The sequence below is a fragment of the Dermatophagoides farinae genome, chromosome 3, assembly GCF_024713945.1.
Source record: "Dermatophagoides farinae isolate YC_2012a chromosome 3, ASM2471394v1, whole genome shotgun sequence".
Taxonomy (NCBI): domain Eukaryota; kingdom Metazoa; phylum Arthropoda; class Arachnida; order Sarcoptiformes; family Pyroglyphidae; genus Dermatophagoides; species Dermatophagoides farinae.
The window spans coordinates 134923-260591 of NC_134679.1; the positions used below are offsets into that span (position 1 = coordinate 134923).

Sequence of the window (125669 nt, forward strand, 5' to 3'; positions counted from 1 at the left end):
TATCAAAAATTAGTTTATTTGTTACTTGGAATAATTTTAATAAACAAATTTTCTGATTTCAACTAAAACGTTTGTATTTTCATGATGATGTTGATGTTTTGTTTATGTTCCGATCCGATTGCAATTGTAATCGTGCCCAAAAAAATCTATATCGACTCCCGACTGTGAGACCTATATTTATTTTTATTTTTGTGATCTTTTTTATTTTGCTTGTTTTTTGTTTTTTGCTTGAAAATATTACTATACTCACTGCCATAGATTGTTGTCTTTCATTTGTTTTTGTTTTTATTTTTTTTTCTTCCATCTTTCATCATCATTATTATCATTATCATTGACTTTGTTATAAACAAACATACACGCACACAAATGTTCAACATCAAACAAGAATTTCAAACCCAGAATAAAAACGATCAAGAAGAATGACGAGAAGAATTCTGTTAATTTTCTTTTTTTTCACATTCAGAATTTGAAATTCAATATTACTTTGTAATAATAGTAACGAATAGAATTTCTTTTTTGTTTTAAACAAACAAAATAAATAAAAATGAAAAAGAAAAGTTTTTGTTTACCACACACACACACACACACACACACTCATTTTTTCAAGGAATCATTTTAAAATGATGATGTTTACATACGATAGTACAACAATAACCAATCAACAAATTTGTGAATTTTTTTTTCATTCGCACAGAAATTCCTGTGCAATTTTACTTTCTTCTCGATTAAATTCTAGTTCTTATTGTTGTTTTTTGTTTTGTTTTTACTTTTGTGTTTATTATTGTTATATATTTGAAACTCATAAATGAATGAATGAATGAATCACAAATGATCGCCAACACACAAGAGATGAAAAAGAAGAAGAAATTGTAAACTGAAATATAAAATCAAAACAGTAGACAAAATTTCTGATCATTTTCAAATCTTTTCTTTTTTTGGTATGTTTAAAACACTTTTTGTTGTTGCTGTACGAATAATATAATAATAACTAGAACAAATCATTTACAACTAGATATGATATGATATGGTAATTGACCATGTTTATGTTTTCTGTTTATGTTCGCATTTACAAATCTCTAAAAACAAAACTCACACACAGACACACATAATACGATATATATAAACCACTAATTTCAATTACTTTTTTCGAAAAATAAATACAAAAGCAAAAAAATGAAACATTTTTTCTCTTTATAAAACATAAATTTATAATAACAATAATAATGAAAAAACAAGAACAAAAATGTCCACATAATTATTGTCTCGTGCCGTGTGTTGCTGGTGTCGTTAGATGTGTTCATCGTCCTCGTCCATCATTCTAAACAAAATTTAAAAAAATCATTCAAATGAAATGATAAGTAGGTTGTTGTTTGTGTGGTTAAAACACATACATGCGTAATTAACCCTGTTTGTAAGGAGCATAGTTGTATCAGAAACAAAAATTGTGAACCACTTTATAGAATGAATGAAGATGAAATGTTGGCTGTTTTCACATGTGTTTCACCGATTAAAATTGACAAAAATTATTAATTTTCTTCATTTTGTTTTGTTTTGCTTTGCTTTCCTTTCTTTTGCCTACCTGTTTGTTCATCATAATCATAATTATGATGGTGATGGTGATTGTTATACATAATAATTGATAATAACAATAAATAGGAACATATTTATTGTCACACACACACACGCAAATTACTAATGTTGTTTGTATATTTAAATTATAATGTTACCAGAATGTTTGTTGTGCATACACTTTTACACACAGGTGATATTTAGATTTCTTTTTGGTTTTTATTTATTAAAAAAATCAACAGCAATATCTAACTGATGATTGCTACTGATGTAATAATGATAATCTAGATTGTGAAAAGTGAAGATTTTCTTTTCTCATACACAAGTTTAAAATTTCAGATTTTTACTATCCACATTTTTGTCATCTTTTGATGTTTTTCTCTGTACAATGGTAAGACAAGAAAAACGAATGTGTGTATGTAACAAGCCAAAATGGTGGTTACAATGATGACGGTAATTTTGGATTACTTTGTTCCAATTTCGTTATTTTTTTTTGCTCTATTACATTCATTGGAATGACCATTTTTTCTGGTTGATGTCTGAGGATTTTTCTCTCTACGAATTTTTTTTTGTTTATTTTTATTTTGGATTCGATTTGTTTTATTTTTGTTTTTGTCTGTTTTTTTTTGTGCAAACGATTTTTTCTCGTCATATCCATTTGTTGTTGCTGCTGTTGCTGTTTTTACACATTGACTATTTTTGTCTGATGTACAAATTATAATTCTCGTGAGTATATGAACAGCTAGAATTTATTTTTATTTTTTGTTTTGTTATTCTCGATATATTTACTGTAAAGAATGCAATTGTTATCGAATAGTAGATCGATTGTTTCGATATGATAAAAGTACATTTTTTCCTTGTTGCTGTTGTTTTTTCAATTCAGATCCACAACAATAAGAATCGAATGATTTTTTTTCTCGCCTTATCGATGTACCAATTTGAATTTTTCGTTGTTGTCATTGCTGTTTATTCACATTGTTTTTCCAATGTCTATTATTATTGTATCTTTTAGGTGATTTTTTATTTGAAGTTTTTTTCTCTCCAATGATTTTGCCCACCCATTCATCCATTCATTACTTATCACTATCATTGAGAGGTGTACAATTTTAAATCTTTGCGGCATCAGTAAATACATCATCAATAAATAGAAAAAAATAAAACAATGAAAAAAGAGAGCTACATTCTTCACTCATTTAAGCTTGATGTAGGTTTTTGGATATTTTTATTCAATTTTCTCAAACACTGTATATTTTGGTCAATGTTTTGCAATCTCTAATCGATCATTGATTTCTTTTTGATAAATTATTTTCTAATTTTGGCTTAATAAGTGTTTGAATTTTTTTCTCCATTCTGTTCACTGCAAAATATGTTTTGCATTGGAAACTAATATTGGTTCTTTTTTTAGGAAGCCAATGCTTTCTGTCAAACACACACGTACATATTTAACATCAAAAGTATGAGAAAAAAGTTTTTTATCTCTCATTCTACCTGGAAAGGGTGGTTTCAGGAAAAAAAACCGATGAGAAAAACAACAACGAAAACAATAACATTCACCAGAAATAGTTACCGATTTCTGTTTTCGATAGAAATCGAAAATTGTTCATTTATTATAATAATTCCTAATGACATAACATTAATATATTCATCCGATGATAATGATGACGATGATAAATGTGAAAAAAGTCGATTTATTTTTCTCTCTGTTTATTATTATTTTTATTATCATAAATTCATAAAATTGATCGAATTTGTCTTCTCTGTTTTTGTTTTCGGTTATCAAAAATAAGTTACTAGAGTAAAGAGTTTCGTCAATTTTCGATCTATTTATTGGTAGTGGTAGCATTCCATTTGAAAGTAAAAAATTTTCTCGTCCTTCATTTATTCCAGACAATTTTGTGTAATATTCCACGGTATGCGTGGTGAGTTTATTTATTTATTTTTCGTTTGAAAGTTTTATCAAAATATCCATCGTAAATGATTGTAGTATGAAAATTCAACCATCTAATCAATATTTCATTTTACTGGTTAATCATTTCCATATGAATTGGAAATTGTTGCTGTTGTTGAATCAAATTTGAAAATGACAAAATTTTTTTCCCAAATAAACAAACCAAAAAACATCAATATTTTCCAGTTTTAAAATGAAAAATGATGTTTTGTTTTTTTTATCTATTTGTTTTCACACTTTTTTATTTGTATATGCAAAAAATAGAACAAAAAACAAAAAAAAAAAAAAAACAGAAAAAACTAAAATAATCGGAACAACACCACACACACACACACACAGCAGAAAAATCGGATTCGGTTGATGATAATCTTTTCTATCCTCGTGTGTGTAGATGAAATAATTTCGATGGGAACAAAAACAAATGCTTTGCCTTGAATGAATGCATACATAAACATTGAATGAATGGATGGCCGATGGGTGTTTTGGCATTCTGTTTTTTTTTTCACTTTCAATTTGAATTGTTGTTTTTATTTTGGTTATTTGTTTGTTTTTCTTGTTTTTTGTCTGTTTTATTTTTTTCGTGATTCCGGATATTCGATCGTTTGATGGTTTCTTGTGTTTTTTGGTTGTTGTTTTTTTCTGGCTATATTTTGTTTGTTTGTTTGTTTGTTTTTGAATTGTCAGATTCGTATCTCTCGTTCTTTCTTTCTTTTTTCTATTCATAGGGATAAAAATGATTACAATCCATTTCAATTAATTGACAATGTTGATCATCAAATTATAATTTATACATTGTCGATCATAGTTATTGTCTTGTATTCACAGGTTTTGTTTTGGAAATTGATTCTTTTTTTAGTTGTTGTATACTATTCTCAAAAAAAACAAAAAACAAAAAACGAGGATTTTTTTTATGTTTCAACAAGAAACATTTTCCCCTAAGCTATTTACATGATATTTCATTACACAAATTCAATTGTTCATCATCATTATTATTATTCTTTTTCGATACAGAGATATATACGAAGAGACACTTACTACAACAACATCGTAGACATGAATGATGAAAAAATGCATGCCCAAACATTTGTCTGTGTGTGTGTGTGTGTATAATTCAAACCCAAATATTGTGTCAGCATCATATTTCATTTCTGTGGCTTTTATTGAACACACATATAACGGGATAAGATGTTTTTTTATTTGCCATTGTCTGTCTTGTTTTTATATTCTTTATATGTGATGAAGATGATTTTCATTTATGCTGATCATTGATGGATCTTCAATGTTTATTTTGGCATGTCTTTACACAATTGTTTTTGCTGTAGATTACATTTTTTTTCTTCTTGTTTGATACGAATCATTACACATGCATATAAACACAAAGTCAAACGGAATATGACATTTTTTTTGTATGTTTGCTAAATCCATTTCTATCGATCATTGACATTTCTTTTTTTTTTTTTTTTTTGATTTTCTCGTGATGAATTCAGATTCAATCATCGGAGAATATTGTTGAAAAACCTACACTGGAATACTGTGTGAGTGGGTACTTTGTTTTTTCAAAAAACGGCAAATCTTTGACAAAAACAGAAAAATTTTACCGTTGATTCATTTTATTTTTATTTCACTGTATTAACCAAGTCTGCATCGTTGTATCTTTTACTGCCAAAATCATTCAGAATTTATTGAAAATTAAATTTCCAGTTCATATTTTTACAATTTGAAAATGAAATGAAAAAACAAAACAAAATTATTTTTGAAGAATCAAAATAATTCCGGTATTTCATCTTTTTTTCTGTTACGAAATCAACGTTTTTCGTAAGAGAAAGAAAAAAAATTTTCCTTGTTTGACGTATGAATTTTGATAACTTGAAATAATATCATCATCAATCCCCAGTATTTGATCATTTCGAAAATGTTTGTTTGTTTGTTTGTCTGTCCAATGTTTATCGATTCCTTGCTAATCAAAATGAACAAAAGGAAAAAAACTTGATCATGACGATTCCCATCTTGTTTCATTGTCTCTATGTTTGTGGTGTATTCTTTTTGGTTATAATGATTTTATATGAATTGCAATTCCTAGTCCTTCTCGCATATATTTTCTTTTTCTTCTTTTTTTTCGAATTCATTTCTATACAAATATTTGGATTATCCTCTATTTTTTCTTGTGTATTTTAATGTTTAACATATAATACATACAACACACACAAACACACAACACACACACACACACACACACAATTCATTTCTGTTTAATTTTCATTGTTTTGTTTTATTTTTCCATTATCCAGTATTTGATCTTTGTTATCATCATCATCATCATCATTATGAACATTATTGCAACATCTATATGTTTTATATCGTGATACAAATTCCAATAATAATCGATAGTGAATACAGAGAATGAATGAATGAGTCACTAGATTAGAATGGAACAAAAACAATAACATACAGACATGGGTTTTTTCGCCTGAATGATAATCACTGGGAAAGTAGAAAAAATGTATTTGCTAATAATAATCATGATCATGATGTCTTTTTTTTCCACACACAACAAATGAAAAAATATCAATTATCATTCAAGAGTTATCATTTCTCTGTATATCAACGCACTGATATATTCTGCAGGCAAAGCAGATTCATTGTTTTTGTTTTGTCGTCTTATTATCATCATCAAAAAAAACTCCATGTTTATTTGGTTGATAATTTTTCTTCTTTTTCTTCTCAAATATTTGTTTTTCCGAACGTTGGTTGTTGTCGTTGGTTCTCTCAACAATTGAATAAACAGACAAACAAAATACATTCTACAGTGTTTGGAAATGATAAAATACAAACAAAAAACAATCACTGAATCATATTGAAACAATAACAAACAACGGCAATTCTAAACAATGGCCAAATTGTGATTATATTAATTCACTTTTTTTGAAAATAATAATTCGCATAATGATTCGTTGATTCATCAATTCATTATATTCAAAATCAAATCAATCATCATATTTGGTTTTTTCTGGTTCGCATAGTTCAAACAAAATCGAAATCAGATTAAACCAGGCCAGATGAATTTTGTTGGGGAACAACAAAAAAAATTCTCTTTATCTCTGGCTCATTCGATCGATCTACAATATTTTTATTATCGACCAATCGATTATTTATTTATTTATCAAATATTGATTATTTAGTCTCCATTATTGTATTATTTTGAAATCAAAAAAAAAAAAAAAAAAAAATGACGATTATGGTGTGATATTATGATGATGAAATCCAGTTCAATCCAGTTGTTTGACGTGAACATCACAGAAAGCAAATCATTATATCAGAAATGAAAAGGAAAAAAATATGGTTCGAATCCTTTTATCACTAAGGATTATCGTTAATATTATTTGAAATGAATTATTGATTATATTCTAGTACTACTATACTTTAATATACATCCTACTTGCATATCCCTGCCCAATTCTTTTTATCGTAATCGATCAATCAATCAAAAATTTTTTGATTAATATTTACAAATCATTACACACATTGATTGGCAAAAACAATAATTTTCTTTCAATTTGATGATTATATCTTCATATGGTGTGTTGAGCAATTACACTACAATCATACATTATATTTTTTGCCAACGAAGAACAAAAATTGATTCAAATCAAAAAAAAAATCATAAAAAAAACAAAATCAACATTCAATATTTGTATAAACATTGATGAAATAAAGTTTGAATGAAGCAAAATTAAACAAAAAAAAAACAACAACAACAAACATTCAAAACTAATACGAAAAAAAGAAACAGAAACTAGAAAATATTTTGGAACCGAAACAAAATAAGAAGAAAATTATCATCATGTAATCATGATGATCATCACATGCAAATATTATTACTATTATTATACACTGTATAAAGTCATTTGTTTTATTTTTTTCTCATCATCATCATCATCATTCTTCCTTCCTTTCTCTTCTTTCATTTCATATGATTTGATTTGATTTTCATTCAATACATTTTTCTATCTACCAATTTTTGCCATTCAATGTTATGAACACAATCAAATAGAAAACAATTTTTTTTATATATTTAAACATTGATCATGATCATCAAATAGACACACAAAACATGACAATCACACACAGACAATTCAACGCTTTGATGTTTGAGAATTAAAAAAAAACGCTTCTGCTTTCTCTGCTTCTTGCTTGGATCCGTTGAATTTTTTTTCTCTCTCTCTTTGTTATTGTTTCATTGTGTATTTCCAGTGTTTTTTTTTTGTTGTCATTCATACATTTGCAATGTGTATATTATACATTCATTTTTAGGCTGTCTGTTATCCTGATGATGATATACTACACTTGTTATATTCACACACACACACAATCTTGTTCATTGTTTATTTGCGCACATGTGTGCAAAGTTCTGCGAATGAATGACGAATTTATATAAAAAGCAAACCAAACTCTCAATTGTCAGTTACCAATACATCATCATCCTATCATTCATTTTCATTTTTCCGATTTGAACATTATTCTTGTTGTGTCTACGGACACGATAGACATTGTCGTTTTATTTCTTGTGTTTGGTGTTTGTTTAGTAGTGGTGGTGGGTCTATCCATTAATTAAAGTTCCGGTTTCAAAGAGACATTTTTCCATCCAAAATCTTGAATTTGATTTTTAATCTTGACACGTTTTGAATGTATGCACGGCAATAATTATCGATAATCAATAAATGAATCTTACGCACTCACCAAAAGATTATTTGTACCTAAAGAATGTTGTTTTGTTGTCAGATTCATTTCTCATCATCATGATCATCCTCACTCATCTTATAAAACAGGATATCATTGTCGTTGAATCAAGAAACCCCCTGCAATTATCATTATTGAAAATAAAGAGAAGAAATTTACTTGATTTACTGAAATTATTTGATTTTCAAGTACAAATCTCATCATCAAATGATGTCACTACAATTATTTAAATGTTGAGAAAAAAGTGAGTGAAAAAAATTGATAATAATTTTTTGATTGACATCCAAAAAAATAAAAAAAATTGTCAATATTATTATTACCCATTTATATAGCTAGCGTATCCGATTTTGTTGTTTTGTATTTAGAGAAGAGTGAGTGAGTGGATCATGATCTATCTACCTATAAACATTTTTATTTTTATTGAGATTGAGGATTGGATTTTGATATCATCATCATCATTATCAATTTATCTCTCATTTATTTTATTATAATCTCTACTCTGTGTGTTTCTCTGTGAAAATATACAGATTTATAATTTCAACACACAGAAAAAACAACAATCTCAAATTTAGATAATTGCAACATCAAACAATAACAAAATTAACTGGCAATAACAATAATAATAATAATAATAATAATAATAAATATATGATATATGATAATCCGATAATCAACATTGACATATTAGGCGAGATATAGAGAGAATCATCACCATTCCGTTCAATCTATTTATCTTTTATGATTAAGCTGACTGGCGCCAGGATTATTATATTATTATTATTATTATTTTGCTTTTACTTTTCCAAATATAAATCTATCTATTGTTTCTCGTTTTTGTTTTATTAATCACAATTCCATCATTATCTAGAAAAAAATTGAAACAATATTTAAACGATTGGCATATTGATTTTATTTTCTTAAATCAACAAAAATTATTCCAGTTTCTCTGTGCTGTCCCAGATATTTGATTTTCAGTGGTATGAAAATTCCATTTCTAGTGAATTGAATTTAATTGTGTTTTCTCCTCGATCAATATAATGTCTCAATTGTCAATGATTAAACAACAACAACAACCGCTGAATAATAATTCTTATCGTTCATCATCGCCAATTGATAGAAAATTATTTGAAAAAATTTCATCATCATCACCATCCAATACAATGATGTCTATGGTGCCAGCAAATTCATTTTCAAAAAATCTAACAACAACATTATCATTACCACCAACTTCACCTTCACCTTCATTATCATCTCAAGGTTTAACGACAAATCCATCATTTGCTAATCTTTTGGGCAATTTATCACCATTTTTGTTACAAAATAATAATCATATGATTGATTCTTCTTCTGTTCCCGTTTCAAATGAACAATTAATGTTATTTAAACAACAATTCAATAAATCCTCATTGGATGAATTACCATTTGAATTATTATTATCTAAATTACTGAATAATCAGCCTAAATCATCATCATCATCATCATTATTTCGTTTGTTTTCAAATAACAATAATCATCTTGATGATGATAATAATTGTGAAAATCAACAAACAATCAATGATCAATCCAATAATTTAGACATGGCCTTAGTACAAGAATTAAGTAGACAATTGAAAGCGAATATTGAACAACCACAACCGAACAACAGCAATAATGTTGTGGAAAACAATACAATTCATGCAATACAGAATCAATTTGGAATGAATTTAGAATTGAATCGTGCTTTTGGTCAATTATTAAACAATTTATATAATACAAATCTATTGCAAACAACAACAGGAACAACAATTTGGAATCCACATCATCATCGCCATGATTCTTCATATCTTCAAACTCGATCCGAATCCCCGCACCCAACATCGGCATCAGACAATATTAAAAATATTCACCATTCGACAACGAAAATGTCTTCTCCACCATTATCATTATTGAATAATAACACTGGCCTTGACATTAAATCCTCATTGAATGATAAAAGATTGATTTTTAATGATACAAATATCAATATGGATAATCAACTATTAATATCGGTGAATAAAAAACTTAATTCAGCCATCGATTTGACTAATAAGCTAGTGAATGATAAATCTATTGTCAATTTTCAATCTATTAATCGTCATGGCAGTAATATTAATAATAATCATTATGTCGATATTGGTGGTGGTGGTTCATTATCATCTTCTTCATCATCATCATCATCATTGTCATCGCCATCATCACCACCATTAATATCATTATCACCACACACAACTACATCATCTTCATCATCATCATCATCATCAACATCAACATCAACAGCGGCAAATACAAATGCAAATTCCTCATCCTCATCATCATCATCATTGAATCAAAAACCACCATATTCCTATATTGCATTAATAACAATGGCAATACGTTCAATGCCTGATCATAAAATAACATTGAATGGAATCTATAAATACATTATGGACAATTTCCCATATTATCATGATAATAAACAAGGATGGCAAAATAGTATTCGTCATAATCTATCATTAAACGATTGTTTCATTAAAGTTATACGTGAGAAATGTAAACCAGGAAAAGGAAATTTCTGGACATTGGATCCAAAATTTAATAATATGTTTGAGAATGGAAATTTTCGGCGCCGTAAACGACGTAATATTAAACATCATCATCAACAGATGGTTGAGTCGAAACGCATGGCCATGAATAATTCTCATCATCCTCATCATCATTCGCATTTTCAACAACGTTCTAGTCTAAATAATAACAACAACAACAACAACAAGCAAATTATCGGAATTACTACAACTAATATCCATCCATATGGTATGTAATATTTTCATGTTGTTTGTGAATAAAATTGCTTAATTTGATTTTCTATCAAACAAACGGAAATTTATAGATCATCATCATCTATTGCCTTTGTCGGCGACACAACATTGTCTTACATCTTCATCGTCATCGATGAAAATTGTGGCCGATTCTATCGAACAACAACATTTTCATAATCATCTTTCACCATTTGTGGATCTACAACAACAACAACAACAACATTATAATCATCAATCGCAATCATCAAGACCATCACCATATATGAATATGTCTTTATATTCGAATCCTTTCACTACGGCTATTACTGATAATACTACTGCTTCGGCTGCTACCACTACTGCTGCGGGTTTAATTATTGATTCTTATCATAATCATCCGAATCTATCCATTGCATCATTAAGCAGTGGCGGTGGTACAATGTCATCACCATCATCAACAAGATCATCATCGGATAATCATGATTTGTTGGAAAATCCAATCAACTGTTTTGATGATACTGAACAACAACAACAACAACAAGATGGTACCATTGATCTTCGTATTGATACGAAAAAAATCAAAGATCGTTTATGTAAAGAATCATTAAATTTGGTTAATGATATCGAAAGTCGCTCATCATCATCTTCATCAGCGACAACTGTTGATGTTGGAATCGATAATATTAATACTAATAATAATAATAATAACAATTCACCATTATCTCGAACACCACCTAGTGTTGAACGAAGAAACCAATCATATGATCTTCATAATCGTAATTCATGCTCACCAGATGTCACTGCTGTTTCGGATAATTTAAATATCAAATCAATGGTTATTGGCAACATTGGTACATCATCATCATTGAAAGATTATTCAATTGCATCGATCATTTCATCATCATCATCATCATCACCATCATCGTCACCATTATCCTCATCATCATTAAAATAAAAAAGAACTGATATCGAAGATTAAAAATGCCTCCATTAAGAGAATTCACCATTCATTATATTAATTATTAATTAATTAATATATTACTATTAATTGTTCATCTATAATCAATCAATCAAATCAATTTATTATTTATTTACTAATTAATCAATATCTATTTGTATTTTCAAAAAATGAAGAAAAAAAAAGAAAAACTAATTTAAATTAATTCGATCTCAAAATTCTCGACTTGATTTTGTTATCTCTCTCTCTCTCTCTTTGTCTCTTTATAAGATTGTTTGTTTATCAAAATTTATTTCAATTTCGAAATAATGTTATTGTTTTCATTATTATTGCAAATATTTGTTGTCATCAATTAATTAATTGAATTAAATCGATTTTTTTAAATTTTGTCCCGTGTGTGTTTCATCTTGTCTCACGGTGTGATGTAGCCACAACAACAACAATAGTAATAATGTCTCGGTTTTTCTTCTTCTTCCTCTTCGTGATCTGAATATCGAATGAATCGATTCGAATCAATGTTTTGTTGAACATTGAGATTTGAATTTGAATTTTACGTATTTTGTCGTGTTCGTTGTTGCTGTAATACAATGTCATCGAACAATTTTCAGACAAAATTTTTTTCTTTTGATCGATTCTTCCATAATGTTATCATTTGGTTTTGTTTTCTCTCACTCCCTCTCTATCTCTTGATGTTTAATTCCATTATGCAAATGAGAATGATGGTTTTGGTGATTGTGGTGATCGTTGCAGCATTAGAATCGAATCATCCATAATTCATCATGTGTTGGAAATAGTAAAATGCATAGACCACACGAATCGATTATAATCGAGTGAGTACAACACTACATGCTAAATACCAAAAAAAAAGAAAAAAATGAAACCAAAACTAACAAACGAGGCTGTTAAAATCACCGCTGTTTTTCTGCTCATTGTTGTTGTTGTTGATCGAAAAGTCTGGTCACTTGTTTTTGGGTATTTGTTTAAATACACAATGGCCAACGATAAGTGAACAAGAAAAATTGATCCGGCCCCAAAGCCAAACAGGCCTTTTATTCTTTCTCTCACTCTCTTTTCGAGTGGCTTATTTACACACACACACACACTATCTAAATCAAAAAATATGTCTCTGAAAATCTCATTTCTTTTCATTTTATATAATATTTTGAACTAGATCCGTATTGTACACACACATATGAAATCAATTTCATCGATTAATATTGAAAATGAAAAACGTACGCGCATAAATTGTTAATGTTGGTTTTAGTTGCGTGTGTTCCAAATTCGTAACATTATTGTTTGACAAAACAAATTTTCTTCACTTACATTTGAATTCAATTAATCTTGGCACTATTGCTACTACTACTGCAACTGGTTGTCCCGTATTGGCCGATCACCATCATCATCATGATGATCATTGAGAGGATTTTATATTTTGAAAATCTCTGCATTGTGAATTATGGATCAAAAGGAAATGATGATTATCATTATAATTGAAACAAAAATGTTTACTTTAAGAATTTCCACTTTTTTCTCTTTTCTCTTTTGTCTCATTCACATTGAAATTTGTTAATCGACAATAGAACAACAACAACAACGACGACAACGACGACAAAAAAATTAAGCTTATTCACTTATAGCTTGTTCACTTTTACGCATATGTAAGTGTGTATCATTCATTTATTTCAACACATTTCACAATGCAAAGAGAGAAAATAACAATTCAAAACGTTTCAAGTACCAATGTGTGATCTATGATCTGATTTTTTTCTACTTTTCATCTTTTTTCATAAAATTTATTGGTCAAGTGGATCAATTGGAGAGAGAAAGAGAGAAAGATGAAAAAACCAAATCTCGTAAATCAGTTCGAGCCATTTTGGTAGAAATTTTTTTCCGTTTCAAATTTGCCATTTATGTTTTTAAAAGAATAATTATATCGAAATGCCGAGTGCTTGATTTATTTTAATGAAATGGAATGAATGAATGTGAAAATGAGCCTTTTTTGTTTCGGCAATCGATCAGCGCGTCGATCAATTTCCACTTAAAATGATCAAGTATTTTTGTCTTTGTGATCCAAACGAAAATTACTTTTTTAGCTCTTTAGAATTTTTTTTGTAATAAATTTGATTTTAATCCGTTTTTTCTTTTTTTGTAAATTCAACTATGTGGCAGATGAGATTTTATTTTTTCCCCACTTTATCCATATGGGAGGTCTTGGCATCGATCCATCCATCTACTATTGATGATTACGAGTCATTTTTCTTTCACATTTTTTCATTTCATTTTTGAAACAAAAAAAAAAGAAAAAAAGAAATTCTTTAATTAAAATCTTTAAATAATTTGATCCGTGTTCAATACATTTGTATGTGATCCGATTGACGAGCGTCTGTCAACCATTGAATTTGATTAGCTGAATATTCATAAAAATGAAGAGAAAAATTTTTCATTTAAAAATTGTTGATTTACAAATATTCGAAAGGAAGCTGTCATCATTTACAATCGGCTTTTTTTCACTTTTTAAAGTTCCTTGAAATACTATAGTACTTGAATTTCATTCATGTGTGTCTGTCTCATAAGTTGGCGACAAGCAGTCTGCCAATGATTTTTTTTCTCAGAAGATTGTTTGAGTTCTTTTCAATGACATTTGATCGACGAGAAAACAAGAAATTGCAAATACTTGGAATTTGAGATATTTTCTTTCTCATCTCATTTTGATGACATTTTTCGAGGTTGACAACAACAACTAATGAGAACAATAATTAAACACAGCAAAAAAACTGATGGAATATCTCAATTGATTTCTATTCAATTTTATTTTTCAAAGATCAAAAAAACAAACTAAAATACTGTTTGTTTGTGGATTTCCTCTCACGCACACATACACACACACACCCAGATGAATATGGTCATCATTATTATTATCATCATTTCAATGATCATCATGTTTGATGACAATTTTTGTTTTCCACACCAAATGGCCATAATTAAATTGACATTATCGTTCTCACATCTTGTTATTGTTGCTGTTGAAAAGATTTTTGCCTCATTGAATAATTGATGACGATATTTTTTCCGTTTGACAAATCGATTCTAGATTTTGTCTGGTATCCATATATATCTATTTATCCCCAAATATCACATTTATTCCTTTGAAACATGTGATTTTCATGTTTTTATATGATGTATAGAGAAAGAAAAAAAATCATTCATTGAACAAGCGACCAAACTGAAATAGTGACTACTGTCTGATGATGATGATGATGATGATGATGATGATGAAAGAATTGGTAAACCAACATTCAAATGAAAGAAAATTAGGCGATTTTTGTAATTTATTACCCCAAAAATGACTAACCGAAAAAAGAAGAGAAAAATAACCGTTCAAATGTCTTTTATACTAACATAAAATTTTCTTACCAAATTTAAGAAAACAGGTCTTAACACTAAACAACAACAACCACATGCAGACATGCAAATTAGTTTTTCTAAATGTATTCGGTTTTTTTCTTCTGTGGCTGTTGTTGTTGTTGTTGTTGTTGTTTTTCTATTGCAATTCAACTGTGTATGCATTATTTACATACATACATACACACACACACACGGACATTACTTGAATTTCATTATTTCCAATGAGTTATAATTATTATTAGACATATAAATAGCCTTTTATGTAATAATGACATTATATAATCATCAAGATGATGATGATGATGATGATCAAAAAACGATTCATAATGTACAACAAGTCTAGACCAAACATTGTTTTGTATGAACATTTTTTTCTTCCATTTAGGTTATATGTAATAATTTGAACGGGCCAAAAAAAAAATGAAGAAATAAAGTTGAAAGTTCATTCATTCATTCTGATTGAATGAGCTTGACTTTGGAATATATCGATATATTCGAGGGAAAAAAATTATTCTCGACAATCGATGAGAATGATGGTGAAAGAATTCGTCACGTAAAAAAATTTCATTTTTAAATTCACAAGATCCTAAAAATATCATTGAATAATCGTAAATTTGCATCCTAAATAATCATCATCATCTTATACATATGGCACACGATGAGAAATTTTCCATACAAATCTTTTAATACAAACGCAAAGAATGCCACACACATTTACAACAGAGAGATATATTAACTTTATCGTATTCAAAAGTATTACAAAATTTAAACAAGAAAAAAAAGCGACCACCCGAAGATTTAGAAAGTTTTTTTTCGACTTATTCATCACTTTTATTTGGTAAATTGAATTCATTGTTGTTGGTTGTTGTTGATGATGATAATCATCACCATCATCATTATAATGAATTGGCGCCCAAAACAACCATGGTGGCCGTCGTCATGTCAACAACAACAAAATTCAAAATCACTTCATTTTTCATTCATTCAAGCATTAATAAACGAAGGAAGAAAACCTTCAAGATTTAATCAAAAATGATTATGATATATGGCATGAAACGAGAATGTTTTAGCTTGTTAAAATGCCATCATTTTCATTTTGTTTTTTTCCATTCAATATTAATCGGATCACATCAGCTGTGACAATAATATTTTCAACTTCGAAAGTGAGCCAAGGATAACAATTTCGGCGAAAAAATGATGCAGATGATTAAATTAACATGGAAAAAACCGATTATCACACATCATTTCTATTCACTATTTTTTTGGATTTTTTTTCACAAAAAGAGCACATCTTTCTTCATTTTTTATTATAGGTCTTGAATAAAAAAGTTTAAATTGAAATGAATTCCTTTTTCTTTTTTTCATATTTTCGTTAGCACAAATTGAATAAAGATTGCACTGCAAAAAAAAAGAAAGTGAGAAAATAAGAGTTAGCTATGTGGTGACTCCTACTAGCGATCACATCAATTTTTTTAAAATTGAAATTCTTTTTTGGGGCCATATCTGTCCACATCATCATCATCACATGAGTATCCATTGTCGGTTTCCAGAATATATTAAATATATGAATTTGTTAGCGTTCTCGTTGACGTGAAAAAAAAATTGAATTCTCTTCAGTATTGCGTGTCTGTGTGTGATTCAACAAAACCAGACTCATATACAGAGAAAAAATACGGATCTATTGTGTGTGTGTTTGTGATCCAAATATACTGTATATTGTAATTGTAATATTATATAGGCCATATATTTGACAATGTATGAGTGAGATGCCCTTAAGTTGATTTTCTATTAGTTTTCATTCAAAATTTAGCAAATTCGGGAAATTGTCATTGCTTTTACTCTCTCTCTCGCTCTCTTTATCATCCTGATGTGTGATGATGGTGGTCCCTATTTATTAATTTGGTTTAGACCAACCAACTAACCAACCTATCAAGAGGAAATTTTTTTTGTAAAGACCATATTATAGCAATGTTTGATTGCCCTGAAGCTTTGGTGATGGAAAATGGTTTCCTAAGTATTTTTTTCATCACCATCTTCTTTTTCATTATTCATCCATTCTGTTGATGATGATCTGTTTTTTTTTCATCATTATACCGTATGATTTTCATGGTTTTGATGAAAAAAAATTAATTTTTTATTCTCTCGCTCTCAACAACGATAACGGGAAGGGAATGAAATTGTTAATTCACTAAAGTGATGATGATGTGTTTGTTATATTTCAATTTTTTTCATTTCTTCTTTCATTAAGTTTCTTTTGAATTTTGAAAAATTCTAAAATTAATCGATCAGTGTGTGTGCCATTTGAAATTTTAAGTGGATGATACATTTGGATGATAATTTATCTGTTAGGACGATATTAAGACAATACAATTGGCTCATGAAAACAAAAAAAAAACGTCAATCTCAATACGTTTTTTGCTTGCTTGCCACTCAAGATCATCGATGATAATGATGATCTTGAATCATGAACAAGGTGTCATGTGTGTGTGTGTGTGCGTGTGCGAGCAGTATAAGTTGGTGGTAGGGTACTTGAAAATGATCAAAAAAAAAATCAATTTACGACCATTCGTTTTGGTTTCTTTCATAATTTATAGCTACTTTTTCTTTCTTACTTTGAAGTAGTTTTATTGATTCATATTCGGATGATTTAATAATGATGATCATCAAATATCTATACCACCGAATCGATGATGATGATGCCACTTGATAGTTTTTTTCTGTCGTTGTTCTACTTGTTTCAAATTTGTGATGATAAAGTGAGATAAAGTTAACTATTCAAATCTACACTGAGCGAGAATAAGGGACATCTTCAATATAATTTTTCTTTCTTTCTTATACGTGAAGATGAATATTAAAAATGTTGAAATGTTCAAGTGTTTCAGTTTTAGCGTGCATAGCAATAAAATCCTATAATCATTTCATAGTATTGATTCCATTCGATTTAATTTGGATGATTGATTGATCGAGAAATAGAGAAACGCGAAAGGATCACTGTAAAAAAGTATAAATCTCTTATTCCGTTGTTTTTGTTAATTTTCATCAATGAGAATGACTAGTGTGGTTCAAGTGTGTGGATAATTGATTTACCTGGAATAAAATGAATGAATGAATAAATGAACCATAGTTCCAATTGGTCGTCTTGTCATTACGTTTACTCAATTCATTCATTCATTAATTCATTAGTTTTTTCGCATTACGCATTGGACGATGAACTCGTATCATCGAGACATTTATGGGCATTTCTTGCTTTCTCTCAAATAACAAATCCGGTTTCGAATGCAACAACAAAATACATGATTATTTTTTTTATTTTCCATCCGATGGCCTTTGAACTTTGTTTATTATACATTATGAAACTAGCAACGAGTAGAATCATAGGTCATTTTCAATGTTTTGACTATACGAATACGGCAATAATAATCTAGGTCACATGGTTGATTATCGTTGTCAGTAGTAAGCATTCAAAACAAAAATTCATTTTGATTTTTTTTCATCCATTTTATCATATTATCCATATTATCCGTTTTTTGTTTGTTGTTTTGTTTTTTATTATTATCATTATTGTTACCAAACAAGACAAGAGAAAAAAATGATGTACCAAAAGTATTCATATACACATACCAAACATATGAAACAAAATAAAAGTTACAAAATATTAGATTGCTCAAACATAAACACACAGTGAGAGTGAGAAAGGACTGAAATAAATACGGAAAAATGTGTGAATGAATAATTAACACGTGTAATGAATAATGAATAATTATTATTATCCAACTCGAAATTATTTCTATGATGATGGAAAAAGAGAAACATTTTTTTAATACAAGAAATATCATGAATTTGATGATGTGATTCAATCAAATATAACAAGAGTTGGCTGCCTGCAATTTTGTCATTGGTTCCTGAAAATTTATTCGACTTTCATTGTCATTATCATCATCGTGATTTATTGTCTCTGGACCATGGTTTATGGATGTTTGAATTTCTAGTTTGGTCATTGCCGGTGTTCTAGGCGGTGTATTATTCATAATCGATCCAATTGGATCGATTGTCACTTGTTCTTGTTGTTGTTGCTGCATATGAAACGATTCCCAATTTGTCATCATCATCATATCAACCGAATTTATTGTAAATTTCTTCTCTTCACCTATGACCATATTGAAATGATAACTATTCGATGTATGTGGTTGTTGGTGATGATGAAGATGATGGATAGGATGTTGCTGTTGTTGTTTGTGGTAGTGATAGATATTGTTGACATTGTTTGTCATTAATAAATCTGAAGACGTTGATGATGATGAACACGATGATGATGAAGATGATGGTGGTGATTGATGGTGATTGTTGTTGTTGTTATTGTGGTTGAAATATTCTGCAAATGTTGCTGTTGCTGTTGCTGATGATGATGATTGAAATGATGATCCTGATGTCGATGTTGAATTATAATTATATGTATCCATTGATTTTTGTTGATCTTGATGATGACAATCAGTGTATCCATTATGATGATGTTTGATACGGCAAGACAAATCGTTGGTGTCGGCGCCGTCAATTGTATTTGATGTTCTCACACTATTCGATCTAAGATTGTTGTTAATTGTTGAATTATTCATGGTGGTATTCGATGATGGAACAACAATCGACAATGATGGATATTCCAATGAAAATGTATTGCTATTAATTATAGTGGGTAATTGATGAGGATGATGCTGACAAATTGATTTCGTAGTCGATGAATCAATTTGTTGTCGATATTGTTGATCATAGCCATTATTGATTGGCGACGTAGCTGCTGCTGTAGTTGTTGTTGTTTTAAAATATTGACTTGACGATTGTTGTTGTTGATTAATGGAATAATAGTGATGAATTGTTCCATCGTTCATGGCATTCACATTATGATTATTATGAAAATTCGGACCAGACAAAGAGGCATCATAATAACGTTGATGTGATGAATATTGTTTGATTGTGGCTGGCAGTTGAATTTGATGATGATGATGATGATGATAATGTTGATTTAAATCATTTGCCGACATTGTTGAAGATGGTTTAACTTGATTACCGGCAAAATTGTTATACAAACATTGAAGATCAGAATTTTTTGCTGTCGAATTTGTGAATTCCAAAGAATCAATGGTATCGTTTTTAGAATTTTCTAGCTGACAATTTGCTATTGTTTCACTGTCATTGTCTGTGTTTGAAATTGAGTAATAATGAATTTGTTGATGATCATTATTGGTCTGGTCTGGTTGTTGTGAATAAGAAGAATCCTTGAATGTGGTCGATTCCGTTAAATTCGGTTGATAACTGGAAGATTCAATGCCTACATTGATCTGTGTAGAAGATGATGGATCTTCTCCATCATTATTTTCTTTAATCAAATGCTCGGATGATTGAATCGTGGATTTTGTTTTCGCTTTTCGTACACGTTTAGCAGATTTCATTCGATTACTATTGGATGAAAAGAATTTTTCATTTTTTCTTTTAAATCTTCTTCGTCTTCTAAGGTAGCTACCATTTTCAAACATATTAAATGATTCTGGATCCAATGTCCAATAGCTACCTTTGCCGGTTTTTTTATCATCACGTGCAACTTTTATAAAACATTCATTCAATGAAAGATTATGACGAATACTATTTTGCCATCCTTGTTTATTTTCACGATAAAAAGCAAATTTATCCATTATGAATTGATAGATTCCACTCAATGTTACTTTGTGATCCGGTGCATTCTGTATTGCCATTGCAATCAATGCAATATATGAATATGGTGGTTTCACTATTTCTTTCGATAACGATGTTGAAGATGATGATGATGAACTAATTGTATCCGTAATTGTTGTAGTGTTTATGTTCGATGATGATGATTGGTTTATATCTACATTTATTAAATTTGTTGTCGTAGTCGAACCACATGGATTTGATGGCAAATTATATGAATGAAAGGATCGATTAGAATCGGGTGACATTATTGTTGTTGTTGTTGTTGTCGATGATGATGATGATAATAATCGATTATTTAACAAATTATTTGGATCCTGTTCAGTATATGGTGGTGTTTGATATGTGAATGAATCATCATCATTATCTGGTTGTTGAATGTGATAGTGGTGATTCTGATGACTATGACTATTTAATGAAAATTCATATTGATGATTCATCGATATAGCTGTATCGATTGATAATGGTTGTGATTGCATAGATTGATCATTGATTGGTGGTGATTGATTCAATCTATTTGATGGATTTGTTATTAATAACTGTGGCGATGATGATGATGATGATGATGATGATTGATATGATGGATTATTATCGATTATCAACGATGAAGATGATGTCGAACGTGTTGGTCGATTTGATTGTTGATCAGGTGATAATTGCTGTGATGATGAGGAATGATTATGATGATGATGATGAATATTATTTGAATTTTCCATGATTATTGATGATGAAAACGAGGTCGTCATGATTTAATCGAGTGATTGATGATTGAAAAATTAAATTCCTTCTACAGACATATATTCTGTATTTCATAATCAATGTTCACTTCCTCATTACATCACAAGAATGTTGTGAATATTTGTTTCAATACATCTGTTGGCATAATTTTTCTCATTCATTTTCCATTTGATTTTTTTTTCGATCATTGATGATTGACGACTTTTATTATGTCTTTTTTCGATTGATAAAACTAATTAATTCTTGTCTATCCAAACCCAAAAAATCGACAGCGTAAATAATCGATTCATACACGATGGTTGTAGTAGCTGTGAAAATACACAACATTCAAAACATTTTTACCTTCAGGCTTTATGTGATGATAATAATGATTTCGATTGACTAGATTTAAGTTTGTTTCTACGTGTGTGCCTGAAATCAATCGCTCATCGATGCTTAGCGAATTTGAATCTTTCTTTAGAGAAAATCTTTTCGATTTGTTTTGATGTTTTGTCACTATGTAATAGTTATGGATTTATTTTCCGGATTTAAACACACACACATGTGATGATGATGGGTTTACATAAACATGTGTTGAAATCTCACACACAAAAAATAATCAATATGCCGGCCGGTTTATTGAAAACAAAACCAAAAACATTATTCATTGAATTGAATTTCAATCTATGTTGGATAGGTTGGATGAAATAAAAACAAATATTTAATTTTTCCATTTGGATTGGTGCTTCTATTGGTTATTAAGTTTTGATAACTTTATTCATTTATTAATGTTATTGTTATTGTTATTTGAAACATCACCTTGATCATTGATAATGGTTAATTTCTTCACGATTCATATGATTCACTTATTTACAGGACTGGATTCACATACCCATGACCATATTCAACAATATTAAAAACTTGGCGGTGGAAAAACAAATTCAAATGGAAAAAAATTGTGTGGGTAAAATAATAATGATGGTGATCATGATTCTCGATGATCGAGATAAAGAGAGAGATGGAGAAAGAGGAAAAAGGCGGGGTCAAATTGGAAAATGTTGGTGGATAAATATAAAAAGCTTTTACTGTTTATGTGTGTGTGTGTGTCTTTGTTGTTGTTGTTGCTGTTGTTGGATGAAGAAGCAATCGCAATGCCGGGGCTTTTTTCTCTACTACTTTTTCCCATTATATTTACGAAAATTACGAATAGATGTATATACTTCTATGGCAATTGGCCGTTTAGTGATGTGTTGATATTAGAAAGTTGTGGTGGTGGTGGTGATGATGGTTTCATTGGTATAATATGATGATGAAGGAGACAAACAAACACAAAAAAAGAATGGCAATGGTTGGTTTTTTCTCAATTTTTGGCGACAAAATTAATGATGACAAGAGATGTGTGTGCGTGTGTGATTTTTTTCTTCTTCCTTTTTTCTCTTATTCATTTTTTTTGGCTCAGCCTCTTAAAATATTCAATGGTGTCATGAAAGGTATGTGATGTGTGTGTATTGAGTATATAATTCATTCGGCCCGCCTTTGATCTAGTTTTTTTTATTTGTTTCGGTTTTTGTCACTTTTTTCCGATGACCAATGACCAATAATTTGGATAAACCTTGATTTGTTCTTTTTCGACACAGAACTCAATGAATAAATTGATTGTGTTTTATTGATTTATTGATTTTTTTGTATTTGATTCTTGCCGCGAACTGTTTGAAGAAATTTTGTATGTTTTATTGTTGTAAAAATTCAGAATTTCATTATCAATTTTTAGGATGAAATTTTAAAATGAAAATGAAAATAACAATAAGACAATTTATTTTCTCAAAATTTAGTTAATTTTCAAATAATTCAAAATATACCACCATCTAGTGATTTGATTTTAAAACAATATTTGATTTAATTTTCACCAAAAGATGGCGAAGCTGAAAGCTCATGTTTTAAAAAATCTAAAAAAGTTGGCGCATGATTTAAAAAAGATTGGACACCATTTGAATGAATGAATGAATAAATAAACAAATGACCTGTATTGTCATGCCAAAAATCTGAAAATTTCATTTTTATTGTTTAATTGGAAAAAATAGCGAAAATTCTTATGCTATTCAATCAATAATAAAGGAATGATGATGATTAGAATAATAATAATCAATGAAAATTAATCAATCATTCATATCAATCGATAAGAAAAAAATATAATAATCCATTTTATCAGTAAGAATGGAATAAAGAGTTCTTCATAATTTTGTTGTAATCGGATAGAAATTCGAATAATCGAAATTCAAAAGTTATATGAAATTGTCTATGATTGATTATTAGAAAAGAATTAAAGATGATGATGATGAATATAGAGATCAAATAGAAAGGAATAAATCCAACGTGTGTATGTGTGGGTGTTGGTAAGAAATTTGATGCGCGTATCAATAAATTGTTGCTGATGATTTTGTAATACTGAATCAAACAGTGAATGTGTGATGAATCAAATCAATTAAATCGGTCATTTAATGTCCATAGAGCTAATTGAATTTTTCTTTTTTTTTTTTGGTTTCGTTTTTTCTTCATTTTATTCAATCGATGGCCACAATTTGAAATCACCAGAAAAAGACGACGATCATTATTTATAATAAATCAAAAAATACAGAAAATGAATGAATTTGTTTGCTTCTTGTCGCACATTATTTTGTTATAAACAATTGTGCATGTGTTTGGGTGTGTGTGTCGTGGGTACATGAAATATTTTTGACGATATTATGTTTGTTTGATTATTTTAGCATTTGCTTCAAAGACCATTCATTCCATTAATCAATATGATCATCACATAGAAAGAGAAAGAGAAAGGAATCGGCGCCAGAATGATGAAGGAGCTTTTCACAGTCAAAATATAGTGGAAAATAAAATTGAATGATGATGAGGAAAAAGTAGATTTGTCGGATGTGAGGAAATCAATTCTTCGGTCAGAATTCAAGAATGTTGATTCGGTTTGATTTTTCATTCCGTGGATCGAATGTTTCATATATGAGTGAGATAGATCTCAATAGTTTTATCGTTTTTTCTCCATTTGAAAAAATGTAACGAAAAAAATCGTTGATCGTGTGTGTATGTATGTGTGTGTCTAAGTTTCTTTTTTCGAAATGTGTCAACAATATTTGTCAATTGATTGGCGAATATAGAAACAAGGAAAAGAAGCAATTTTGATTTCTATTTTAGACTGCATATGGCAATGGCAATGTAAACATGTTTACATCTGGAAAAATGAAAGAAAAATATTAAGAATAAATTTCATGTTGATAAAGAATTGTTAAATCATTCATACCTTATCCAGTATTTTTTTTCTTTTGTCTGAAGACAAAAATAAATTATGTAAATGAAGAAAAGTGAAATGAAATGAAATGTCCGGACTAAGAACTTTGAATGATGCCACCATCATATCGATCACATATAATGCAAATAAATTCACAAAAATCGTGATAAATAATCACAGTTATTCCATCATCATTGTCGTGGTCGGAGAAAAAGAATCGATCTGTGGAAAAAAAGTGGAAAAAAAATCCGAAATTCATTCATTAATTCATGTCAATAACAATAATGTCACCGATTCTATCGATCGTGTAAATAATGGAATTTCATTTCACTTGCAATGAACAAACAATAATAGACATGTGGGGTGAAATAATGGCGATTTGGTCATGGAGAAATGAAAAAATAAATTCATTTTCCGAAAAATAAAAACAAATGCACAACACAATTGAATTCAATGAAAAAAATTACTGAATCAATGAATGAATGAATTTCAGGTCATCATCATCATCATCGATGAGTCAACGATCTTTGTGATAGAAATTGTGATAAGATATTCGTCTGTGTGCCGTGTATGTGTGCTAAATCATCATAGTCCAATCATATATTTATCGATCAAACATAAAATGTGACTATCTATTGCAGAGAGGGAAAAAGAGAGAAAAAAATTGTAACGGTTATTGTTCATATTCAATTAACTTCACAGCACACACACACACAAAAAGTTTGAGAAATTGATTGTCATCAATATATAGCGTATCGAATTGATTGTTTCGAATTCAAGTTTATTATTTGAATAGTACACTATTATCACATGTATTCCAAAAAAAGAGAGAGAGAAAAAGAGAAAGAAAATGAAATTGAAATTGAATTTAGGAAATGAAATGATAACATGAAAAAAAATATCAGGATATCAAATCAGTATTTTTTTCGTTTCACTCTTTTATTCATTTTCTGTTATGTTTTGTTGATGTTATTTGATGGCCAAACAAAAAATACTCATTACAAGAATCCTTTCATTGTAATATAGATTGTTTCTTTTCAATGATAAATGAGAATTGCGAAGATGGATCAAATTTCCTTTTTCATCGTCATAACCACATTCCACATTTGGCTGTCATCATTTCGATTTTGGTCATAAATAAATTCATAAATTTTCAAACACACGAATCGTTCTGGGAGATCTGGGTGAAGGGCCATTTTTATTTTGCAAAATAATAAATAAATGTGTGTTTCGTATAAGTAATAAATTCATATATATGGATATGGATCTTTGAATTTATCGAGGATAACTGTGGTAAAAGTTATAGCTGGTTCGTGATGAATTATTACTAACGTTGTTTTCTCATTGTTTTGAACTATACTATCATGATTGACCAGACATTTGTTTTTTGTGAATAAAAATATATTGCAGATCATTTGACAGATTATCACCGTAGAGTAAACTATATGACGCACAAGAGCAATACAGTTTATTTATTTATTTATTTGTTGAATTGAAACCAAAGAAAAAGAAAAAATTGGTTGTTGTTAAGGCTAATTTCAATCGAAATGATGATGACAATGATGAACACTATACTTCTCAAAGCAATCAATTGGACCGAAGACCGAAAAAACATTCTCTCATCATCATCGTCAGTTTAATCATTGAATTGAATAGATTCTTTTTTCTTTCATTCAACCCGGTGATTTCTTTCACATCAAAGTGGCTAAATTCAGAGCAACTAGAGAAACGGGAGAAATTTAGCAAATCTAATGAAATTCAGTTATAATGTATGCGTGTTATATGCTAGATGCCTTTTTTATGGCAGTTGCCCACTTTATCATGGTATCATGTTTGTTGTTTGTATGTATGTTTTGAACGACAAGAATGTAAATGTGAATAAATAAATACGAATCAAACTCATTGACATCAAACCATTGAATCGAAAATCATTGATCGATATATTACAGTGAATGAGCAAAAGTCTATGGCATAGCCAATAAAGTTAATTTTTTGGACAGGACACATTCACAATTCAAGTAATACAGAAAAAACTTGAAATACACAGAGAAGTTTAGTATATGGACAACAAACAAGAAAAAGAAAAATCAATTCCAATCGACATAGAATCCAAGTAGTCAATACTAATAATAAACGCAATTCCATCGACAACTTGAAACTTTTACAATAATAATCGCATTCGTCGTTAAGGTCATGTTGTTGTTGTTGTTCATGATGATGACATTTTTTTCATATCATACAATTCTATAAAATAAACTTACAAGTTTTTTTCATTCAACCGAAACTTGAAAAATTTTGCCAGTTGTCATTATTCTGGTTTTATTGGTTCCTATTTTTTTTTTTTTTTTTTTTTTGAAAAAAACAATAAATAAATAAATAAGAAAATTTCAAAGATACAAATTTACCATTACTAAAGATTGTTGTTGTTGTTGTTTGATCTTGATGGCCGCTGTTGTATTCAATGACGATGCGGTGGAATTGAATTGTAATGAATTTTGATTCAATAAATCCATTCGATGATTCAATATTTCATCATTATGGTTGAAATAAGTGATGCTGTTGTCCAATTGTTGAGTAGTTTTAATCATGTTGTTGTTGTGGTTGTTGGTTGAATGGCGATATTCAAAAATTACTGAATTAGAAATGATAACATCATTACATGAAACTTGTAATGTTATAAGACCAGGGTCATGTTTTGGACTAAAACACCTGAGTAGACCATTTTGAACCAATTCCGTTGCAACTGGAATATTATCAAATAGAATTCGATAATGATTATTTGAATTTAAATCATTGTACCAAGGACCGGCGACAAGAACTTTGATGCCACCTACAATCAAAACAGGAGAAAAATTAAAAAATGTTTTTCCAAAATAAAAAACAAAAAATAAAAAAAACTTTGAAAAACAGATCAGCTGACGATGTGGTTCAAATAGCTAAGGATGATACTGAGAAAAATAAGTATCAAGAGTTGAAGCCACTTGAATTAGTTAAAATTTTTCAATAACTTACACCACTGCTACTACTTACAACCATTGAATTTAAACATTAATATTGAAATATTGAAATATTGAAATATTGATTTGATTGAAAGTGAGAGAAAAAGAAAACTTTTTCAAAATACAAATCGGTATGAATTTCTTTCTGAAAATTTTCATAATAGAAAGCCAAAATCTTACAAATAATGATAGCCACTAGAAATTAAGCCTCAAGATATAAAATGTGAATTCAGATAACCGCGATATATTATAAGTGAATAAAGGTTAATAATAATCATTGAAAGAATAGCTATGATATGCAGAATTGTGAATGAAAACCAAAAAAAAAAAAAAAAAACAAATGGAATGAAAAAACGAGAAAGAAAAAAATTCCCTTGTGGGACACTGAAAAAGAAATGAGGCAACGAAAAAAAACCGAGTTCATAACATTTGATTTAGATTTTGATTAGATTCCTAGGAAACGATACATTTTCAGCTCTGTGTATATGTCTGAAATCAAAGAGAATTAAAGAACAACTAATAGATGGTGATTCAGCGAGCAAATAGTGTGAATGTAGCAATCAATTTAAAAAAAAAACAAACACAGACTAACCAACAATATTGTTGGCGAGGCGAGAATGAAAAAATTTAGATTTCTAAATAGAAAAATACAACATAAGATTATTTTGGATCGAAAGTTTTTTCTCACCATTTTATTCTGTTTGCTTTTGTCATTCAGTCTCTGTGTTTGTGTATTTCCAGTGATTACAATAACAAATTACTTTTGTAATTTGGAAAAAAATAACAAATGAAACGACAATGAAGCAAGCGGCAACTGTGAAGAAAATAAAGGAAACAACATGCATTTCAAGATTTCAAACAAAATTTCCATCATCCATCTTTTCAATTCATCAATCGAAAAAAATTCAAAACTGAAAAAAACGATTCTGAATTTAAGGCAAATAATCATTTGAGCCAATAATAATCATCATGGTGATTACTATGAAGATCACATTACAAACATAAAAAATCAGATAATGAAATACAAAAAAAAATCCAGAACAAAACCAAAATTTGTTGATAAGAGGAAAACCAGACTAGATCGAATATTCCACAGACGTATCTGTACAACTACAATCACTGATTTTAGCTTGACGATTACCTTGAAATATGAATATATCGCTAATGAATTATGTATCAACTTCATTTCATTACACGTAATAATGATTGGTTCTCAAAGAGTGTCGTCAATGAACACTGTAGCTGGAATCAGAACTTCAACAAAATTCCCAACAGAATTGTTTGATTTTTATTTTCATTGGTATCATGATCAGATCAGATCATTATACAAAAAACGAAGATTTCGAAATCTATTTCTTTTTGTTTTCCTCAACACCTACACACGTTGTGCATAATATAACATATTATTGAGATGAGCAAAAAAAAATTATGGCGATTCACAAGTCAAATTCTACAATAACAAGTTGAATACCTTGAATGCCTAAAATAATGATCAAAATGAACCAATTATCTCGATTCATTAAGTCTTAATGTGCATGTGCATGTGTGTGCATGTGGGAGTAGGTAGTTATTATTATTGTCGCCGTCGTCGTTGCTTCAGGTTAGGTTCTATAAAGTATAAAAATTATTACAACCAAAAAAAACCAGACTACCAGATACACACACACATAGAGAGATAATCAACGAAACAAAACAAAACAAAACAAAAACGAAGGACAATATTAAAACCATTCAAATCGAAACCATATATGTTATTCTGAAAAAAAGAGAGAAAGAGAGCCAAATATAGTGGAGAAACCCGAAGCGTTGTTTTGGAGGAAAATTTTTTTTCTGTAATATTCTGGTTTAGTTTGTTAGCTATGAGTTTTTTTCTTCGCTTCTATATATCTCATCTTGAGGTGCTTAATTTGATTCCTGGTTTTTTCTCCTTCAATGGGACCCTATAGGATTTTGAGAGAAAAAACCGAAAAAATGATTTGATCAGGTGATACCTACATGTTGTGAACAACATAATGCTGTAAAAAACAAACACACACACACACACACATTTTATATAGAATCCAGATACTAGAATCTGCTTTTCATTTTTTCAGTATAATGTTTTAATTTTTTTCTCTTTACTAGTTTATTCTTGTTTTTTTCGAGTACTTTTTTATCATACACACACAAACAAAAAGAGAGAGAGAGAAAGAGATGGCAAATGGGTGCCCAAATTCAATTAATTTTTATTGCCATTGGACGATAAGTCTATTTTCGTTGTCTTTGTCGTACTTTTTTCTCGTTATCCTGTTATATCATCATTATCATCATGGCGAATCATTATCATCGAGTCGATGATTATGATTTACACACACACACACAAAATATGGCCATTGTGGACAATAGCAGTAGTAGTATTTTTCTGGCCGGTTGAATAAATGAACCAAAAAATATCACCATATCAATTCTCAAATATTCTAATTCAATTCATTAGATTATTGGATTGGATGATGTAGTGACCATGTGGCTTTATCCATCTTCATCATTGTAAGGATGATTCGGGATCTAAAACCGAATATAGAGTTTAGAGTATATATAAAATATAGAGTTTTTCTCTATTTTCGATTGATCCTTGTCACTAAATATTGGTATAGTTGGTTGTATTATGTTCCCGGTTCGCACATATAGAGAAGAAAAATGAAAATTGATTGAATTCAGAGGATACAATAATACGATCGAAATATTGAATAAACAAAGGTCAAAATCAACAGACAAAAGATATCACAGATGATCATGATGATGAGAATAAACAGAGTATATATGGGGCAGAGCGGAAAAAATCCTTAATGGATCTTTTTATTCATATAGATAAATATGGTGCCAGAGAATTTCACGTCAAATGCAATTTTTTTGATCCGTCAGTTCTGAATCTGTCCACACACACACACACACACACACACACACAGTGATAAATGATAAAAGTTTTTTTTTTTCTTTTTTGCTATCCAGACGACTAGGGGCTGAAATGAAATTTTTTTCCAATTTTTTTTGACTCGGAAACTTTTTTTACCAAAGACGGGAGAGTATTGTTTCCGTAGCCGTTCAATTTTTATTTTTTTCGCTTTATTCGAAATGGTCTGATGACACGCAATATAATACATATGCACAACATACGGCAGAGTTACCATCCAATTATACGAGGATAATAATAATGATTACTTCGGTTGATGATGATGATGAGGATGAAAGAAAAAAACATTTCAGATTCCACACAGATGACAAAGGTTAACGATCACGAATATTTTTTTCTTTTCTCATCTCTATGTTAATAATCGTTAAGAATTTATCCAGAATTAAGTCAGTGAACCGAAAAAAGTTTTTCTCTTTAACAATAACAACAATAACAGTAGCTCTAACCGATCCAAATGGAAATTTTTTGTGCATTTCATTTATGTCGGCACTATTTTTCAGTGGGAGTGAAAAATGAAAAAGATAAAAGTATTGCACTTGAAACTAGCAATAATCGGTACACACACACACTCAAGTAATGAATGTTGAATTGTTCATTAAATTCCAATAAAAAGAGCAGACAACGACAACAAAAATTTTTTTTGACATGTTTAAATGAATGATGGTAGATGAAAAAAAAAGATTTGTCATTTCATAATGATAGAAATAGGGTGGTCACTTGATATTGATATATATTTTTGGAAACATACCTTCTGTATAGCACCACTCAGGTGAATAATCGGTGATATGGTTCATGGTGGCGGCAATATTACTGTTGTTTTTATTATTTAACATTGTATCTGAATCAATAACGATTCTACGATGTTGTTGTTGTTGATTATCGGATGATGATGATGCTGATTGTCGTTGTTGTGGTTGTGATTGAAATTCTTCATCATTCAATGAATCATTATTAGTTTTTATCATTAATAAATTGGCAGTGCTTAATTGTCGTTTCAATAATGGATAATTTTGTGACATTGTTTTTGCCGTCGCAGTCGTCGTTATTGTTGTTGTTGTTGTTATTGTTGTTGATGTTGTGGGTGGTGGATTATTTATTACATTCATAACAATACCAGTAGACGCCTTTCTTGTTTTTGTAATGGAAAAATTTCCATTCTCATCAACGGTTACGTCAATGGGTGTTGTATTACTACTAGTACTAGCACCATTATTTGGCTCATTTGATGATATAACTATGCAATCAATCAATAAATTATTGTCGTATTATAATTAGATGGTTATGGCTAACTTACCGGAACTGATTTCATTGTATGACAATGAATCCGTTGTTGCTGTCGATCGAACACCACTACCACCCCCACCATTTTTAATAAATAATTTTGATTTAGTTAAATTATTCGTTGTCCAAAATTCCTGTACACAAGTCGGTATTTCATTCTCATCCGTTGTAATCAATTCATTATCCAATTGTTTGGCTCCTACATTATTATTAGATGATGAATTCAACAGAAAACATTCACGATTCTTGGATTCGATAGATTCTGTTCGTTTGATGATGAAATTAGGGGATTGACTAGATTTTCGATTCATAATAATAGTTTCAGATGATGGACGTACAATACACGTTGAAGAATTGAGATTTTTTTCATCTCGTCGTCTATCTTCATCAGTTTTATTGTTATTGTTATCGTTATTGTCATTGGAAGCGATTGTTTCATTAACTTGATTAGACTGATTTGTATGCATAACATTATTGCTGTTGTCATTGCTATTATTATTATGGTTAGTTGTTGTTGTTATATGGTTAAGGTCATTTACTGTTGTTGTTCCATCATCATCATCATCATCATCATCATGAGGATGATGATCAACTAAATGATCATCAAATTCGCCAAACATATCAAATGTTTCTAGATTGAATAAAATCTCATCCGATGTTGCTATATCTTCATGATCCATAAAATCGATTGTTGTTGCTGTTGTACATGTATTATTGTTGTTGTTGTTTTTGTTGTTTCCATTTTCATTATCATTACTTTCATGATCATGACTGTCAACGGTACGGTTATTATTATTTGAGCCATTAAATGGATGCTCATCATGACAATGTGAAGAAATATTCATCAAATCATTTTTGGTCAAATGACCATGTTGTTTCAATGTTGAATCATCATGATATTCTGACGGTCTAGTAGTCTGATTCAATAGATTAAGATTTAAATGTTGATTTTGAGTATCTGAAATTATGAATGAATTGTGATGATCATCATGTAACAAGGCTAATCGATTACTACTATTATTATTATTGTTGTTGTTATAATTTACTGAATTGATCAAACTATCACGACCAATTATATGTGGATGATGATGATGATGACTAGATTGTTGCTGTTGTTGTTTAGACATCAAATGATCATTCATTACATTTGATGTATTTGTTACAGAATTTATCGATGTTGATGAAGATGAATGATGATTATTTGTATCCACCATTTGCAAACAATTCATCAAACTATTGTCATTGTCAATATCGAATAATGTATCAAATGAATCAAAATTATTCTCATCATCATCATTCGTTCGATGTGCAGTAGTATTCATTGATAATGAATCCGGAAATGATAATTTTGAATCTAAACAATGATGACGATGATGATGTGGATGTTGATGATTTAGATAATTGCCATTACCAGTGATGATTAAATGATTGAGATTTTTATGAGTAGTATTATGTCCCAATAAATGATGTTCAGGTGTCGATGCATTACTCGCACAGATTAACATTGATTCTTCATCATCTGAAAAGAATTTCAATTCATTTCAAAAAAAAAAAAATTTATGATTTTTCCATGTAAAACGAACCTAAATGATGAAAAGTACCTCCACCCAATTCGTTCAATGTATCCATTTCAATTTCAGCCATTGTAATGTCATCATCATCATTATCATTGGATAATGTTTGCATCGTCGTCGTCGTTGTTGTTGTATTTGATGCCGATGTGTTTTTATTATTGTCATTCGATCCATTAATAGTAGTATTTGTAAAAATTGGCGTCATCACAGAATTTTTGGTATTTGTCAACGCACAAAACATTTGATTATTATCTGGTTGTTTTCGTTGTTGTTGTTGTTGAATTCCAACATTAATGGGCACTTTAAATGTACAAATTGATTGCTGCTGCTGTTTTGATAATTTAGATGTTTCATTTGTTGTTGGTGTCAACATCATTGTTGAATTCATAGAACCTGTACGATGACGATATGCAACAAACGTTATTGGACCAGAATTATTCGATTGTTGTTGTTGTTGTTGTTGTCCATTGGTAGATAAATTAATTTGTTGATGATGTTGTTGTTGTGGTTGTTGTAAATTTGAATTATCATTATTGGAATTATTCTGATTGAGTATTATAAAACTAGATTGTATCTGTGACATGTTCAATATCAATTGTGATTGTTGTTGTTGTTGTTGTTGTGATAGTAATGTTGATGGTTGATTTATTGATGAAGCTCGTTCAAATGTGACCAAATTTGGTTGTTGTTTTTGTCGTTGAAAATGATGATGATGCTGTGAATGATGATGATGTAGACCATGATGATGATCAGCGCCATGAGAAGCTGTAGCAACAGCACTAGTTAATTGGCACATTGCTGTATTTGCAGATGTCAATTGCACTAGCTGAACTGTATTCTATAATAGAAATTTTTTTTCGATTAAAATTCGTGATTCAAAAACGAAGACGAAAAAAAAATAAAAGTGAAAAAAAATCTCTTCTTCACTTCAAAAAAAGATTTTTGGACAAGACAAACACACATGATAAACTTTATATTTTAAGATTTAAGTAAAAATCAAAATGTTGGAAATGTTTATTGAAATAGAGAAAAACATTCAGCTATTTCCAGAGAATTATCGTGAAAATTGGCTCAAAAATTCATCTAATGGAATCTTCCTTGTCCTTGTTCCATTGTTTCATTTGGCCATCTATAGATATATAATCATTATTATGAATTATAATTTTTCCCTCACCACTTTTTATTGGCCTCTAGAATTTTGTTTTGTTTCGTTTTTTTTAAATATCAACATTTTTTTTTCTTCTAATGGTTTGTTGATGATAATGACGGGGTTTTTCAATGCCGCACCCCATTTGAAAAAATTATCATTTTCATTCTCATTTACATACTACGCGTTGTCATCATCATTTTTGTTGTTGTTTTTATTATTTGATTTGACAATTTTTTCAAAAAAAAAAAACAAAAAAACATAAAACGATGAAAAAAACGTGAGTCACTTTTTTATTAGGGAGTGGGTAGAAGCGAAAAAATGTATCTTAAAATTAATGAATTTTACTACCACCAGCCCCTCTCGTTGGCAGTGATTCAGATTCCTTTGGGCGTTTTCATCATCATCAACATGCACATAACGCAAATTCCTTTCGATTGATGTCTATTTGACAGTTTGTTTTGTTTTGTAACATGTTTTTTTGAAAGAAAATGTGAATAGATATCCATCTATAGATAGGCAAATGATAGTAGTTAGGTCTGGATGGATTTTTTTCTTTCATCCAAAACCACCAAAACATTAACCGTAAACATACATTTGAAATAGTCATATAAAATCATCAATGACAATTTTCGATTCTCTGTTTTATTTTCTTTTCTGGTCGTTTCATCATCCATGTGGATCAGTTTTTGTCTCCTACTCATTTATCCATTCATTAGTCTATCTGTCTGGTTGAACAATGTTGAATTTATTATTTTTAGCCATCGTCGTCGTCGTCGTCGTCGTCAACCACACCCAAACACACATAAATCATTAAAAGGGAAAATAGAAAATAGGAAAAAATGAAACCAAGAAGAAAAATAAAAAAGGTTCTGGTTCCAAGGTTCATGAATGGCTGGTTGGTGATCCAGAGAATGTCATCATCATCCTCATAACCAGAACCAAGTGTGTATCATCAATAACCGCAGCGGCAATTATCAATTCTCGTCAATCTCGAGACAAGGAAATTTCTCGAAACTTGAAAAATAAAAAAAATTGTTGTCAAACAACAACAAAACATTATTTCGAAAGGTTAGAATTATCAGCTCAATTTCTGCAAAAAAGAAAAAAAAACGATCACGAATTTTCGATGAAAAAAACATTTATTGAATACGACAAAGCGATAAGCAAATTGATTATTCAAAATGAGTTTGAATAACCATTATTTTTTGTTTTTGGAGACAACAATGATAACAGTGTGCATGTGTGTGTGACATAATAAAGACAAAGTGGTTGTCACACACACACAAACAAACAAACAAACACACAGTGCAAACATAATTAAATTTACAAAGAAAACGCACACACTAAACACACTACATATATACGGATCACTCATTTTAGTCTGGACATTAGTTTAGTTTAGTTTTTTTCCCTCGCAACAGGAATAAAACAGTTTCGGTAATTTTTGTCTGGTTATTATTGCATTGTTCTCTTGAAAATATCAAGAGAATTACCAAAAGTTGTAGGCGAATCTCAGTTGATTATTTAAATAAATTCTTCATATGAAAAAGTTTTTCAATTTTAAAAATTTTCATTTTAACAAAAAATTGAAAAGATAAACCAAAATCCAAATCTATCTCTGATTAGCTTTATAAATATCCTAATTTTGTTTGAATTTAGTAAAAGAAAAGAAAATCAAATTCGTCCGATCATTATCATGAAAATAAATCATCATCATCATTATTTATTAAATCGATTCCATCGAATTTATTGTAAATGTCCATATTTTTGTTGTTCATTTTTTTCATGGACCATCAACGAAAATGAAAACAATCATTTGTCCGTCAATAAGAACCAGAAAAAAAATTAATTATCCAATCGATTTGCTTGGAATAATTCAATGGGATTTGTTACAAAACAATGGCTCATCCATTCTATATCTATTTATGGCCAATTTCAAAGATGAATGATTTTTGAAGAAATGAGCTGTATTCACAATCAATCGAAAAATGAAAAAAATGGGTCCAATAATGATCATCATTGGACATAAAACGATAGTTCGGATAACAAAACAAACGCTGTCAATGGCCTCATCGGTCATCGTTATTTTGAATTGAAACGATAAACAAGTCATATAAATAAAAATCGGATAATAAAAACCCGATAATAATAATGGAAAATTTTCAACAACAAAATATTGAAAAAAATTTTCTAAATTTTTCATTTAAAATGAATTTTTTTCAATAGAATCATTTCAATTTCAATCATTATTATAATCTTTAAAGTCAAGTTTTTTTTTCGTTTCTTTTAAAAAAAAAAAAATTCAATTGAATTTGATGCTAACCATTTTCTATCATTGAAATCAATAACGTATGCACAAAAGAATCTTTTCAATTTTGCAATTCAATTCAATTCATTGACACGCACAGTAAAAAAAAACTAGAAAAAATTCTTCAAGTCATAAATGATTGGGCGGAAAAGAAGAATTTTCATTTCATTCACAGAAGAAAATGGTCTTTGTGACAAATTTTCATCATCATAAAATATCTAATTTCATCCTGTCTTTGTCGTCATCGTATTCATTTCATTTCACATTTTGTCCGATTCTTTTCTTGACAACGCAAGTGAAATTCTCTTTTTTTTTCACTCGCGTTGGTTTTTCCATAACTAGTCACACTATTAATTTGACAGTTGTCTATAATTGTATGTATTGAATTGACAAAAATCGAAGGACAGCTACGATGATGACCATAAAATGAATGAATAGAGAAAAAGAATCATAAAACTTTACTACACTACGACAACGACAACGACAATTCGATGCAATGACCATTTTCAAGATCATAAAAAGAAAAAAAATTTCGTATTCAAATACAAAATTATTCACATTCAAATATTCGGTCATTGTAAATGAGTCATTCATTAATTAACTGAAATTATTCTAATTGAGAAGAGAATTTTTGATGATTATAACAGCAAACATACCGTTAAAGAATTCGAAACATTGCCCATTTGTAAGCCACCGGAATTTCCATTGATATCAATCAATTCGTTATTCGTATCTGATTGATTCAACATTGCTGCTGATGGTGATGATGATGATGATGATGTGGATTTTTTAGTCAATGTTTGTGCATCCATAATTTGTCCAGATGAAAGACTAGTAAATATTTGATGTGTTTTGATTTGTTGTTGTTGCCGTTTGATTAGTGTTGAATCATTATTTAAATTTAAATTTTTATTAACATTTGATGTTGATGATATCGTACGCATCGAAAATAAATCATTTGGTATCGATGATTTAGCGATTGTAGGTGTCGTTGTTGCTGTGGCAGTCGCTGTAGTCGCTGTTGTTGTTAAATTTGACTCTTCCAATGTTTTTAATCGTACACGTTGTTTCATCAGTAATTGCTGTACAATTGTTTCTATTGTATCCATCGTTGATCTTTCTAGTTCATCGCCAATTTCACCATTTTCTTTTTCATTTACAGTGAAAACTGTTTAACAATTTCGTTTGTAGAAAAAAAAACGATAAAAAATTCTCATTATTACAAAACAACATTGGTTATTAGTACTAATTTTCGTTTCTAGCAGCTAAAAATTCAGTTGGAAAAAAATAATAAAAATTCCTGAAAAACGAAATGTTTATACCCACATCATTCGCAAAGCCATAATAAAAATTCAACTGTCATCATCATCATCATAAAGGTTATTTGTTTGCAACCAAAGATCATCATCTTGTTGTTTGGATAACAACGACAACAACATAAATGATTCAAGTACAAACAAACAAAAACCATTCAAATAAATCGAAACAAGAGAAAAAATTGATTCGACAAGTTTGTCTTGTTGTTTGGTGTTTGTGTGCTTCGTTTGTTTCTGTCAATGTCAATGATGATGATGACATGGTTTATATTCTAATGAAAAAAAACAAAATTATTTCATTTTCCGGTTAATGCCAATGCAACCATGACTTTTTTTGTGTATTTCATAATCACAATCGTCGTTGTTGTTTTTCATTATGGAATGATTGTCATCATCATCATCTAAAAGGGAACAACAATAATTGTATTGACTTTCCATCTCACAAATACACACACATTTAGATAGAGAAAGAATCCTGTTGATGTTAATGATGTTGATAACCGGAAACTTGAAACTCAAACAACATAAACATAGATAGATGAACGAATGATCCAAAAAAGGGATAGAGAAAAAAATTGATTACAAAATCTTTAATAATGAAAATTGATAGATTATCAAAATGAAAGTTGACAAAAAAAATTTCATATATCAAAGGTCTGTGTGTGTGTGTGTCCACCAGTTTCAATCGAGATTTTTTATGATTTCGATTCAAACTCGGAGAGAAATCATATTTTATCCTTAGGAAATAATATTTTCATCAATTGATGGCCAGATGAAGATGTGTGCAACTGATGATGTTGATGATGATGGTGGTGGCAATAAACTTCATCGAACAGAATTGATGTAGAAAACAACGACAAAAATTTATCGATATCGATCGATTATTATTATTGCCGAAAAAAATGGGAAAACTTGAAATGTGTATGTTTATAAAAATAGAAACATTTTTGATATATAAAACTAATCGATAAAAATATCAATTTCTAAACACACACACACACACATTCATAACAACATGACATTTTTTTTCGTCCCCGTTATTATTATTGTCATTTCCGAATTGTGATTGTTTCAGCGGTAAAATCTGTCTCATCACGAAAATCCGGTTAGATCGAGAAAAAAATCATGAAATTCTATTCATAAGAAAAAAACCTTTAACTCATACGTTGAATGAATGTTAAATTGGTTATATTTTTAACATGTTTTGTTTAACATTATTTCTCAAAAACCTTCTCTATTCAATTCTAATTTCAGAAATCAAGAATAATCGGGGGACCCGGGAATTCGTGAATCGCTTCTTTCAAGTATATGTGTACAAAGTATTTATGGATCTCTCCCACTCTCTCTCTCTTTCTTTGGTTCATTTCATCATAGAATTGAAGAAAAATGTCAAATAAAAACAACAAAATATTGTACAAGCTCCATATGTGTGTGTGTAGAGATCTTGATTCCATCATCAATCATAATTAACGTTTGAAACGAAAAAAAAAGAAAAACAAAAGCGAACATTTTATTATTATTGCATGCATACAACCACCACTAACCGATAAGTTTTTCAGTGACGCATATGATTGCTCTAGCAATTTAATTTTTTTCTTCCATCTCTCTCTCTCTCTCTCTTTCTCTATCTCTATAGACCACTTCTCTTTCAAACCACACACTGTTAAATTCAAAAATTTTGTATACGACAAGTATGATCTGGAATAAAAACAACAAACAAACAAACAAACAACTGATACAGATTTTTTTATGAAATTCTAAAGAAAAGGGAGAAGAGAATGTCATTGAAAAAAAAACAGAATTCATTTCACGTCACCACTGCTCACTATATATTCAAATTAATCATTTATATGATGATTGTGATCAAAAATGACCACAACAAAAACAAAAGAAGAAAAGGGTTGAGTGTTTCATATGAAATATGCATGATGATGATGGATAATGTGAGATATATGATGAATAATTTTCAAAAAAAATAATAAAAAAATTTAGAATTTTACACTTACACATTGGCTTCAATTCCATTACAAGATCTTCACGTGTCCATTCTTTACGTGTATCAATCAATGAATTTAGCGATGGGGAAATGATTTTATTATCATCATTAAATGGTACGTTTAAATAGTGGACAAGTACGATATCTGGATTCTGTTACGAAAAAAAAACAAACAAACAAACAGAGAAAAATGATTAAAAATTTTTCCATTTTTTCCATCATACACATGTGGGTGCAGTAGTTTGGTTTTTACAATAAATTCATTCCCAATTTCATATCATAAATACCGAAAACCGGGAATGAATGAATGCCATACTCATCACTTGAATAGGAAATTTTTTCTCTAGCAAAAATCTACGTTCATTGATTCATTTATCATTTTTTGGAGGTGCACCATATTATGAAGGATCAAAAAAAAAAAAAAAAAATTCATTACATATACACTAGGATCATCCATAGACAAAAATGAATTTAGAATAATCATCAATCTTGAAGTTCTATGTAAATAGCAATAAATTCTGACTAATCGTTATGGTAGTGGTGGTCAACATACGATTCTCTTCAATTTTCTATGACTGACTGAAAAGGTAAACTAAAGAAAAAAAAATTTGCATTTAATATTGATGATTGCACCGAAAAATAAATAAGTGATGCGAATTCATATTCATACTATATGGGTATGTCGGGGATGATGAAAGGTATTCATTTCACTCTGCGAATATATAAATAAAGTAATTACCTGTAATAACCAATAACACCGACGATGAAATGTAGGCAATATAGCTGAATGTACATAACAACCATAAATACATTCGATACCTTGCACTTTTAATTTCATATGATCTTCACGTGTTGTTTTGCCATCTTTTCGTTTTTTCCAACAATAACCATCACGACGATAACGTACATGTTTACGTGAATAAAGTAGCATTGATCCACTTTTAGGTCTAGAAAGAAAAAAAAATGAATGAATGAAATATTAAAATTTGTAATCCCATCACCATATAATAAATAACAAACAAACGAAAACGATGTATCATCATAAATAGATTGAGAAAGAAAAAAAAAATTCAATAAAATTTATCCATCGAACACATCATCGAAAAAACTCAGGTTCAATAATAATGGCCATAAAATAAATGGATCATCATCATGATAATGATAGTGTGTAACATCATTAAAATGACGATATCCCATCATCATCATTATTACCCATTATGATTATGATTACATGAATGAATGAAAAAAGAACTCAACAATAAGAATCGATTATTTTTTCATCACCAAGATGATAAAAGTGTCAATTAAATATATATATCCAAAACACAAACACAAACTACATAACTACACGATAAAATATTCATTACCTTTTTTACCATTTACCATTTATTATCATTTTTCATAATGAAAGCAAAAGAAAAAACACATTGGATTAATCATCAATACAGTTCAATCGATTCAAGAAAAGAGATAGAAAAAATGAGCAAACAAATTTTTTTTCGTCTGAGAATATAAAAATTTATTCAATTTTTTCCTCTATTTACCAAAATAAAAAAAAAGAAAAAGAAAAAACTGGATATTCTACCCCAAATGGAATGGAATAAAAAAAAGACATTGAAAACTCTTTTGCGTGATGAATGTTTTTCTCTTTTTTTCTTTCGCTGAACAACAGGCGAAGCAAAAAAAAACCAGCAGCTTGTGTGTCACACATCTTTCGTTCTCAATTTCCACAATGATCAAAATGATTTGTTCGCTGAGAATATTCTAGTTTTTCCATTCAATTTATTTTGATAACAATTTGAATTTTTTTTTCTCTCTCTCTCTTATTGCCATCATCATCGTAGATTTTCAAACACGAGAAATTCAAAAAAAAAAATCGCAATTCGCCCTCAAAATGGTTGAAATCCCCTCACCAATTGCAATTACCCAGCTGAAATTGAATTGAATTCAAATTCAATTGCTAAATGGCTGGCAAATTATTTTCAGTTCAATATTGATATTGTTGATGATTTACAGCTGATACAGCAATATTCCTTAACCCTTAAAAAAGAAGAAGCACACACTTCATTTAACAGAATTAAAATTTTGTCATTTTTTTTAATGGTTTGTGATGATAACAATGTGAAAAAAACGGATTCTTCATTCTAACAATGATTACCATCGAATGACATTGCAATTTGATGAGAAAAAAAGAAAAATTCCTTATAATAATTACAAATTATTGAACACAAAGCGGAAACGGGACTTTCGTTTCCGTTTCGGTTCTCACTCTTTAACAATACGATTGATTCAATGAACTTGAAAAATACGAATCTATAACGAATACAAGATGTTTTCCCATTATTGAATAATGAAATAAAAACACAATTTGTTCTCAGTTCCAATTTTTAGAATAACCTTACACACTACTTTTTCAATGAAAATGAATATAAAAACTGAAAATGCAAACAAACAAAATAGTCAATGAGAAAATCATCGTCACGATAACGACGACAATGAAATAATTTACAAATGACAAACAAAAAAACACAGAATAAAATGGCTAAAATGTCACAAGAGAAAAAAATCCAAACAAAAAAAAATAAATAAAAGAAATCAGAGACAAAATTTAGAATTGAATTTCTGGAACGACAACGACGATTATTATTACCACGACCATATATGAAATGACAACATTGTAGACACACACATTGAATTTTGGGAAAAAAAAGATTTGTCCAGAATGTTTACACAATGTAATAAATTTTGGTCATAGTCGAGTCAGATGACAAGAAGAATTTTCATCTGACTGAATACTATGTGTGTGTACTATTAAACTTTTTTTTCGATGTTTCGGAAGTATTTTAATAGTGCATTTTTTCTAACTATACCACGCACATACATTATGATTATTGTTACAACATGAATGTCATGTACATATGTAAGTATATATTATATTATAGCTGACAAGCGAATCTATGACCTCAATTTATTCTTTGAGACCATACTTTAATTCAAAAGTAAATTTTTTCCAACTTTGACCACAGGAAGTGGTGGCCAACCTCGGTATTTTGAGGCAATTTTTGAGTAAATTTTAGGCATTTTGTTTTTTGCCCGTTGTGACCCCGACGAAAGAGGAAATGGTCAAAAACAACAAAACCAAACCAAACTAAAACTAGATAAGAATTTCCGCCAATTCACTGGTGGTGTACCTCGGGTTTGTTTCCACCAATTTATCATCATCAATCTGTTGAGGTCGGCCAGAATCCTCCAGGTTGAACAACAACAACAACCAAGCTCTAGTTGCCTTGACACCCCTCTTGTACCCAAAGCATCAAATGGCGGATGTGAATGATTATTGTTATTATCAATATGGTACAATGAGATTTTTCTGAGCAAATCTTCACTCAAAGAATGTGCACAGATTTGGAATGAAACGGAAAAATTACGCTCATAATTTTTTTTAACTCCTAGGACATGTGGAATTTCCATTGAGTGGTTTTTTTATCTATTCAGCAATCATGAAAAAGTTGAGAAAAAACCCTAAGCTGCAATCAATTTATGCAAATTCATTCTGATTATTGTGTTCTCATCAAAAATTTGTTGTTTTGAGAAGCATGAGCCAATTTGGCCGTGGCTAAAATCCAAATCAAAGTCTTACATTACGAGAATCAGTGAAAAAAGTGATAATCACGATGACCGGCCTGGTGGGCAAGCATAAAACTTTGTGAAAACAGTACAGACTGTAATGATTTTAGTTTACATTTCTGTTTTTTTATCATTTACTTTTCTGTATATAGAGATAAACAGAAAAAATAAAAGATTTTTCTTTTTTCGTATCGAAATTGATGCAGCTAACAAAACATGAATAGCGAATAAATAATCGTTAGCAAATCAATGAAAAAAATGTATATTGACATAAGACGATAAGCGACGACAATATTTTTGCTGTTGTTATTGAATCCAAATGGGAATGTTTCTGAATTATGAATGCATGAAAAAAGATTTACAAATCATTTAACATGAAACTATCCTGGAAATGAAATAAAATGTTACAATGTTGTTGTTGTTTCTTCTTAATTTCGAAATATTCATTCGGTAAATACAAATCAATGAATTAGAATAATTTCCACACCCCTCACTATCCAAAAATGATTGCCATTATTTTAATTGTCCTCGAAATGGTTCATTACCGGGATCAGAATGTTTGAAAGCCTAGTTTTCGGTAGCCATCCATAACGACAGCAAAAACGATACTAAAGAAATTATCCAGCATTGGCCATTACGATCATTTATCATTTGATTTTGTTTTTTTTTCTTTTTTTCTCGATTCAATTCAAAAACGAGGAAAAAATGGACCCAGAATTTGAGGAGAAATTCTAGCAAAAGCAACAAAAAAAATTCTCGAAACAAAACAGATTTTGGGTGTGATAGTGGAAACCGAAAAATAAAAAATATAAAACCAAAAAAAAAAATGAAATTGGGTGAAGATAAAAAAAAAATCAAAAGAAATATGATCATAACCAGATATCATTTATCAGAACGGTTTTACTTTTTTTGTTGTTTTTTCCCGGTTTTTTTCGATTTCATATTGCTCTGAAGAAAAGAGAAATAAAATTCTTTCAAATCTATAGGATAAATATTCGTGTGATGAAAATAATATAAAATAAGCCTATACTGTCAGATTGTTTCTGATATTCACATGGTGGCCAATGAATAATCAACGAATAAATGGAAAAACCGATAAAAATAAACAAACGACGACGACGACGTGAAAGTGAAAGAAAAAAGAAAGATTATCTTGGAAAAAAATATTCATATTGACAGACACATGAAGCATCATCATCATCATTGTTGTCGTTGTTAACAAAACAAACAAACAAACACAAACACAAACACACACTTCTAAAATTGGAATATGTCAAACGTCAAACTTCCGGATACAAAAAAACTAAATTAAACTATATATAGAGACAGAGAGAGGATCTAAACAAGAAAAAATAAAATAAATAATTTCCGTTATTCATCTATCATTATCATTGAACAAGTGCCTAATATTCATTGGAATTTTTTTCCCATTCAAACAACAACGACAACGCAAAAAAATGGCAAAATTTAGATTCAATTCTCTCTTGGGTTGCACAAGAAAAACAAAATCAATTATTAGCATTTGCATATATATGTTTGTGTCCATTTAAAGTCATTATTTTCATATCAAATTATTTTTATCCATAATTTGTGCCCGTCAAACGTAATGATCATGATGATAAGAATATCAATTTAAGATAATTTTTTCTGTTGAATAAATAAAAATATAATGAGAAATTTCCTAGAAATTTTTGGATATCATCATAAACATAACACATACGAAGACAAATATTCAAATGAAGAATTCATCTGGATACACATCATTTGATTGCCATCATCATCATAATCACGATTAATTTAATATTTTTTTTCAACCAATTTAAAATTGAAAAGAAAAAAAAAATTAACGAATCAAGTGAATAATAAAATGATGTGATTTTTATTGTGAATTTATTTTTTCGGTTTTTCATTTACAAAAAAAAAATAAAACTTTTTTCGTTCCATGATGGCTAAATTGATTAATGCAACTTTTTTCCACCAATTTGTAGCTTCATTTTGGGCGGTAAAAGATGTCGGCTTTAATTTATTTTGAAATTTCATTTTTTCTGTGAAAAAAAACTTGAAATTGTTTCGTTTTTATTATGACAACATGACAGCAGTATTTTTAGTAGGGTAGATTATTATTAGGAACAAGCCGAATAACATTCTTTTTTTTGCGTAACTTTTGTAATCGATGGCTTAGAAAAAATGTTTCACCAGAAACCAACGTTTTTTCTGATCTGGATTGCCATATATTTCTATTTATATGTTAAATCCAACACACAACTAAAGACTTATTCTTGGAAAATAGTTTCTAATTACAGCGCACACAGCAAATGACTATAATAAAGACATTCTCTTCTTATTTGGCTAATAATACGAATGGATAATAAAAACGATAATGGAAATGGAAACGAAAATGAAAAATGCCGAAAATATTAATAAACGGGCAGTTACACAACATGTTAACAATAATACAATGGTGATTATTCTATAGGGTTGGCAAAATCATCATTATCATTTTTTTTCATTTGCGAGATTGTCAAATCATGTTCACAAGTGTTGGATTTCGAAATAAAAATATTCATTCTTTGAAACCATAATATTCTGCGTGTGTATATCTAAATTAAATTATGAAAACAAATATGTGTGACACAAATATAGTGATGTTTCTTGATGATGAACATTTGTAACAAATTTGGAGAAAATCGAATCAAATACATTTGGCCCACATTATTATAATAAATCATTATGATCGATATAGTTTGACCAGAAGCTATTTTTTACTGGAATTTATTTTCCAAAGTAATCATGTCGCTGAACTAGGGTAAACTAGAAAAAGTAATGTGTGTGTGTGTGAATATTTTACAACAAAGTTATGTTGTAAAATATTCATGAATGGATGAGCTCGAAAAAACAACATTTTTATTTATTATATACCGAGAAAACGATAAAAAAAATCCAAAACAAAACGGCCCGGTTATATGTATGAATTTGACCACATTGAGACAGATAGAGTGAGAATTCAAATTGAAACTTGAAAATTGTATTCGAATTGGAATTCCATGAAGAATATGATGATGAGACACAGGCACACAAATAACAACGTATCATAAAATCTAAATATTTGGCTAACGAAAAAATATAACGATGTGAAATACAGATGAATAATTCATTCATTGATGGTGGTTAACAAAATGAAAGAAACGAGAAAAAAAAGAAATATTTTAGACTATAAAAGTATCTCAAGTTTATTTGAATTTATTTTTCAATAATAAAACTGTCACGACTTTAAACACAAAGAATAAAATTTTATATCAGAACAACAATGTTTCACTTTTGGTGGAATATAAATATAAAGTAAAAAGTTCAATTAAAATCCGGAAACATAATTGAATACAGTATCAATACATGATCGATATTTTTTTCCGATGAAAGCAACCAAAGAAAAAAGAGTTGGAGCAAAAAAAAAATTGAAACGTCAAGTTCTTTAAGAAGTCTGGTTTTTTCTCACAATTATTCTTGAGAAAATCTGCTTGTAAAAGCTAAGCTCTGATTTGAGTTTTAATCTAATTTCTAAAGTTTTTCTTCAACTATTATCATTCATTCATGAGATGAATCACGGAATAATAAAAGGATGGTAAAATAATTCTCAAAGTTTGGTGCAAGAAAAAAAAACAACAACAAAATGCAAGAATCTAAGCGCCAAAAACGACGATAAACGGATTGTCATAGATTTTTTTTTTCGTTTTCTTTATTCTGATTCTGTTTATTATGTGGAAGAAAAAGAAACTTGATACCCCAAAAACAAACCAAATTTTATATCGAGAAAAAAATTGTGAAATACTTTGAATGAATGGATTGAAAAAAAATGATAGAGCCTGTCTCAGATTTCGATTTTGAACAATGAAATGAATAATTCATTAAAATTTCAATCAAAAAAACAACAACAACGACAACAAACAGAAAATGAATAAAATGTGAAAAAAAACCAAAATTCATTGATATCTAATTATCAAAGATGATGTCTTGATTTTTAAATAAATTCAATGTCACGTGCTTTTTTGCAAAAGGAAAAGCAATTTTTTTCTCTCTCATAAAAACCTAAAATGAATATTTAAGAAGAGAAAAAACATGTCAGCAAAACAAATTCATGATGTGCATAATAATTAATGTGTGTGTCTTTGTGATCATCATAATATTCAATTTATCGTTCATAAAATGTGTGAATTTTCAACCCAATTTTCAATCCCTTTTATACATGCTACACTTCAATGTAACTAACCGCGTGATTGAATGAATGAATGAATGAAATGCCATCAGACTGACTGAATACTAGAAGAAATGACAATTTTCTTCTTTTCGAGTCTTGATCTTGATACTTAAGCTATTTTAATAATGATGATGATGATATTATAATAAGAAGCCTAATGGGTAGTAATAACGTTGTCGCAGTGATTTTTTTTCATTCACACATATTCACAGAGAATTTCAATTTTCCATCTAGTAGAGAAAAAAATCAAAAAAATGAAGTTCACCAGAAGAATAAAGAAATGGAACAGGTTTTGAATTTTTTTTTTGCAAGATATTTACATGAGAAAGTCATCTGAAGAAGTGAAAGAAGAAAAAAAAGTTTAGCTTTCAAAATATTAGAAACGATTGCAAATACTTTTCAATATCATCACCACAACTTTATTGATCAAATTGATCGAGTAGTTAAAAGTTTTAGTTTTTCATTTTGTTTGTTTGTTTGCTTGTTTGCGATGGTAGGGGCAAACTATATTTATCTATAGGATATAGGATTTTGATTTCAACACAACAATCTCATCATAACAAAAAATAGTCAATGCATACCTTAATTTAACTTCTTCGGAAAGCCATTTTTCATGTTGATCAATCGATATTAATAATGCGGCAATCTCTTCATTCGTATTCCAGCGATGTCTTGTTTTAGGAAAATATTCTGATTTATGTAATGATTCAAGAATTTCTGGTTTCAATATATTATTTGCCAATGTTGTTGTTTTATATGTACTTGTTGTAGTAGCAGTAGTAGTAGTAGCGGAAGCTGTTGTTGTTATTTTTGTTGAAACATTGGAATTATCATTGATATTCTGTTGATTAACAATTTGATTGATAGTTAATGGAATGCTATTATTATTATTATTGTTATCATCAAATTGATTAACCATTGTTGTTGTTGTTGCTACAGATGTATTGTTATTATTATTGATCATCATCATCATCGGTGATAATGATGATGTTGACTGACATGACATTGGTGATGTGTTATTTGTGGCAACCATTTCTACGTTTGTTGTTGTTGTCGAAGATGGTGATAATGATAATTGTAATGCCAATTGTATTTCCTGTATTGTTGTTGGTATTATTGATGATTGATCGTTATTATTATTATTATTATTTGGATCACTTTGATCCAACAATTTTGGATTCGTTTCATCAGAAATCATCATTATTGCATGTTGGCGTTGATGATAATTGATAAATGTAAAAATCGACTACAAACTACCAGAAAAATAAGATCATCAAACACACACACACAGACACTATTATTATGATTGAATTATAGAAAAATGATTGTCGTTAAAATACATGCCCACCAACAAAATGAAATACATATTGAAATTGTGAAAAGAAAATAATCATAAACGATGGAAAACTTTTTTTCCATTCGTATTACTTCGTTTCGAATGTGGTTGTGGACATGTCACAGACGTGTAAACGATAATGATGATGATGATTCAATTTTTTTCATTTGTTCAATGATTATAATAATTAAAATCACCGTGATTCAGCTGAAAAATTACAAATTTTCAATGATGATGATGATGATGATTGATTCGTTATGAGATCATTGTTATAAACACACATTCCAAAAATAAAAAAAAAAAATAAAGCAAAAAATCGATGATTGATAATCGATTGTTGAAATTGATTAATCTATCATTTACAAGTTGTTAGATGATTTTTCCTGAATCATTTTCTTCATTTCGTCCAAAAAATGACATAACAACGAAATAAAAGCAGTGAAAAAAATTGCTGATTCTTCTAAATCGTTCGTTGATTTGTTATCTACAAAGAACAAGAGAAAGAATTAAATGTTGAACATGAAAAAAAAACAACAACAATGAAAATAAGTCACACATGGTTGTAGGAGAAAATCAACGAAAAGAATCTGATATTTGAACAAAACATCATCAGAAACAAACATGAAATGAAACAATGAAAAAAAAGAAAGAAAGAGAAATCTGTAAAGTTTTCAAAAATTCTTCCTCATTGGAATATATGCTATTTACACATAACAAATGCAAAATTCCATTCCAAATTTCAGATTCAAAGATTAACCACAAAAGTGTGTGGAGCTCATGTTTTGGAACGATCCAGAAAAAAAGAAAGAAAAAACATTGTGTATGTGAATGTTCCTGTTTTTTATTATTGCCCGAGTGTGTTGGCAAACAAAACAATTATTTCATCAACATTAAAAAACGATTAAAAATGGTCATTGATGTTGAGGGCGAACAATACAGATCCACACACACACACACAACACATACTTGAATCAACCAACCAGCCAAAGCGTGAGAATGATTCATTATTAAAAAATTTGGCTCTATCCACATTGAAAAAAAGTTTCATTATGATAAAACATGTGGGTGTGTTTCATATATATAGATATTCGAACAAAACGAAATATTCATGAATTATTCCAATGAAACATTCTTCTTCACCCCTTTCTTTCTTTTTCATTAAAATAAAACAAACAGAAAAAATTAGAGTTCCACAGGTTAGGTCTCTCACTCTCGGTGGAATAACGATAATATTTGTATATGGAAAAAATAATAAGGATTTCGATAATGTTTGAAATTTTCTTTATTTTGATAATGATGATAATGATGACTGATTAATCAGTCAATTTGAAATTCAAATTTTTGTTCTCCTACGCTTTTTTCTTTTTCATTCACAACAACTCAATTCACCGGAATCACATATCATTTAGAATCTAAAATGGAGCGAATGAAAAAAAATGAAAATTCAAAATTCAAAATCAACCGAACAATTTAAATGGAAAAATGAAGAAAAATAACAATGGCACGGTAAAAATAATGATGATGATTCACGCCCAGAATTGCCATGGAAAAAAGAATCATTCAAATGAAAATATCGGCAATTTTTTTTGCACATCATCAACACAATCAAGATACAAAATACATTCAACATATGAAAACAGCGAATAAATGAATGAAACAAACAAACAACAATTGAATGAATCAAAATTTGAAAATTAATCAAAATCTAATCGATCAGCATTTTTTCGGCGTAATGTAAAACGACGAATGCAGAACAAAAAGAAATGAATGGATTTATTTTTTGAAAGGAAACACACTGGAAAAGCTACAGCTTTTGTGTGTGTGATGGCAAAATGATTGATTCATCCATTCATTATGGTGTCAAATTAATTTATTCAAGAAACGAATCAGGAACAAAAAAAAACAGAGAAAATAAACAAGAACAAAATGTCACACATCTAGAATCGATAGAGAAAGCAAGAAAAAAAATTCGCCTACGTTTTGAACATGCATTTCTATACACCCACCACCATCATAACCAAAGAAGAAACCATGATTATGATGATAATGAAGAACAAGAAAATGGAGAAGAAAAAAAAGATTTTATACTCAAGATGCTAAACATTTACACAGACTGAATGACAGTCTACAAAACAATGGATGAAACAACCGGATGAAATAAAAAATTTCAAGATAACCTTTTTTCTGAATTTAAATGGAATCGCAAGATGACTTTATTGCATTCTAAATGTCGATTTGTTGATGATCAGTTGAATACAATGATTGGAAATCTATCCAGAACGTTTGTGTCGATAGAATTCATTTCCAAAACACAGATACAAACACACACATGGCAAAACTTGAATGAAGCAAAAAAAAGAACTTTAAACTGATGACGACGACGAACAAATGGATGAATGAAAAGAATGTGTGTGTACATGAGTTTGAATACGAGAAAACAAAAAAGCTCAAGCGCAGTTCATTCCACTTTAATTTTTTTCTTTTGGATTCTGGCAAATTCTTCAAATAATAATAATGACAGCAGATGTATAGGGTATACATTGCACATGTCTATACAACAAACGATACAAATTACGGCTGCGTTGAATAAGAAATATTCGTGGATTTTTGAAAAATATTCCAAATCATTGAAATAAATTCTTCACACCGACAACATTATTCACTGTTTGTTTGTTTGTTCGTTTATTTGAAACGGATATGAATCAAACATTTAGAAAACAAAATTCAAAATTTCTTTCTTTGCATAGAAATTTCATTCGACTTTAAAATTTGAAGGCAAACTAGTAGGGAAAAAAATAGATTTCTATTCATTTTTAAAACACGAAAAAAAATGAAAGGGAAAAATTCTACGTGGACACATTTATTTTTTATTTTTGTTTTGACTATCACACACACACGAACACATACATTCATAAAAAACCCGATAAATTATATATTGAAATCGTAATATAGACAAAATACAGACAAAGAGATATGAAATATGAGAATATTTTTATATATTGCCAATATAAAAAGGACGGGCACATGCAAAAATAATAGCAAAAACGGCAGCACCAGTAGCAGCAGCGCTAAAAATGATCCAGAATTGAAACCAACAGCATTGGCAACCAGAGAGCGAGAGAGAAATTTTTTTCTTCATTTCATTCCCCTCCACCATGGTAATGGGGTAGAGAAGAAAAAAAATTCAATGTCCATAGCCTTGGATTGGTTGGCTGGTTGTTTGGGTTTTTCCCGAATCAAATTCGTCGTTTATTCGCGTTATATAGTCCAGAAAATTGGATCCCATGAGTAGTGGAACAGTTTTTTCTATTTTGGGTAGCTTTATGGTTTTGTATGATTTGTATGTTTCACAAGACATAGAAGCATGTTTTAATGAAATGTAACATCTATGAGCTTCAAGAATTGTTGTTGTTATCGAAGAATCCAGAAAAGCAATATCTTTTCAGAGACACAAAAAACATTATCATCATCATCTTTCCCCAACCATCACCACCACCAACACTTCAGACCATTGATCAAACCAGACGACCAAAGTATTTTTATTTGAATGAAAAGGAAAAAAACACCAGACATAGAACGATTGAACAAAAACATAAGCGAGAAGGTCTTGGCCATGGAAAAATGTAGAAGTATTAGCAAAATGGGCAAAATCAATGAAGAAAATCTTCTTGCCTTCTTTATTTTATTTTTTTTTTTTTTTTTGACAACATAACACAACTACCCCACACACATACATATACTATGGTTACGATGATTCTTGTGTTCCAGGGAGTCTTGTTTTGTTTGGTTGGTCGTTGTTTTTGGTGAATGGTAGATAAGTGTGTGAAGGCGCCATCAATTCATCCATCCAGACAGTCATTCAGTTAGCCAGCCCCTGAATTTTTTTCTTTGGGTTCCAGCTCATCAAATGTATATTCGCTGCTGCTGCTGTTGTTGTTGATGATGATGATGAAAACTATACATAGAAAAGGAACGATTTTCTGGAAATTCCCAAGAATTATTAATTCAAAGAATTCTAAGTTTTAGATATAAAGTGAAAACCACTGCTTTAGAAAAAAAATGTGAGAATCACACATGGAAAAACACAAACATCAAGACAAACTTTATAACTTGAATTGAACCACCACCACCACCTACAACATGAACAGAAAACCGGAAGCCGGATATGTGACCTAAATATTTATTTTTGTTTCAGAATTATGTTAGTTTTTTTTTCTCACGAGGAAATTTGAATTATCAAACAATATTTGGTGTGGTTAGAAAATATATGAATTGACTTCTGGTTTTTTTTCTTTCTCTATCTGACAATCATAATCATTTATATAAATATAAATATAAATACAGACGCCCTAATTACATGCAAAAATTCAGAAACTTAGTTCAACATCAATAACAGAGAATAATTTTCGATGGACACATGTCCAATCATCAAAACGGATGGATTTCTCGTTAACGAAAATGAAAAAAAAAAATTTTCGAAAAAAAAATTCATTTCATTACTTTGTTTAGTTACAATCATCATAAAATAGTAAAAATAGAAATAGCAAAGAAAAAAATCTTTTGTGCTCAATTTAATCTTACGGTTCTGTAAATTGTGAACACACATACACCCACACATAACCTAACATCGATCCATTTATTCGAAATAATAATATTTGAACGATTCAATCTCAATTCTTCTCTTTCTCAGAATCAAATACTTGGTATTGAAAAGTAATACAAGAATAATAAAAAGATATTAAAAAAAAGAGAAAAAACGATATAGAATTTGATAGAATAGATTACAATTCAAATTCATTGCAATGGATTTGATGATGATGATGATTAATCCCCAGAAGTAATCAGAGAATGGATGCAATCGATATATATAGGATCAACGTTCATCGTTGTTGTTCATCAATCGTTTGAACAAACAACAATCGATTCGATTTCGTTTTTTTTCGCATTTCATTTTCGTCCTGGTGGAACAACTGAAATTCAAATAGCCACTTAGTATTACTATTACTATATGTAGAATGACGACAACACAATGTTCATTATTTTTTTTTCAATGAAAAAAAAATAAAAAATAAAAACCGCAAACCATAATTCAATCTACCAATAACCAACAAGAAATAATCATAATCTCAAAAACAAACTTTAGATAAAAAGTGAAAGTGAAAAGAAAAATCAACTTTAAAGCTCGTCATATCATTCATTTCACCGATCCACTAGCAAACACAAGAATAATAATGATGACCATCAATTGAAACTTGACCAAAAAAAAAAAAAAAAAATTAAAAGATGCTTCAAGAAAGAGAGAAATTCGCGAGTTGAATATTAATGTTCGTGACTAATCGTCGTCATCATCATCATTTTAAAAATTTATTCTAGTTATTCGGTTATATTGGATTCTGTTATTTATTCTGTTTTCACCAAGACATGACATTGGAAACATCACACAAACAAAAAACTATTTATAGCCAACTGGAGAAATAATGTCCATCTTGGTATCATTGTGTTACCATGTTACTAACTTTCATTCGTCTTGAATCTGAGATTTACTTATTTCATCTCTTTTTCTTCCTTTCTGTGTGTATGTGTGTGTATGCGTCTCGTTGCAAATCTATGACTCTCTTGAGGCAAACGGAATGGAAATAGAAATCTGTCTTTTTTATTCAATTTTTTTTGGCTTTGATTATAGACCAAAGGATATCGGTAATTTTTCTGATTGTATCAAAATGACACATGACAAACTATCATTTATTCATTCGCATTTATTAATTTGGCTTTGTTTTTCATTCATCACGAATAGATGACAGTAGTTTCAGGAATATTCTGAAAACGATTCTTGAAAACCGAGTTGTAATTCTTAAGAATTCTAAAAACACACAGAGTAAATTTATAATCGATTTTTCTCTCGTTCATCAATCGAAGAAAAAACAAATTGAATTTTTTTTAGAAAATGAAAAACAACAAAAAGCAAACACATTAGGGAGATATAAATAAAGCCGGTTTCAATGTTGTAGATTTCCACTTTTGGGTTTCGATTCAACTACAGTTTATACTCTATAGTGTATCTGATGCTGAGATCGACCAAAAAAAAAAATTGACAGTTTCAGAAGAACTTGAATTGCATAATAATGTCATTTATTTGGGTTAGTTTCTAGGCCCGGCTTTTATTATTGATTCAATTTTTATATTTATGGCCATTATGGTTGTCGTTCTTGTTGTTTTCACTATTCCTAAACTTAGAACAACAACAAAAACAGAAATTGAATAAAACTTGGAAACCAGATACCAGAACTAGATAGTGAAAAAAATAGCTGAAATCATCGTTGTGTTGATGGTCATCAATTCTCTTTCAGATATTCATATAATGTGGTGGCCACATTACAACAAATCTTGAGTAGTTTTTTTTCACCACCCAATATTATTGAAACCATGAATGAATGGTCAAGGACAAACATGTTATCGTTAAATGACCACAAAAATAAAATGACGATGAAATTTGTCAACACCAGAAAGTTTCATTCATAAAACCAACAACAACTATGGCAATTGAATAAAAGAAAAAAAAACAGAAATTCATAACGGAAACAAAGTTCCAAAACACACACATACACATCAAAAGTATTTTTTTTCAAGTGTCTATTTTGTTGTTGTTTTTTTATTTCACACACACACACAAACACAGGAACTCTTCCATAATAAACAAACATTGAGTATATCACATAAAACAATAGCTAGGGTAAACAAACAAACAAACAAACAATGACCACAATAGATATATCTATGTGGCACGCAATAATCAAGATGATGATGATGATGACACTTTGCCATTGTTTTCACCATTGGGTTTCATTGTCACCATTTTATATTTTTGTTGTTGTTGTTGTTTGGTTGACCATATAAAAAAAAAGTTGGACGACAACAATAACAACAAAAATAATAATAATCTCACTGGATCTTAATGGATCAATGGACTTATTTATTTACTTTTTCTTTCTTTCGTCAATTCAAAATCAGTGAATCGAAAAAAAATTTGCACGCACCAAAAATAAATAGACAAAGAAAACAAGATTTATATGGCCGAAAAAATTCTTATTTTTTATTTGGCTTCTTGATTTACACACACACACACACAGCTAGGACACAGAAGCAAAGATTATCAGATGAAAAAATACCATTGATGAAAATGATTCCGGAGAAAAATTCTCTAAGGAGAAAATATCCATCTTTTTAATTCTCGTCATACGATGAATGATGAAAAATATTTTTGAAAGGAAATTTTTCGTTTTTCGGTATGTATGTGCCAATTGAATTGTGTGAATAATTCAAATGAAAAATTTTGGCGTGTTTGTAAAATTGAGAAACGGACAAATATTTTAACAAGGTCTGTAGTTCATTAACTGATGATGACATATGATTAAAAAAAAATTATTTTTTGATGGCCAAAACAACATCGTGTGTGATTAAAAATAAAAATTAAATTTAAAAAATTTCAATTTTTCAAAGATTTGATGGCTCTATTTTCAAGTGGGGGGGAGGACAATAAATTATGATTCCAATGGTGAAAATCTAAATGATTTTCGACGATAAAGGTCAAAAGAATCGTATGATCCAAATTCAAAATGGATTTTTCAAGAAAAAAAACCTTTGTGACTATAATGAAAAGAATTGTCTAAATGTGGATTCTGAAAATTACTGCGACATCTAGTGGCTATCGAATAAACTGAATGAATTTCATTTTTTAAATTTTAAATTTTTTTCATTCATCAACAAATATATCAAGTGACAATTTTTTCGATAAATAAAAAACAAACATATGATAATGATGATGACATTTTGACATCGATACATCTGGACAACATAAATTAGTGATAAATAAAATTATTATATGGAGCACAAAAACAACAACAACGAAAACAAAATGACCCAAATGATTTATTACGAAATAAAATGTACTCATTAAATGCTGCTGATAAGCACATGAAATTCAGATTTGAATCAAAAAACCATCCACACACACACACACACACACACACCGACACAAACAAATATGTTGAGATGATTTTTTTTCTTGAAAAATTTATAATAAAAACAGAAAACAAAATAAAATTTTTCAATTTTTTCAATAATAAAAAAACGTATAGAGCATTTTCAAGGTATTGATTTGTAGATTTTTCATTGGATCAATATTTCAAAATGTACGTGTGCATGTGTTTGTTTCCATATCAATCAATCATCTAGATTCTCTAATAAAAATAATAAAAAGGTCTTTGGACGATAAATCATTACATAATGATGGCAGTGTATGTGTGTATTTGTTTGTGTGTTTGATAACATTCAATTAAAAACCGATAATTTTATCACCTTTTTCAATCGGAAACCGGGAACTAAATTTCATTTGGCATAATAAAAATTGGTTTGATTCGAAAATGGGTGAGGATAATAAGTTTTTTAGGGTTTCGTTTGTTTTCAATTATCATCGTCGTCGTTTTGGTTGTTTCTATGGAAGATCAAATCGGAAAATGTTAGCCGAACGTTTCTTTTTCAAACCACCTGGTGCAGCAATGGCTGATACAACTTCACGTTGTTGTTCATAAACAGCTTCACTGGCTGGTAAGATTCGTGTACCCCCGACTAATCCAGCTTGTACAACGGTATTTTGTGGTGGTTGCGGTACTACTGGTGCACTAATGAATGCTGGTTGTGCTTGCGGTTGAAATTGAAATGTTGAAATAGTTGGAACAGCTGATGGAGCTGGAGCAGCAGAACGCCCACCACTTTGAATAGCAGCTTGTTCGACTGGTTCTTCCGGTGTGGCACCAGCCAATGCAGCATCATCGGTAACTTGTTCAATTTCCGATCGTTTTTCGCCTTTCGATAAGATACTATGGACTTCTTCTTGTACTGGAAGAATCTGTTGAGTGATTTTACGGAATGGTTGAATAATTTCACGAATTTCTTGGATAACTGGTTTAACAACTTCATGAATAATGCGATCTGGTTCTTCTTCACTTCTTGTTTGTTGAACTTGTCCTTTTTCACCAGGTTGATGGACGGTATTAATTTTCACTGGACTTGATCGTGATCGGAATTCAATCGTCACTGGTTGGAGATGTGGTTCAACGATAACGATTTGTGGTGCTGCCTGGCTAACATCATCGACTGGAACATCGACAACTTCTTGTGTATGACGTGTAATAACAGCACTGATTACTGGAGCCAAAGCACGAGCAGCGGCTTGTTGTGATTTAGTTGGCGAACGAATCGCTGGTTTACGTGCAGGTAAAAATTGGCCAGCTGGTAATTGATTTTGTTTAAATTGTAATGCTGGTGATAATTGTTGTGAAACAGGCTGTGATGAAGCCAATTCCAAAGCGGCAACAATAACGAATAATGCAAGCTATATCATTCGATAACGACAAACAAAATGGAAAAATGTAAAAAAATGAAAATCCAAATTGTGAAACTGGAAAATCAACCAAAAAAAATATCGAGAAAGAAAAATTCGAAGAATACCTTGAGATGCATGATGACTATATATTGATAAAATTCACTGAAAAAATAACAAACGAAAAAAAATGAAAAATCTAATGAAAATTGATCGAAAAAGAACCACAAAAATCCATTAATTCAAATAGAAATAAAATCAATCAGACAACAACAAAACACACAAACACAATTACGCACAATTATGATGGATGAATGAAATGAAATGATGACTTTCCACACGAACAAACAAACGAAATAAAATCACTTGATGATGGCTAGACAATAAATGATTCAAATTTTGTTGTTGATGCTACAGTTTTAAAGTGAACATATGGTCATACAGATACGATATTCGATCCAACACATCCTCCTTAATTTGTTTTTCTTTCAAAATTCAATTCATGATCAATGATGATTTTAAATTATTAATCAAACAAGCAATGTGATGGGGGGCGGTTCATTTCATATTTCCAACGAATTGAAACAAATGATGAACTTGATGTGATAAATATGGAACAAAGAGGAAGGATGTGCATCTGAAGAGACTCTTCTTCATTTTTTTTTCTCAACACAAACATCGAACAACATTGAATTAAAGAGTCACTTTCTTTCAATAATAATTTTGAAACTAGGTGAATTCGAATGCTTCTTGTCTTGAATATGTTGTTCGAGAAAAAAAAAAGAAAAAAAGTTTCAATCCAATGATGATGATATCAATAAGCTCATCATTTTTAAGAAAAAAAGAAAAGTAAAAAACAAAATCCAAAAAAATAATGATGATGATCCAATGATAATCCAATGATCAAAATGGTCATAAACATCATCATTGATAGCCAACACACATTGAAATTAAATTTAAAAAGATTTTCAAAAAAAAAGATTAAAAAATGTTGATCCAAAAAAAAATTACCATAAAGGTGACAATATCCATGTGTCGCCCAGTGCGTGTGTGTGTGTGTGTGTCATCAATCAATCATTTCAGGGGGAGGAAAGACAAACAGAATTCTCATCATCATCATCGACGATCATCCATTTTTTTAAATTTTTGGATTAAGTTTCTTGAGTGATGGCAAACTGAAAAGAAGATGATGCAGAACAAGGACGCCATTGATGTCTTTGGAATGAATGAAATACGTACAAAGACAGACAGACAAAATCATCCTCTGAATTTTTTTTTATAGATGATTAATGATTGACAATGGTAATTCATAATTGCCTTTTGGTAGTGATGAATGAAATTAGTTTAAATAATTCTGGAATCATTTGGAAATCTGATACAAGTTTAACAAATTCATCATCCATTCAATCGAAATTCAATAAATTTGTGATTGCACTTTCAAACGAAAGTAATGAAGAAAAAAAGAAAACAATCGAGATGGAATTTTATGGCCACCAATACAAAAAAAAACAACAACAACAAATTAATCGTGCAATCAAAAATCCGATTGAATCTGTTGTTGTTGTATATTGATGATGGTAAAGTGAGAAATAAAAAAAAATTCGAGGAATTAGCATGATTTAAAAGAAAAAACGGCGTGAATAATCATCATTCATAGATTAAATCTTTGAATAATGAGGAATGTGGAATTTTTTCCCTCTCTTCTTGGAAAAAATAAACCATACACATACGGCGGGCAATCACATATTTATTGATGGAAAGGAAAAAGAAAATTTAAGAATTTTTCATTTTCATAAAAAAAATCTGCAACGACAATAATATGAATTGGTGATCCAAAACAACAAAATAATGATGGCCGATTACGATTATATTCATTTATTCATTTATTTATTATCCACTCTGCAAATTCATCATCAAGTGATTTCAATGATTTTAAAAATCAAAAAGATGGATAAAACTGTAATGTCACCTGTTTTTGAATGTTGTTGTTGTTGTTGTTTATCGTCATTGTGAATGAAAAAACTACGAGATAATTGAGCGTGAAAACTATGGCAAACAATTACGATGCATGGACAAACTATGAAAATGAAAACCTTTGAATAAGGTCGATCTGAAGCAGAAAAAAAATCAATACTTCATAACTATTAATTAGCCTGGTTATTAATTATAATTATATCATGATTTCAAAGATGATCTCAAAGATTGAAATTGAAAAAGTATTTTTATCGATTGATTCAATCAAAAAAAAGAATGAAATGAAATTATTCAATATATCTCAAGATCATAAAACAAATTCATTCTTTCGAAATTCAAATCTCTCCACTCACTACTTACATTACATGTCTCTCTTTTTGTTCTTCACAATTATTCATTATTTACATTCGTTTCAAATATTTAGACATGCACTCTCATACAAACAAACAAACAAACTGAATGAAAACAATAGGAAACAAACACAATGACATTGGTCCAGACTGTATCCAATATGTATCAAATTCCCTTTTTGTATATTTATGGATTCGCAAAATCAATTTTTCGTCAAATGATGATTTATATTATCGTGCATGAAACTTTGTTTTGAAAAGTGAAAAAAACATGATCAAAATCATCAACGTAATTTCAAATTTAACAAGGGAGAGATATAAAAAGAAAGGTGACAATGTTGAAAGTTGTTATTTTCCTGTCTATATTATTTTAAAAAAAGTCAAGTCGATAATCAACATATAAAATCAGATCATCATCATTTTTTGTAGAGAAGTATCAATTCCGCAATTATTTTATGCAATCGATATCGAACCAGGAACTAAGAAAAAGTGATCAGTAGTATTTATGAGTAAGTTGTTTATTTTGTTTTTCTACATTGATCATATAGATAATTTGATAATCACTATTAATCTACTAAAAATGCGAGGATAAAATGTCAATAAACACAAGAGTTGAAGTAATGAATGTTTTTTTTCTCAAACAAAATAAAAAATGACACTTTTTCAAATTCAAAAAATTACCATGTACACACACACACACGCCTGTGGAATCATTTTTAGTTGTTTCGCTTGGAATTTTTCGAAATAGATTAAAATCCTTGATCATAAACACTCGAAATAATTTAAATTGCTTCAAGCAAATCAATCGATATTGATTTTGAACAAAAAAAACGTATGTTTTTTATCAAATTAATTTAAATTGGAATTTAATGATGACATTTTTTTCAACACTGCCTGTCTGTCTGTCTGCCTGCATTAGAAATACCATGGCCAGCATGCTGAATATAACACAGTGAAAGTGTATGAATAAAACAAGATGGCCAGGTGATGATGATGATGATGATGATGATGATCTTCATGTTGAACACCGCGCCATCATTCATCATCCCACACATCAAACAGACACACAAACGCCAACCAAGAGAAATACCACCAAATGTGAAATGTTTGATAATGGCGGAAATGGCATCTGTATATAAATTGTGGTGATTCAAGTCCTGTCCCACGAATTTTAAGAATTTCAGAAAATTTTTAAAAATGAATAAATTTCAATGACTATGATATGACGCATTTCTTGAAACATTAGTCCCATGATGAAAATGAAATGACATTGAAGTTTTGGGAAAAAAAGAGAAAAAAATCACTTTTACAAATGATGATTTAGCTGGAAATCGTATCAATAAATAAAAAAAAAATGTCTGGAATTTAAAAAACTCAATAGCGGTGGTGATGGTGGTGGTATTGGTCAGATTTAATTTTTCGTGAAACAAAAAAAAATTAGTTTTTTTTTGTTTATTTTTTGTTCGAGGCCAATCGTAGGAATATCGTAAAACATTGACTGTTTGTTCCAGGTGCATTTTAAAAGAAAATCATCATCGTCATGTTTTTTCAATCAAATTAATTCAATCAATTTTCGAAGAATAAATTGTCGATTTTTTTGTTTGTTTTTTTCAAACGGAAAAAATTCATTCAAAGTTAGAGTTTGGTTTGGATCATCCAACAGTGTGGATTAGGGGAGATAATTGGAAATTTTACAAGTTGTTTATAACAAAAATTAGTAAGAGAAAAAATTTCATTTTCAAACAAACAGCTTACTCTCGATAACAACCGAATGAAGCCATCGCTAATCGTTATCAGTGATCTCAGAAAAAAATGATCTCAAATAATTCTTGTCAATCATCATATATTAAAATGGAACAAAAAAAAAATTTTAAATGAGGGAAAATGATGAATTCAAAATAAGGGTGACATTCATTCAACGTGTTTCAAATACCTTTCATGGATTAAAAAAAATTTTAAAAATTTTATCGTTGACGATGATGATGCCCTAATGGTTGATGATCAAGATCATATATTTGTTGTTGATGGTGATGGAATAATAACAACAAAAACAACAAAAATGATGTATATCACGATTATAACCTCTAGTTTATGAATATTGAAAAACGGAACACAAAAACAACAACAAAAAAACATTAAATGTATTGATCATGAACGTCACTTTTATCGATTAATTTGATTTGATTCGATTAAAAAACAAAAATTTTCACTAATCCTTTTTTTGTTTTTGTTTTTTTTTTGTTGTTGTTACCAATCACGATTTGCCCTCCAAAAAAAAAAAAAATTTAGTGAGAACCGTTCATAGAAGACGTAACTGATTGTCATATATTTCAATCTGAAAATATTCCAATCAAGGATTTTTTTTCAACAAGATTGTTCTTGAAATTTTCCTTTTGGATTTCAAATAATACAAACAAACAAACATTGCCATCAGAATTATCATCATTGTATTCATCTCTCATTTATTCAAGTTTTTTTTAAATGTCGACAAAGATGATCAACATTTTTTTTTGTTGCTGCTTTACATATTCATCATTCATATCGTTTATAAATAATAAAAAAATCTGACGTAAGATTTTGATGAAAATCAAACCAAATCATGAATGGATGGCCATGAATCCAACTACTCAAGGATCGCTGCCTTGTAATTAATAAAATGGAAATGGAGAAAAAAAAGAGTTTCAATTTGCTTGTTCACTTTGTTTGTTTGTGATCCAAAAACAGTGATGATTATTACTTGATGGATAAATCTCATCTTTTTTATTTGCTGTTGATGCATCTGTAATCTTCAAAGTTCCATGATAATGATGTTTTTTTCGATAATGATTATGATGAAGACATTAGAATTAAAATATTTCTTCTTCGTCGTCGTCAGTTTTTCTCGCCCCTTGTTTGATGTTGATCAAAAGTGCTGATAACTTGCGATTCTCAAAAGGGAAGAAGAAAGTTTCCAATGTAATGAATGAGAGAAATCAGTTTAAATTTTGAATTTTATATTTATTTAATTTATTTATTTATTATTTATATGAATTTGAAAATCGTTGAAGATGTATGAATGTAGTACACACACATATTGTTAATTCACTTGGTCTGTTTTTCATTTTTATAACGATGATGTCCACCATCGATGACGATGTTGATTATTGAAATTGAAATTGAAATATTTAAAAAAAAATAAAAAATGAGATCAAGTTCATTATTATGTAGAAATCACACATCAAAGTTTACATATACTCACAAGTCCACATAGTCTATAGTTAAATTTTATTGAATAAACAAAATGATTGAAAAAAGTTGTTTTTCAAATTTATTCTAAATTTTCAATCAAATAAATAAATTTATCGCGTTTGTACCATCAAATTCTTACAATTTCACATTGATCAAAATCTTTGAAAATTTTCATTGTAAAAGAAAAAATTCTTCAATTAAACGACAAAAAAAAGATTAAAATCTATGAAACATTCACAGCCATCTTTCACAACTATCAATATATATACAACGATGAACAAGAGAAAATTTTGCGAAATGATGATATTGAGCAATGTTACATATATTTCAAATTAAATACAATTACAAATTACAAATAATCAATAACAAACAAATTATAATATAACGAAAAAAAAATTCAAATAATTAAGTATCATATGATGATGATCAAATCGATATTTTGTTCATAAATCATCATCATCAATGTAATCTAATACCAATATGATGGATAAGCATAATCAGCTGAATGTGCTGCCAATAATTGTTGTCGTATTTCCCATCTTCGGCTTACGTATTGTGTAATATCTTTTAATGTTTTAAATTGTTCAAATTCTTTATCAGAAATTTCCAATTGAAATTCATCTTCAATCAGATCTTGAATATTATAATTACGATAATTAATTTGTTGATTATTACGTACTAGATCTTGTAAGATTTGATCTTTAGAATCATATGGATCTTGATATAGTATGGCATTTGGTTTATTCTGCATTTGATTGTATTGTTGCCATGAACTAATATCGGCCAAGATTATATTGAATAAATTGTTGACACGATCTTCGATATATTTGTCTGTCGAATTTGAATCTGTTTGTATGGGATCCATTGGTGGTGGTGGCGGTCTACGATCAACTCTGGGTTGTGAGCTAATTGTTCGCGTGGCCATTTGTTGAATGATTCGTGGAATCGATGAAAAAATGTTTTGTCGTAAAACTGGATTCATTATGTGTAAAATCGATCGAGTAACGGCAAACAATGATGGCGTGAAAAATTTTTTCAGTTCAAGCTGGTTGTAAACAAGACGAAATTGACAATAATTCGATATTCGTGGCAGTTTTTAAACAATTTTTTCCAAGAAAACCAGAAATCTGTAAATAAAATCAAAAATAAATCAATAAATTCGATCAATCAATAAAAAAATTATCTAATCATTAAAAGGAAAAATTAAGAATACAATTAGCATCGAAAAAGTCATGTGACTCGTAATAATAAAAATAAAAATCAAAATCAATCACATAATCTCACACACAACTATGATTCATTTTAAATGATTGATTTTTGTTTTGCAGGAAAAAAAATTGGACCAAAATTAATTGATTGATTACATTGAATTGATTATATGTTATCATCGATGAAAAGGAAAAAATTCAACTATCACTTATCAATTATGTTTTTCAGTTATTATTGAATATCTTGTTGTTGATATGAATTTGATTTCTTTTTTGTCTTGAAGTTACGATGAACTCTTCGTTTTTAAGTATATCCGATATACGACAATAAACAAGAAAATTGTTGTTGATGTTGTTTATTGAGAACAAGTCGATTTCTTTTCGTTGATGACAGAGATTAGTTTATTTTTATCATTTTTTAAGTAAGGAACAAAACGATAATGATGATGATGGAAAAATTTAGGCCAAAACACTCGATAGACAATAAACAACGTGTATTCAATGTGATTTCAAAATGAGAATGACGTTGTTTTTCGGAATTGACAAACTTAAAAAGAATGGTGCCAAGAATAATTGATTGGCAAATGTCAATAATAATTATGGTAATCATCAAGGCTGTCATTAAAATAAAATTAATTAATCACTTGTGATGTAGATTCAAGTTCTAAAGGACTTGAAATTTGTAATGATAAATCTCTCTACGTTCACACGCGAGATCGAAACGAATTTTGATTTGTAATCAAAATTTCTACAAAACAAAAAAAAATAAAGATTTCTATTCATTAATACATGGGTACATACCATACAAAAAAATTGGTGGAAAATTTCAATCTGGAATTCAATCCATTATATCATATCATCATCAATGTTTTATAAATTGAAAAAGCAAAAAAATCCATGCACACAATAATAAATACAAAACAAACAAACATTCGAGTAAATATAGAAAATATACATGCGCACGATGATGAATCTTATGATCAAAATCAAAAAAGGATGGTTCAAATGCTTGTTATTTATGTCCTTACCGAATACCAATATAACCAGTTTTTGAAGTGTTTTATTTCAATTCCGAGTGATAAATATGTGATTGATCAACAGCAATCACATGCCATCTGGCAGGCAATAAAGTTGATTATCATTTTTAAATTTGAAAAAATTGATGAATTCAATCAAATCAATTTTTGATTTTTATTAAAGAAAAAAAAAATGAAACGATAATTTTAGAAAGATTAGTTCATCATAAAAAATGATCAAATATTTCAAGGTCATCATATTGATAATTTGATATCAATGGATGGTTTGAATACATGTAATTCATTGTTTGCCGATACCGATGCTATCAATTGATTATGTGGATGCCAACTAAAATCCTGTATAATATCCGTATGTCCACCATGAATAAATATCATTTCAGGCGGACCTTCCTGGGCAGCTTGAATCGATTGTGGTGCATTGATTTTGGTCATATCCCATATTATCAACCGTTTATCACGGCTACTTGATGCAAATACTGTTTCACCATATGGTGACCAATTAACATCAAGTACTTCATCACGATGTGCATCAAATGAATGTAAACGGTGTTTCAGATTTCGAATATCGAATAAACCAACAGTATGATCATCTGATCCGGTTAGTATGACATATTCACAAAATTGATTGAATGACAAAGAATTCACACCTTCATTATGGACACGGCTACAAAAAGCTGCTTTGATTTCGCCATTCATACGAGAATCCCAAAATTTCAACATTTTATCATTGCCGACCGATCCTAGATATGATTCGTGGTAATAATGCCATTTAACATCATTAACACTTCCATGTGCTTTAAATGAGTGAACCGGTGTCAAGGTTTTCGATTTCGATGGATTCGAATTAATATCCCAGATACAGATTTTTTCATCTTGTGATCCAGTGGCCAGAATATTACTTTTCCTGGTGTTCCAACACAGACCATAACCTTCTTGTTGATGATGATCTAAAATTAATTCTGGTTTAAATTCTTTACTAGCAGGTTCAGATGGATGTTTAGAATAATCGAAAATATAATTTTTGGCCGAAGAAGATGATGTAGCAATAATGAATGAATTTTGCGGATTATAACGAGCTCGATTGATATCACCATCATGAATGATACGGACATAATTTTCAAGTTTAGCATATTTAGTATGTGAAACACCACCTTCACAAGCAGCAATTTGATTACGATCAATAATCGGTGTGTGTTGTGTAGCGACAATCAAATGATTTTGATTATTTTCATCCACATGAGTACCGAACAATAATTTATCTGTTGAGTATTCGCGATTATTGTATGGATTGGTTTTCGTTTGTTTCGAATGACACCATTGAACGGTAATCGACGGCCATTCCAAACGATTTGTAATGATTAAATCATATAAAAATTGGCAATTCTTTTTCCAAATACGATAACGTTCGAGATCAAATTCATCAATCATTGGCAGCACATCGTCATCTTGTTCATTACTTTCGGGATTATTCTCATCTTTTACTTCGATTTTAACACGACCATCAACAATTTGATCAATTACATCGGGCATATATGATGATTTCAATTCAGAATTATCACAATCTTCGTCTTGGTTGTCATCGGATTCATCATCGCCATCACAATTATCATCATAGTCGTCGTCATCATAATCATCGCTCTCGTTCATCGAGCTTTCTTCATCATCATCTTCATCACATTGTTCATCTGATCCGACGGATTTATCTGGATCATAATCTGAATCATCACTGGAATCAGATTTATTATCGATTTCCATTTTTTTTTATAAAATAAAAATCAAATTCAATTGTCGAATCACAAAAACAAACAATAAAACAAATGACTCGTCGTCAAAGTGGCGCGCAAATCACAATGCTGTCCGCAAACAATGACTATCGCCATCTAGTGACTTTATAGAGAACCTCATTAGGAAAAATTTAAAGTTTCCATGGAAACCAAACTTGGTAGAATTTCCGAATTTTTGCTCAAAATAAATTCGGTTATATGATTATGTACCCATTAAAAGGAAAATTATTGATTCAAAGATGGCATCTTCAAACTATCATTTGATGCGAAGTAATTTTTAAATTTTTTTAAAATTAAAATTTTAGACAATAACAATTTCACTTTTAGATTTTATTTCAGTAATGAGATCTCTCGGTTATCCTCGACAAATGTCAATTGAAAATTTTCGAAATCCAAATTTTCCATTAATGGCAGATGTTCTCGTTTATCTTCTGAAACGTTTTGATCCGAAAACTGAAATCGAAACGAACGTCGAAACGGAGGAAGGACGGTTAAAATTCGTAATGACAGCATCACATTTGATGGTAAACAAAGCAAATTTGGATATCAATGTCAAAAAATTGTATATGGCCGATGTGAATTCCGTTCAGGAGATGATAAAATTGGCCAAATTGATTCAAGAAGCATGGATTACACTTGATCAAGATTATCGAAAACAAGGCCGAAAAGATGTAATCAATGAAGAGGATGAGAATGATTCTGATGAATCGAAACAATCATTGATCGTTCGTAATGGTGAAGAATTTGATCGGACAAAACTTTCACAAGTAAATAAATCTTTTAAATTATTAGATATTATTAGATCTGAAAGATTTGTTCTCTTTTTCAACCAAAAAAAAGTATAACAGCTTCAAAACCAGCCAGATAACATCGGAAATATATCAAGTGGCAACCAAACTTTACGATACAATCGCTGAACATGATCAGAATAAAGTAAAGTAAACTTTTTAAATCCATCAAACAGGGTAATGACTCTTTTTCTTAAAATTCTCTAGGATCAACTACAGAAAACGCTTGGCAAACAATTGGTTATCGATCAAATTGAATCCCAAATACGGCAAAGTATTCGACAATTGCAACAAGATATTGTCGATATGCAACAAAGAAAACAAAATGTCGATCGAGATAATGATGATATCAATGGAAAAATTGAAAAGAAACAAAGCGAATTGAATCGTAATAAGAAACGGTTACAAACATTACATGCACAAAGGCCAGGATATCAGGATGAATTGGAAAAAATTGAACAAGAAATCGTTGGATTATATGATGATTATGTCACAAGTAGTAGATGTTTGTATTTCCTGGAACAGAAACTTGAAGAATTCGAAGAACTTGAACGGCTAAAAATTGAAGAAAGAAACAAGGAAATTAAACAAATGCTTGAACAGATTAAAATCGATGATTTTTTAAAAACCAATAAAGATATGCGTATAAATTCATGGAACCAACAAAATATTGGCACGGATGAACGTTCTGCCGATGAATTGGCTGCAATTGTCGACGTGGATGAAGATGCTATGGGACGTGTATCGGACGGAAGTGATTTCAGTGACAGAGATATCAATGAAATACCTAAAAATGATAATCATAAATCTCGACGGAATGGACGTCAAAAAGCCAACAAATTGAGTCGGACGAATGATAAAAAAGATAGATTATTAATGGCAAACACTGTTGTCAAAAGCCAACGTTCACCTGTCAGTATATCGAATGATAATACATTGGATACATCGAATAATCGAAGCGCCAAAACAGCTCGAATTTTTTCATATGGATCATTGTTAGAAAATGATGATGACGATGACGACGACGATGATGATGATTCAGAACGTTCAGAAACGAATGCGAAAATGTCTGATTCGGAAATTGATTTGGATGCAATCGATAGCGAAGATGATGATGAAGATTCGATAAATTCAACTGAAGTTGATTTTACTAAATCGAATGAAACGACAAAAATTGCCACCAATTCTGAGATAAAAATTTCTGCATCTAATCTTGATAAAGGAGATGATGATTTTTAGATTGAAAATTTGCATAAATAATGCAGCTTTCATGAATTCGATACGATTAATTTAATAATAATAATCATTGAAATAAAATCAATTAATCAATTGCCTTTTGTTAATTCTATTTTGGAATATCGATACAATCATCTATGTTTTGATCGCATTTTACTAGTTTGATTTTTCATTTGTTTCATAAAACGTTCTTTTTGTTTCAATATATTACGATTGACAGCATGGCTGATATAAGACTGTCGTACACTAATCAATTGTTCATTTGCTGTTTTGACTAGAACACCTTTTTGAAGCATATATCGAAGTAAATATACGGTTCCAAAAACTGTCGTTGCATATCTTCCAGGTGTAGCCAATTTATACAACAATAAAGCAATGGCAACGCTACCCAATTTATCGGCATCTTTTTCGAATAAATTTTTCATAAATTGTGGACAAAATGATGAATCTTCAATATATGGTTTCACCCAATTGATTACAGCAGCACCATTCATTCCACTGAAAAAAAAACAACAAGAGTTAAAATCATTGAACAATAAAATATTATTCAGTCATTTACAATTGAGCAAGCAGAAAAAACGATGCAAACCAAACGGCACAATTGACACAATGAAACGGAATGGCAATGTACCAATATTTTTTAAACATTACATGTAATCGTTTAACCAACGGTAATTTCTTCAATTCGGCCCATTCATTTTTCGGTTGTGATGATGTATTGTTTATTTCTACCTTATTTTTAAATCTTTGTGTACCGAGAAAATTTCTTTGGTTTCGAAATGGCAATAAAAATTGACGATTTCGTCCACAATTATTTATCACATTTTTACCAACATTATGGCGCGAGCAACATTCTTGAATGGTCGTGAATTTTGTTGCTGTCGTAGATAAGCGTTTAGTATATGAAGGAAAAGTATCGACAAATAATCTTGACAAATGAATTGAAGATGCTTTATTAGCTGTTATCGGTGTTGATCGTATGATCACATTGTATATAATGGACATAATGTATAAGAAAATGAAATTTAAAAATAAATTTTTGGATCTTAACGAAAAATAAAGGGAAAAAATTCTAGCTATTCATGGCATATATATGCAAGAATTTATAAAAATGAACGAATCGAATTTTTAAACAAACAAATCATATGACATTGATATATAGCCACGAATCCATTCATAGAGATTGTTATGGGAATTTATTTGAAATTTTAAAAGTTGCTTCAGATCCCTATAAATCTTCGTGATCTCCAGTTATAATGAATGGACATGCAGTACAATTGGATTTATCCAGGCCAAATTCATTACAATATTGTCCAACACATTCACAGCATCCATCATGAAACCAACGGAAGGTCGTGGATCCCATTGAAGCACATGATGAACGGCATTTATTCATCGAAAGACATTGAGCCATATAAGCAACTATACATTTCATTTCGAGTTCCGATGAATTCTCATCCTCTTTTGAAAGATCTTTTTCTTCAATAGGCAAAATCAACGAATAGGAAATTGTTTTCCAACGTTCCAATGGATCAGGAGATTCGGTTAGTAAATTAAAAAAATCCGGTTGTGGATCTTGTATATGGCCAACGTTTGAACGTTGTTGAATATTTTCCGATTCATTCGTTTTTGATTCACAAAGATCTTGAAACGAGTATTAAAACAAAGGTAAATATCATTGAAATTATTGATCAAACAGAAATAACATACCGAAACAAAGACAACAATCCTGATAAAAATAATCTAAACATTTTGAACAATTTTCTGAACAAGTTCGATTCGAATGAATATTATCGCATTTACAATCAGATCTCAGTATACATTTCGATACTATCGATGCACAAACTACTGAATCACATTTGGCATTATCTAAATCACTATTTCTGTAAGAATCGTCAGCTTGTGATAATTTTTGAAACCAAAAAAACAATGAAACGGTCAAGAATTTAAGATTCATTGTGAATCGATATGGTGGTCATAGGTCAACAGGTAAATGATAAATACACTTTGCTGAGTGTAAACACAAAAACTTTGAGCTTGGTAATATATAAACTATTAACACGTAAACTAAATGTCACACACGACACCATTATGGTCCATAAATTTTGACAGGACACAAATGACAATTGAAATTGGACGACCACCTGTTGCGCGCGCAAGTTATGGCCTTGTCAAAGGTTTAACCATGCTGTATTAAAGCAATTTTTTGAATTTTTTTTAATAAATGCAACTCAGTGTGTTTTTTTTTGTAATTCTCAATTTCAATTTCTTTCAAGCCAACAACACAACACAAAACAAAGGGCAAAAAAGAGAAAAATATTTATGCTGGTGGATTTTCAGCTAGTTCTTTGATTCGTTGATAAGCTGCTTCAACGGCAGCTGCGAATCCGGATGCACAATCAGCTTTGTCCAAAACATGAAGACCATAAATAGCCGGTCCACTTGGCGATGTACAAGCATCACGAAGATCATTGGGATTTTTTCCCGATTCAATTATCGATGCAGCAGCCGATTGTAATGTTCGTGCAGCAATTTTTGTAGCCAAATGTTTGGGCAATCCTTTTTTGAATGCACCATCAGCGACGGCAGCCATAAAATAATAACAAAATGTTGATCCATAACCACCAGCTGCACAGGCAATATCCATATGATTTTCTCCGATCGTTTCCAAGCGACTGATTCGACAAAGAATATTACGAATAATTCCGGCACAATGTTTTGAATCAGGTTCAACATCGATGGCACCAATGCCCAGGCCATATGCTACGCCATGATTCAACATTATTCGATGCATTTCAACACGATATTTTTCCGGATGATCCGGATTCAACAATGTTCGTTTAATATCGTTCAATGGAATGCCACCAACCAACGACAATATGTACAACGGATGTCGTTGATTCGGTATGAAATTCGTTGTCAATGCTAACGGGCGAATGCCACCACTTTTGTAACATTGTCGTATTACATAACCATGTACAGCAAGAAATACAATATCACAATCCATGCGTCCAAATATATCATACGATCTTTTCGTAACATAACATCCTAGCCGTTTGTAATTGTCATGATTTTTACCACTTTTTGATGCCACAAAAATTTGCTTCGGATTAATACGTTCGCTACCATCAGCGGGTGCCACTTCAAGTAAACCTTTGACAATAACTTCAGTCATTTTACCGGCACCAATAAATCCAATTCGTACATTTTTCTCTGTAACCTTTTCTCCTTTACGACGACGACGCATAACTGGACCACGACTTGCAGTGGTTTTTTGTTCAGTTGATGTTTTCGATGAAGTTTCTTCTGTTTGTGATCTTTGATCCGATTCTTCACCATCATCTCTTTGACTTTCATTGCCATCAATAGATTTTTCTGACTGTTGAGTTTCAACTTGATCAGCTTTTTCAGATTCAACATCACTTTGTGGTTGTTCCACTGAAGAAGGCGATTCTTCCGGTTGACCTGTAGGTGATTGTGATGATGTAGCAGCCGTAGTAGCACTTGCAGCATTTGTTTCATCAACTTTCGATTCAGAAGTTGTATCAGCAACGACAGCGGCTGATCCACCTTTTGTATCATCAGTATCTTGGAGGGATTTTTCTTTTTCTGATTCACTTTTTTCCGACATAATTTTTTCACTTATAAAAACCAAACAAATCAAAAAAATTCGAATTCAATGACAGGAATGTTTCTGCTTTCGTGTGTGTTTGTGGGTTGACAATCAAAAAAGAAAAAATTTCACCACAAAAATCAGAACAAAACAAATACAAAAAAAATATTGATTCAGAATTACGATTTCCGTGTGATTTAAATAGAACTACATTCAGAATTCTTGTACTTTTAACATTTTTATTCGAAAAAAATCAATCAATCAATTAATTAATTGGAAAATAAAAACTAGACCACAAATACAATAATTAGTTTTTTTGAGAAAAAATCAATTTTTTTGTGTTATGTGTGTGTGTTTGTGCCAGCATTCATGCCAAATAATTTTTCGAAAAAAAAATGAAATTAAATTCAAAATTGAAAAAAATAGTAAACCAATAATTATTCAATTCAATAATAATAAACAATCAGAAAAAAGAAAAAAAACATTCGCTGTCTGGCCACCATTCATTACAAAAAAAAAATATTTACATTTAGACAGAAAAAAAATTTGATTCATCTCCAACTCATCTCATCCATCTTCATCTGATCCAAATAACTTCAAAAATGAAGAGGAGAAGGTTGCAAACAAAAAAAAACTTATTCTGTAACATTATCATTTGTCCACCAATAGATCGGTGGGTGTATGTGTGTGTGGTGAGTATATAACGTGGAAGCGATCGATGATCATGATTAATGAAAATGATGATGATTGTATCGATGATGATGATAGAGAGATTAGATTACTGAGTATTACTCATTCAATTCTAAATATATCAAAAAGCTATCAGCTGTGTAAATAGGAAAAATCTAAAAAAAATTATTACAGAAACGACAAGCATAGATGGCGGCAATGAAGAAAATGTATCAAATGTTTCCAATTTTTTTTCAATCCAAACATTTAGATAGGCGATCAATTTCCAATTGAAATAATGTTTTTTCTCTTTCTAATTTTTGCATTGTCATCACGATTTCCTTGAAAAAAATATCGAAATACAACTCATTAGATGATTGCACCATCACAATTGAATTTAAAACTTACATTTCGTTTTTCATTTAAACCTGAATATTCTCGATTAATATCATCAATGCGATGTTGTAAGTTCAGAATTTGATCACGAATATTTAGCTTATCTGGAGGCGTTATTGTTGTCGTTGCTGCAGATGTTGCAGGAACTATTTAAAAATGATGTTAATTAGAATTTGGTTTGAATTTCAACAAAAAACAGTCAATTTTTACCTTTGATCGAAGTGATGACAGTTGCAGGCGTTGCCGTGATAGTCGATATTAATCCATTACGATCAATCAATAATTGTGGTTGTTGTTGTGGATTGGATGTACTGTTGTTCATGACAGGCCTTAAATGATGTTGATCACTATAGATAATGGCGGCATGTTGTGCGTTCGATGTTGTTGCTGCTGTTGTTGTTGTCAACATTAATGGATAGTGATGCATGGAATCAGAATTGATAATATTTACAATTGATCCATTAGTTTGAAGCTGTTGTTGTTGTTTGCCATTCATTTGTTTTTGTGTTTCTAACAATACTGATTCATGAAATTTTTGTGCAAATTGTTTGGGATCCAACATTTTATTTGTTGCCGCTGGTATTATAGTTGTTGTTTGAGCTGATGGTTGTTGTTGTTGATGATGATTGTCATTGATCACAACAATTGTATTTTGATCATTTTTGGTTGATAACATTTTCGATTGTTGAAATGTTGAGCTAGATTGTTGTTGTTGTTGTTGTTGTGTTATGATTGTCCTTTGCATTGATGATGAAGACGAAGATGGCGGCCTTATTACTTCGGCGGGATTACAATCAAATGTCATAATTTGAGTCTCATCATGTTGTTGTTGATCTAGATTATCATTAGATTCGGTCGTAGATTCTTCTTTATAATTGATATAATCATCAAGATTTGGAATGACTTTTGTATTGATTCGTTCAATAAGCTTCGAATTATTGTCATTTGATATGGACGATGATATCAAAGATGGGATCCAAGTCTGAAGAATCTTTTCATCAAGATTTTGATATTGTTTACCCACACAAATAAGTCGACGTTTTCTTCGCATCTGACGATTACGAATAACGGCTAGCCAATTAATTTCAGTTTTTAATCTATTTTCCATGGTTGGTGGCTTCAACCCAAGTGTTTCGAAAAATTGCATTTTATTTCTATTACTTTTTCGAACACCTTTTGTATGCAATCGATCCGAATTAGGATTTATTCTACTTTCACGAAAATATGGCCAACGTTTAAATGTTTCATATTTTGGATCAACTTCCAATATATCATTTTCTTGTTCATAAAGCCAATCAACTTTGAATGAAGCATGGGTTAAACGTCTATTCATTTTTGTTTGAATATAATTATCGAGATCATCTTCACGTTTCATACGATGAGTGGTCAAACCGAGCAATGAGAGAAACTCCATTTTGCCCAAATCTTCGTCATCATTTTCTTTCAAAGGTAATGGTGGCAAAACTTGATCCATAAATTCAACTATTGATTCATGATCTTCATCGAAAACGTCAATTAAATCACTGTCTAGCGAACGATTTTCATCAATTTCAGTCAATTCAGCATCGGATAGAGAATTTTCATCTGTCTCCATCATCATATTCTCTGGTGATTGCTGTTGCTGATTGATTTGTTGTTCAAGTTGTTGAATTTTTTCTTTCAATCGATTTAGTTGTGCTAAACGTTTTTTACGCAATTGTATCACTTCTAAGTTAACTTTTGATAAATTATTATGGTCAAAATCTTGCACATTTGAATCTTCTTGTTGAATTGATTCTTCCAATTCTTTTATCTGTGCTTGTGTTCGATCAATACGTCGTTGACAATGTAATTGATGTTGAATATTATTATCATTCAAGTGATTCTTTTTCATAGCCAAACAATTTGCCATCGCCTGTTGTTGAATATCTTCTGTTTCATTCGGTTCAATTTTTGGTTTCAATGCTTTTGCTTGCTGATGTTTTTGTTGATTATTATTGCTATCATTATTATTACTATTATTATTGTTTAATGCATTGAAATGTAATGCAAAACTGTTTGAATTTATTACAGCTTTTGGAAGCTCATAAGCCTGATGATGATGATGATGATGATGATTTGAATGTGAATGAATTGAATGTTGACTATCGATTGATGGTTGTTGTTGGTGATGATGATGATTGGAATGATGATGAGATGCCATGCTATTATTATTGTTGCTAATAGCCGGCGTTGAATTACGATTATTACCAGCCAATGCAGCAACAGAAGCTAATGTTGTCAAATTTATTGAATTAGATGGATTCGATCTAGAATCAGGTGGTTGCTGCTGAAGTCTGATAATCAGTAAAAGATAAAAATTCAGATTTAATCAAAACCACAACAACAATGAATACTTACAATTGCTGTGGATATTGAATTTGGACATATTGTTGACGTGCCATATGTCTCAATACTGTCGTTGCGGTTGTTGTTGTAACATTCATTTGTGATGATTGTGAACTACTACTGCCATTATTATTGGTTGTTGTAATTGGTTCACTTGTAGATGTTTCATTTATCATTTCTTGTTTGATTGTAACCGGTGTAGCGGCCATTGCAGCCGCTACTAATGGTGCCAATGTATGTGATGGATTAAATGATGTCGGTGCCGTTACATTCAAATTATTGTTGTTCGATTGTTGTTGTTGTTGGCTAACGATATTGTTGTTACCGAAATTACCGGCATTGACAATTATTGCTGCTTTAGGTATCATTTCATTTGAAACAGGAACCGAAATAATTCCTATATAATTTACACAACAGGAATAGAATCATCAAAAACAAAATTCCAATACAACTGTACTACTCACCATTGTGATTAAGTGGATTGGCATTGTTAATTTGATATGAAAGTGAAGTGGTTTGCGCTAGAATCGGAATAATCGTTCGATCGGAATGTGTTGGTCTCTGCAACAAAACATATAGGAAATTCATCATTATAAAAATCAATGATTAAAAATTGTAAATCACAAACCTTGCTATTTGGCTCATTAATTGACTCATTTTTAATAGCTGTCGTTATCGGCGGTGGTGGTGGTGGTGGTGGTACAGCCATCCAATTATATTTTCGCATCTCTAACGGTACTTTCATACGTTCATTTTCGATCCATTGATGTGTTAATGTTTGATAGCAGGTTAAACAAGTGACTACACTTTCACCTTTATTTAATTTCAATGAACCTTTATCAGCAACAAATTAGAAAATTAAATTAAAAAATCAGAATCGAATAAAATTATTAATACAAGACTAACCAGGAGGACGTTTATGATCGCGTAAGAAAGGAAAATCTTTCACTGTAATTGATCGCACAAATTGTCGATAGGTGGTAACACCGCAAACATAGCAGACAAAATTTCGACAATCATAATGTCTAGCAGAAAGATCACGATCTTCTGGTTTACTATACAAATGATATGCAATCCATTGAGCCATTAATGAATGATAGCAATAAGTGCAAGCTAAATGTGAATTATTATTATTATTATCAATATTATGATTTTTAGACGATAATGATTTTTTGCTGGTGGTATGTATTAAACTTTTCAACATTGGAAAATATGGATAGATTCCTAATTCGGCCGATAGGATTACGTTACGTGAAGTTGAGAATATCTGATATGTTTGACCTGTAGCACTATGTTGTGAACAAATCAAACAAGTGCCTGATAGATGTAGGTGTGGACCACCAATACTGGCCAATAATTCATTCAATAGTTTATTGTAACGCTGATCTTGGCTATTTATCGTTGAGATGATTGAATGATTTGGTGTTGTACTCACGGTGGTCAACAAAAGATGTTCGGAAGGATTATTATTCTGAATATGATTAACAGAACCAAGGACTAGTGTCGATGGTTGAGATGATGATGATGATGATGACGAATTTGATACAGCAATCTGAATCTTTAATGGACAAGCCGGTTGCCCATTAACTACCTGTGTAATTATGGCCGGTGATGAAGATGAGCTTGTTGCTACTGCTGCTGCTGTTGTTGTTGTTGTTACGGCTGCAACAACTGACGAAAACTGAGTCGATGATGATGGTGGACGTTTTGCCGATGAAGACAATTGATATACACGTTGATTATACGGCACATAACCATTCTCAAAGCCGTCCCATTGAATTTCCAGAATTAAATGACATTGCGCACAAACACGAACACGACTATTGACCAATTCATTTGCATCATGTTGTAAAAATGGATAGAATGGTTTCTTTTCAGAATTTTCTTTCGTTTCAACCCAATATTCAGATTTATGTTGTTTACAAGCAACACATATTTGATTGCCTAGTTCATTTCCATCTGGAACCTTCATCATCGTTGTTGTTGTTGTTGTAGTAGTTGCAGTCGCCATCGATGTTGTTGTTGTTGATGGCGTGGATGTTGGCTGTATCAGAATCGTTTTTGTCATTGCTGTAATTCATATAAAAAATTTATGATTAAAAAAAATGAATAAAAAAACTAATGAAAAGAATCCAAACCATTCAATGAATCATTCGATGAATGATGCATAGATGATGATGATCGATTCGTCGTTGCTTTGCTCGTATGTTGTTGTTGCGGCTGTTCCAAAGAAGAATGAATACCACTACTACTACTGCTGCTACAGTTATTAAGATTCAATAATGACGGCGTTGAAGAATTGATCGATGAAAAACAAGAATGACAGAGCAATACACGACCATTATCATGCAACAATTGCAATTGTTTTAAAGAATTTGCCGACGAAGACGTTGTTGTATTCGTTGAATGTAATGGTGAAGATGATGATGATGATGATGATGATGGTATAAAAGGCAAGAGATTGATTTCTTGAGCACTTTGGACAATCAATTTCTTTTGGATCACATTGCCAGAGGTATCGTTTTCGGTTAAAATTGAAAAGGCTATATGTGCTTGTGATGATGATGAAATGGTGTTATTATTGTTGATGGAAGAACCTGATGATAATGATGATGATTGGGAAGTAGGTGGATTGTTCGATGCAATTAGATCTTTACCGCACATAACACAAAAAAATGTTTTATTGGCAGCAACTAATGAAACAAATGACTGAGATATCGGTGGTGTTGGTGTTGATGTTGTAATCAAATGATTATGTTGTTGATTATGAGGATGATGATTAATATTTGTTGAATTTCTGGTACTTAAAACAACTTCTGATAGATTGTGCTGTTTATTACGAATTAATTGATATTTTCGCTCCAATATTGGTTTGTTGGATTTTTGATAAGAATCCCATTGTACTATTAATTGGTGATGACAAGATTCACAAACACCTAGTGATAGAAAAAAAACCATCATTAATTAATTATATTTAATTAAATTAAATAGACAACAAAAAATTACCAATTTTTCCATTTGAATCAATTATAGTAGGTATTTTAATATCTTGAGTCAATGATGGAAAATATGGACAATTACCCATTGGACGTAATAGAATTGAATATAATTCAGTACATTGTTCATGACAAAGTGTACAGCTATATAAAGGTTTTTTGGCCATCATTAACGTTGATGAATGATTATTATTCGATGATAAATTTAATGTTGAAACAACAGGATTGGCAGATACTTTAATCAGATTAGTCATTGATGAATTTAATGAATATGGACTAATTGCAATGATGTTATCACCTATACCGCCACCACTGCTTGATGATGAACTTGTACGTGGTCGATGGCCAGTCAATACTGTCGATTTATTCAATGTTCCAGACATTGTTGTTGTATCAACAGCCATTGTCAACATTGATGGATTGATGTTATTCGAATCAATTTTCATTGTTGTCGATGATGATGAATTTGAATTCACACCGGTCATACTAAGATCAAGTACTTCATCCTGTAAACACGGTGTTCTTGTTGAAGTATCTTTTGCAGCTGATTTTTGTTGTTGTACATTGATTAAATTACCATTATTATTATTATCGTTTGTCGAAAGACTAATTGGATGAGCTAATATCCTTGTTGCAGTTGGTGTTGTTACACCTGCGATCGATACAATCGATGATTTATTCGAATGTTTTTGTTGTTGTTGTTGTTGTTGGTGATGATTATTATTATCAGCCATAATCATCAAGTTTGATTTAATAATTTTCATCTTTGGTACATTATATAAACGATTTTTGATTGGGATATTTTTCAATTCAAATTCGTTCCATTGTTCTAATAATAAATCTGAACAACGTAAACAACAAGGTACCGTTATAGCGGATGTTTGTGTTAATGTTTCTAATATTGGAAAAAATGGATCTTTCGAACCAATCGAAGGACGAACAGCTAACATTCGATATGGAATCGATGATAATTCCTGTTGTTGTTGTTGTTGTTCATGATTCTGTTGTTGAGATAATTGTAATTGTTCATCACAAACAGAACATTTACTATTAATCATTATTGATGATCGATTATCGATAGATGATGTGCATGTGTCATTATTATTTGTTGCAATGGTTGTAATGAATGCCGTAGCAGCTGATGATGATGTCGATGATAATGAACTAGGAAGAATATTCATCTTTATTGTTATAATAATAATTCAGATGATCAAAGTTTTATCCAATAATTTTGTTTGCTGTTCCATATCGCTGTGTCGACATTGAGATATAGAATCACAAAAATGGCAATGTTAATGAAAGAGAAATGATGATAACAAAAAAATGTGAATTGATTCGATAAATTATTTTTTCAGCAAAAAAATTTTTCGACGTTTCCGTATTCGAAACATTTTCATAATTATCAAATTAAATTCAATTCATTTTATCATTTTAATATTTTTGGCTTCAATTTTATGATTGATTGATTTTGGGTTTTTTCAGGTTTTTTTCTGTTTCTTCGGTTTTGGCTCTTACTGGCTGGTGTTTATAATTTCAATGATAATGATGATCATGGTGGTGGTGGAAAAAAAATTCAAGGATTCTTTACTTCCTTCTTTGTTGGTGATTGGTGATAATTTTAATAATTTTTTTCTGTAAACAATTTCATGAAATTTTCATTGATAAAGAAGGGTTTCAATCAATCGACCAATAAATATTTGTACTTAGTATGTGTGAGGGTGGATTTGCTGAATATCGAAGAAAACAACTGATTCGAAATTCGCTCTCATTTGACCCACACACAAAACTTAAACATTCGACAAATGACACAATCAATTATGTAGACGGAAATTCCGATAAAAAAAGATTTTCGTCACAATTAAAACACACATACACACAGAGATCAAGAACCGAGACTGAGCGTAAAATCTCTTTTTTGTTGCCGTTGTTGTTGTCTGGGATTTCCATGAGACGATCCAATAATCAAATAGCAAGTGTCCAAAGATTTCATTTTTTTGATTCTTGTGGATATAATACAAACATAAACATTCAATTCAAAAGCTAACTGTCCATGAAGATGATGATTATCAAGTGGAGAAAAAGTTCATGGAGATAGTGGTCAACACACACATATATAAAACCACAGACCACAATAATGTCTACAATTTTTGTTTCATTTTCTGGTTGATTCTTCTTCCTTCAAAAAAAAAAATCCGTTGGACCAATATTTGAGCTGCTCACATGGATTTGTGATTCCAACATTCTTTTGTTTATTATTCTTACCCACTATATGATATCGATGATGTTGAGAATGATTCGGAGGAGGGTAGGAAACAAAACGGCAAGTTGTAGACGTCTTTAATGATGATCATCATCACATTTAAATTTTGGATGTAAACTATATTTTTTGGGTTTTTTTTCATCATCACCGATGACTGTCAATGGCGGTTGTTGTTGTATAAGACAAAGTGGTAGAAGTGATGAAGAAATATGAGGTAGTAGTGGTGATGTTTGTCGGGAAAATCGGTCCGGTTATTCAATGACTATTTTACTGTACGTTATTTTTTTTGTTGATAGTAGAAGCGCACGCCGAATTTTTTTTCAAACCATCACCATTGATGGATCAAAGATATTGGGATCATTGAAGAAAAATACAAAAACAAAAAACGAAAAAAATCCGTGAGCAAATCGTATTATACAGTATTATTATTATTATTATCCACATTCAAGACATAGACAGACAGTTTTAGATACCACCACCACCATAGTACCACCTATTCTAAGCATGCAGAATGAAATAACACAAAGGAATGCCAGTTGAAACATGAGGGTATCAAATATATCTAAATATAGAACCACTACTACACATTTTTTTACAATTTGTTATAGAGGTGAATGAAATGGATGTTAGAAAATGTGTGGGGGATAAAAAAATGATAATAGTTACTCCCCTCTTTATCCAAGTAATTAGATGTGGTGGTTTTGGGGGAGAAAAGAAAATTTATTTCATCTGTCTTTTATCACTGCTACTACCATTTTATATATATGAATGTAGTAGGAGTATGTATATATGTGTGTATGTGATTTGAATCCAATCACATCATCATTTCTTTTTTTTTTTATTTTATTTTATTTATTAATTGGCAGATGTTATATGTGAGACAACCGTGATCGATTAATGATTGGATTGCTGTTAATACGATGCTTACATAATAATGTTGTATTACAACGTATAAATTGGCAAAAAAATTACCGTATTTGTTCGAATTGTCGTCTGGTTGAAACATTTTGATGTTTTGTCTCTCGAATATAGAGACACAAAATTAACCAAACTCGAATTGATTGAACTTTATTATGATTAGAAGATGACCAAATGTAAATTTCATTGAATGAAGAAAACAAATGTTTGCATTTATTGTTTGTTGTAGTAGTATAAAGAGAAAATCGATGATTACATTATGGAATGACAACAACATCAGAGTTTTAACATAAATACCAAGACAACATCTATGAAACAGTGACGATTCAATTGAATTTGTAAAAATTGATTTTATTTTTTTCTTCCTTTCTTTCTCGAATAAAATTATCAGTTATGTGGAAATTATTTTTTAAAATATGAAAAGAATTCTTTTCCTCTTTCTTTTGTCTATATATTCTTTTTCGAATGATTGTGTTACTGTTTATGGTGATGATAACGATGATAATAATAATGGATGATGATGATCAGTAAGTTTTCACTTAGTAACGGCATGAATTCCTTTACCAACCCATTCAACATTCGATGATGATAACCCCGCAACGCTAATTCGTCCATCCATTGTTAGATAAACACTGAATTCTTTGGTCAAACGTTCACATTGTGATTTATCCATACCGGTGAAACAAAACATTCCAATCTGTTCGGTTATATGTTGCCAATTTCGTGTCGATCCTTCTGATTCGATTACATTACGTAACTTTGCACGCATCATTATAATACGTTGTGCCATCTCTTTAACATCCTTTAACCATTGTGTTCGTAATGATGAATCATTAAGAATCATTGATGCAATACGTGCCCCGTGCAACGGTGGATTCGAATACATTGGACGAATTATAATCTTGATTTGTGACATAATACGACTAGCCTCTTCTTGTGATGAACCAACAACGGTGAATGCACCGATTCTTTCCCCATAAAGACCCATATTTTTAGCAAACGATTGTGAAAGACAAACACGATGGCCATCCTGAATGAATAAACGTAATGCTGATGCATCACGATCAATATCACCAGTAGCAAAACCTTGATATGCCATATCGAAAAATGGAAACAGGTTTCGTTGTTTGATCAAATTGGACATTTCTTTCCATTGGTCAAGCTAAATAAAACAATTATTATTATTACATCAATGAATGATTATCAAATTCATGTCTGACATACTTTTGGATCAACACCGGTAGGATTATGTGCACATGCATGTAATAAAATGACTGATTTTTCCGGTATCTTTGCAATATCTTGTAGTGCACCTGGAAAATCAAATCCACACGTTTTTGGATCATAATATCGATATTGTTTAATATTGAAATTGGCACGTTTAAATAATGGTATATGATTGCCCCATGTAGGTGTTGGCATATAAACATCTTTTGGACCTTGATGAAAGTCACGAAGAAAACAGGCGCCAATCGTTAATGACCCAGTACCGGATATTCCTTGAACTGTTGCATTCTAATTGTGAAATTTTACAAATTGGATTCTCAATTAACCGATTATTGTATAAATATAATGTCACTTACTAATTTCTCAGTGATTACAGGACTTTTATCACCGAATGCCAATTTGGCAGCAGATGCTGTGAAATCTGGGAGACCAGATATCGGTAAATATTCTTTATCCAAATTCAATTCACTCAATTTTTCTTCGGCTTTTATAACACTAGGTAATACATGTGGTTTACCAAGATCATTACGATAGGCACCGACACCAAGATTAACTTTTTTCGGATTTGTATCACGTTTGTATGCTTCAGTAATGCCAAGAATAGCATCCGGTGGACCCATTTCAACGTGTGACCACCATGAACTTTACATGCAACAAAATTAAAAAATTTCAATTAGTTCCAGAAACAATTCGAATGAATGAATCATAATAATACTTGGATCGTCGACACAGATGTAATGTCGATGGTGATAATTGATGACATGGTGATAATATGGTTGATGGATGAATCAGACAACGAATTGGTGAGGAAAACATTGTTCTTGTTTTACAAAATTAATTAAGATTTATTTATTCAATGTTTCTGTATGTAAGTTTCTCAATGATCAATGAAGTAATGTTGCCGATTTAAGAATGAAAAATAGTCAGTAGCGATGATGTGAGAAAAAAAACATACGCAACAGTATAGAAATGATATTGAAAAAAATGACGAACAATAACCGTTTACAACAACTAAGATAGTGTGGTGATGATATCAGAGAAAAAATTTTCGATGTAGTATACAAACAAAAACACAGACACAGACACATCAACAAGAATATTATCACAAAAATCTCAAGGACTTAAAAGGAGAACAATCATCAACATCAACCAGAAAAGAAAAAAAAACGCCAAATGCTGCAACCAGATTATTTTCGATGATACACAATCAGAACATGATAATCGCACACATCTCAATGTGGTTTACATGTACCAGGACTCATCAACGCCATCTATCGTATTTTTTTAAATTAAATTTGATTTCATTTATTTTGTACTTGTGACAAAAAAAGTGGATGAATTTTTTTTTTTTAAATACAAATTCATGTCATAATGATTTAGATGTGATCATCATCATCATCATCATCATTCAATCACAACAGATTTTGTTAAGATTGGGATACAATTTGGCTTGAAATTAAATTATGGAAAAAAATTTAAAGCGAAAAATAAAAATAAAAATCACAGAATCATCTTGAATTCTTTGTTGTTGTTGTTGATGATGATGTTTTGGCACAATTAATTATTAACTATCCAGATCAATTTAGTTGGCTTTACGGTAAATATTCATATTCAATCGCATTTCATTCAAAGCTTTTGTTTTAAGAAAATCAACTTCTTTATAAACTGTACCAGGATTATCAGCAAAATCGGCCATCGTCAGATTAGTGCTTATTTGGTCACAAGAATTATTATTATTATTGAATAATAAATCCGATGATTGATTATCAGGAATGTTATTATTATTGTTCCATTGTTGTTGTTGTTGTTGGCTGGAATGATGATGGATCGATGATAATTGTCCACCATGATCCATGCCATTATCGTTTGTTGTTTTTGGGCTATTTGAATTATTGTTATTACTAGTGGTGGTGGTGGTCGAGGTGGATTCTAGATCCAGATCTAAATCTAAATATTGGCGTTCACAGTCTTCAATAGTTGTTTTTGGCTAATTTAAAAAAAACAAAACCAAATCAAATTAGAAAGGACTAATTTTTGTCTAAAAAAAATTTACCTGTTGTTCACAATGAACTAGATGGCAATAATTATCATTATTTTTATTATTTTGATTTCTCAACGTATAGCTTGTAATCAATGGCCTTGGTAATGTATGACGGCTTGTCATGATTGGTTGTGAGCTATAAACAAACAAATAAAAATTGAAATTGAATTTTTTAAACAAAATTTATCACCAAAAAAGCTGAATCTTACTTGTTGATATTGATTCGTTTGAATGGTTGTTTATTATTATTAATCATTTCCATCATCACAACATTACTGTCACTTTTTGTCTGTTGATTATTGAAAAATTGTGTTATATTTTGATTTCCTGGTCGATGACGATTTGGTTTAAGATCACGATTAACATGTGGTGGTATCAATGTAGAATTTTGTGATGTTGGTTGTGGTTGTGTTGGTGGTGGTGGAGGCGTTGAAGAAGCAAGATGATGATGATGATGATGAAGAAAATCCGGTCTTTTTGATCGTGAATGCCAAGTATCATAAAAATTATAGGATTGATTATTGCCTAATTGTTTATTCGCTGATGATGAATTGAGGTAGAACGACCTGTTGCCGGTTGTGTTGTTGTTGTTGTTGTTATTGTTAAGCAACGCCGTTGTTGTTAATGATTTCGGTAATGGTATTGGCGGTGCAGGCTGTTGTTGTTGCAATAATAATCCAGATCCAGGTACTTGATGCAATGATGATGATGATGATAATTGAACTTTACCGATTGCTTTCGTTGTTGCTGCTGTTGGCATTGGTTGTTGATCTTGCTGTGGCCATAATGCCAATGAACTTTGTGATTTTGAAACGGACGGAAAAAGATGATTAGTATGATTTTGTAATGTTTGTTGTTGTTGTTGCTGTGTTAATGTAGATGGTTTTGGTGGCCTAGGTGGTGGTGGTGTACTATGATTACGATTTTCATTATTTAAAAACAATGGTTTTCCAGTATAACATTCTGAAATTGGTATATAATTCAATGTTGACAATGATGATGATTCACTTATCGATTGGTGTTGCTGCTGCTGTTGTTGTTGTTCATTTGGACTTGGTTGCGGTGAATATCGAAGTTCTTCATTAATATTCAAATTATGATTGGTATTTTGAGTATGTTGATGATTATGATTTGGGCTATTGTTTGTACTGCTTTGGCTTCCATTATTATTTTGATGATGATTATGATGATGGTCGATATTCATTTCAATTGCTGGCAATAATGCCAATTCGTTTTGAATGGCTTCCATTTTTAATCCACATACTGAACAAATACATTCAACCCATTTATTCATTTCATCTTCACTGCCAGCAACTAGATAATAGGTTCGTTTCGATGTACGTAAATCAAACATATTATCATAATTTTGTTTACGTATCTCTAATTGTAATCCAGCATCCACTTGTTCACATTGATCCAGATCAATTTGTCCTTTAAGTTTTTTACACGTTGAATCCGTATAATATTCAAGCACATATTGTCCAGGTATTTGTCCTGATGGTTTCAATACGAACCAACGACGTCTCCATTTCTAAATGAATAAAATCAATCAATCAATCGATTAGTCAGAATAGGAAAAAAATCAAAAAAAAATTCACACACTGTTTTCCAGATTCGTTTTTCTGGTGGTGATTTAATCAACCAACCGGCATGTACAATTTGTTGATTGCTTAAATTGTCCATATTTTGTTCTTGAGATTGTTTCAAATTATAGACTTTTCAAATGTCGTCGTGGATTAGAGATGGAAGAAAAGTGATTCATTCATTTTTGTTACATGTGAGAATCAGGAAATTTGCAGTTATTTGGCAATACTTTTTTTTTCTTATACAAATCAAAATTGCAATGTATCTTTTGTGTGTTTCTCTCATGACAATTGTCCAACTATATCGATCATTTTTCTATTTTGATTGTTTTTTGATACAACATCATCCTTATAATCGAAATCGGTTATGTATTGTTGTCGTCGTCGTCGTCGTGGTAGTTGGTGAAAATCCAAAAATTACACATATGAGGAGAAATCACCAACAACAACAATAAGGATACAATGACAATGATGATATCAACAACACAGACAATCTAATGTAAAATACACAAACTCACAGACACGCAAACACAAACAAATAATAAAAGTTCGATGTTCGGCCACAAGTTTTTTATCTAATCTACGAAACTTTGGTGGTCTTTTTTTCTGGTTCTTCTTAACCATAACGAATTAAAATTGGTTGATTTGTTGTGATGATGATTCGCGTTTCTTCGTGTTACATTTCACACACATAAACAATAAACACACGAAGAGAATTATGGCTCATCATTAAAATCATTTTGTGTATGTTGTATGTTTATACGACGTCGACGACGACAACAACAACAACAACAACAACCATCGATCGCGAGCCTCTTTGTCGATGATATGAAAATATACAAGTTGCAAGTTGCTGTTTTTTCGATATCAACAAACTATGGTGAGGGCGAGGTTTTTTCTTTCAATTCAATTCATTCATTTCATTCATTCATCATCGTCTTTTTCGTCTTCTTTTTCTTCTTCTTCTGCCCCAGTATTTTACACCACACACACACACACAAAGTAAAAACAACAATTTTACAGACTAACCACGAAAAAAACTGAAAGAACTGAATGTTTGGATAATAATCAATTGGGTTTGGTTTTTAAAGTTTTTATTGAAAAAAGATTTTCGAGCAAAGAGCACTGAACGTAGTTTCTTTAGGACTTTTTTTGGGTTTTAAGTGAATCTGGGCCATATTACTTTTATGGTGTTTTTTCTCTAGTCTTCAACAATCATGATAATTTGAATTTGTTTTTGAGAAAAACAAATTTGTTTTTTTTTAAACGATCAGGATCTGCAAAATTGATCTTGATGTGTGAGAGAGATATGTGGCTTGTGTTTTTGTTGTTTGGTTTAGAGTTCGACCTATATATAAATATTTAAGCGGATATAATTCAAATTCAAATCATCATCATCGACGATAGGCTAGTTTGCGTGAAAAAAATCAAAATAATTAAATTATCGAGGATAGAATGATCATCATCGGATAGTGTTTAATCGTATAAAATGATGTTGAATCATTCAACTGTAGAATTGATTCATTTCTGTGTGCGCAAGAATTAATTTGTGTCCGTGTAATTACAATTATACATCCGGAACGGACAGAAAAAACTGGAATAAAAGAAAAAAAACGAGATCCTATTAGTTTTAGTTGAATGATTTTTTTCTGTTGGTTTGTCTTTCCTTTTCATTTTCGAATCGATTGAATTCTCTATTATCAAAATAACTAAGGTAATTTTCTCAGGTATAGATAACGTCTGCGGAAAAAAATGAAATTCTTTTTTTTTGATTCAATTATGGTTCGTTTAGCTTCAGGGAAAATGTTTTTGCATTCATTTCTGTATTTCTGTATTTGTTCACCACCGATCAACATCAAGTATGAAAAATTCGTAATTTCAATTATGAATTTATTCAGCTTCAAGCTACGGAATTCTTAGTGTATAGAATTGGCAATTTTCTTTTGAAACTTGAACAATTACAGATCATATGATGATGAAGATGATAACTAGAATTCTTTTTCAAAAAGATAAATCTGAAATTCTAATTAATTTTCAAGGGAATCAAATTTCGTAATAAAATAATTCTCAAAAAATTTTCACATCTTTGCAAAAAAATTTTTGGAAAGAATATTCCATACAAAGAATTATTTAATGTTTATTTATATTTCTCATACACGTATGTATCGTATGTAAATGCATTCTCGTCCGATTTTATTCGTTTACATTCTTTTTTATTTTTTTCGACAAAAAAATAATTCAGAATCGAAACGAAATTCAATGGAATTTCTTTCTTTTTTTTTTGCTTCAATTTTGCTATTACAAACACACACACACACAATCACACCGTTCACAAAATCTGTAGCCATGGTGAAGAATAAATAATTCAAATAGATAGGAAAAAAATAAATGAAGAAAAATCGAGTCTTGTGAATTGGAAAATCTTGGAATTTTTTTTTGAAATAAAAGAATTCCTGATTTTTTCTGAAGAAAGAAAGATTTTTTTCTGTTCTCGATCTCTTCAACGCACAAATTCCACTCGAAAAATGATAGGAAATTTTCGTTAACACTTTTGACAGTGTCACATAAGGAATTTTTTTCGTCTTTTGACAAATTTTAAAATTGAATTTTTTCTAATTAAATGCAAAAGAATTTTTCAATTTATTTCTGCTTCACATTTGATACTGAATTAGATTTTAATTTTGAATTTTTTTTCTAATTTCTTGTGTCTCACACACACGCACGCAAAATGACAAAAGTCAAATAAAATTGTTGAAACAAAAAAAAAAAAAAAAGATATTGAAACAAGTTTGGCCATTTGTGCTTCGTTGAACGCATTATAATTCTAGTATTTTTTCACATTCATTCAGAGTCAAGTTTATGATCGTTCTATCTAATACAGTGACATTAGCCGAAAACGATTGTCATTGGATTCCAATGTCAAGATTTTTACTAGCTAATGGGTGTGTGTGTGTGTGTGTGTTTGTTTCAAAATGATGTTTGTTCGAGCAAACCATTTATTATTATGCTTCGTTGGAACATTAAAGAAAAGAATTTTTTGCTTTGTGTTTTTTGTTCTGGATCGTTTACAATCGAATTGTGTATTCACTATATATATAAAAAAATGTGATACGTGGTGAATAGAATAAAAATTCTCCAAATGGTTTTGCTGAATTGCATCGCCTGATGTTGCTGCTGATGTTGCAGCTGTCAGTAGCATCCTTTTTTTCTGGTAGATACGAGACAAGCAATAACAATAACGTAGTAAAAGAAAAAAAATATAACACAACCAACAACAACAACAACAACAACAACAACGACAACAACTAACCTCCCACACACAAACACACAAACAAACACACACGATATCAATGCAAAGTTTTTTTTGAATCGAAAATGTGTTTGTTTCCCCAACTTCATTCCGGATCATCATCATCGTGTGATAATGATATTCGATTGGGCGCAAAATCAAATTTTTATCTCTGGTCATTCGGCAATACATGTTTGCCATGGTCGGTTTTATTATTATATTCGAAAACAAAATTGTCCGATAAATAATTGTTTAATGATAAAATCTCTCTGTGTGAAAGACATATGAGAAGAAATAAAAAAAAATAGAAGCCTAAAAAAATCTGAAACGCAAATGCATAAAGCAGCAGCCTACTAAACAAAAAAAAATGAAAAACATACACACACAAACACACGAATGACAAAATTGGAAATTCCTCGGGCCGTATCATTATCATCCTGGGAATTTCCCGACAAACTTTTTCACCAATTTCCTTCGCTTTGGTTTCACTGTTTTTTTTGGTTTTTAAACATCAAAAGCAAATAGATTATGGGGCCTAAAAAAACGAGAGAGAGAGAGCACCCTAGCTTAATTACAAAATCGATATTTGTAAGCAACGTCATCATCAACAACACTGACGGCGACTAGAAGCAAAGCATAACTAGAAATAAAAAAAAACCGTTAGCATCCCTAGTTTAATGATTCAGTCAGTGAAAAAAAAGTTGGTATTCCTTGCTAAATAAATGGTTTTCACCCGAGAAAGAAAGAGAAAAAACCCAAAATACTAAACAAATGAAAAGGTTTTGTGCTTGCTTCAGTTCCATTACTAAAATATTCCCTTTTTCTAACTCGTTGGTTGATGATTATGATGGTGATGTAGATTTTTCATTCGATTCCATTCTAACGAAACAGGGAGATGAATGAAGAAAAAGAAGAAAGAAAAGAGGAAGACGGTGGAAAAAAAGTTTCTCAAAACATTTCCATTATTTGAATGAACGGTCTGTTGTTGTTGTCGATTATTAAACAATAATAATGAAAATTCTGAAAAATTCTGCCCAGAATCATCATCATCAACATCCTTAGCTAACACACACACACACACACACACAATGCAAGCAGGCACAATTTTTCATCTTTATTCTACACAGTCTTATTATTCTCATTATTATCATTATATTCGCCCGAAAAAAGAATAACAATTTTTTTCTCAGAGGCTTTCCGTCAGTATTTCCGTTTTCTCCTATTTTTTTTTGTTCATTCATATAGCAAGAAAAAAAATTGACTACCAAATGAGCCAAAGAAAAAAGAAAAAAATAAGAAAAGAAAAAAACTTTGTAAATGAGATTACCGAAATAATTCTTGGTGGTGGTAAAAAAGTGGGTGAAAACGAGTAAAAAAGCAGAGAATAAAAAAGCATTGGAGAGAAAAGAGAATTTCCACCAAGCGATATTTATTGGGCCTATATTTCAAGAATGAATAAATGATGATAATAATAATGATCATCATCATTCATTCATTCAAAAGAAGCAAAAATAAAAAACTTTTGAATCTTCAATTGTCAATCATCATTATCATAGTCGTTTTTTTCATAACTTTGGAATTGGATTACATGTAGAATTTGTTGCGGAATAACAGTAATTTATTCAAGTTTTAGTTTGTTTCCAATGCAAAAAATCAAAACAAAAAACTTTTTCTTCATAAACATCAAATTAATATCGGGTACGAATCAAATTTGGCTTATTTTGTGTTTCATTTATGAAATTATCACTATTATTAAGTGATGTTTTTTCATGATTAACAATCAAAAATTGTGTTTCATCATTATCAAATTTTGGCTGTTGTTGTTGTTGTTGTCGTTGTTGTTTTTGTAGGCTAAAAATTGGTAATTCCGGTGTATCAAGAATTCGAATAGTTGTTGTTTCCACTGGATTTAATGTTGATAATGATGCTGCTGGTGGTGATGTCATAGTTGTCGTTGTTGTTGTTGTTGTTGGTAGCAATGTTGATGATGACGATGATGAATTGTCCGGCTTTTCCATCATCATCATCATTGTTGTTGACGAGGATGGAATTGTTTTTTTTGGTTGTTGTTGTTGTGGCATTGATAAATTAGCTGTATTATTATAATGGATCGATGCTGATGCAGCTGTTGTTATTGTTGTTGGATCAATCATTGTTCCAGAACACGATGATGATGATGATGATGTTGATGAAAGAATTGGTGATGGTACTATTTGATGTATCGACGAGGATGACGATGATGATGATGATGACGATGGACGAGATAATGTTGTTGCTGTTGCTATTGATGAAATTGGTTTGATTGATCCAATATAATCATAGATAAGTCCACCAAATAGTCCGGCAAGCAATGGAGAAATCCAATAGATCTGTGGAAAATATTTTTTTTTCAGGTGAATTGAATTGAATAATGAGATAAATTATCAATGATCTCTCTCACTCACTCACTGTCTGTGTGGTGCACATATACACGATGATGGATGATAAATTGATTATGTCAATATATCGTATATTGATCAATAATACATGTTTGAACAACTTAGACTTGAACTATGACTATGTTTGTGCATCGTTTATTTCAACTCGAGCATAAATTTTTCTTCTTTGAAAATGGTTAATATAGAGTAAACTAATGGAAAGTATTTCTAGTTTTTTTTTTGCTTTTTTTCATTCTAAAAAATGGCCACTCAAAATTCGCAACATCGATATCAACTATCCAACAACAATAATATTATTGAGATCAATCATCGATTGAGTAAACAAAGAATATATTTTCTCTATGTTATGTTCTCTCTCTCTCTAATCAAACACTTGGATATGCAATCATGCACACCAACACACACACACGAACACAAGAATCTGAAATTGGAATTTTGTATTTTCTCATTTTCGTCAATCAACTTGCAGAAAATTGAAACTAAGATCAAAAAGAACAAGAAAATATTACCCAATGCAAACAATATTGTTCAGTCAAAATCGATATGGCCAATGCTTTTGCGGGATTCATTGATGCACCAGTTGCAACAAACTAAATCAATAAAAAAAATATTAATATATCGATTGATGAGTGAAAGAAAAAAATGAATGAATGAACAGCAACGACAACTTACAGCAAACAAATGTCCGACTGTATAGGCAAATCCTATTGATAATGATTTTGATGAATCGATTATACAATTATAATTATTATTGATATTGATATTGCTATTATTGGTTAATTGTAAACGATTTGGGTCACAATTAGCTAGATAGGTGAGCACAATTAGAAATGTTGATAAAAATTCGAAACCAAAAATTTTCGTTGATGACAGTGTTGGCGTGGAAGGCATTAATGGTATGATGGTATCGAAAAGATTCTGAACAACCATTATACCGAATAATGATGCTAGAAATTGTACGAATAAATATGATATCAATCGTAATGTTGTTACACGCTCGGTAACATAAAGACCAATTGTAATAGCAATCGATAGATGACAACCACAAACATGTCCAGTACATTGTATTAATGTTGCAACTGTTAGACCGATGGCCAATGAATTTTTCAATAATTCAATACTATTCAATTGCTGTTGTTGAGGTGGTTGTATATCATTTGTCAACGTTGTCGAAATCGTTGTTTGAGTTGTTGTAGTTGTAACAGCCAAAATACCACAGGTAAAAATCACATATAAAAATGTTGCTATAAATTCTGTACGTAATGATTTCCAGAAACGATATTCAGTCAATTCTTTAGTCAGGGTCAATTTTTCAGGTAATGATTCAATATATGAACGCATTGCATTTGACATGACAAGATAAGATTGTTGTTGATGATGATTCAATTTTTTATTATTTTCAATACTACCACCATTACTAGCATCATCATTATTGGCAAATGTTCGATGAATAGCCGGAGGTGAAGAATGTGTCAGCGTGACACTATTATTATTATATTATTATTATTGCTACTAAATTGATGATGTCGATCCATTGCTATATTATAAAATGTTTGTCGTGATTGCTAAATTATTTTTGCTATTTAACACGATCCATAATCGATCCATAACATCGTGATGAACATGACAAATATAATGTTGATGATGGTAGACCTATATGATGATGCGGATACGAATGATCGATGACACAACGATCCCGATTTTTTTATTCTGGTTTATTTTATTGGAAAAATGAGAATGTTGTCGAAAAAGTCGAGAAAAAACCATATCAAATCAATATATTTGGTAATGTAACGGCATAAACAAAATTTGTTCTTTCTCTCTTTCTCTACAGTTGTTGTTTGGCTCATAACATAGTTTTTTTTGGTGGAATGTTGATGACAATTTTATTCTTGTCAAAACACCAACTACTATAGTAGTGTGTAATCTAATATAACCAAACATAAAAAAGAAAAACACGATGTTCTAGAATAATAATAAAAAGCTGTTGATGATGATGAAGGTTTTGTAGGGATTGGTTTCAGTAAATTTATATCACACACACACACACACACACACACACATGTATAAGTTATTGTTTTGTCATATACAAAATATAAATGACAATCGGGTGACAAAAATAAAAAAAAATCGAATGACAATGACACCGGATGATGATGATCAATTCAAAATATTGGTTTCAACACACACACACATACAAACAATAAATAAATCGATGAACTATGATTTGATCACAAAAACTGACAAACAACCATATAAATGAATGAATGAAAAATAAAATAAAACGGTCAAAATATGAAAAAAACAACGGCTAGGCGAATATGGGCTCCTGGAATACACTGAAGAAAAAAGTTCCTCATACATACAATGAAAAAGTATTCTGGTAGCTGGGTTTTCCGCCGATACAGAGAATCCATATATTACCAAACACACGCACAGATGAAATGAAAGAAAGTAACTGAGAGAACATAGTATAGTGAGATGAAATGAGAATCTTTGACACATGCGTTTTTCTGGAATTTGTTGTAAAGTTTATTTTTCTTACCCGATGAGTGTTTTAACCTTTTAGTATTACATGTGTTTGATTTATATATAAATGAAAAACTCAATAAAAATAATAATGCTTATTGTTTGATTTTTGAAAAACAATCGCTTCATGTGGTAGCAGAGCGTGGTTGATCGTTTTCTTTCACCCCTCTGGCTAATTGTTTTATTTTTTCATTTGTTTATTATTGAAAAAATATTATCTTAAATATTTGTGTTTGTCATGACAAAGCCATCGTCAACCAGCGGTAATGACATGGACGCAACCATGAAGAAATTTATGGAAATGTTCATATCTATGAATTCTTCACGATCATCATCCGAGTCCAACATGGGACTGGAAACGTATGCATTCAGTCAAGTGACCAAATATGATGGTGCCAATATTAAAGAGTGGTCATCCTCGGTACAATCAGCGTTCCAAACATGTGGTAAGGAACATTTTCTTAAAAATGAACTTCCGACTGGCCATCCCGAATACTCTCTTTATCAGAGGTACTTTGGATTAATGAAATTTACATTTCAACCAAAGGTTCGGGATCATGTTGAACATCTGAAAACGGTGTTTCAACTATGGGATTATATGACTCGTTTCGAGAAAGATAATCGGGCTACAGCGGTAAGAAAATATATAAAGCTGGTTGGTACAAAGTATGAAGGTGGCGAACTTCGTCTTTGGCTTGAACAATTGACAGCTCGTTTTGAAGATGTCGAATCGGAGTGGCTACAAAACACTGAGAATTCTCGGTGCACCATCATCATCAGTATGTTACCACGACCAAAGTTCGAACGTCTGGCAGACAGACTGACGTCCAGAGATTCGTTGACAATGAAGGACATAATGAACGCATTCATCGAGGAGGACGAAAAAATGAAAACTGTTTCATCGAAACATGTGAGTAATCAGTCTGTCAATGCCATGAAGAAAAAATTCAACAAGAAATCATCTTCGTCATCAAAACGTAACGATGTGAAGTGTGATTACTGCAAAAGAAATGGTCATACTACTGATGATTGTCATAAACGTTTCTGGGATGAACATCATAAATCATCCACATCATCGTCATCCAGCCAATCAAATTCGAAACCATCGACATCATCATCTTCTGCATCATCAAAGTCATCAAATGCCGCATCTACCAGCAAACATTCGGCTAAGTCCGTTATTCTTAAAAATGTTTGTAACACAAAAAGTGATTCATGGATCCTGGATTCAGGATCGACAACACATGTGACATTCAACGAATCGGTGCTGGTTAACGCCAAGTCCAAACGGTGTGAGTTTGAGGCCGCTGGCGGAGAACCAATTATCTCAACAAAAACTGGTGATACTGTGATTCATCCAAATGACAATGAACTTATGCTAAAAAATGTTGCATGTGGTGATTTTAATGCAAACTTGATATCTGTGTCTCAACTTATGAGTGACGGTTATTCTGTGTTTTTTGATGGCCAATCGCCAGATAAAACAGCTTTCATCATCAAAAACCATGACATTAACATTGTGAATCCTATTGTGTCTGCTAATCAATCATCAGGTGTGTGGCTTCTTAAAAATCAACGCAAACAAACATGTTACAATCTGTGGCATTATCGTCTAGGCCATTGCGGCAAAAATATTCTAAATCAAATCGCCAAACAATCATCATGTGTTAAAATTGATAATGACAACTGTGATGCGTGTCTGAAAAATAAATCTGTGTCTGTGCCACATAAACAACCAATGATCTATGATGATGTGAACATTTTTGAATTTCTTCATGTTGACTTGTGGGAAAGCCCAGTGTTATCAGCGGGTGGAAGTAAATATGGTTTACTTGTGGTTGATCATCGTACACGTTTCTGTTTCGGTATTTCAATTCCGTCTAAATCTGATGCAACTGAAGCGTTAATTAATTTTATCACTGATCATCAACGTCGATACAAGAAAAATGGACGAAAAGTATGTTATATCAGATCTGATTGTGGTAAAGAGTTCGTCAATCATCAAATGGAAGAATTTTGCTCAGAAAATGGCATCAATCATCAAACTACTGTTGGCTACGCGCCACAGCAAAATGGAATCGTAGAAAGAATGAATAGAACTGTTTTTGGTACTGTTCGTACTCTTCTAAATTCAGCCAACATGGACCACAAATATTGGGCTGAAGCTATGTCTACTGCTATTTATCTGATAAACATTTGGGTTCGTGATTCTGGCTCATCTCCATTTGAATTGTTTTTCGGTCATAAACCATCCTACGGTCATTTGCATACGTTTGGATGTGTTGCTTATCATCATCAACCAAAACAAAAACGAACATCGAAACTCGATCCAACTTCAACAAAATTGGTATTCATCGGATATACAAATTCAAAAGTGAATTATCGTCTTCTTGATCCATCTGATGATAAAATAGTGATTACAAATGATGTGAAATTTTGTGAGAATGAGATGTATTTTAAATGTGACTCATCATCATCATCTAATGTCGATCAATCAACATCATCTTCATCTTCTTTTATCAATCCAAGATTTTTACATGATAACAGTTTAACAAGTGATAGTGATAGTGATAGTGATAGTGTTATTGACAATACTCATGATTCATCTACAGTTTCGATACCAGCTTCATTTTCACCATCATCTTCGTCAACACAAAACGATAACGGATCAACAAGTATTTTTTCTGATGTTGAAACACCATCTATCGATGATATTTCTGCGACTACAGATTCAGAATCAGTAGATCATCATATTTTACCACGTCGATCAAATCGAGAGAACAGGGGAGTTCCCCCGAACAGATTTGGTTACAAATGCGTGAATTCATATATCATACCATCAACCTACGATGAAGCTCTAAAATTACCAGATTCGAAACAATGGCTGGATGCTATAAATTGTGAAATTAATCAGTTGCAAAAATATTCTGTATTCAAAAAAGTGCCATTTGATAAATCCAAGAAGGTGATACCAACGAAATGGATCTTTACTAGAAAACGAACTGGTGCATACAAAGCAAGGCTTGTTGCTTGTGGTTATCGACAGATGTATGGTATTGATTACATGGAAACAGCTTCACCAACACCTGATCGATCTTTGACAAACATATTGCTGGCATGGGCCAAAACATTTAATCATAAAGTACGACAATTAGATGTACGAACGGCATTTTTAAATGCTGAATTATCTGAACCAGTTTATGTTCGTCCACCATCCGGTTTTGATAACAATGGTTTGCTGAAACTTGAAAAAGCTTTGTATGGTCTAAAGCAGAGTCCGTTGGCATGGTATAAAACCATATCAAATTATTTGTTGTCAATTGGCTTTGAGAAATGTGTTACCGATAAATGTCTATTCAAAAAAGGTGACGTCATTCTGTTGCTTTATGTTGATGATATCATCATGGTTGGTCCTAATGAATCTATGCTAAATTCGATCATCAATGAATTGGAAAATAAATTTGAAATCACTGATATTGGCAACATCGGTGACTATCTTGGAATTACTATCAAGGAATTTCCTGATAGGTTTGAATTGAATCAATCTAGTTATATCAACAAGGTGCTAGAAGAATTTAATATGGTGGATTGCAAACCATCTAAAGTTCCAATGTCTTTTCTTTATGAAACCATTGAGGATGAAGAAATTGACATGAATCTTCCCGTGCAGAAATTAATTGGGTGTCTTCTTTATATTGCCAATAGAACCAGACCTGACATTTGTTTCTCTGTCAACTGGCTTTCTCGATTTATGACGAAACCAACAGCCTCGTTGTTTAAAGCTTGCAAGAATATTTTACGTTATTTATCATCTACGATTAATAAAAATCTTGTTATCGGGTCGTTGGATTCAACACTGACCGTATACACTGATGCCAGCTTTGGTCAAGGTGTTTCTAAACGTTCAACTTCTGGTGTAATCGTCCGTTGTGGGATGTCGACTCTAACTTGGAGATGTTGTCGCCAATCGAAATTATCTACATCGAGTTGTGAGGCGGAATCCAGAGCTTTATTGGATGGGCATAACATCATGAAACCAATACGTGAAATTTTGGACTTTATGAGTTATATGACTAATGTTATTTTCCGTTGTGATAACAAGTCTGCCATTCAAATTTTTACTGGAAGCACGATGAAGAGATCCAGACATTTTGACATAGAAATCAAAAAGCTCGTGGAGATTTTTTCAGATGATCCTTCTATGTCTGTCGATTTTGTTTCTACTGATATTCAATTAGCAGATGGGTTAACTAAACCCTTTAGCAAAAATAATTTATGTATTTTCTTTGATTCTTTGTTTTTATGAATCATCGGGTAACAGGGGAGCATGTTGTAAAGTTTATTTTTCTTACCCGATGAGTGTTTTAACCTTTTAGTATTACATGTGTTTGATTTATATATAAATGAAAAACTCAATAAAAATAATAATGCTTATTGTTTGATTTTTGAAAAACAATCGCTTCAGAATTTATGTTCTTTATTTTCTTCATTTTTTGTTTTTCACATTCATTTTCTCTTTTACTTTTTTTTCTAGTTGTCCGAACGAATAATGTGCCTAGACAGACACACACACAATGGTAAATGGTGAAAATAAAACCAGTAACCAGCCCAACCAAAGAAAAAAACAACACAAGCAAGCAATTCATCTAATGTTCGTGGGTCGTTTTTTCATTTCATCTTCTCTTCTGATTCCCACACATTCTCTTCTCTTTTCCGTTCTCTTTTTTCGATTCGTGTGTTTGTCTATGTTTTGCTTAATTCGATCTTTTTCCATTCATTCTATAATTTTCTATTTTGGCATTTTGTGTATACGGCAATTCCCAAGATATTACGAAGGATTCGAATTCGAAGCATTTTTTCAATGTTGATATGTCACATTGAAATATAGACGTAGAAAGAATTCAAACCAGAATCATTATGAACTTTATTCGCGTATAGAATGAATGAATTGAATCAAAGTGAATGGAATGATATACACGAATGGAATACCAACAACAACAACAACAACAATAACAACAACGATAAAAACGACCAACGAATATTTGAATGTGTTACGACGACACGAATAGCAGAAAAAAACATGAAAAAGAAAATAAAAAATCGAAATGAAATAAATAAAATAAAAATCGAAAGAATCGAAATAAACAAAGTACAATGCATAGTGTAATAAATGTGGGCCAAATAATGTTGTTGTTGTTCCAACAACAACAAACAGTGAAAAAAAATCTCAATTGCATACCATGGATGGGTAATTTGTTATTCGATTTCCTAGAAAAATTCAACATCATTTGGTAAAATTGGTCCAAAACATGAAGAGAAAAAGGAAAATGAAATTCAATTTAACCATTTGAAATCATCAACATTCAAGACAAAATTCAGGACAAAAAGAGAGAGAGAGAAACAATTTGTAACAAAAGACACAAAACACAAAGACAAAAAAAAGTTTGTTGAAGAAATTGAAGAAAACCTCATTATTCTGGCACGCAAATAATTATTATGTAATATGAACGTTTTTTACGAGAATTTTCTGAAAAATTTCCGTTTCATTTTTATAGTTGTTTATGTTTATTTCTTCTTATGACTATGCATGGTTAGAATTTTTTGTGTGTGTGCATGCGTGTATTAAATTAATTGAAATGAACAAAATTTTTTAGAAAGAGACAGTGTTATAATGGCAACATTCATACATATAAATGGTGATAATGATATTTTTTCATGGTGTGGATAAAAATATTTGAAAAAAAACACAAAATGATTGATATGAAATATGATCATGATGCAACATACACAAACACAAAAAGACAAGGACATGGTAAAAGTAAACGACAAGACTACAACAGGATATGGACAAATAAATCAATGATTGAATGAAACAAATAAACAGAACAGAAATTAAAAAAAACGGATGTGAAAATGGTGAAATGATGTAACAAACGGGAAAAATCATGGATTACAAAATTGTTTTAGCTGAATTGCAAAAAAATAATTATTCAAAGATTAAATAGATTCAGGACTACCACTTCTACAAATAGATTCGGGAATTTTTTTTGAATTCCCGAGAATTAAGCAAACACACATAGACAGACATATATATTGGGATTTATTTTTTACTAAAACCAGCATCACCCAATGAATCATAATCACCACCACCTGCTCCACCGCCCAGATTGCCAAGATTACCAAGATCTTGTCCACCGAAATCATTACCACCGCCTAGACCTAAATTCAATCACATAATGAATAAATAATGAATTAATCATCATCGTTAACGACAATGATCAAATGATTTATTATCTGTTTTTTTTTTTTTTTTTTGATAAAAAAATTACTTACCTCCAAGACCACCGATATCATTGCCGCCACCACCTCCACCACCACCCAAATTAAGACCATTAAATCCACTATTAGAATTTCCACCTCCTAAATTGAGACCATCAAGACCACCAAAACCGCCACCACCATTTTGACCCCCACGATTTCCACCAAGATTTCCTAGACCACCAAGACCAAGTCCTTGTCCTTTTGATTATGAAGATATTGGAATAAATTTTAAACGAAAACAAAAAACTTTAAATCTACTTACCTCCTTGCTGACCACCACCTCCACCTAACCCGGGTAAACCACCAAGTAGACCACCACCACGTTGATTACCACCGGTTAGACCATTTGCTAAACCACCAAGTGCTTGACCGAGACCGGCTAATGGATTCAGGCCCCCCAATCCACCAAGACCACCACCACCACCACCTGTATTACGATTATAACCATTGGGTGAGCCACCGCCAAGTAAACCACCAAGACCACCCAATCCGGGTTGTCGTCCTCCCCCACCACCACCACCACCCCCGAAATTGGCAAGATTTTGTCCGCCCAAACCTGGATTACCAGAACCTCCACCACCTAAACCCGTTCCAAGATTATCATCAAATGAAAGATCTCCAATGCCCAAATTACCCAGTCCCAAATTGCCAAGATTTAGATTACCTAGATTACCTAGGTTTCCAAGATCGCCCAAGAAACCACCGCCACCTTGATTGCCTTGTGCCCCACAATCGTTTATCCATAATGCCGTAATGGCTATAATGCCAATTATTTGTCGACTAGAGAACTGAATTTGGAATATAAGAGAAAAAAATGATAATAAAATGAAATCAAATGAAATTCTATGTGTAATTTACCATTGTTATGATGATAAATGTGTCAACTGGTCAAATCAGTAACTTGATTTTTCAAGCAAAAATTTTTATGATCAAATATCTTCAAGAATATAATCAAGGCAATGAATGGCAAATGGGTGGTGAGCGTGAACATAGGATTCAACAGGCAATTCGGACCGAAATACGAGAATGAGAATTTGCATAGGTTGAGAGAATTAATGAAGAAAGAATAAATGTTTGTTCGATTCAAGACAAGAAATAAAAAAATAAAAGAATGGTCAGTTTGATGTGTATTAAAATCAAAAAAAAAAAACAAACAAAAAGACGTTGCTTTGGACACTCACATCGTTGAACTAAAAGTTGAATCTGTCAAAACTTTGTCGTCGTCGTCGTTGTCGTTGGAAAAAATTTGTTGTCGATCGTTTGTCGTAGTTCGTAAATGAAAATCTCAACTGACTAACAATGGTTGACAAGAAATATGAAATCATTGTCATTTATATCGTTTAATACTCTTTTTTTTCTTGTCCGATTTGAATTTTGATTTTTTGGGTTTTTTCTTTGTTTCAAACGTAGAATAATATTGGTTGTACACCTGCAATCATTCACTTGGGTGATACCTTAGTAGCATGGAAATTGTCACTTTTTTCTTTCTTTTTCTCTCTTTCTCTCGTTTATATTCTAGGTAGCCAAAAAGAAGAAATTGCTCCAAATTATGACTCATAACTGGACAATATTTGATACATGGATGTATAACGTAATCATATTGTTGAAAACATGAAAAAAGATTTCGAAAAAAAATTTTCTTATGATTGAAAAACATTTCAACCACCGGAACAGGATGTTGTCAAGGATTTTTTTTGGATTAGAAAACCAATGATTTTTTCTTCATTTGAGAATACATATAAGTGTGTGGTGATAATAATAACACTATGATTTCATTTATAATAAAAAGAATAGAAAATGTCAATCATGAACTGGGTCAAGTTGTTTTTTTTTCTTTTCGTACCTTGAAAAAGATAAATTAAATGATTCAAATGAATAAATCGGCAGCAGAAACAAAAAAAAACATTTCAAATTTGAATGTCGTTTTTATCTAAATTTTTCAGGTGCTAATTATTGGCCAATAATATAACAATGATAAAAATGGGCGTCTCATTTAACGAAAAAAAAATTCTATGAATGAGTCATGAGTTGTTGTTCATTATTTTTTTCCGGTTAGTTTTTGAAACTGGTTGGTAGTCTTGATGATTACACAGACAAAAAGCTTTCAAAAAAATTCAAAATTGACGAAGAAAGTGTTTGATCGTTGTGGCGATCATACATGTTTTTTTTTATTTGCAATTTTTTTCTAAATGTTTTTTTTCTGGAGAATTTAAAACGATAATCAAATGTGTGTGTATGTGCGAGTGTGTTCGTGACAATTCATTTTTGGAAAAAACAAATTGAAATAACCGTGAAAACAAAAATCGACAGACACACACACACACACACATCCACATATAACATACATAAATTAATTCATTCAAAATGAGTGTGTCATCAATGTTTCGATACATCATAGTCATCATCATTGCCACTGTCGCCGTCATCAATATTGATCATCTTAATCCTCATCATCATCATGTGTCAGCTGTTCCAGTCACAAATTCAAATCAACAACAACAAACAAAATTACAAACATCAGCTAATGAACCGACAATCAAAACAACAAACAGTAATGTTTATGGAGCGGATAATGGTGGTTCAACAAATCAAAGTGGTGGTGGCGGTACTAATGGACAACAACAACAAAAACCAAATTCTGAGCAAAATCCTGGTTCAGTGAATCGTGGTTATAATCAAGGCTATTCATATAATACCGGTATTAAACCATATAGAACTGGCTATACATATTTTCAACCATTTGGTGATCATGTTAATAATCAAAATGATGGCAAAAATGGTAATAATAATGGTAATGGTGGCAATGTTGAAAACAATACCAATCAACAACAATTACCAATTGAATTGCCAAATTTTTTCGGTATCGATCCTAAACAATTAGGACCAGTTCGTGTAATAGAGAATAAAAATTTACCGCTTGATGAAAATGGAATTCCGATTTTGGATCAGATTCATATACCGGAAAATACGAATGAAAATCAAAATGGCAATAATAATGGAAATTTTAATAATCGACAAGCACGGCCACTACCACCACCACCACCACCACAACCTCCAGTACCCGTACCACCCGTTGAAGTTCCGGTCAATGCGAATGATTTTGCCGATTTTAATTTGAACAATATTCTTTCTGGTAATAATAATCCGAACAACAACAATAATGGCTACAACAACAACAACAATAATAATAATAATGGCGGCGGAGGAGGAATGTTTGATTTTGCACCACCAAGTACGAGCAATTTTAATTTTGCCCGACCGGGAACGGCCGGTGCAGATCAAAGTGATTATAATAGACTGGATGATTTCGCTGGAAATTTGAATAACTTTGATACTTATCTAGGTGATGATCCAAGTCTGATGTTGGATGGCAATATGGATATGGGCGGCAGTGGCAATAATAACAACAACAATAACAATCAAAATGGTTTGGCTGGGTTTGGTTTCGGCGGGCAACAAGTACCAAGTGAAATTGTCAATCTAAATAATGCATTTGGTACCGGTGGTGGTAGGGGTGGTGGTGCTAGTGGAACTGGAAACAATAATCGAAATAGTGGTGCAGGAAACTTGAATGATATTTTGGATCAATTTGGAACGCCAAATACCGTTGCAACGAATAATAATAACAATAATGATCTTGGTAATCTTGGCTCTTCTACCGATGTGAATCAAATATTTCCATTTTTATTATAATAACAGATTTTTTACGAGAAAAAACAAACAAACAAAAAAAACTTGATCCAAATTCTGTTGTATAATAATAATCTTTTTGTCACGAATTTTTTTATCATTTAAATATTCATTATTTGATTTCAAAAAAAAATCCTAAGATAAATCAGAAAATTCGAGTCAAGTCTTTCGTCGAACAAAAAAAAACAAACAAAACAACCAAAGATTGAGTTTGCAATTAAAAATAACCCAAAGATCGAATTATATCAAATAATTCTGTTATTTATTTTTGTCAAAATCTCTAAAAGCCTACAGAATGACATTGATGATGAAAATTGAAATCAATTAAAAATTACAATCCTCAAAACTAAAAATTATTATTATAATTTAAATATAATTCAATTTGATTTAATTCGTTTGAATGAATGAAAAAATTTTGTTACTTGTGGACGGATATTGAATTTTTGAGAGAGAAAAAAAATTTAAACAAAAATCACATGATAATTTCGCACTACACCCAAAAATGATACACCGGAAATGTAATAGAAAATTTTCAATTGGTCAACACTGCTCATTTGTCTACTTCATTCATTCATTCATTCAAAATTTTAGAGAATAATGATGATGATGATAACTATTGTCATAGTTTTGTCATAATTGGTGGCCACCACCACTACCGACTACCGCTATCATCATCAGCTGAATAAAACTTTAAACAAAATATATATTTGGGTGACATAAAATTCGCTCTTTTCCTAAGGAAATGCAAGATCCTGCTGCATAAACAAGAGAAAGGGGGAGAGAGAGAAAAACCAGAAAAAAATTTCTACATTTGATGGATGTGTCAGGGTAATGAAATGTTGAAATGTTCCAAAAACATATTTTCTTTTTGTCTCTATAGAAAAGATATTTTTGGCCATTTTCTTCGAATGTAAAATGAGAGAGAAAGAAAAAAAATGAAGCGTAATTCAAGCGTAAAAACAACAATAACAATAACGAAAAAAAACGACGACAGTTTTTGACATTGGCCCATTTCCGAGTAAATATATCTTCGTTATTCAATTTTTCATTTTCGCTTTCGTTATAGTAAACAATTTGATCGCCTACGCTTTTTTCTCTCTTTCGTATGATTTGATCCTGGATAACCAAAATAAAAAAAGAATGAGATTTCAAATTTGAAATTCACAAGTCTGAGTCATTTTTTATCAAAATTTCTTTGAATGTTGTGACATACGTTTAATGTATGTACGAGTGTGTGTGAAACATAAAAGAGATGACAATCATCATTGATCATCGCTGTTCATTATTGATCTTGACATTGATTGTTTCACTTGCCATTTTTGGAAGTTTTTCCATCGATGAAACAGAATTTGATGTTCAACCAAATTTTAATCTTGATCCACCCAAAGTGGCTGGCATGGATGGAATAATGCCGGAAAATGTTGGGAAACCAGCATCATTGTTGTTGAATCATCATCAGACACAACCATCCACAGCACCACAACCACAGAATGAAGTTCGTGATATTAGTGGTTGGGGCATGATCGGCAAGATTCATCCAAAAATATTGATCAAAGATCAGATGATAAAAGCATATCATAATCGACCATTGGATCCAAGATACATGCATCTACAAGGATATGGACAAATTCAAGATCCTGGACATCCTACAGCCGTTAAAAATCCAACCAATAATGGAATGAATAAATTATTCAATTTCTGAGCCAACGAAAAAAAATTGTCAAAAATGTAGCTCACGTCGCCATCTAGTGAATCGAAAAAACAAATTCTAAAACAGATGTCCAGATAAAATTTACTTTTTTTTGTATTTATTAAAAAAAATTTGTAATTAATAACAAATTATTGATTTAGTCAATTGATTGCTAGTTTGCAAAATATCTTTTTTTCAATCATTTTTTTTTATTTGTTAATTTGAATTTCTTATTCTCTTTTTTATCGGATGAATAAAGACTAGGAGAAATGATTTTTTCTTTTTCAAATTTCAAAACTGTATAAATCTTGTCAAAGTAATTCAGATAAATATAATTACCGTGTGTTATGTTGAGAAATCAATAGAATCTGATTGAAAAAATGGACATTCGAATTTGTGATGGACAAAAGAAACTCGGTTGTGTGTTTGGATGTGTGTGTGCAGTTCAAGGGTGATATAATAAAACAGTGAAAGGATTATGTTCAGAGAATGAATTTTAAATCAAAAAAAAAACGAACAAACAAACAGACAGAATATATAAAAGCGAAATAAACAGAGAAAGATTATTGCATATTGCTAAGTTTTAACCGGCGATTTTTTCATGTTTTTCAGTTTGCAAAAAACTGTGTATGTGTGTCATTGTCATACAAATAAAATTGATAAATAAATAATTGAAATTCAATAAATACAATCGATTTATATGATCATTTAAATAATAATTATGAAGATAATGATGATGATGATGATGATGATGATGAGAAGAGAGACAGAATGCGAAAAGTGTGACCAGAATTACTAATAAATTTTTTGAATAAATTCTACAGAATAAAGATTCATGATTTTCTAAATATCATGTCATCAGAATCAGAACCAAATAGGTAATATTTATTCCATATGATGATCATCATGTATTTTCATTATGATTTGATGAACAATAATATCGTTTATGTGCCAAATATGAATTACGGTATGTAAATGAAATATTACATGCACTACAATATTTACTATCTATATCATTATTATTATTATTGGTCAGCGTCGTAGTCGTTGTTGCTGTGTTACCTGTTGTTGTAATTGCATTGGATAATGGACTTTTAGCAGCAGTGGATGATGCTGATTGATTAAGTTTTTGTTTTGAATCTATTTTCATTGATACATTATTATTGGTCGATGTAGATGATGGTGGTGGCGATGATGATGACGATGACGATGATGAATAATCAATTGCTGACGATGTAGCAATACAACCATTCATTAATTTATTTGGTGTAGGTGATTTGGATGATTTACCTGGTATGGTGTTAATCATATCGGTTGTTTGTTCGGTACCAATTGATGATAAATCACCATCACCACCACCAATAAAATCAACACCCATTAATACATCTATAGCTTCTTTTACTAGTTGTTGTTGATGTTGTTGTTGTTGTATCGATGAAGCTAACGATGTACCATTGATTTCTTTATGTACCAATTTAATATGTCTAATAACATTTCCTTTATAATTCGATGTATATGGACAGAATTGACAATTATGATTCTGGATTTGCTGTTGTTGTAAAGCTGATTGTGATGAGGATTGTTGTGATGGTGGTTGATTTTGACTATTTTCACTAATCAATGGTGACACGCTTGATGTTTTCCTTAATTGTGATTGTTGTTGTTTTTGCTGTGGTTGATGTTGTTGTTCACCAATAGCTTGTTGTTGATGCTGTTGTTCTTTAGTTCTTCGAGCTGCTGATTCAAGATAATTGGAAACAGTACTACGAATAACACTATCGAATGTTTCATTGCTTGAAAGTGATGCATTCGAATGACATGATAATAATTGTGCATCAATATTATTACTACGACGTCGTTGCCGAGAAGGATTCGTCAGAGAATTTCCATGACTTGATCTGCGACCAACTGATGGTTCAGGTAGATCAGTATTCTGTACAATAAAATCTTCTTCAAATGCACCGGTCGTTGCTAATTCTTCCGTATGGACCCGTACATGAGTACGCATTCCACGCATTGTGTGTCCTTTGTAGCCACATATAGTACATTTATATGTTTGCAACGAAGATGTCGATGGTGTTGTATTGGCTGGTTTTTCCGGTTTCTGTTCCAAACGCAAATCAGCACTACAAACATGTGCAGCCAACGTTTCGGGACTAACATAGGATGCTTTACATTTATGACAATTATAATCACCAACAATTAAACCATTGTTGGTCATTGAAGCACCGGTTTTGGCTCCAACAACAGCCGCAGCAGTAACTAATGCATTCCATTGTTGAGATAAGGATGTTGGAGAGGTAAAATCCAATAGTGCTTCCGCTGCCGAAGTAGTTGGTGTTGCAGCAGCTCCAAGCGATGCGGCTGCAGCCAATAATTGTGGAGTTAATAATGATTGTGGTGTTGGAACAGAAACAGATGGAACTGGTGAAGTTGGCAATGGACTTACAACGGTTGCCGGTGATATGGGTGCCGCATTTATGACAGCAGCCGTAGCAGCAGAAGCTGCAACTGCTGCTGCGGCTGTTGATCCATTATTATTACGTTTCAAACAATAATAAGTTTGATGGGCATAAAGATTGTCATATGAAGTGTATTTGATACCACAGGCAGCACAAAAATATTGAAAGACAGCCGATTGTTTATTTGGCGAAAGCAATGCAGCAGCAGCGGCCGGACTAACCGAAGCAGCTTCACGTGATGATAGCATCGATGGTGATGTTGATAATGAAAGTGTTTCATCAGGATTCAAACTGGATGTTTTCAGCGATGATGGTCCAATCAGTTCGGTGGGCACGTGCAAATTCGATGCGAATTTCGTAGAAGGTGTATAGGATAATGATGAAGAATTGGATAATGCCGACGATGGACGATTGTTTGTCGGGATAATACTGTTGACACCGGAATTACGTGAATCATTCGGACTAATAGATCGATTAATCGATGATGAATCATGATTTCTTCTTGAAGCACAATACAGTTTTTTATGTACAAGATAACTTTCGTGTTTGTAGAAAACAATATTACATTCATTACAACGTGAATTACCTTGTTTCACAACGACATCAACATGTGGTGATGAAAAATCGGTCGATTGCTGTATTGTTGGATTATTATTCGGATTTGGAATCGATGTTTTTGCAACGTTTTGATTCGAACCGGCATTTGAACCAGTCAATGCAGCCATAGCCATAGCTAAATATTGAGCAAGTGCTGGATTGTCACAGGAGGTTAATGCAGCTGCTAATTGATTTGATTGATGGCCACCGGTGAACAATTGTGATGCCAATTGTGAAGAATCTGATGCTGATGAAGGTACAAGATTTGCATTTGCATGTGGTGCAGCGCCAACCACAGAATTCATCGATTGCATCATTGCAAATTTCTGTAACAAATTGTTCATGTGTTCTTGGAATGTTTGCTGTTGCTGATCCTTATTAGTTAACGACGATATTGATTCTTCACAATTTTCATTTTCCATTTCTTTTTTCACTGGAGAATCATCAGTGTTTATAATCATCATACTGTCCTGATTAACCGATTCTGATTTCGAACGTTTTGTTACAGGTGAACCACTAGACGACAGATCTAATGGTTGATCAGGATTCGATTCTGAATGGGAACGTTTATCTAATTTTTTTCGAGAAAAGAAAACATATTAGAATTTGAATTAATAAAGAATGTTTGTCTTACTGATATTGGGATGATGATGAGATTTTTCACTAGCAGTGCATTTTTTTGTTGATGAAAAATTTGTTGATTTTAGATTAACAGATTTACGCATTTCATCAAATGTTGTTATAAATGGTTGCATTGATGATGATGATGATGATGATGAAGGATCAAGACCAAGAGGAAACATTAATGATGATCTGGATGATGGAGCCAACAGTTTAAGATTTTCCACAATTGAAACATCTAGATTGGCAGCTAAACTTGGTAATGGTTCAAATGAATTGGTAACATTGTTGAAAGAAAATGGTATTAGAACCAAAGGATTTGCTGAGAGTACAATATAAATTGGTGTTGTATTATGAATGGATTCATTAATTTGTTGAGCCATTCCATTAATCGGTACAATTGTTGATGATGATGATGTACCACCGGGCAATAGGCCAGGAAATAGTGAACGAAAGTCCGTATATTTATTACATTCATCCATAACAATATCATTCGCGGATTCATTAGGATTATTATCTTGTAAATCATTTGGCAAGATACGTGGTGGTTTACGTGTTGATATTGAATTCGATGATGAATTTGGTGATGATGATGAAAATGATGATGGTGGTGGTGATGAACCAATACCGGATGATGTTTGTGAATTGGCCAATGATGATGATTTACTACTAGTATTACTACCACACGTCATGTTGTTCTGTTGTTGTTGTTGTTGTTGTTGATTATTCTGATTGTTGTTATTATTATTATTAGAGTTTAATTGATTAACAATCGATGGTGATATTGTTGTTGTAATGGTCGATGATAGTGATGATGAAGATGATGACGATGACGATGAATTGATTTGTTGTTGTTGTGAATGTGTCAAGTGTCTTGTTGAACAATATAATTCTTTATGAACCTAAAGTGACAAAGTAAAAATGAAAGACGAAAAAAAATAGAAAAATTATTTTTCTGTTTTTCTGGATGAAAAATTCGGAAATTAATCGATTTATATAAACAATAAAAAAAAATATAATCATCATCATCATCGTCATCATCATCATATCATGTCAAATTCATATGTCCGCAAAAGGAAATTTGAAAAAGAAAAAACACAACACAACAAATAAACAAACAACACAAATAATCACATTTGTTGCACATTTTTTTTCATTCATAAAAGATAAATAAATTGAATGATGATGACAGCGACGATTATTTAAATTTTATATACCTAAAAATGGATTGATAATTGATGATTTGTCGACAAAACTGTATGTCTATATCATTGGGATTTTTTTCCTTTCATTTTCTATCAAATTTTGTCTGTCAATGTTATACTGTATATACACTGAGAGATCGATATCAATGATCGCTATCGATTTTCGTCATTATTTTGAAAAAAATTCATTGAAAGAAATTATTATTAATTATCTGGCTTTTATAATCTAACGATTGATGATTATTTTTTCAACAGGGGTATATCATTTGATGATGATGACAATGACATTGGCGCAATTATTATCACCATAATCCTCATCATCATGGCTAAGAAAAGAAGTACATCAAAGATGATAAATCATATTGAAAAACATAATCGGCAAATAAAGAAGAAAAAGAGAAAAAAAAATCATTTGTAAATGATGGCCATTTGGGATAATATCATCATCGGATCATCAAATTTTCCATATTTATAAATATTCCAAATTTGGTCTATTAATTGAAAATTGGAAAAAAAACAACATTCATCATCATGAGTGTATTAATTTATCAATCATCATTATTATAATTATTTGGATAAATGGATGAAAAAAAGAGAAAATAAATCCAAATAAGATAAATCCCATCAATATAAAAGATGATTGTATCAGATATAGAGTGAAAAAATGGATAAAAACAGTCACCACAATCCACAATAACAATAACAAGTTTTCAATTGATCATCATTTATAAACAAAAAAAAAATATTCAAATTCCGGTTCAGCAAAATATTTACCACATTCGATTGAATCAAACTGTTTAAAGTCTCATTTTTGGTCAAATACAACAAATGATCAATCATTTAGAGAAACAAAAATGCAAGATTTGAGTTAGGTGTTGGCCAATTATTTATTTTAAATAATGGTGTGATTTATCAATGTAAATCAATCAATCAATCTTCATTATCATCATTAATAAATCATATCTAATATCTAATAATATAAAATAAAAGGTCGAAGATCAAGACATATATAAATAATCATCAGCCATTCAATATGAATGAACGATTGATATTTATATGTCAGATGATTGTGGTCATGTGACATAATGTATTTTTTTCTCGCTATAGGATAAAAAAAAATTGTCGACAAAAATATAATTAGGTTTTTTTTTTCACTATGGTTATCATTATCATTATCATCAAAATTCAAATCAATCAATTGATCGATCAATCAAATTTTGATGATGATGATAACATCTTCAATACTTTTTTTATAAAAAAAAGACAATTTTTTGCTTGCAATGTTGTCGTTGTTGTTGTTGATAAAAATGATGATATATCGTATACAAAAAAACACCATAGACAGATTATTAACCCTAGATGTGTATTTTAGTTTGCGCGCGAGTTTATAACCAAAAATAAAAACATTGATTAATTGTCTGTTTGTTTGTTTGATTGATTGATTGATCACGGCTGATTTTTCGTTTTCATTTGTAATCGATAAATTTTCTTTTCTGATGGGGATAATTATAATGGTGTGGATCATCATTTCAATTAGAAAAATGGATCAAATCATTATTCCAAAGGGCTGGATCGATTGTGCTTTTTTTTTATTATGATTATCATGGCTGTGGTCTGATTATGAGAGTTGTGTTTGTGTGTGTGTGTGTGTTTTGGGGTTGATCGAAGCGATTGATTATTTTTTTAGACTTTATCGATCCTATCGATCGAATGAAAATGATGAGATATGATATTAATATTGTGAATGCAAACGTTGGCGGCCACATGATCGACCGAAAATTGTCAAACGAGAGAAAAAACGACCAAATGATGATGAATATCAAAAAACGAACGAAAAAATAAAAAAAAATTATCTTTCATCGATCCGATCATTATCATTCTCATCATCGTCAAGTTGACCACGCATAATATCGCGTGCTACATATAATGATGATGATGGTATTGAAATATGCAAATAATGACTAAAATATCAAAAATATTACGGCGAAAAAAAATCAATCAATAAATCAATGGACAAATATTGAGCTGGAAAAAAATGATTTAACAAATCTAAATCGATCATATGATGATTGATTTAATCAATCTAATCTCTATAGATTATTGTTGTTGTCATCAATGAATGATAAATAATCATTTGATTTGATTTTTGATTGATTCTGATGATATGGAGATGGATTAAATGGAAAAAAATCTTTTTTTTTCATCTATATACAAACAATTGATCAATTCAAACTACTTGAAACGCAAATGCATACAAGAATGGATTAAGAAAGCCATATATTAATGTTTATATTCATTGTGTTATTGTGTCATCGTTTACAGTGATTTTGGATTGTCAAGATTTTTTTTTAATGCTAAAACATTGTATTGATTGATAGTTTTGATGGCGGTTACGTGAACATCATCTAAACAACAATCCATAGAGAGATACATCCTGCCTGATTATGTGATGATAAAAAAAACAAATAATTGAAATAATGAAAACAGATCGGACAAATTTTTGAACAGGAAAAAAACGTTTTTCATCATGATTTCGTTGATGATATTGTTCATGGAATCAATTTCTTTTCATTTTATTTGTTATCAATATGAAACCGGAAGTAATAATGCAATCAGTTAATCAGGAAAGATTGATTGATTGTAACGGCATCCGGCTCGATCGGATAGGATTAATGTGATTTTCTGTTATCACATATCACATTTTAGCAATCGATTATAATATCGAATCGAATATTGATATCTATCGATACAATAAAATTTATGAATTCATTTTCAAATTCTTTGGTGAAATGAAGACAAAATTCTCTCGCTCTCACAAACATTTGAAATGACTCAATTGATTAATTTGATTGGATAATGAAATGATGATGAAATGTCCAGACTATCCAATGATTTTCATTTCAATATACAAAATTATCATTGATCATCATCAATGATAATTGGATTTTTTTCTCTTTCTTGCAATCACGAGCAAAAAAAACGAATGATAATTATTGAAAAAAAACTTAATTCAAGCAAATGTACGTAATGATTTGATTATCAAATCAATTATTGGATAAAAAAATGATCATAATCATCATTATATTATTAATATTCATGTGACTTAACATAAAGGGCGTTACATTCACACACACACTCACAGATAGACACAAGAAGACATACCTTATAGGTTTTACTTGACATAAATTGTATATTACAAGCAGAACAAAATCGATGTCCAGGATCATCGATAATACCACCATGATATTGTGATTTTACTAAATCAGCCGTGGATGTTGTAATTGTATTATTATTGTTGTTGTTGTTGCTTTCGGACATTGATGAAACCGATGATGCTTTTGATGACATGATTGTTTGAAATAGTGTTTGTATTAGATCTGATTGATTTTGATGAATCACTGGCATATTGGTTTTAGATCCTGTATGATCCAATGATGATCGTGATTTGGTTGATGATGATAATTGATCAGAATTATTATTTTTACTGCTAACATGTTGGACAGTAGACGAATCATTTGTATTATTATGGCTCATTATCTGACTACTACCGTTCAGATCGGTAGTTATAATTGTATCGTCATCATCATCATCATTGCACATAAGTTCAGTGAAACAACCACCACCATTCAGTTGTTTATAGATGAATGATTGAAGAATCCGTCGTTTATCATCCTCATTAAGCATAAAGAATGTTTCTTGAAAATTTGTTGAACAAGCAGCGGCGGCAGCCGCAGCCGCAGCAACTGTTAATGCATTCAATGATTGATTATTGGACATTGATTGTTGTTGCTGTTGTGGTTGTACAGTTTTCGTTGTTGTTGAAGAGGATGTGGATGTTGATGCTTTCGTTGTTGTTGTTGTTGTTGTTCCATCAATGAGATCATTCAATGTATGATTAGGTTGTTGATTGTGTTGTTGCTGTTGTTGTTGTTGTAGTATGGAAAAATTTTGAAACATTTTACGAAAATTTTCATTATCAAAATAATTCAATAATTGATCAATGGGATTGTTGTTGTTTTTCTGTTGACCACCAGCATCAATAAATGATGATTTATTAGAATAATCATCAATAATTTTATTATTTCGATTATTTTTGGATTGTTTACGAATCGGTAATTGATTATCACAGTTATCATCGTTGATCATTGAAATAGAACCATCATCGCACCACCACCACCACCACCACCATTATTATTATCTTCAAATTCTTCTTTTAATTCTACTTTCATTCGTTTAAGAATTTCAGATGGATCAAAACTATTCATAAGTTCATCATCATCAACGTTATCGTCGTCAAAGGTACCACCACGAACAGCAATGCTTTCATCACCATCATTATTGTTGTTGTCCATCATGGATGACAATGATAATCTAACATTTTTTTGATTTTGTTGATTATTATTATCATCATCATTATCATCATCAAGAATGACAGTATCAGCAGCAGTAGCAGGAACAATAGCATCCATAATTGTTTGCGATGATAATAATAATTCTTCATCATTCAATCCATGAACTCGATTGATTTGTGATTGTTTTGTAATAATGGTTTTATTACTTTTATCACCACCACCATCATCAACATCATCATTATTATCATTATCATCACCATAAACAATTTCAGTGTTGTTGTCAATTTCTTTGTCTTTAGAATGTTTTTGTTGTCCTTCAATTTGTTGTTGTTTTTGATTTTTATCGCAAGAAGAATCATCGATAGAATTACGATTTTTATGACGATGAGATTGATGGTTTACATGCAATGACGATGATGTAGTAGTTTGTGGTTGTCGTCGCTTATCATCATTATTATTCGAATTCAATGAGATCATCTTTTTTCGGATTAAATTTGAATCATCAATTTTTGTTTTCGATTGTTTTATTGTTAAATGTTTACTTTCATCCATCATCACATTATTTTCATCATCATCATCATCATCAGCGTCGATCAATAATGTTGACTTTGACTGATGATTGAAATGAAGATCCGATTTTTTTTGTGTCTTGGAATGTTTTGAATGTTGTTTACTATTATTATTGTGGTTATGATGATTGTCACTGATTTCTTCATTAACAACAATTGAATTAACATCATCATCATTGATGGTGGTCATTGTCATCATTTTTGATGTTGTTGTTGTGGCCATTTTGTTATTGTTAAATAATAACTTATCATCATCATCATCATCATTGTCGCCATCATCATCATCGTCGTCTTCGTCAACATCACCATCATCATTATAATCATTATCATTATCATCAACATCTAAATCACTAATATTATCTTTGTCCTTGTTTTCCGTTGTTTCATCAGCATCTATTAACGTTTGTCTATTATCAGCATCTTTTTGATTTTTATTCTCTTTATTTATTATTGATGTCGTTGTTGTAGATCGTTGTTGTTGTTCGGTAATTATCGATGTCTGATTATCATTCACATTGACTAAATTCTCTGGTGATGATGATGAAGACGATAATGATGATGCTGACGTTGATGATGATAGTGTTGTTGAAGAATTATTCATTGATGATGATAATGAAGAAGATGATGATGCAAACAAGGGTTTCGTCGAAGAAGATTGTGTCAGAGATTTATTTAAATTTGTTGAATGTGGATGATGATGATGATGGTGGTGGTGATGGTGATTGATTTTCAATGATGATGATGATGATGAATATTTTGCCGATTTAAAATGAAGATGTTGTGATGATCGATGTTGTCGATTTTGATGATGAAATGTTGTTGTTGAGGATTTCGTTTTGTTCGTTGAAATAGAAGAACTTTGCTGTTGTTTTTGTTGATTACTTGAAGTATTCAGACCAGAATCAGAAGATGATGAAGAAGATGATAGTACAACACCAGAATCACTACCAATTTTATCATTCGTCGCGCTAATCGATGACGATGATGGTGATGATGGGGTTGATGATGGCGATGTGGCTGTTGTTGTTGTCGTTGCTACTGTTTGAAATTTATTAAAAGAAACAGGTGGTGGAACCATTGAAACCGATGATGATTGTGATAAAATCATCGATTCGGCCATTGTTTTCTCTGGTTCCGTTTGTTGTCGTTGTTGCTGCTTTTGTTCAGACAGTTGGTTATCAACACTATGGGATTCGATTGTTTTATTGCCGCCTATAGGTGGTAGTGCCGTTGAATATTCTATATTTTGTCAATTGAATTATAAACAAAAATTAAAAATCAATTACTAATGATGATGATTACAATTCAAATATCTGTATATCGTTCGATAATTGTTTATCACCTATTTTATTATCAATATCCATTGATCCAAATACTATTCTTGGCATATATGCAACAACAACAAAAATTATATAAAACACACGGCTATAACGAAATACAAAATAGATGTTTGTGTGTGTGTGTGTGAGTGTGTGTGAAATATAATTATTATATTTAAACAACAACAACAAAAATCAACCAATCTATCCATGAATCACATGCCTGATCAATCATTTATCGATTAGATCGAATGGATTCATCATCATTATTATTATTATAAATTATATCGATTTTTTTTTCTTGATTTTTTATTGATTGTGATTGATAATCAAAAAAAGAAAAATTATGCGATCATAATCATTGAACCGATTCAATTGTACATAGAGTACATAAATATACACAAACACAAACACCCTACTCTGTTAACCAATAAATTTTTTTCATATTGATTTTTATCGAAAAATCAAAATCAACCGAAAAACAGTCAATTGCTTAAATTGATGGGGTACACTATAGAAATATCACCAACTGATCAACTACGACCTGGTGTGTTTGGCTAGTTCTACCTTCTACAACAACCTGATGATGGTGTTTTTGGAAAAAGACGAAGAAAAATTGATGATATGAACGGCAAAGATATTAATTTTGTAACAAATAATCATCAACATCATCAAATTTGATTTTCGTCTCGTGAATAAAATCTGTCATATTGTTGATATGATATAATTATTGATTGATTGAATGGATTTTTTGCTTTATTTTTAGATATTATTTTTGTTGTTATTCGGTCTATCATTGATTGATTTGATTTATCAATCAATTATCATATGATAAAATGAATTGAATGTCTAGTAAAAATAGTTTCAATATCAATCTTACGATGGCGCCTCGCTCATAATAGTTAGAAAGATGATATATTTTAAAAAATTTTAAAATTTCATATTCCAATACTTACAAAATTGATTTTTTGAATGCAAGAAAAAAAAATTTGAAGAAAACAACAAAAAACTTTTGAAACAAAGTTGAATAAAAACACATACACAGAGAGAGATTTATGAGGTTTGTTGAGATCATCGAATCAATTTAAAAAGATGATTCGTTCATTCATTAAATTAGTAATTTAATTGGAAAATTTTTCAAAAATCAAGTAAACACAAACAAACACATGAAAATGAATGTAATCGTATTGCAAGAGAGAGAGAGAGAAAGAAAGAAAACAAGTTTTTTCTATTTATTTTTGTTTTAAAAACATAATGAGAAAAATCAACGAAATAAAACAGAGAAAAATTCGCGCCAAACACGGCAATTTGGAACAGATAAAATTTCAAAAAAAAAAAAAAATTTCTGCAAATATAAACAACACATGTGTCCGTGTGTGTGTGTGTATGTGTGCTGACTATCCAATAGCCAGATTGCAACTGAAACTCTATAGTCTTGTTTGACGACGATAACGATGACGACAAAGTGTAGACTCTCGAACTATAAATTCGTATATGTGTGTGGTGAATGTATATGAATCTTTTTTTTTTTTTTTTTTGGTAGAAAAAATGGTCGTCTGCTTGCTACTGCTTCTTCAGCTGCTGCTGCTGTTGTTGTTGTTCGTTTTCATTCATTCAAACATTCTCTTTTTTTCAAATTCATTTTTTACATATTTCATGTGAGAAAAAATCGAGTAAACAAGTGAAGATAATCAAGGAATTACGCGATCAGAACAGAAGAAAAAAAATTGAATTATCACCATTGACATTATGGAATTCTTGTTTTTTCGGATATTTTGACTATTCGTCAGGATTTTTTTTTGTGAATCGATCCATATCGGGATTGTTTTTCTATGTACAACAACAAATCCACTGTTTTCAATCAAAAAATATTGAACGAAAAACAACCACCACATGATCCTACGACTATCACCGCAAAATTGATCACAAGCTAATCTTTGATCGATTATAAATTCAATTATTTAGTGAAATGCAATGAAAAAGATTTCATGGAAAATCCTGGACGCACCTTTATTATATGGTAGGTGTGTATCTGTGTGTATGTGAATGAAAGAAATGGCCAAATACACGGTGAAGAAAAAAACAATTAAAAATTGTGATTGTCGATCGCTGATCAAATGATGATGATTCAAAAGATTTATAGCGCATAAAATTCGAATACATTCATCAAATAGAAAATAAATGGTTTATCGATTGTATAGAAAAAAAATGTCAATCATCAAAATGATGAATCTCAAAATATTTCATCGATATAAAATATGAAATGAAACGAAATTTTCAACTTGATATCGCACCTAATCGATTGTGTGATGGCCTCATCATCATCATCATCATGGTTGTTTTTTTTAAGACAAAAATCATCGAAATTATCATTTGTCAACAATTTAAATTTTTTTTTTTCATTATTCACACAAGATTAGAATGGAGAAAAAAGTTTAAATTTTTTCCTCAATCAGATTATATTAAGCTCAAGTGAGCGAGCGAAAAAACCATATTTCTATATCGATGGGATAATCTACATATGGTGAAGTGAGAAAAATGAAAAAATTTTTAAAACACAAAAAACCACTATCATCGTATACATTCGAACCGCATCGGTTACATATGGACAAAATCTTGATCAAAACAATTTTAAATAATCACATGTGGTGAATAGATTTCACATTGTTTTTTCCTTCACAAACAAACACTGATGACGATGATGTAGATTATTATTTTTGGAAAATTTTCCGAAACATAAGATTAAATACAAGTATGGTCAACATTTGTTTTTTTCAGGCTGATAAATTGGATCAAAATTACAATTATTCAATTATTGTCACCACCATCAACATCATGTTCAATCACATTGATTGTAACGAAATGTGACAGCAGAAAAAAAATGATAAAGATGATGATGGAAAAAGAAGAAAGGAAGGATAGAAAAAACCTGATCTAATGGATGAATCAACAAGTTGATCTAAAATTATCAATTTTTGTATCATTCAAATGATCATATTCAATGATTCAATGTCAATTAAAATTTTTGTTGTTATTTTCAAAAAAAAAAAAAGATTTTCTCTCTTCTAGATTAACATTGATAGGCCATCGTAGGAGGCAATATAGATAAAAATATGAAGAAAAAAAATAAACAAAATTCGGCTTAACCCGAATCATTTAATTTTTTTTTTTTTTTTTGAATTATCTTAACTAATGATTCTCTTTTTTTTTATTTCGACAACAAAAAATGTTTTTTTTTGTGTTCGAATCTACTTGTTTTCTTTTTCTGATGATTATATACCGATGGCGTTAATTTTTCAGGCGATCGACATCATTTTTTTGAATTTTTTTTCTTTTTTTTTGATGACATTACATTATCGACCATCATTTTTTGCCTGTTTTTTTTATTAAATCTAATTTTTTGTTGTTTGTGTTTATGCTTATTTCAACTAGATTTCTTCGTTTGTTATTTGAAGCAAATTTTTTTTCGCTTTTTGATGATGATGATGATGATGATGATGATCAATCGATTAGACCCCGATGGACACACATGACATATTAGATCATCAGAAAACATCATTGGTAGAAAAAAAATCAACAAAATCACTAAATGATCGACAAGTGAAAAAAAATGAATCTACCGAGTCTGTGTGTGTGTGTGTGTCAAATTAAAAAAAAACAACCAAAATTTGATCAAAAAAAAAATATATACGATCATGATGATGATGATGATGATGAAAGATGGAAATAAATAATAAAAATAAATTTTGGCCATAAAAGACAAGACATGAAGAAAAATCAAATTAAACATGGATAAGAAAAATGAAAAAGAGGAAAAAACTAACGATCAGATCCGATTGAATCAATGGTGATGATCGGGATCGATTAGCTAAAGCGTAGATGATTTCTGTTCATTTTATTGCATTTGAGATTTATTCAAGTCATTTGGTTTTTTTTGATCAAAATTAATTTCAAAAAAAAAAAAAAAAAAAAAAAAAAAAAAAAACACACAGACAAACAAGAAAAAATATCCTTGAATGCAGTGAAAACAACAAAAAAAAACTAGATAATTTCATTACAAATTGATATCATCATCATCATTGATATGAAACAGGAACTTTCATATAAATGAAAAAAACAAATGAAAATTTCCAATCAGCAATCAGAAAACAAAACGACAAATTCGACAATTGATTATCGTTACTTTGTCTGTTTGTTGATAATAAAATTCATGGATTCTATTTGGAAAAAAATGGGTGAAATGTAAAAAAAAATTTTCTGGATTATCAAATTCTAAAGAAAAAATTTTTTTACTTCTCTTTATTCAAAATTTACCCATTTTTTTTGTCAAAATTATTCAAAATGTCAATCGGATTTCGACATGCACAACACACATACACACAATCAGTATTTGGAAATCAAAAAAAAAATCAGTGTCCATTATATTGATTATCGGCTATAAACCGACAATCAATAATTGATATGAATATTATACAAAAGAAATAAAATTCTCCCTCTCACTCTGTTTATTTGTTTTGTCAATTTCCTATGTGATTTATTTATTTTTTATTTGTTGTTGTTGTAGTTGTTGTTGTGAATTCAATATATCAATATCGACATTTTTTTGTTCGCTTAGTTTGGTGATAATCGCACAACACACAAACACATATATCAAATGATTTGGTTTTTTTTTCTTGTTTGCCCATTTTGTTGTGTGTTTCTCTATCAAGATGAAACCGATTCAACCGAAACAACCAGAATTTTTTTTTTGTTTTTCATTTGTTTGAATTCCCCAGCAATAACATATTTTGTGATATAATAAACTGGACTACTGTGTGTGTGTGTGTGATTGTCGATTGATTAGAGTTTGATTGATTGACGTTTTTCAAATATTGGTGTAAATGTAATTTGAATTATGTAAAAAAAAATTCGGTCAAAAAACAAAATTGGGGAAAAAACAAAACAAAACGACAATGAAATTGATAACAAACAGATATGAAATTTAGAGAAAAAAGGAAAGTAAGGGGGTGGCAAGTGGATGGTTGGAAACCACAATCAGAATGATGTACATTTTTGTTGATTATCCAAAAAAAACATCACCATCATCAGAACTATGGCAAAGCCACAAAGAAAGGTTTCCTTTTTCAGAAATTGGGCCAATTCGTTTTGTGCTCCACTACACATACAATAACAATCAACGTGAAAAATGATTATCATTTTACAAACCCAAAATTGAATTTGAATTATTTACGTATTTTTTTCAAGTATAAGAATGGATTTCCTTTCCATTTTAATCATTTTGTTTTTTTCCATTGAAAAATATTTATCCTTCTCTTAAAATGTAAAATTTGGTTGGCTATTTTTTCATTCAAATATTGATCTGAAATAGCTAGAATTGCATTTGTACTCGATGTATAAATGTTTTTGTTTCTTTTTTAACAATGAGGAAATCGAAAAGAAAAAATAAAAAAAAATCTGATATTCTAGAATCATCATGGAATGATGAATGATCATCTGGAAAGAATTGTACAACAACAACAACACCACCAGCAAATCAGAGAATACATCAATCATTCAATAGTCAATCAATTGATTATTTTTTCGTTCTCTGATTCTTGGGTCA

At 30.6% G+C, this 125669-nt stretch overlaps 17 protein-coding genes and 1 non-coding gene across 28 annotated transcripts; 5 read left to right on the forward strand and 13 right to left on the reverse strand.

Moving 5' to 3' along the window:
- The first annotated feature begins 7204 nt into the window (after positions 1–7204).
- On the forward strand, positions 7205–12394 carry LOC124498378 (uncharacterized). Of its 2 annotated transcripts, XM_075729067.1 has the most exons (4): positions 7645–8498; positions 9123–9231; positions 9372–11062; positions 11139–12394. In XM_075729067.1, exons 3-4 carry the CDS (start codon positions 9415–9417, stop codon positions 11999–12001), a joined length of 2511 nt encoding a protein of 836 aa, XP_075585182.1. In that variant the 5' UTR covers positions 7645–8498; positions 9123–9231; positions 9372–9414; the 3' UTR covers positions 12002–12394. The 2 variants fall into 2 exon arrangements, with proteins under 2 accessions (XP_075585181.1, XP_075585182.1); XM_075729066.1 differs by having other exon boundaries at positions 7205–8498; positions 9123–11062.
- A 6872-nt stretch (positions 12395–19266) lies between these two features.
- LOC124498139 (uncharacterized) lies at positions 19267–21378 on the reverse strand. Its single transcript, XM_047061845.2, has one exon. The coding sequence runs from the start codon at positions 21376–21378 to the stop codon at positions 19267–19269; it is 2112 nt and encodes a 703-aa protein (XP_046917801.2).
- A 2501-nt stretch (positions 21379–23879) lies between these two features.
- LOC124498377 (Calmodulin-binding transcription activator) lies at positions 23880–52272 on the reverse strand. Of its 3 annotated transcripts, XR_012832099.1 has the most exons (13): positions 52109–52272; positions 49177–50415; positions 41456–41663; positions 40727–40868; positions 38061–38572; positions 33956–34784; positions 32386–33891; positions 31840–32325; positions 27548–27972; positions 27404–27471; positions 25610–25774; positions 25155–25364; positions 23880–25085 (listed from the first exon to the last, which is right to left on the reverse strand). XR_012832099.1 is itself a non-coding variant. In XM_075729068.1 (11 exons), the coding sequence occupies exons 2-10, from the start codon at positions 49794–49796 to the stop codon at positions 27451–27453; spliced, it is 4749 nt and encodes a 1582-aa protein (XP_075585183.1). In that variant the 5' UTR covers positions 49797–50415; positions 52109–52272; the 3' UTR covers positions 25689–25770; positions 27404–27450. The 3 variants fall into 3 exon arrangements, 1 of the variants encoding a protein (XP_075585183.1); XR_012832098.1 differs by lacking the exon at positions 25610–25774; XM_075729068.1 differs by lacking the exons at positions 23880–25085; positions 25155–25364 and having other exon boundaries at positions 25689–25770.
- A 5572-nt stretch (positions 52273–57844) lies between these two features.
- Positions 57845–59821, reverse strand: LOC124498581 (uncharacterized). Of its 2 annotated transcripts, none has more exons than XM_047062356.2 (3): positions 59610–59821; positions 59439–59509; positions 57845–59322 (listed from the first exon to the last, which is right to left on the reverse strand). In XM_047062356.2, exons 2-3 carry the CDS (start codon positions 59448–59450, stop codon positions 58423–58425), a joined length of 912 nt encoding a protein of 303 aa, XP_046918312.2. In that variant the 5' UTR covers positions 59451–59509; positions 59610–59821; the 3' UTR covers positions 57845–58422. The 2 variants fall into 2 exon arrangements, with proteins under 2 accessions (XP_046918312.2, XP_046918311.2); XM_047062355.2 differs by having other exon boundaries at positions 59439–59475; positions 59610–59807.
- A 5984-nt stretch (positions 59822–65805) lies between these two features.
- On the reverse strand, positions 65806–68951 carry LOC124498585 (histone-binding protein RBBP7). 3 transcript variants are annotated; one of them, XR_012832152.1, is made up of 3 exons: positions 66872–68951; positions 66227–66685; positions 65806–65989 (listed from the first exon to the last, which is right to left on the reverse strand). It is a non-coding gene; the product is annotated as a histone-binding protein RBBP7 (transcript). The 3 variants fall into 3 exon arrangements; XR_012832151.1 differs by having other exon boundaries at positions 66227–66818; XR_012832150.1 differs by lacking the exon at positions 66227–66685.
- A 139-nt stretch (positions 68952–69090) lies between these two features.
- On the forward strand, positions 69091–71004 carry Cluap1 (clusterin associated protein 1). The gene is made up of 4 exons (XM_047062353.2): positions 69091–69161; positions 69219–69658; positions 69732–69824; positions 69887–71004. The coding sequence occupies exons 1-4, from the start codon at positions 69131–69133 to the stop codon at positions 70916–70918; spliced, it is 1596 nt and encodes a 531-aa protein (XP_046918309.1). The 5' UTR covers positions 69091–69130; the 3' UTR covers positions 70919–71004.
- LOC124498582 (uncharacterized) lies at positions 70955–72063 on the reverse strand. Its single transcript, XM_047062357.2, has 2 exons — positions 71475–72063; positions 70955–71413 (listed from the first exon to the last, which is right to left on the reverse strand). Exons 1-2 carry the CDS (start codon positions 71918–71920, stop codon positions 71047–71049), a joined length of 813 nt encoding a protein of 270 aa, XP_046918313.1. The 5' UTR covers positions 71921–72063; the 3' UTR covers positions 70955–71046.
- On the reverse strand, positions 71849–73047 carry LOC124498583 (protein twisted gastrulation). The gene is made up of 2 exons (XM_047062358.2): positions 72626–73047; positions 71849–72559 (listed from the first exon to the last, which is right to left on the reverse strand). The coding sequence occupies exons 1-2, from the start codon at positions 72870–72872 to the stop codon at positions 72144–72146; spliced, it is 663 nt and encodes a 220-aa protein (XP_046918314.1). The 5' UTR covers positions 72873–73047; the 3' UTR covers positions 71849–72143.
- A 61-nt stretch (positions 73048–73108) lies between these two features.
- On the reverse strand, positions 73109–74608 carry LOC124498376 (pyrroline-5-carboxylate reductase 3). Its single transcript, XM_047062118.2, has one exon. It carries the CDS (start codon positions 74544–74546, stop codon positions 73236–73238), a length of 1311 nt encoding a protein of 436 aa, XP_046918074.2. The 5' UTR covers positions 74547–74608; the 3' UTR covers positions 73109–73235.
- Positions 74609–74745: 137 nt separating this feature from the next.
- Positions 74746–83684, reverse strand: LOC124498220 (uncharacterized). The gene is made up of 9 exons (XM_047061945.2): positions 80967–83684; positions 80099–80896; positions 78867–80030; positions 78589–78794; positions 78425–78521; positions 77973–78357; positions 75804–77908; positions 75606–75739; positions 74746–75538 (listed from the first exon to the last, which is right to left on the reverse strand). The coding sequence occupies exons 1-9, from the start codon at positions 82135–82137 to the stop codon at positions 75452–75454; spliced, it is 6147 nt and encodes a 2048-aa protein (XP_046917901.2). The 5' UTR covers positions 82138–83684; the 3' UTR covers positions 74746–75451.
- A 780-nt stretch (positions 83685–84464) lies between these two features.
- Positions 84465–86523, reverse strand: Got2 (glutamate oxaloacetate transaminase 2). The gene is made up of 4 exons (XM_047061869.2): positions 86077–86523; positions 85718–86003; positions 85359–85649; positions 84465–85296 (listed from the first exon to the last, which is right to left on the reverse strand). The coding sequence occupies exons 1-4, from the start codon at positions 86175–86177 to the stop codon at positions 84670–84672; spliced, it is 1305 nt and encodes a 434-aa protein (XP_046917825.1). The 5' UTR covers positions 86178–86523; the 3' UTR covers positions 84465–84669.
- A 117-nt stretch (positions 86524–86640) lies between these two features.
- dos (daughter of sevenless) lies at positions 86641–89780 on the reverse strand. The gene is made up of 4 exons (XM_047061868.2): positions 89005–89780; positions 87612–88933; positions 87415–87538; positions 86641–87348 (listed from the first exon to the last, which is right to left on the reverse strand). Exons 1-4 carry the CDS (start codon positions 89083–89085, stop codon positions 86944–86946), a joined length of 1932 nt encoding a protein of 643 aa, XP_046917824.2. The 5' UTR covers positions 89086–89780; the 3' UTR covers positions 86641–86943.
- A 1470-nt stretch (positions 89781–91250) lies between these two features.
- On the reverse strand, positions 91251–97173 carry LOC124498369 (uncharacterized). Its single transcript, XM_075729069.1, has 3 exons — positions 95385–97173; positions 95222–95302; positions 91251–94643 (listed from the first exon to the last, which is right to left on the reverse strand). Exons 1-3 carry the CDS (start codon positions 96063–96065, stop codon positions 93963–93965), a joined length of 1443 nt encoding a protein of 480 aa, XP_075585184.1. The 5' UTR covers positions 96066–97173; the 3' UTR covers positions 91251–93962.
- A 167-nt stretch (positions 97174–97340) lies between these two features.
- Positions 97341–101019, forward strand: LOC124491221 (copia protein). Its single transcript, XM_075729378.1, has 2 exons — positions 97341–100803; positions 100947–101019. Exons 1-2 carry the CDS (start codon positions 97480–97482, stop codon positions 100956–100958), a joined length of 3336 nt encoding a protein of 1111 aa, XP_075585493.1. The 5' UTR covers positions 97341–97479; the 3' UTR covers positions 100959–101019.
- Positions 101020–103324: 2305 nt separating this feature from the next.
- LOC124498156 (uncharacterized) lies at positions 103325–105738 on the reverse strand. 4 transcript variants are annotated; one of them, XM_075728924.1, is made up of 7 exons: positions 105406–105738; positions 104744–105326; positions 104421–104499; positions 104227–104350; positions 103825–103989; positions 103575–103760; positions 103325–103460 (listed from the first exon to the last, which is right to left on the reverse strand). In XM_075728924.1, exons 3-7 carry the CDS (start codon positions 104421–104423, stop codon positions 103342–103344), a joined length of 597 nt encoding a protein of 198 aa, XP_075585039.1. In that variant the 5' UTR covers positions 104424–104499; positions 104744–105326; positions 105406–105738; the 3' UTR covers positions 103325–103341. The 4 variants fall into 4 exon arrangements, with proteins under 4 accessions (XP_075585039.1, XP_046917827.1, XP_046917826.1 ...); XM_047061871.2 differs by having other exon boundaries at positions 103825–104142; XM_047061870.2 differs by having other exon boundaries at positions 103825–104142; positions 104197–104350.
- Positions 105688–107485, forward strand: LOC124498172 (uncharacterized). Of its 2 annotated transcripts, none has more exons than XM_047061890.2 (2): positions 105688–106845; positions 106906–107485. In XM_047061890.2, the coding sequence occupies exons 1-2, from the start codon at positions 105927–105929 to the stop codon at positions 107253–107255; spliced, it is 1269 nt and encodes a 422-aa protein (XP_046917846.2). In that variant the 5' UTR covers positions 105688–105926; the 3' UTR covers positions 107256–107485. The 2 variants fall into 2 exon arrangements, with proteins under 2 accessions (XP_046917846.2, XP_046917847.2); XM_047061891.2 differs by having other exon boundaries at positions 105694–106794.
- A 611-nt stretch (positions 107486–108096) lies between these two features.
- On the forward strand, positions 108097–111704 carry LOC124498224 (uncharacterized). The gene has a single exon (XM_075729071.1). It carries the CDS (start codon positions 108505–108507, stop codon positions 108952–108954), a length of 450 nt encoding a protein of 149 aa, XP_075585186.1. The 5' UTR covers positions 108097–108504; the 3' UTR covers positions 108955–111704.
- Positions 109132–121518, reverse strand: ush (Zinc finger protein ush). The gene is made up of 4 exons (XM_075729070.1): positions 121024–121518; positions 116990–119987; positions 112636–113524; positions 109132–112572 (listed from the first exon to the last, which is right to left on the reverse strand). Exons 2-4 carry the CDS (start codon positions 117971–117973, stop codon positions 109847–109849), a joined length of 4599 nt encoding a protein of 1532 aa, XP_075585185.1. The 5' UTR covers positions 117974–119987; positions 121024–121518; the 3' UTR covers positions 109132–109846.
- Positions 121519–125669: the final 4151 nt, after the last annotated feature.

Bases quoted from the DNA above. Each gene is read 5' to 3' on its own strand.
- LOC124498378 (XM_075729066.1), top strand. From the start codon at position 9,292: ATGTCTCAATTGTCAATGATTAAACAACAACAACAACCGCTGAATAAT. The intron at 11,063-11,138 runs GTATGTAATATT...GGAAATTTATAG, and splicing joins AACTAATATCCATCCATATG to ATCATCATCATCTATTGCCT.
- LOC124498139 (XM_047061845.2), bottom strand. From the start codon at position 21,378: ATGTCACCCGATTCTAATCGATCCTTTCATTCATATAATTTGCCATCA.
- LOC124498377 (XM_075729068.1), bottom strand. From the start codon at position 49,796: ATGATGATTTCTGATGAAACGAATCCAAAATTGTTGGATCAAAGTGAT. The intron at 41,664-49,176 runs GTATGCATTGAC...TTTTCTTTCTAG, and splicing joins TCCGAAGAAGTTAAATTAAG to ACCTAAAAGTGGATCAATGC. The intron at 33,892-33,955 runs GTTCGTTTTACA...AATTCTTTTCAG, and splicing joins AGGTACTTTTCATCATTTAG to ATGATGAAGAATCAATGTTA.
- Cluap1 (XM_047062353.2), top strand. From the start codon at position 69,131: ATGGCATCTTCAAACTATCATTTGATGCGAA. The intron at 69,659-69,731 runs GTAAATAAATCT...ACCAAAAAAAAG, and splicing joins ATCGGACAAAACTTTCACAA to TATAACAGCTTCAAAACCAG. The intron at 69,825-69,886 runs GTAAAGTAAACT...AAAATTCTCTAG, and splicing joins CTGAACATGATCAGAATAAA to GATCAACTACAGAAAACGCT.
- LOC124498582 (XM_047062357.2), bottom strand. From the start codon at position 71,920: ATGTCCATTATATACAATGTGATCATACGATCAACACCGATAACAGCT. The intron at 71,414-71,474 runs GTAAATGACTGA...TTTTTTTTTCAG, and splicing joins TTTTTTCTGCTTGCTCAATT to TGGAATGAATGGTGCTGCTG.
- LOC124498583 (XM_047062358.2), bottom strand. From the start codon at position 72,872: ATGAATCTTAAATTCTTGACCGTTTCATTGTTTTTTTGGTTTCAAAAA. The intron at 72,560-72,625 runs GTATGTTATTTC...ACTCGTTTCAAG, and splicing joins GGATTGTTGTCTTTGTTTCG to ATCTTTGTGAATCAAAAACG.
- LOC124498376 (XM_047062118.2), bottom strand. From the start codon at position 74,546: ATGTCGGAAAAAAGTGAATCAGAAAAAGAAAAATCCCTCCAAGATACT.
- LOC124498220 (XM_047061945.2), bottom strand. From the start codon at position 82,137: ATGAATATTCTTCCTAGTTCATTATCATCGACATCATCATCAGCTGCT. The intron at 78,795-78,866 runs GTTAGTCTTGTA...TTGCTGATAAAG, and splicing joins CGATCATAAACGTCCTCCTG to GTTCATTGAAATTAAATAAA. The intron at 77,909-77,972 runs GTAAGTATTCAT...ACTGATTATCAG, and splicing joins ATTCAATATCCACAGCAATT to ACTTCAGCAGCAACCACCTG.
- Got2 (XM_047061869.2), bottom strand. From the start codon at position 86,177: ATGTTTTCCTCACCAATTCGTTGTCTGATTCATCCATCAACCATATTA. The intron at 86,004-86,076 runs GTATTATTATGA...TTGCATGTAAAG, and splicing joins CATCTGTGTCGACGATCCAA to TTCATGGTGGTCACACGTTG. The intron at 85,650-85,717 runs GTAAGTGACATT...TTTCACAATTAG, and splicing joins CTGTAATCACTGAGAAATTA to AATGCAACAGTTCAAGGAAT.
- dos (XM_047061868.2), bottom strand. From the start codon at position 89,085: ATGGACAATTTAAGCAATCAACAAATTGTACATGCCGGTTGGTTGATT. The intron at 88,934-89,004 runs GTGTGTGAATTT...TTATTCATTTAG, and splicing joins AAAAACGAATCTGGAAAACA to AAATGGAGACGTCGTTGGTT. The intron at 87,349-87,414 runs GTAAATTTTTTT...TTTTTAAATTAG, and splicing joins TAGTTCATTGTGAACAACAG to CCAAAAACAACTATTGAAGA.
- LOC124498369 (XM_075729069.1), bottom strand. From the start codon at position 96,065: ATGTCAAATGCAATGCGTTCATATATTGAATCATTACCTGAAAAATTG. The intron at 95,303-95,384 runs GTAAGTTGTCGT...TTATTGATTTAG, and splicing joins CAGTCGGACATTTGTTTGCT to TTTGTTGCAACTGGTGCATC. The intron at 94,644-95,221 runs GTAATATTTTCT...TATTTTCCACAG, and splicing joins AACAATATTGTTTGCATTGG to ATCTATTGGATTTCTCCATT.
- LOC124491221 (XM_075729378.1), top strand. From the start codon at position 97,480: ATGACAAAGCCATCGTCAACCAGCGGTAATGACATGGACGCAACCATG.
- LOC124498156 (XM_075728923.1), bottom strand. The intron at 103,761-103,824 runs GTAAGTAGATTT...CATAATCAAAAG, and splicing joins AGGTGGTGGTCAGCAAGGAG to GACAAGGACTTGGTCTTGGT. The intron at 103,461-103,574 runs GTAAGTAATTTT...GATTGAATTTAG, and splicing joins TGATATCGGTGGTCTTGGAG to GTCTAGGCGGTGGTAATGAT.
- LOC124498172 (XM_047061890.2), top strand. From the start codon at position 105,927: ATGAGTGTGTCATCAATGTTTCGATACATCATAGTCATCATCATTGCC. The intron at 106,846-106,905 runs GTGATTATAATA...ATACTTATCTAG, and splicing joins AACGGCCGGTGCAGATCAAA to GTGATGATCCAAGTCTGATG.
- LOC124498224 (XM_075729071.1), top strand. From the start codon at position 108,505: ATGACAATCATCATTGATCATCGCTGTTCATTATTGATCTTGACATTG.
- ush (XM_075729070.1), bottom strand. From the start codon at position 117,973: ATGATCAACGATGATAACTGTGATAATCAATTACCGATTCGTAAACAA. The intron at 113,525-116,989 runs GTATGTCTTCTT...TTGTCACTTTAG, and splicing joins TGTCAAGTAAAACCTATAAG to GTTCATAAAGAATTATATTG. The intron at 112,573-112,635 runs GTAAGACAAACA...GAAAAAAATTAG, and splicing joins TCATCATCATCCCAATATCA to ATAAACGTTCCCATTCAGAA.